Source organism: Taudactylus pleione, unplaced genomic scaffold (genome assembly GCF_031769625.1).
Source record: "Taudactylus pleione unplaced genomic scaffold, aTauple2 ptg000005l, whole genome shotgun sequence".
NCBI classification, from domain to species: domain Eukaryota; kingdom Metazoa; phylum Chordata; class Amphibia; order Anura; family Myobatrachidae; genus Taudactylus; species Taudactylus pleione.
The window spans coordinates 21,371,273-21,515,451 of record NW_028284408.1 but is presented as its reverse complement, the minus strand read 5'-3'; the positions used below and the strand labels follow the sequence as shown (position 1 = coordinate 21,515,451).

The window sequence follows — 144,179 nt, the reverse complement described above, 5'->3', positions numbered from 1 at the left end:
GTGTATGCACCATATGTGTGCCCAACGCTGCAAGCAATTCAAGTACATTGATAGTTAGACAGTGGCACTTATGATGATCCAGAACACAGCTTGTACAGGTTTCTTCCCTGACAATTTTTATTTTACTTGTCTTACTTGAAGTTGATAACATCTTTATAATTACAGCCTGGGTGGTATTCTAAATAGCAGACTTAGATTTCTGTAAAATGATCAGAAATCACACTGGGATATGAGATTATGTCTTTAACATTCGCTTGACCTTAGAGATCATGTACATGTACCTTAATCTAACTGCCATCTGTGCTCTTTACATTGACATCCAGCATAGTTCCCTGTATGTATCCTTTAATCTCATCATTTTATTGAAATCTGAGTTTATACTGATTACATTTACTGACAGATGGTTCCGGGTGCAACGTTTCAGTTGGGAGATAGACACCACGGGGTAAATTTACTAAACTGAGAATTTTTAGAAGTGAGTTTTAAAAGAGATGTTGCTCATAGCAACCAATCAGATTCTACGTAACATTTAACTAGCACCTTCTAGAAGATAATAGCTAGAATCTGATTGGTTGCCATGGGCAGCATCTCTCCTAAAACTCTCACTGTAGTAAATTTACCCCCACGAGTCTTGCATTAGACAAACAGTGTGTACTTATAGCAAGATTTTAAACACCACCCATTGAAACTACTATCTATAATATGGAAAGAAAGCTTAGTGCACATTGGGCCTTATTCAGACCCGCTCATAAGGGCCGGCTGCTCGCAGGTAATGTGGGCGTTTTTATTTATTTATTTTTGTCTCCTGCCGCATGTTCTCTGCATCCAAATTCACACTAGGCAAATCACAGTATTGTTTACTTGACACTGACGTTGAAAAGAAGAATTGCACGTTAGACACAGAACACAATTGTTTTCTAATAACTCTTCACAATAACAGTCAAGACCTGACGTATCCTTATCCATATTGTATATACAAAAGCACTATGTACTGTCTGTTGCAGTAAAAAAAAAACATACATAAAAAATACTGACAACTTATTTTAATTGCATAGATCCTTACCTTAACTATCACAGTATGAATTAGTAATTCAATGTGTCATCTTAAACGCAATTTGGCACAGCAACAGAATTACAGGGAGGGGAACGCCATATGGCTAGAGCAATGCTGAACTGCATACCATGATGTAAATAAACATGGGGCTTATTCTTTATCAAAAGCACTGTGGTCCCATCTGACTTCTGTATTACTTGGTATCATTTTGTAATTCATTTTTGGTACAGAATCTTAAGTTATGAAAAACAGCTAACGTTTTAATCAGCAGTGCTGAAAATCACTTGAATATGAACATGTCAATATTATCCAGTTCTAGGACTACATGAACAATACAATGCTGTCCACAGCCTATCACACTTACGGGAAAGGCAGGCCCTGATAATTGTGGAGGCGTCACTCTGTCAAAATAGAAACAGCCCTGGGGGTAAATGACCCACTGGAACACCCCTGATTATTCAGGACATATATATATCTGAAAACATGTCTCTTTCACTCTATGCAAATAGTGCAGTGTTTAGTGAGAGTCATAGACAAATAACTGCTGGACATGTTGGTGCATGTCTTAGAAAACTACAAAATACAGGGGTTACTGGCCAATGGACAGGTATGGACACCAGGAAGAATGTCAAATATTAATCTACATTATATTTACTGGGTTTGACATTTTTAAATAATACTCTTTCAAGATCTGAGTAAAGTGTGGGTCAGTACCAGTTTTTGGATAAACGGAACTCCTTGTTCAATTTCAGGTACATTAAAAATTCATAGTGAATTGATAGAATACACTCTTATGAATATGGCTATATTCACTATGTGTAGGCAACACCTGCCCTTTAAGTATTGTTCGCTTTTAGACTTACCATGCTAAACTACAAGATAAGATACTTATTAGATGGTCACTAAAACATACCTCCTAATATTGGGGGAGAGAAGAGAGACACTCTGCGCATGCCAGAGGTGCCTGCGTGCAATAATTGGTGGAGACTTGCAATGTGTCTGCATGGCACGCCCCTATCACCAGTGCGATCCAAGTCTCTTGGCTGCCTCTAGTCTCTCTATTTGGTGTTTAGATGCAGCAAAAGCTAGCAACAAAATAAATAAAATTGTTTGATAAAGTGGAGATTTAAATATCAAATCCTATGTATAAAACACTGCTGTTAGCTATTTTGGAAAGCAGGATTAATGATGAAGCGAGACCCACAATGTATTTCTTGGTTATATATTTCTTCGGGCAGGGTTGGCCCGAAGGTATATATATGCCTATTTTCAGACATATCCTTTGCACCAAGCATAGGGCTAGTGCAAGTGTACACTAATGATGAAGATTGGCATCAAACCAAGCTAATATGGGAAGTCCATCAACTTTACATAGGGGCAGAAATAGTCAATTAGTTCCATACACCCAACGTGGGAGCCATGATGGCTACAAAATTATAATGCAAATTTTTTCTTTTACTTTTTTGCTAGCTTTTGCAGTGTTGAATTAAACACTTACAATGTGTAATAATTATACTGTAGTCCATGACAGTTTGAAATGTAGAAAACAGACCACAGTAATATTACACTCTATGGGGGAGATCTGGGTATTAGAGACCCCCCTTCATTCCCCAATCTGCGTAAAATTCAGTGTTTTCCATAGTGTGGGGTATAATTATATTGTGATCACTAGACATCAGACGGTAGCTACTTTTCATAACAGGGTACACCGATCGCCCCCCCCCCCCCAATCCATCTCTCTATATGCTAGTATAAAGGATGTAGGGCACTTGTAATGCACACCTCATCGCTGGATCATTAGACAATAACTATTAAGGGACCACATCATTTGAAAGAGGGGACTGCCCTCTGTCAAGTGTGAGAGCCCCTGAGTTAACGGAGACCTGGATGTGGGAGATCGCCCCCGCCCCCCCCCCCCCACACACACACACACCCGTATCTGAACTTTGGTTTTAGACATTAATTCAAGGTGCCTCCGTGTCTCTAAGTGCCAGGATGAGGAGAGTACTCAAGTACTCATTCAGGGGTCTATGCATCATCAAATGATTTATACAAAAGCAGGTGACAATTAACATTTTCACATACTTTTGTATACAGTAAATTAAGTGTCAGGGCCATTCATCAAGTTCCAAAAAAAGCATTTTTCCAGAACTTGGTGCTGTCACTGACACTGTACACTATCCTGAGATGGCGTACAGCTCTCGAAAATCTTTATCAGATACCTCCCTGCTGTATCTGCATAACTTCGGAAGCTGGAATCTCCGGCTACCTCCCTCCTAAGTGCCTGCAGGGCGCCGTAGCCCATGACTCCACACTGCCTCCGGCTTACCTCACTGAAGTTCCTCCTCCCGTCCAGGCTCCACGGTGCCGCTGCAGGTAGGGAGAGGAGACAGGTGAGGGTAGCAGATGTGGGGGGAAGTCACCGATGGATAGGGGGTGGGACAGACATCGGCGGCAGTGGGACAGACAATGAAGGGGGATCGCAATTGTGAACGGAGATCTCTGTTTACAGACAGTGGCGGGGTCGACGGGGGCGAGTGGAGATGCTGGCGGCAAAATAGATGTTAAAGATGCATGCACAGTTTGAAGAAGTCCTTATGGACACCTCAGCTGTATGGGGAAAAGTATCACAATTCCAAAAAGGTGACTCAGCAAAAAGAGCAGCTTTTTGGAAGTGGTACTTTAGGCAATGAGGCATGATGAATGCCTCTGAAAATGTTGTTTAAATTTGCAGTGAGCTTAAAACATAATGGGCGAGATGCAGGAAGGAGAAAAATGAGGTCAAAATGCGGGTTTGACCCCATTTCTCATATGCACTAAGCCCTGGAGTGCATGCGGTCAAACGTAGTTGCAGTGGGCAACGCCATTTTCAAGACGGCGTTCCAATAGGATCCCTCCCAGCCCCCCCCCTCCACGCTGATAGGGGGACCCAGTCGGATCCCTCCCATAGACCTGGAAGTCCCTCCATCGCAAAGGGCCACTCTTACCGACAGAGCGGTCCTTTGCGGGGATACTCATGCCTACCGGCGTTACCAGTGCCGGCATGCATGGGATGACTGGCGGAATGTATCGCGAGTGTGATGCGTCATGCATCCCGCCCCATATCACTCTTGATAATTAAGTAATGATGAATAGACCCAGACCCCTCAATGAAAAAAACAACAACAATGACTCCATTAGTGATAAGCTGGATACACATTAGATGACCAGTGTACCCAGTCGAAGGCAGAGATGATGAACGACATGTTGTGTGGATCGTGCACACCACATGATTTGGTGAACGACCGCACAATATGCCGTACCCCCACCGCATCCAAATGCATGGGATCATCAGTCACATCTTCAGATTGAGAAGCATGTACGGCAGATCTGAAGACACGACGGATGACGCAGCGGGAGAGCGTCTAGTCTGTACACGCTGAACGATTTCAACGATTTGTCGTTCCGATACGTCAGAAAACGACAAATAGTTTTTAAAAATTGTCTAATGCACAGGTTCTCAAACTCGGTCCTCAGGACCCCAAACAGTGCATGTTTTCCAGGTCTCCTCACAGAATCACAAGTGAAATAATTAGCTCCACCTGTGGATCTTTTAAAATGTGTCAGTGAGTAATGAACCTGCTGGGTGACCTGCAAAATGTGAACTGTGTGGGGTCCTGAGGACAGAGTTTGAGAACCACTGGTCTAATGTGTACCCGGCTTTAGAAGAGTTCCAAACAAAGGGACTTATTCTGGCATGCACTGCTGAATGCAGATTCCTAATGATCGGGAATCTGCGCAGGCACATGACCTGTACTGCGCATGTGCAGGTGGGGAGTTTGACTGGGGCGGTACACCTGTCAAACCGTAACGCAGGTGTCCTAAGGCGAGCTCAGGGAGGACAGAAACCTCCCGTGGAGCAGAAGGGGATCCCGCACGGAGACTGTCAGCAGACTGTCAGTGATTGACAGTCTGCTGCCATTTGTGGACAGGGAGAGGGCGGCGATGTCCTCCGTTTCCCGAAACAGAGGCGTGTCACCACCGTTGGGGAGGGAAGAGGCCAGTATCTCAGTCGGCCTTTGGAGATTTCCTGGCTTCTTCCTCTCATTTGCAGCTTCCGGCTGCGTGACCTTATGTGTCACCTTAGCCGGCCGATGTTTTGCAGAGTATCCGATGCTGCGTTGGACAACGCCGCTCGAATAAGTATTGCAGCTGGAGGCGTGATGTCTCCTGCTGTATTACCATATCAGCACAGACGGAATAGCTAAGCTGCTTGCGAGCAGTTTTGCAATTCCGTCTGAAGCTGAATCAGGCCCAAAGTATCTAGCTCAAATTAAATTCAAATTTGAATCATTATAGGGACCAGATCTTCATTCCATGTGTTCCTTGTAATACCGCTTTTACAGAATTTCCCCGGGTCGGCGCCGTTCACACTGGAGCCGGGTCTGCAGAGACCCGGCTTTTCCGGCGTTGAAATGGACGCTTGGAGATGACGTAATCTCCAAGCGCCACAGAAGCCAGCCAATCGGCTTTCCCCTTTTACACCAAAGAGCTACCCGGGTTATCCCTGCAATAACCCAGGTTTTAGCACTGGTGTAAAAGGGGTATTAGTAACTACTATGAAGTTTTCTAATCATGTTTAACCATCAGCAATTGTTTGTAGAAAACTTATGGTGCATACACACAATCAGATCAGACAACGATAAAGATATCGTTGTCTGATGGTCCTACTTGTGCTGGATATTCGTTATCTAAACATCCAGCACAGCACCAACCCCCAAACGACTAAACAACGCAGGTCCCTATAGTTACCTGGTCGATATCGACCAGGTTGGACTGCATGCACGGACGATGGTCGTTATCCACCATCCGTTCCCGCGCATCGTCCGTCAATTGGGGGCTGGAAGGGGCTGAAAAATGGACGATACAAATGATCTAACGATAAACGATATCGTTATCGTTTATATCGTCCTGCTAAATCTGACCGTGTGTATGCACAATTAATATAACATGGAAAATGATTGAAAAAGAAAATAACCTGTAGATTCCAGCCTTGTTACTGTTAAAGAAAAACAATTCTCTGTGTTTACATTTTGCTGTCTGCTTACTACTGACAACCAAATCACCTAATTAGTCTAAGTAATTTATGGCTTCCTCTCAATGCTCAGCAACTGATCTCCCATAATGCATGCCTCCTTACATCTTACCCAGTGCTGTCAGTAAGGACTTTTAAACACAGACTTTTAGAACATGTAACTTACATGTTTGTGATCTGCACTATGCATGTGCATTGCAATCTCAATAAGAAAATGTCTCTGCGCAAATCCCAACAAGACATTCCTTTTATTTAGAATTTTATACATAACACCTTTTCTGTAAATTCCTGTAAAATATTTTGGCACCTTGTACAGTATATGTATGAAAAGAAGGAAATATGCATCACTTCGGATCTTGCCAGGGGAGAAATGAATAGCCTTGTCCTTGTGCCAAACATGAAATGCTGTTTTAATTATGTGAGTTCATTGATTGCTGAATCATTGCTCTTGGAAGCTGAAATTAATCAATAAAATGTTAGTGCAGTGCTGGCAATGTACACAGGATGGCCAGCCAGGAGATCCTACATTTCAGTTATCTAGCTTGTTAGATGACACATAAAGACAGGGTACAGCAAAAGCAAAAGGAAATTAATGGTATTTACAGGGATGTTCAACTAATGGATCCTCATAACACTTAATTTTAAAAAAATCACTGAAGTTAAAGTACAAGCTGCCTTATATGGTATATTGAATAATACGGTTTAAAAAATCATTATAAGAAGATTTACAATTTGTCTGACCACATGATAATTTAGACCACTGGAGACAACTTTTCAAAATGATTGGTGGTGCCCCTCCATATGTCTGAGAAGGGCGGGATGTACTAAGCATCGCTTCCACACTGCCGTACATTCCGCCACTTAACGGGTACATACCGGCTATAATATTGCTGGCATGTACCTAGAAATGCGTTAAAATCGTGAAGGGCAGCTCTCCTGTTAAGCCCAAAGGCTTCTATTGCATAATGCCATCTAAAGATGGCGTTACCCACCGGCTCCAAGCTCCGGAATGTATCGCATTCCGGAGATGGGTACATATGGAAATGCGGCCCAAACACGGTTTTAATAGGAATATAGGCTTTAGTACAGACCTCCTTAATTGTGACAGCACAAATATAGGAGTTGCTGAAGCACCCACAGGGGGAGATGTACTAAGTCTTGGAGAGAGATAAAGTGGAGAGGGATAGAGAAACAACCAATCAGCTCCTAACTGCCACTTTACAGGCTGTGTTTGAAAAATGACAGTTAGGAGTTTATTGGTTTGTACTTTATCTCTCTCCCAGGCTTAGTACATCTACCACACAGTACCATACCTCCCAACTGTCCCGCATTTAGCGGGACAGTCCCGTTTTTATGGGACTGTCCCGCTATCCCACCCGCGGGCCACAGTGTCCCGCGGTGGGGGGGAAGTTGGGGAGAGCACACCCGCTGCTCTGCGATGCGCACGGCATCTGTTCACTAGTGTAGGGAGAGCCTGGGGGGCTGCCCAGCATCTCAGAGAGTGCTGGGCATGCCCCCTATATTGACGTAAACGGGGGTTGCCACGCGGCTCCGCCCCGTTTCCTATATGCCCCACCCCTTCTCAGGAAGCCACGCCCCTTCTTGGGAAGCCACTGCCCCTTTTTGGGCGCGCTCGAAGGGTCCCGCATCCCTGTCTTCAAAAGTTGGGAGGTATGCAGTACCCACAGAGCTGGCTCCTATAATTGCGACCCAGCAAACTTCCTGTCAGCAGTCCCCTGAGACACATTGCTGTCAGTCTCCCACCCCCTTTTTTTTTCTTACAGAAAATGGCTGATAAGTAAGAGAAATGGCCTCAATACAATTGCCCAGCAAATGTCACTAGAATGGAAGGCACCTCAGGTTTTGTAAGGTATGGCAAGATTTGCATTTACTGTATATTGGTTAATATTAATGGTCTAGTTTGCTTTATCAGCTGTAAATGCAAGTTACAAATATATAGGAGGATATCTATCAAACCTTCTAAAGTGGGCAAGCAACCAATCAGTTTGTAGCTACTATTTATCTAGTACAAGTTATAAAATAATAGCTAGAAGCTGATTGGTTGCTATGGGTAATTTCTCCACGTATCTTCTTTAGAAGGTTTGATACATCTCCCCATAGTCATTTACAGGTTTACATTTTTTTAATACTTTTTTTATTCTCTTTGTAAAGCTGGGTACACACCTAACAGATATATCTGCAGATGATGGTTGTTCATACTTACATAAACCATCATCTGCCATCTGGTTGCGGGTCCCGCAGCCTCTGCAGCAAGTGTACAGAGACAGTCGGCTGACTCCCCGTACACTCAGCACGATGCCTCAATATATCTGCAAAGCCGACACGATATGTCTGTGGACGACGTCATTCACAGACATATCGCTGGTACACATTGGCCGATGCACAATTGATCAATTCATCAGCCAATATATCTGCCAGTGTCTGCCAATATTTGAGCAAATTCCGCAGTACAGTACAAGCACCAAGCAATTGCAGGGGTGCAGGGAGGGGGCATTACAAATTGGAGCCACACCCCTCCAGAAGATCTACATATTCACAAAAGGGTGTGGACCCCATGCATGACGACCTTAGGCGACAGTACGGTGTCTATATTGGCCGCACAGGTAGGAAGCAGGGCTATGTTAACATATGGGGGGTACTGGGCAGCTGCCCCAGGTTCCCCCAATTCTAGGGGCTTTCGAAGATGTACTGGAAGTGTCTGTGGGACTGCTGGTCTCTTCCCCAGTGCTGTGCAAAGCAGCTGCATAGAAATCACCTTGTAGTATGCAGCAAAATTGGTGTATGTCTGACACCTGCAGATCTCTTTGCACTGAGGTACCGCTGAGAGATACCCCCACCCATTCATTATACCCTGCTCCTACAATCACCTGCTTCGGACGAGCTGATGTAGAGCCAAACCCCATTGTAACTGCGGGAAACTGGGGACACTATACTGATAAAGTGCTGGGGAATGCATAACTTGCATAATTCCAATCAGACTATAAGGTAACATGTGCTGCTCTGATTGTGTGTAATCCACAATCAGAGTAGCCGAGAAGCATGTTTCTCTGCCTACCTCCCAGCCTACAGACAGACAGTGAATGGTTGTTAGCATACTGTTTGGTGGATGGCTGGAGCTATCCACCAATCAGAGTGCAACATTCTCTACCTACCTCCCAGCCTGCAGCCAGTGAATGGCTGTCAGCATGCTGATTGGTGGATGGCTGGAGCTTTCTACCAATCAGTGCTGGGAGCCATTCACTGTATGAAAGCATGTGGATAGATGGCGCGGGACCACAGGAGGGGTAAGTTATGATTTTTTTTTATCTATTCCTGTGAATGGTTGGGTAAGGGCCCAAGTTCATTGCTTTACCCACTGTCTGCAATGTTGTTAAGATTGCCCTGGTAGGGACCAAGTGACTGGAGATGACTGGGGCTGGCAAACGGCCACGTACACTAGCTGATAGCATTATTGAGATTACACAACGCTTGATTCAATTTTGAAATTATATATATATATAGAGGTGAAATATTGCACACTCAAGCTTGGTAATGAGTTGGGTGCTTGGTCATAAAATAGCAACAAAGTTCCAGAAAAACCAGAAGACCAATTTAAGTAACATGAAAGGTTTATAACATATTAAACATGTTGTCCAAAAACAAATTGCCATCAGTTCACAAAAAAGTGCAAAAAGTGCATGAATGTGCAAATAGTTTTAAATACTTACAGTAGATACAATAGCCTTGTGATATATAGTAAACTGCGACATCCAGAGCCGCCAGTCTGATGCCTAAGCGCCAGGCCTTGTCCCTAACCTTGAGGCCATGCCCTTTAAGGGCACGTGGTTGCGCCATGCACAAGGTCTCTCTTCCTTAGGTAAAGAAGTTGGGTGGTATGCTAACAGCCGGATAATGTCTGATGCCTGAAAATAAACATATTATGCCCAGAAGGTCACAAGGTGCTCATAGTGATATCAGATACATGCCCAATGCTGTTTTGAAACTGATTCATCTACACATACACAGTGTAAGAATTCCGGTATTCGTATTGTATTGTGATACTGTGAACACTTGTGAAAACGTGTAAAGTGGACTCGTAAATGACTCCCAGGAAGGAGGTATCACTTGAAAAGTGAACTGCGATAGTCGCTTTGAGAAATGCAGGGCATAGTTTGCGTGAAATTGCTCACCTGGAGAAGGTTTCCCTTAGTGGCGTGCAGCTTACCCTCAAGAGATACATGGAATCCAAACGCTACCACAACCTCCTCGTGTGCCATGCCATCCCTTCCGGCACCCGCCTTTATTGGTCGTGGTTTCACACTACAGCGATATAATGACCCAAAACATACCTCCAGTCTTTCAAAAAAGTACAGTATATTCAGTCAAAACAATGGGGCATATTCAATTGGGCGTGAGGTTTAGCGAGGTAAATAACCTCGCGCCTAATTTTGGAATACTGCGGGTATGCGCGCTCCCAATACCTGCAGTATTCAATTAAAAAATAGTGGTCGCAGGGTTTTCAAATCTGAAAACCTTGCACTGCGTAAAAAAAAAAGAAGAAAAGAATCTGCACTTACCTGCCCGGGGGTCTCCGGTGGTTTCCGCGGCTCCCGGTGGCCTCCCCTCTATCTTCTCACTGGAGAGGGGGCTGCTGGGAGTCGCGGGGGCAGCTGGGAGGCTCCAGGGGTTGGTGGGAGGGGCAAGGGCTGCTGAGAGATGTAGTTCTCCCAGCGCCGATTCCGGGAGGTCCACACAGACACTGGGGGAGCCACATAAACCGGGGGACACACTCACTCATACACACTTACAAACAGTAGGAAACACTCACACACACTGACATACTCATCCTGCTGCAGAAGACCCCGCTTCCGACGCTGGATGAAGAAGACAGCGCTGCTGAAGGTAAGTAATTAAGGTTAAGCTAATTGGAAACTTCCAATTACTTAATTAGTCCTCAGGGGGGGTCAGAGCAAGTCCCGCTAATTTTTCCTAAAATTAACGATTTTAGGAAAAATCACACTTGCTCTGAGATGCGAGAATAAAGACCTCCCGAAGCGTAAAAAAAGAAAAAAAACGCACCAATTTGAATAGCAAAAAACCCGCACCTGCAGGAAAAACCTTGCAGGTGTGGGTTTTTTGCTGTTCTCGCACCCAATTGAATATGCCCCAATGACAACAGGTGCTGAAGAACATGGTTTGGCCACCGAGATTCCTGATTGCAATCCAGTTGAACTTCTTTGGGATTATCTGGACAGGTGTGTACAAGATGTGCAAGTAACTAACCAAAATCAACCTTTGGGAGTTGCTACAAGACAAGTGGGAACTAAAAACTTTAGACAAGTTGACTGACAGAATGCGCCGCGTTTGCACTGCTGTGATCGTCGCTAAGAGTGGATGCTTTGATGAAACATTTAAGGAAATCAAAACTCAATTTATTTATAAACAATGTGTATGAGTACAAAACATGTTTATTTGCCATCCATAGGGGCATAGTGCGGGTTTATAGAAGTTGTGGTGTTACCCATAGCAACCAATCAGATTCTACTTATTATTTATCTAGCACCTTCTAGAAGATAGTAGCTATAATCTGATTGGTTACTATGGGTAACACCTCCACTTCTATAAACCCGCACTTTAGTAAATTTACCCCTTGGAGGTTGAGAAGTGCTGGACCAACCCTCATGTACCTTGTATTTGCCAACTGCCTTATAACAATGTCATCAATTTTGATTGGATTATTATGGGATATGGTTGTAATTTTCTGTCCACACAGATGTAGGTGGTGTATAACCGTTCAGCAGAACGGTTTTACCTCCCTCAGAGAGCAAACAGTAGTTAGTAATGATTATAGCGTGAAGACGTAACTTGAAATTTAAGTGTAGAGATAAGTGTCCCATATGATACAAATTGTCATGTATAGATGTTGTAAAAACAGAATATACTGAACTAACTAGCAGGAGGGAAGGGATAGCACTAATAGCTTTTATTATCTAAAGGCCCACACACTGGACGATTTTAGGCACGATTTGCACAAAAACGATGCATCGGAATGATACATCGTTTAAAAACGTGCAAATCGTGCAGCTTCCAGGAACCATAACGATCCGATGCGCAGTCCCGCAGGTCGTTTGTCGTATCTTCAGGTCTTACCTACTGCAGTGAAAATCTGGCAATATCGTTAGCGATTTGGTGCAGATCGATCGTGTTTTTGCACCTGTGATAAATCGTCCAATCTGCGTGATTTGAGTGGCAATTCCCCAGACACTCCCACCCTCCAGTTTGTGCAGCATCGTGAGGAGACCGGAGTGGCAGCACACGCAGCATTGGCAGCAGAGAGACAGCATTTCAGCCCCGATTCTCCTGTTTTTGGTATGAGTGTACTGCTGGCCACCAATGTTTATCCCACTGACCACCAATGTTTGCCCACCGATAAAGTCTGATCCCCTGAACTCTGATATTGCTGTGCCTGATGTCCTTTGCTAGGTGGCTTTGCGGCAGAGAAAGTTGTACAGGACACAGCATGCAGAGAGTCGACCCAGTCAATCTTGTCCACCTGCAGGTTGATGGCAGTGTGAAAGATACGGAAGCAGTTGCTGAGGGTCCAAAGGCATTCTCCACAATACGGTGTGCCCTGGAAAGACTGTAGTTGTAGATGCGCTTCTTCTTGGTTAGGCCCCTTTGCGCGTATGGCTTCATGATGTGCTCCTGCAGTGCACAAACACAAGATTTAGGCCGTGCTTGGTTTCCGCCACAGATTGCAAGTTCAGGGTCTTGGAGGTGAGCCTCTTGAAGAATTGCGTATTTTTGAAGGACCCACCATCTGAAGCGCGGCCATTCTTGCCAACATCAATAAAGATGAACTCGTAGTTAGCATTCACCACTGCCATGAGCACGATACTGAAGTACCCTTTATAGTTGTAGTAGTAAGATCCGGTGTTGGCAGGTGGGGTGATCTGGATATGTTTCCCACCGATGGCTCCTCTGCAGTTAGGGAAATTCCAAAGCCTTTCAAATTCCTCAGCGATGGCTTTCCACTCTTCCATGCTTGTAGGGACCTAAAAAAAAAAAAAATTGGTTATTACAAGATCTTTTTTTTTTTTTTTTGTTGATCAACAGACTCCGGCCTCAGTCCAGGAAATCCCAAGCACACCGGACCTTACTTTTATCACAGAAAGTGAGGCGAATTCATCGGCGCTGCCTCTTCCAAACCCACCTCCCCCCCCCGCACCCCCAAGAGATAGCGCCAAAGGACCAGGCACAACCAGGAGCAAGAGGTGGCATTTATAAAGCAGGCTCAGGAAGCCTTGCAAAAACCCCTTGATCATTTTGATAATTTTGGGACTTACAGGAGCAGTGCACTGAGGGCCTGATTCAACAAGGAATGCAGTTGCTAATATGCACACAATCGACCAATTGTTGCGATCTGCGTATGCATTGCAATGCGCGAACTCACCACTGCAATCGGGACTGCACGGACCCATCGCAGAGTGATTGGCAGGAAGTGCCGTTTTTGGGTGGTGACGTGGGGTTGGTCAGCCGAATGCAGGTGCCTGTGCGTTTAAACGCCTTGCAGGGGTGTGCATAATTATCCACTGTGATGCCCTACGCAGCCTGAGGCCTGATAGCGTGCGTGGAAGTTAGCAATTCCTGAGTAAGGTCAGGGCTTGTGCAAGTGTGCGTGAGGCTGTCATGGTACTCAATTGTACCGATGGTTTTGCAGTCCTGCTAAACATTATGTATGTGTGTAAGGTAAAGTGGGTGTCCTTATGTAGTGCAGCAGTGGCATTGCGATCACAATGAATTAGCACACTATCGCAGTTGAACTGCGTGCGTAATCACTATTGCATTCGTAGTTGCGGTCTGAAGTGAATCAGGCCCTGAGACAACTGGACACTGACTGGCAGGTCTAATTTGATCGCCTCGTGAGTGAGATGATACTTCAGGGGAGAAGCCGCCTTCTTGCATCTGACACGTACCTGGCACAGCCAGCACCACTGATCCCCTCCATCACACCCTACTCCCCCATCCACCTATCTGTCCACCTCATCACAACCTGCTCCCCCATCCACCTACCCATCCATCTCATCACAACTTGCTCCCCCATCCACCTACCCGTCCATCTCATCACAACCTGCTCCCCCATCCACCTACCCGTCCATCTCATCACAGCCTGCTCCCTCCACCCACCTACCCGTCCACTATATACTCAGTCGTATTACAATCTGTGAAGTGTTATACACAAATGTTATCATTCCCAATAAGTATGGTGCTGTTTGCTATATGGTGCTTTTGTCACAGTTTGAAGTAGGTCAATAAACACATGTTGTAAGTGCACATTGATGGGGCCAGGACCTCAATTTGCGCTTACGGCATCTGTTTATTCTGCTATTCAAATCTGTGCCAGAAATACCATATATCATACCGCACCATATTTATCGGGAATGATAAAACTTGTTGATAATTTATTGTTAATATTGTATTATTCTTTTTAATCATAAAATTTTGTACAGTTGTACAGTCTTTTACAATTTACTGAGGCAAGCAGCCATGCTGGTCGCAAAAAAAACTTTTCTAGTGTTTTTCTACACTTAATAAAAAAACCTACTTTAAAAAAAAAAGTTTAAAAAGTTTAATAAAACAGTTTTTTGCATTCTCAACAAAAGTGTGGTGTATTTTTCTTACCTTACAATACTGGTATTGCAGCACCTTCACAATAGCTTTGCAGGTCTGCGGGCTGATGATGCCCAAAGCTTGCGGGGAGATGAGAGTCCCAAACTTCAGGTCTTCAAAGCAGGGTCGTATCTACCCATTGGCCAGGATGGCATTCGCCAGGGGCGCAGGCCGAGGGGGGGTGCTATCTGGTGGTGCCACCCATGGACAGGGGGTAGAGTCAAGCCGCGACTGGAGTAAGAGCAGCAATGCAGAGTCATGACGTCACGCGCGCCTTGTTTAAAAAAAGAGCTTTATGAATCATTTTCTTGCACTGAGGAGCCTGCCGCAGCCTCACCACGACGGGAAGATTCAGCGGCGCAGCGGGAGCCAGCCGGAGTGGGAGCCAGCGTGGTGATGAGGTAAGTACTGGGCGGGGGGGGGCACTGCATAACGGGCACTACTTATTGATCCATGCGTATGGGGTACTGCATAAGGGGCACTACTACTTTACGGGGACCTGCATATGGGTCAAAACGACAGAGTGCACTGCATAAAGGGCGCTGTATATGGGGCAAAACTAGTGGGGGCACTACTTTAGGGGGACCTGCATATGGGTCAAAAAGACAGAGCGCACTGCATAAGGGGTGCTATATATGGGGAAAACTACTGGGGGCACTACTTTAGGGGCCCTGCATATGGTCCACTGCATAAGGGGCACTACTTTAGGGGGACCTGCATATGGGTCAAAACTACAGGGGGCACTGCATATTGGGCAAAACTACTGGGGGCACTACTTATAGGGGACACTGCATAAGGGTCACAATACAGATAACTAAAAATGGGGGTGTATCTCACATATACATATATATGTGTGTATATAGAGAGGGAGAGAGATATTTGGAAACACCCCCCCCACCCTAAAAATCCTGCGTTTGCCCCTGCCTGGGTACAAAGAAGGGGCATGGCAGGGGACACAGGGAAAGGCTAATGACTGGGGAGGCAGAAGGGGAATGGCTGGAGACACAGAAAAGAGTTGGCTGGGGACACAGAAAGGGAAAGGCTAATGACTGGGGAGACAGAAGGGGGATGGCTGGGGAGACAGAATGCAATTATTCAGAAAATATGGAGGGAGGGGGGCGCCAGTCCATTACTTTGCCAGGGACGCACAGACCCCTAGATACACCCCTGCTTCAAAGGACCTTCTTGTAGCCAGGTACCTCTGGGTAGCGATCAGCCTCTCCTCAGCAGGGATGATACTCCGCAGATTCGTATCCTGCCTCTGGATGTAGGCAGTGACCAGACGCAGCAACTCCAGGAAGGTGGCATCATCCATACGCAGGTAGTTGTGATAGTTGTCAGGATTGTTCTCACGGATCTCCATCAGCAGCGACATGTGAGATTGACTATCCCTCTGCAGCAGCCATCCCTTTATCCAGCAGGATCTCTGCCTCCTCCAATGCTCTCAGCTTCACCACAGCATAGGCTAGCAGAACTCTATAGCGATAAGGATCCATCACCACAGAATGCAGGATCGAAGCTCTTTGTTAAGTCAGGCAAAACAAAGCAGAGCACAATAGCAATGTACAGCGTTCAGCACGTATACACCAAGCCTCACTAGTCACAGAGCAGGGGCGTTTCAAGAGAGGAGGGGGCCCTGTGCAGTCTATCTCCGCCCCCCACCTCCGGTGGGCGGCTGCGCACTGAATGCAGTGTTGCACCGGTAGACTCTGGGTACTAGAGTGTGTTCAGAATCTACAGCACATGCACAGGTCACAGCGCCATTTTCCCGGTGTTTACCCTACTGCGCATGCAGTACCGGCACCACCGTGGGACTCTACAATGTATGCACAGGTCACTGGGAAAATGATGCTGCGGGCATTTCCCTCGTGTTTTCCCTACTGCGTATGCGCAAAATGCCGGGAAAATGGCCATGGCGTCCATCTTCCAGTCGATTTTGACAGCGCTGATACCGGTGCCGACGTGGGACTCAGACGGCAGAGTAGTAAGTATTAAAAATATGGGTGTGCGGTGTGCCCCACACACCATGCGTCCATTATAGAAACGCCCCTGGCACAGAGCTAAAATGGCGCCTGGTTTATATATCCCCTAGTTAGTCCAGCCCATTATTTAAATTTACAAATATATATAAGGTGCGGCTTGGTGCTATAAGTTCAGGGGTAAAGTCCAAATAATAAATTTCCAAGTGGTCGTTAGATATCTTACTTTCTATTAAGGTATCACATATATCCTTCTTAAAGTCCATCCAACAGCAAATATTTATTCCAATTGTAAGTGACGTGAAGACTTCTCCACAGCATGTGTTTACCGTCGGCGCCGGGTGATGTCCGGATCTCATGTCCTTCAGTCTCAGTCAAGGGAGGAGGAGCAGGCAGCCATTTCCACACGCTGCAACTAATTATCGAGGAGGATTTCTGGTTTCCGGGACCTGAGGAATTCGATTACTATCTGATGGGTAGGATGCAGGGGCATCTTTAGAGAGGACGAGGCCTGTGAGCATTCCCCGTCAAGGGCCCCAACCTCTCTTCCTGGCGGCTGGCAGCCGTCTGACGCGGCTGGCCAGCCACCGGATCATTAGTAGACTCTGGGCACTAGAGTGTACCCGGAGTCTACTGCGCATGCGCAAAATGCCTGAAAAATGGCCACGGCGGCAATTTTTCCGGCATTTTGTACAGCGCTGACACCCGACGCGGGGCCTCAGAGAGGTAAGTTTTAAATAATATGGGTGCAGGGGGTGCGGTGCGCACCACACCCCCCCGCACCCATTATAGATACGTCCCTGGTAGGATGCAGCAAGCTGAATGTTCCTAGGGGGATACCACGTTATGTGATGTATATGCCTGTATGTTTTTTAAGCCATGTAAGTACATTATGTGAATAAATTGCTGTTTTTCATTCAAAACAGTGTTGCACTATTACTATATTTTCTTCTCTTTGAGATAAACAAGGTCACAATACCTGATTGTTTCTGCTGAAGAATCCTGTTTAGAGTGAATGCAATTGGAATAAATATTTGCTATTGGATGGACTTTGATAAGGACTGAAGGGCCTATTCATCATAATTAAAATATCGATGGAGGTAATTAGGTTTAGAACTCGCATGGAGTTCTACCTAATTACCGATGGAATTCTTCATTCCTCCTCTGCATAAGTATCTATTCCGAAAAAGCTGTCATTTTTGCGATGACAGCTTTCCAGAAAATAGATAGTTATCCCTGTCTACACTAACTTACCGCAGCTGTAATCAGTGCTGCGCACGTTCACAAAAGCGGCGCATGCACAACACTGATTACAGCTGCGGTAATTGTATCCCGCCCAACCCCCCCTCCACTCCCCTCCCTCACCTACCTGGCCGCCTGTCACAGGCTGCAGCCGCGGACCCCGACCTCCCTTCTGAAGATTTTTTATTTTTTAAACTTTACTGTGTTCTGCCGGGAGAACACACTCAGAGCAGAAGCTGGAGCCGGAGGAGGAACCAGGGAGCGATGGAGGGAGCCAAGGAGGACCTGCTCACACTCAAAGCAGGTAAGTATAACCCACTGTACGCCACCTGAGAGTGGCGTATAGTAACACCACCCAATTTGCGAAAAGACATAATTTTCGGAATTTGATGAATAGCCTAATTTCTACATGAGTGGAAATTAACGCAGACGGACTTAACACAGGAGATAACACAGGAGATATCACTGATAAGTGTGTTAATGAATTTAAAAAAAACGGTAATTAAGGAAAATGTCCTTAAAACCGTTATTTTAGTGTTGATGAATAGGCCCCTATATGTGATACCTTATTAATAGAAAGTAAGATATCTAACGACCACTTGGAACTTTATTTATTGTTTGGACTTTACCCCTGAACTAATAGCGCCAAACGCACCTTATTCATATTTGTTTATTTGTGCATCTGGGAGGTGGTAAAATCCCTTTGGTGTGGGAGGCTGCTCTTTGGTTGTGTTAGTGCAATCTTGTAATTTAATATTGAATTTCATTATTTATATTTAGAAGAAATCTTTAAGAAAATCGTCAGGTGTTTGGTTAGCAAACAATATATCGTGAATGATCTAACCATTTGGAAATGGTTAGCGACGCACGATATATTGTTAGGTCGTTGGGGAATGGGTATGTAATACTGACAGTCGGGATGCCTCCTGTCAAAATACCGACTACGATGGTCAGTATCCCGACTACTCCTCCTAAACCTAACCCTCCCTTTTTGAAGCCTAACCCTCCCTACCCCGTACCCTAACCCTCCCTGTTAGTGCCTAAACCTAAGTCACCCCCTTCGTGCCTAAGCCTAACCCTACCTCCTTAGTGCCCAGTGGTGTAACTATAAATTTTGCTCCCCCCTGCCAAAAAAGTTCCTGGCAGCGCCCCCCCCCCCCCATATACATAACTAACTATACTTAGTAGGCACATTGCATATTCTGTACATAACTAACTATACATAGCAGGCACATGGCATATACATAACTAACTATACATAGCAGGCACATGGCATATACTGTACATAACTAGCTATACATAGCAGGCACATGGCATATACATAACTAACTATACATAGCAGGCACATGGCATATTCTGTACATAACTAACTATACATAGCAGGCACATGGCATATACATAACTAACTATACATAGCAGGCACATGGCATATACTGTACATAACTAGCTATACATAGCAGGCACACGGCATATACATAACTAACTATACATAGCAGGCACATGGCATATACATAACTAACTATACATAGCAGGCACATGGCATATACATAACTAACTATACATAGCAGGCACATGGCATATACATAACTAGCTATACATAGCAGGCACACGACACATACATAACTAACTATAAATAGCAGGCACATGGCATATACATAACTAACTATACATAGCAGGCACATGGCATATACATAACTAACTATACATAGCAGGCACATGGCATATACATAACTAGCTATACATAGCAGGCACATGGCATATACATAACTAACTATACATAGCAGGCACATGGCATATACATAACTAACTATACATAGCAGGCTCATGGAATATACATAACTAACTATACATAGCAGGCACATGGCATATACTGTACATAACTAACTATACATAGCAGGCACATGGCATATACATAACTAACTATACATAGCAGGCACATGGCATATACATAACTAACTATACATAGCAGGCACATGGCATATACATAACTAACTATACATAGCAGGCACATGGCATATACATAACTAACTATACATAGCAGGCACATGGCATATACATAACTAAATATACATAGCAGGCACATGGCATATACATAACTAACTATACATAGCAGGCACATGGCATATACATAACTAACTATACATAGCAGGCACATGGCATATACATAACTAACTATACATAGCAGGCTCATGGCATATACATAACTAACTATACATAGCAGGCACACGGCATATACATAACTAACTATACATAGCAGGCACACGGCATATACATAACTAGCTATACATAGCAGGCACACGGCATATACATAACTAACTATACATAGCAGGCACACGGCATATACATAACTAGCTATACATAGCAGGCACATGGCATATACATAACTAGCTATACATAGCAGGCACATGGCATATACATAACTAACTATACATAGCAGGCACATGGCATATACATAAGTAACTATACATAGCAGGCACATGGCATATACATAACTAACTATACATAGCAGGCTCATGGCATATACATAACTAACTATACATAGCAGGCACACGACACATACAGTACATAACTAGCGGCAGGCTTTGGACTAGGTGGCCACCATTTTAATGATGTCTCATCAGACTGAGCTGCATAACTGTCTCTTACACCCTCTGGATGTCTCTCCCTGCTTTCAGGAGGCCTGAGATCTTCTGGGGGTAACTATTGCATTCATGTCAGCAGCACCCTATCCTGTTGTACAGATCCTGCGCCAGTGTGCCTGCCACAAATCCTAAGTCCCTCCTGCTCCCCCACAGCCTGCACCCACCACCACACATTAATCACCCCCAATATGCCAATATACCTCCCCAATCACCCGGTGTCAGCCTCCCCTTCCCAAAGCACCCATATACCTGACCTCTCATCCCAAATATCCCTCATCTTTTCAGGCACATGGCCAGTGGCAGTGGCGTGTAACTATATCATTCACTGCCGGCACCCACACCTCCGCAGGCCACCCGCGGGCCTCACCTCACGAATCAGGATCGATGACAGACAGTGTGACACACTGCGACATACAGCCAGGAGCAACCGCAGGCGCCGCCCAGCCCTGTATCACCGACTGTCGTCTCCCACGCCCCCGCAGGCCGCCCACGGTCCTTACTCCTAGGATCGATCAGCAGACAGCAGTGCAATGCACTTTCAGTCACACAGTGAGTGACACACAGCCCAGAGGAGCAGCCTCTGCCCAGCCCTGTAATACCGCGGTCCGCGTCGGGTCCCACACACTTACTGCCCCACCTCACAGTCAGTGACTCCGTCTCCAGCTCCAGTCCAGTCTCCGGCTCAGGTACAGCGCGGCTGCCTCTCCCCTCTCACATTCTTGACGCCGGCTCTGCCCTTGTTCAGCGCGCGCCCCCAAGCCACCGCGGGGGCTGCAGGGACAGTAGTTATGCCACTGTTAGTGCCTAACCCTAACCCCCCCAGTGGTGCCTAACCCTCCCCAATAGAGGTGCCTAACCCTAACATCCCCCCCAAAACCTAACCCTAACCCCGCTACACTGCCTAAACCTAACACTCTCCCAACGGCTGACAGCTAAGACGCCCCGGACTTACCTCATTCGGGATGGTGTCCTTCTGGATTCCGGCATCAGGATTAAGATAGGCGTCGGTATTTCGATGTCTATCTTAAGGCCCGTGTCGGGCTTTTCCCATGCTAACTACATCCCAGTTGTTGGTAGTTCGTTTGTCATATTTTGTGACATAAAGTAGCCTGACATCTAGCTACAATTACAGACTTTATATGCCATAATTATATTTCACTCTGTAAAGTTAAGTTTGCAACTCGGGTTACACTTGTGCAACATGAGCCTGAGGCTTGATAGCTTAGGTTCCATAACAAAATACATGTTTCTGCTATACAGTATGACAAAGCACTATAACAGCTGGCGTATGGCAATGGTTAGTGCAGACCAGGCACGTGGGAGATGCACCCGGATGTTTATATGTGACTCAGATTTGTGCCTGCAGCATGATGTTTTTTGGTGAGTCCAAATCTAGTCCTACACCAACCCACACACTACTACAGGCCAAGGTACAGTAATAATGTCCAAAGGGTAAAACATTTGAGAAAACCTGTCCTAAATACATATAGAAGAGCTATTTATTACAATTGTTATGAGGTAAAACTTTTAACCAATATAAATAGTACATTGATATAATCGTGGAAAGCATCTGTACCTTAGAATTTAGTAAAATGGATAATTTTTTACTTAGACATGTGTTTTTGTTTAATTAACTTCTAAGATGCTGAACTAATTTAAGAATTGTAGTATTTTAATGGTGTATGTACAAATCCTTGGACAGAGATAAAGTACCAACCAATCAGCTCCTAACTGTCATTTTTTAAACACAGAGCTGATTCAGGGGCGTATTTATAATGGGTGCAGGGTGTGCGGGGCACACGGTCAAGGGGGGCCCACACTGTACACCCTGCATCCATAGTCCAATACATTCCTCGCCGTAGTAGTGGCGGCAGCCATTTTCCCAGTGACCTGCGCATGCGTAGTACTACTGTCATCGAGAAAATAGCATGGACGCCATTTTCCCAGCGACCCACGCATGCGCAGTAGTTTCTGGCACCAAGCCAGAATCTACAGTGCACTGCGGGACTGCTGGAGAGAGGAGGGAGCCCGCACTGAGGGGTCTATTTACCAAGCAGTGTTAGGAGACAGAGTGAATAGTGATAAGAAAGTGATAAGTTGCCAGCCAATCAGCTCCCAATTGTCATCTCACAGGCTGTGTTTGAAAAATGACAGTTGGAAGCTGATTGCTGAATTGTTCCAGTGTAAAAAGTATCCCCCGCAGCGAGACAGTATTTCTTAGTAGTATAATGTTGTTTTATTTTACTTCACCTCATAACAACCTGTAATATTCAAATGGGATCAGTATGTAATACCGGCGGCTAAACCGGGATTTGAACCGGTTTAGCCACCGGTTCAAATCCCGACATGAGAAGCCCAACATCAGGAGATCCCGACGCGGGCTGGAAAGCACCCTAACCCTCCCCTCCCCCACTCCTAACCCTCCCTTAGGGGTGCCTAACCCTAAGTGATGGTGCCTAACTGTAACCTACCCCCTAGGGGTGCCTAACCCTTACCTTCCCCCAAAAAACCTAACCCTAACCCCACTACACTCCCTAAACCTAACCCTCCCCCGGGTTAGGTTTAGGAACACCCCAGACTTACTTTGTTTGGGCTGTCGTCCTTCGGCATTCCGGTGTAGGGATGCAGATAGGTATCGGTATTTTGACGGCTATCTGAAGTCCCCCGTCAGACTTCTCGTGTCGTTATATAGACTGGTGGCATTTAGTCTATAAACTGTATCCCATTCCAATTAAGACCCTCTCCTTTTACCAGCTATCAATTAAGTAACATTTTTTTACCCAACAAAACATACTTACTCCTCATTTTATAGGGGATGCGTATGTGCCTTGGACAGGGAACCCATGTTCATCACGTAAGTGACAGTTGCCTCTTAGTGTGCATCAAGCAGCTCCTTTAAATCTCAGAAATAAAATGGTTAGAACCCTACTGCAGACTTTGCCACACTCCTAGTCCTGCCCCCTATCCGGGAATCTGAAAATGAAAACATATAACTCTAAAATCACCCCCCTTCGAATAAAACACCAAAAACTGCAGATTTTGTAGCCCACTAGTTTACAAAAGGAGAGCACATTGCCCTGAATATCAGTAAGAAGTTAAAACAATCATTTATTCAACGACAGAGACACCACATAGCACCCCAAACACTCCGCAGATCCCTCACAGCGACAACTCATTCTTAACTTCACCCCCATGTGCCCTCTGGAACACTATTTGCACCAAGTCACCTGTCAGACTTCCCAGTTTCCCCAAAGCACCCTCAACCTCGCTACATAAGTAAGAGCTGGGGTCATGGAGTGAAAGTGTGTGAGGCATAACGCAGATCATAAAAGCTGGGGAAACAATGCCATACAGCAAGGGAAAGGAGCAATAAGTGATAAGGAAGGAACTGGGGGCAACTGATGAATTCTCAGGCGGCCTGTTACTATATGATGTGTGTTAAGGTTGTCACATACATACAAAACTGGTCAATGAAACTGACCTAAAATTGCAGTTCTGGGCCAGTTTCCTCTCCCTACCCCTCAACTGTGTTTTTGTTTTATCAAAATATGATCTAATTGTAATGCATTGGCTATAATTGAGCAGATGATTGGCTGATGAGCGTACCTGTCTGGTGTGGGGATGGCTTCCCAGGAAGTGGAAAGTAATTTAAATTTCAAACCATGCTGTTCAGCCCAAATACAGATTGCTAGGATCAGCACAATTTGGCCATAATAATCACAGCTCCGTCAGATTAGCTACCAAACAAGCATCCAAAAATGTGGCAGAAAAATATGCATCAAAGTGCGCTGGGCCTGAAACATCCATTCCAGACCCCTCCACTCGACCCGGCCCACTTTGAGAATAATCAGGCCTAGAACTGCCTATATTGCCATTACAATTGCAGTGTCTGTGCATACTGGGCCTGATTCTGACCCGCTCGCGAGTGCTCGCAAGCTGGTCGATGGTGCCCGAGTGCGCATGCGCACGACGGAGGCGGCTCCGTCGTGCGCTTGCGCGAGACTCGAATAACGACGGCCAAGCCGTCGTTATGGGTCTCGCACCAAAGGGGGCGTGCTGTCGATGGTGATTGACAGCACGCCCCCTTTGGTGGGCATGCCGGGGGTGTGGCTGCCCAGACGGAGGCGTTCCCATGGGTCACTAGTGATGTCAGTGGGAGTGCTTTTAGCTCTGATAGAGCCAAAATCACTCCTGGGCTTGCGGCAGCGAGACCTTACCGCAGGGTCTCGTCGCAAGCCCGATGGTCGCGATGGTCTTGACCGTCGCGACCATCATTTTGGCCGCTCGCTATAGCTGTGGTAGGTCACCCACAGCTATGTGAGCGGCCAGGAGGCCGCTCCAAAAAGGAGCAGGGACGGCCCTGATTCAGAGCGAGCGCTCTGTCAGAGCGTCCAGGTCTGAATCAGGGCCACTGTATCTAATCTAAACAATCCCACGATTTTTCTTTTACTTGTTGACATTACAATTACAATTGTATTTCAAGTTGTTATATCATTTAGCGATGATTCCATTGTGCCATTTCCCAATGCAGTCATCCTTTTCGTACATGTATCCTTGTGCAGCGTATGTCATTGCTGTCTGTGTCAAAAGCATGTGTTACCCAGTATAAAGATCCTTTGCTATCTGAGCTTTTTGTTCATGTTGAGAAATCTTACAAATGTCTAAATTACATTAAAGATAAAAACAGGCTTGCTGACTTTCTGGCTGCCCCCTCCAGGAGGGGTCAGCGGGGGTGGCGGAGCAGGGAGCATGATGGCTGCAATGGTGAGCGGTGCAGGGGCCTGGCAGTGCGATCGCCTCATCGTGGCTCCACCCCTGCTAGACAATGCCGAGATTTCCAACATTGTACAGCAGGGGCGGGGCTACAATGACGCGATTCAGCACAAATTGCGTTATTGGACACCTCCAGACTGTGAGGTTAGTGGGGAGGTGCAGGGGGTGGCGGCCATACCGGGAGACTCTTCCTTTCTTGCGGAGGGCCAGGAGCACCACACGATTTTTTGGAGCCTCCGGCCATTGTGGGAGAGTCGGCAAGTATGAATAAACGGTTTTCAAAAATGCAGACTGCTGCCTCCCAAACGGCTTCAGCATGTCAATCATGCTGCAGAGGGGGCACTGCGACCATCGTAGATACAAAACTGCACATGCACATTACAAATCCTGCACATGCACAGTACAATTCCTGCACAAGCACAGTACAATTCCTGCACAGTACAAATCCTGCACATGCACAGTACAAATCCTGCACAAGCACAGTACAATTCCTGCACAGTACAAATCCTGCACATGCACAGTACAATTCCTGCACAAGCACAGTACAATTGCTGCACAGTACAAATCCTGCACATGCACAGTACAATTCCTGCACATGCACAGTACAAATCCTGCACATGCACAGTACAATTCCTGCACAGTACAATTCCTGCACATGCACAGTACAAATCCTGCACATGCACAGTACAAATCCTGCACATGCACAGTACAAATCCTGCACATGCACAGTACAATTCCTGCACATGCACAGTACAAATCCTGCACATGCACAGTACAAATCCTGGCCATGCACAGTACAAATCCTGCACATGCACAGTACAAATCCTGTACAGTACAATTCCTGCACCTGCACAGTACAAATCCTGCACAAGCACAGTACAATTCCTGCACAGTACAAATCCTGCACATGCACAGTACAAATCCTGCACATGCACAGTACAAATCCTGGCCATGCACAGTACAAATCCTGCACATGCACAGTACAAATCCTGTACAGTACAATTCCTGCACCTGCACAGTACAAATCCTGCACAGTACAAATCCTACACATGCACAGTACAATCCTGCACATGCACAGATCGACAAACATTGGAGTTGTACCTACACCATCGAGTTTGCATACAACTCTGAATCAGCTCTATTGTCCTTTATAAAATGCTGACAATGAGGGATCACAACACAAACAAATTGCATGCAATTACATGAAACAGGGTAAAGATGACCCTACCCAAATGAACTTACAATCTAAAAGTTGTGGGGAACACATGGTACCTATGAATAAAAACTAAAGCGGCTGGTGGTAAGAGTTAATGTGGTTACTGTAAGTCCGAAGCATCATAAACTGCCTATAATGTAATCAGGACTGGCATTTCTGTACAGCTATTGGTGGGGTGGTACAGATGGTACGGTTGGGATTAGGAGAGACAATACAAGACGGAGACAAAAAAACATTAAATAGTCATTGTAGATATGTTCAAACGGTATACAATCGGGAAGCCGGATGCCTTAATACCGGCAGCCAGCTTCCCGACTGTCATATCTCGGCGAGGGATGAAATGCCGGGCATCTAGATGTAGACACCTGACATTTCCCCGACGCCGGGAGACCAGCGCCCAGCATCCCGATCGAAGGGATGCCAGGTGCCGCGAGCAGACAGCTGCGGGGGGGGGGGTTAGGTTTAGAGCTCCCAGGGAGGACTTAGGGTTAGGTACCCCCCGGGAGGGTTAGGGTTAGGCTAGGGGGAGGGAGGGTTAGGGTTAGGCACCCCCGGGGGGGACTTAGGGTTAGGCACCCCCCCGGGGGACTTAGGTTTAGGCACCGGGGAAGGAAGGGGTTAGGGTTAGGCACTTAGAGGGGGGATTAGGGTTAGGCACTTGGGGGGGAGGTTAGGGTTAGGCACCCCTAAGGAGGGTTAGGGTTAGGGGGTTAGGATAGGTTAGTTAGTACTTACCTATCCACGATCGGGATTTCCAGCGCTGTTGGGCTTCCGCTGCCAGGAACTCTGCTGTTGTCGGCCAGGCGCTGCCGGGAATCGAACCATGCTGCCGGCAGTATTTTATACCGATTCTGTTCAAACAGTCAGTTGCTTGCACTCATAACTGTCATTTTTCTTAACAGACCCTCCTTCCTCTCCTGGCCCTAGTGGAGGCTGTTGTTTTCATGCTGTATAGATGCATGTAGGGTTATTTGCCAACTTGGAATAGCTGAAATCAGAGTCTTTTCTTTATTCCAAGGATACAGTCCACGGCCGGATTAAGGACAACATAGGCTTTTGACTTAAATTTATCAAGGGCCTATTGTGGGCAGTGGTTGTGTGACCTTTGCTGAGGGTGTGGACATTGCCATGTGGGCGTGTACTCCACCTACACTAAAAGCCCCAATATCTCCCCAATAATCAAATAAAAGTAGAAAAATTGCATAATTTTGTGAGGTAAATAGTAATACAATTGTAATACATATGATTTATGGCCGACCATGTGGCCAGTGGTGGCTGGTCATACCGTTATGATGATGGGCCTATTTTTTTGTGGAGGCCTGGAGCTGTAGTCCTACTCCCCCATTGTTAATCTAGCCTTGAGACAGTCCGATTGCCAAAGAATGAACAGAGGGTCTCATTCAGACCCGCTCGCGAGCGCAGGACGCTCGCAAGCGGGTTGATGTTACCCCAATGCGCATGCGCACGACGGAGGGAGCTCCGTCGTGCGCATGCGCGAGACTCGGAAAGCGACAGCCAAGCTGTCACTCCGGGTCTCGCACCAAAGGGGGCGTGCTGTCGAGTGTGGCTGCCAGATGGAGGCGTTCCCATGGGAACGCCTACCGTTTGGGTCCGGCCCCACTGACATCACTAGTGATGTCAGTGGGAGTGATTTTGGCTCTGATAGAGCCAAAATCACTCCAGGGCTTGCTGCCACGAGACCCTACCGCAGGGTCTCGTCGCAAGCCCGATGGTCGCGATGGACCATCATCATGGACGCTCGCATAAGCTGTGGGTGGTAACCCACAGCTAAGCGAGCGTCCAAAAGGCCGCTCCACATTTAAATAATATGGCCCTGATTCAGAGCGAGCGCTCTGGTCAGAGCGTCCGGCTCTGAATCAGGGCCAGAGATGACAAGGGAGCTCACTGGATCCAGCAGCTAAACGGTCCTTGGAATAATGACGCTCCTCGACGCTACCAAGTAATTTCCAACTGCCTTCACACATTTTTGCTTTTCCTGTGTTTATAAGAAGATGATTATGTGGGAGGCAGGACACAGAGCTCATCTAATGAGCTGCCTTCTCCTACTGCCACCTGGATGTCACACTCTAATGCTGAACTAACCACTGTTACCACTGAAATGTTATCAGTAGTGATTCATTCTCAGGTGCTTCTACCTGAAACCGTAATCAAACAACAAACACGTTGCAGAAATCCTATTAACTTGTATTTGTGTTTGTTGTTAGTGAGCCTAAAATCCAATTAAACAAAAAAAAACAGAACGAAAGCTGCCATTGTGCTGTAACGCACCAATTACTCATACCTTAGAAAACATTAGTATTTGTCCTTGTATAACTAGACAGGAACATAAAAAAAACCTATCTCAGTAGATTATGCATATATGGATATAGAGCAACCCTGCCACTGGCTTAATTATCATACTTTATTTGAAGCAGTGCAGTATAGATGAGATCATACTGTATGCATATAAATAGATACAAAGTAACTAGAAATCCTTGTCTGCAGATAGTAACAATCTATACTATATTAGTGTATAGTATGGATTCGGAACCAACCACAACAATTAAACTGTTATTAAATAACCTATTTTTCATCAAATATATCTTGATTAATAATGCAAAATGATAATGTATCTTAGAGATATTTGGTAAAACCAAGGGCCTGATTCAGAGCCGCTCGTAAGCGGCCGTTTGCTCGTTCAGTGCGATGTTTTCACATCTGCGCATGCGTACGGATTTTAATACACATGCGCGAACCAGTCATTGCGGCCAGAAATCATTTGTTCGCTATATAGCGAGTGCCTGCTATTTTGAGTGACAGGATGAGGCGTTAGTGGGTGGTAACAGGGGATGGTGCTTGAAAACGGGGAGTGGAGATCTGAACGCAGGCGTGCTTAAAGGTCAAAGCGGGCGTTTTATGAGTGTGCATAATTAAAACAGCAGCGTCATCGACCACGTCACTTGGTTATTTTATAGCCAGAACTGCTCGCAAGATTGTGGTAGGAAAAACCAGCCACAAGAATAGCGAGCAGTTCATTCGCTGTTCGATGTACTCGATTAATCTATTAAATAGCAGACATGACATATGATGCGAGCGGCCAGGGGGCGTTTTTAACAAAATAGCGGCCGCAGGTTTTGTTCACTCGTTCAGACATGGAGGCGTCAACAGACCGCAAAGAGCGAACGGTTCATTTGAATAGCCACCCCCTTTTCCTGAACGAACGTCCGCAAATTGCGAACGGCTCTGAATCAGGCCCCAAGTCAGCATCCCGACACTCAGGATCCCGATGGTCCGAATACAGATGGTAAGAGGGTTAGGGGTTAGGTTTAGGGTTAGACACTACGGGGAGGGTTAGGGTTAGGCACTAGGGGGGGGAGGGTTAGGCACAAGGGGGAAGGTAATGGTTAGGCTGCGGGAGAGGAGGGTTAGGTTTAGGCTGCGGGAGGATTAGGGTTAGACTGCAGGAGGGTAGGTTAGGCTACAAGAAGGGTGGGTTAGGCTGCAGGAGGGGAGGGTTAGGCTGCGGGAGGGGAGGATTAAGGTTACACTGCAGGAGGGTGGGTTAGGGTTAGGCTGCAGGAAGGGTGGGTTAAGGTTAGGCTGCAGGAAGGGTGGGTTAAGGTTAGGCTGCAGGAGGAGAGGGTTAGGCTTCGGTAAGGGAGGGTTACGGTTAGGCAGTGGGAGGGTTAGGGTTAGGCTGCAGGAAGGGACGGTTAGGGTTAGGCTGCGGGAGGGGAGGGTTAGGGTTAGGCTGCAGGAGGAGAGAGTTAGGGGGAGTGTTAGGGTAAGGGTTAGAATACTCACCAACATGCGTCGGGATGTTGAGCATCGATTTCCGGAGCCAGCATGGTCACCGTTTGGATTCTGACCTACGGGATTGTGTACCCAACCCATGTCCAGCTGTTTTTCACTATCATTTCACCTTTAGATGAAACTGTGATTTGGTGTCTATAGATGACAAACAAGTAATATTGCAGATACCATATTAAATGAAAATGTATGGGAGCATAATGTTCGATGTGCAGAATAAGTTCTACCCCACATGCTTTAAATAATATTTAAAAAAAATGTAAAGGGAAAACAAGTCATTGCAAAGATGGTACAGTGTCCTAAAGTGCAGTGGGCCTGATTCAGAGCCGGACGCTATTTGTGGACGGACATTCTAAAAAAGGAGCCGGATATTTAAATTGAGCGCTCGCTCTTTGCGGTGTGTTGACGCCTCTATGTCTGAGCGAGCGAACGAAAAATGCGCTTGCTATTTTGTAAAGACGCCCCTTTGCCGTTCGCATCACACGTCATCTCCGGTATTTATAAGATTAAACGGGAACATCGAAAGGCATCTGAACTGCTCGCAGTGGTTGTGGTAGGATTTTCTTACCGCTATCACTGCGAGCAGTTTAGGCTAAAAGACAACCAAGTGACGTGGTCGATGACGCTCCTTTACTAATTATGCACTCCCATTAAACGCCCTTTTGACCGTTAGGCACACCTGCGTTCGGATCTCCACTCCCCCGTTTGCAAGCACCTTCCCCTGTTACCACCCACAAACAGTACATTCTGTCAATCAAATTAGCAGCCCCTCGCTGTTTTACGAACGCACGATTTCCGACCGCAAAGACTGTTTTGCGCATGCGCATTACGACCCATACACATGCGCAGTTGTGCAAACTTCGCTCAAAGCGAACGAGTGGCCACTTACGAGCGGCTCTGCATCGGGCCCTCTGTCCTTAATTAGAAATATTCTTGAAATGCACTATACTATTACTATATGACCTTGTTGTTAGATTGTAATAGATGTATGAACAGAGGAAGACACGGTTACAAATAGCTTCTGCCTGGATGTTAAAACATTATTAATTGTTACAGGTTCACTCTGTCTACAACGGGATGTAGTCAGCATGCCGGCATGCGGGATGCGATTGTCAAAATACCGCCGCCGGAATCCCGATAACATCGTGATCCCAGCTCCGGAAACCCGACCGCCGGCATCCCGAATGTAAGTAGGGGGGTTAGGGGGAGGGTTAAGTTTAGGGTTAAGTTGAGGTTAGGTTTAGGCACTAGGGGAGGAGGTTAGTGTTAGGGGTAAGAGTTAGTGTTAGGTTTCTTACCTTATGCTGTCAGGATGCCGCTGTCAGTATTCTGACCGGCAAAATCCTGACCGCTGGGATCCCATACCAAACCCTTCTACAACATAATACTGGATTAATTCATTATATTAGCCTATCTGAGGCTACTACACTTATAATATAGCTATTACTTCTAGCACAATGAAAAAATATAAGACAGTGATGTTGAGGAATGTGGGTGTATTTATTCCAACTGTAAATATGTAGACATGCAAAATGCTAACTATTCAAAAGTATAACAACTAGCCATCCTTAAATTTGTGTTACAACATGAAGACAAAGCATACACATTTTTTTTTATCAGTGACCCTTTAATATTTCCTTACTAGTACTACACAGTAAAACTAATCTTTTTCTGCATACTTAAAACATTCTTTTCATATGACCTTATTCTCCAAGCATTGAAGAAGGCGAGCCTTTCCAGCAAAATAAGGTTTTATGAAGTTTGTGGTTATGATTCAGATTTGGGAATAGAGTAATGTTAGGTACACACTATACAATTATTGGGACGATTTGCCAATAATTGGGTGATCGGCCTCATTTATTGTATAGTGTGTATGAACGATCGTTTCAGCGCTTCAATGATGAAACGGTTAGAAAACATCCACAAATACATTCCTTTGATTATCCGATCTGTTGGACAAGACCAAAAATCTCGGCCTCAGTTTCCCAGTATCGAGCAGTGTGTGTGTCTCAATAATCAGCCCAGGTTAGGTACAGGATCCCGGCGGTCGGGGGGCCGGTGGTCAAAATACCAACAGTGGCATCTCAACAGTCAGAATCCTGATGCCTGAAAGTAAGTAGCCCAGCCCCTAACCCACCTTTCCCGCAGTCTAACCCTAACCCTCCCCCCCTGCAGTCTAACCCTCCCCATGAAAACCTAACCCTAACCCTCCCCCTAATGCCTAACACTATACCGGCGGTCAGGATTCTGGCGCCAGGATTCTGGCTGCTGTTGGGATTATGGTGCCGGTATTCTGAGCACCAGCATCCTGACTGCCGCAATGGGGGCTACATCCTATCTGCCCATTTCTCCTATGTTTTCCTGTCACTATGTCATCCTTCTTTTGCGGACATTTGCAGAATCAGTGTGGTGTGACCGAAAATCGGTATCTTTCTAATAAAAAATAATGCGTAGCACAGATATTGGGGCTTTCGATTTGCCGAAAAATCGCCCCATTTATCACCCCAATCAAAAAAAATAGGACATTGTGTACCTAGCTTAAGAAAGAGCCATTGACTGTGCATCTTGGTAAAACCATGCTGCACTGCAGATAGAGCAGATTTAGAATGTGCGGAGAAATTTTAATTTGGGAGGGGTCTGTCCAAACTGACATCTAAATTGTAGTGTAATAATAAAGCTGTGCTGCAGCCAGTATTTACACTATATGCAAAAATAATGTATGTATGTACCCCTTGCATTGCAGCATGGTTTGTCCAGGTACACAGTTACTTGCTCTATCTAAAGCTGGCCACACACTAGACCAACTTTCATCCAACCATCCAACTAGTTGTCTGGTTGGAATGAAAATCTGGTAAGGAATTAGGAGTAACTGATGATCAGCAATTTGCTCCTAAATGCCAGAAAACAGATGAAAATGGTCGGTCAGACAAGTTTGTTAAATGTTTGATCTAAACAATTTGTTCAAACAACAGTTTTGTCCATTTTCTGGCGTTTGGGAGCAAATTGCTGATTGTCATTTGCTTTCATCCCTTACCAGATTTTCATTCCAACCAATCAACCATGTTTGCTGGTTGGATGTAAGTTGGTCTAGTGTGTGGCCAGCTTAACTCTATTCCCAGATCTGAATCAGGCCCTTAGTGCACCGTGCATTCCAAGGTATTCTGACAATAAAATACTGAGGGATTTATTTTCAAATGGTATAAAGAAAAATATATTTATTGGGGGGGGGTTCATTGTGTGTGTTTATATTTATTTATTTATTTTTAAATATGCAATCTGCAGGTAACCACTTCTGAGAGAAGAACAAGAACTGTAACTTGCCTGATAATGGCAGTTGAAGTTCCTATTTTCGATTCTTCTCCTCCTTTTACCTGATGCTTTTGTTATTTGGTTGCTATGGCTATGTACAATGACCACTAACACACCCCCACCTCCCACCCTGCTGTGCTATATGATCCAAGGTAAGCTGTGAGATTTTTGTGTTGGGGCTGCCTATCTGAAATGTAATCAATCTCAATGTTTGTGTAACACTTAGAAAAACCTCATTTCTGAGGATAGGAAAGATATCTAGTTATGGACCAATGTAAACAAAGCAAAGTCTTTTAGCTCTCATATGTAAAATTGTACTATTCATTGTGGTAGGAGACCTATCTCCTGAATATTCCTATTCTTCCTATTAATCCCCTGTTTTGTCGTCATTACTTCCTTGGCTATTGTGTGAACTCTGCCTCCCAGTGGGTAGCTGCTTTTATTTTCCACACAGAATCCCAGTGGAAAACATTAAAGATTCATTACACTAAGGTCTTCAACAAAAGCTGCCTTCTGTCTGCTAATTGTAGGCATGGACTACGTCTGCACATGTTCTACTCTGCTATGGATCAATTCTAACTCGATTAATTGGACAGCTAAAGCTGGGTACACACTAGTACGAGGGATCTGTCGTCCTATCTGATGATTGGTAAGTGCATACACACTTACCAATGGTTGGCCCGATGTGTCATGACTGGTGTCACATCTAGGCAGACGTTTACATGTGCCCGCCCAGTTGAGTTGTCAATCACCAGCAGCCTTTTCAGCAAGTGTACAGGTGATTGGCTGACTGCCCGTAAACACAGCACGATGCACCAAATATATCTGCAGATATACTGGGCATCGGCTGTGCTGCACAGCCTACGTGAAATGTCTGTGAACTACGTTGTTCACAGACATATCGGCTGCGCACACTGGCCGACGCATACATGATATATAGGCCATTCAATTGAACATTTCGGACAGTGTGCACCCAGCATTTTATATATATATATATATATATATATATATATATATCGTGTATGTATATATATATAGAGAGATAACTGTAAAAAAGAAAGAATGATTTCTGAAAAGATTATCAAAGTGGACTAGGACTATTGGTGAAGCGCTTTAAGGTTAGTAAAACAAGCTGCAGATAATTTTTTCGTTGAGGCCATCGGGGTTGGTGGTGTTTAATTTGTAAGTCCATTTGGCCTCCAATTGTAAGAGTCTAGAGCCCCAGTCTCCGCCTCTGAGAGTTTTGGGGATATGATCTATGGCCATGTGTTTGAGAGCAGTTGTGGCATGGCCTTTTTCCGCAAAGTGGCCTGCTATTGGTTGTTCAGAGGTCTTGCCAGACAGTGCAGCTTTAATGGCAGATCGAGGAAGGGCCATTCTCTCTCTAATAGTCCGTGTGGTCTTCCCCACGTAGTAGAGACCACAGGGACAAATGATGACATATACTATGAAAGAGGAAGTGCAAGACAGAACATGTCTTAATTTGAACATCTGATCAGAATGAGGATGTTTGACAGTAGAGCCCGTAAGCATGTTGCGGCAGGTGGTGCAGTGAAGACACTTGTAACAGCCTGGTGTTCTAACTAAAAAATTAGATGCAGAGGCAGTAGGAGCTGAAAAGTTAGTGATATCTGTGTGTACCACAAAGTCTTTGATGTTCCTGCCTCTGGTGAAGCATGTCATGGGCTGTTTGTTCTTAAAACACTTCAAATCTTGGTCAGTTGTTACAATCGGCCAAAGGGCTCTGGTGGCTCTGGATAAGACCGGGCTGGACGTGTTAGATTTGCTGACCCATGGGATCAGATGGTCCGCTGATTTAGGTTTGGACTGAAGTAACTGCAATCTAGGAATGTTCAAGACCTCTTGCTTGTGTTTTTTTTAAAGATTAAGATCGTATCCTCTCGCATTAAACCTTTGGACCACCTTGTCTAATTCAATGTTCAATTTGGAACGGTCACTCGTAATGCGGGCTATTCTAAATATTTGAGATTTTGGTAATCCAGATTTCAACGGACATGGATGATGGCTTCCCGCATAGAGTAGAGTGTTCTTATCGGTAGGTTTTGAATAAACTCCTGTAGTGATGGAACCATTGGAAATGGAAACCTGTACATCAAGGTTATTTTATAGAATGTTGATTTGTTTGAAATGTTAACTTGATTGTGGAATTTCTGGCATTGATGCGTTCCATGAGTGAAACAAATTCCATTTCACCTCCCATCCAAAGCATAAAAAGGTCATCTATATACCGGGCAAATAGCAGAATGTTGTTGCTAACATATCCTGTTCCTCTTTGAACATGTAGATGTTCGCAAAAGAGGAGGCCATGTTATTCCCCATGGCACAACCGTTCAATTTAAGGAAACATTTTCCATCAAGAGGAAATAATTTCTAATAAGGGTAAGTTCCAGGAGGTGCAAGAACAGATCCATGTTGATGGTATTCATGTGTTCTTTTATCAGGAATTGTTTAATCGCCGCTAGACCTTCTTGGTGGGGGATGCTTGTATATAGGCTCTGGACGTCCATGACGCATATAATAGGAACCAATTGGATGATGTCCAGCAGGTTTAAAAAGCTGGTGGTATCCTTGGTGAAGGTAGATTGTTTAATTACTAATGGTTGCAGGATGCTGTCCAAGAAAATGGAAATAGGTTGATAGATGGAATTTTTAGCGGAGATAATGGGCCTCCCAGGCGGTTTTTGAAGATGTTTGTGCATTTTGGGGACCGTATATAGAATAGGTACCACCGGGTACTCTTGGGTAAGGGCCTTGCAGATATCAGAGGACAGTAAAACCCTTCTCCTTGTCATCCAATAGTAATAAGTCTAATTCTTTTTTATATTCAATGGTCGGATCATCATGTAGACAGCGATAGATGGTGTTGTTGGATAATTGGCGAGTGATCTCAGATCTATATCTTCCAGATTCATCACGACTATACCACCCCCCTTGTCGGCGGGGCGGATGATGTCTTTGTAGGAGCCCAGTTTTCTTAAGGTGGTCCACTCTGCTCTAGACAGGTTGGAATTGGTGATAGAACTGGCTGCCGTATACTTAATTATGGACTTGTCTAATAGGCGGACAAAGGATTTGATCGATGAGTTGGAAGACTGCGGATCAAAATGTGATCTAGATCTGGAAGCCAAAAAATTCTGATGTTTCAATGGGCTGGGAGAGGGTTGTTTAATTTGAAAGAACTCTTGGAGTCTAAGCTTGCGTGCAAATATATGTAAGTCGACTTTGCAGGTTAATTCATCAAAGTTAGTGGTGGGAACAAAAGAAAGGCCCTTATTCAAGACACTGAGTTCTGGACCTGATAACTGTCTGGAAGACAAATTAAATATTATGTTTTCCTTTTTTGTTCCAGATTTCTGGATCCTCGAGTTCTGGCCTCCCCGACGTGCATTTTGAGGTAATAGGGGGTGTCTCTAAAGGGACTGATGTAGTGTCCTGCCTCCCCTCTGAATCTAAAAAAGCAAATTCACTATTGGAAGTTGCAGGATCTCTGGATTGGGCTTCCCAACATTTTCTCCAAGAGTGCTTGGCCCTGAAATTATATGGTCTCTCCTTTTTTACAGTTATCTATATATACACTGTATTAAGATCCCTTTTTTGTTGCTTACTAGTTCAGTTGTGATAATCGAAAACTTTTTTAATGTACTCTTTATTATATTACATTATTATATATTTTTTTCTTTCATCTATTGTATATTATAGATTTAAGGTAATTTTCACTTTTCCGTTTTCACTGTTGGGGACGTTTTGTCCTCTATTTTTACCACGGTAGTTATTCTCACTTTCTGAATTTCACTCACTATTCTTTCCTTTTACTTTATGACAAGGTCCCGGTATTTAATTTCACCAATATTATCTTTGTTTACTTTTTCGCCCACTTGCAGTGATCGCAGGCAGCGCCGCCGGGCGTCCCTGGTCACCATGGACACCGGGAGTCAGACGGCGCGGCTATGTCATCTCTGCGAGACTGAACACTTTCCGTGCACCTGCTCCCTTCACGGTCACTTCGCGGGCTTCTCCACCTACTTAAGGTAAGCTGCACTTTTCAGTTTTGTTTATACACCTTGACAAAGGGGCTCTGAGACCCCGAAAGGTTGGTTCTTCTAGGAATGCACTTTTGAAATATACTCAGAGTTATATCTCCCAAAATCCTGGAGTGCCGCTGATTCTTTCGCCATATACATATATATATATATATATATATATATATATATATATACACCAACTTGTGGCGCACCCAAAATGAGTGATAATAGCCTTGCATCAAGGGGGTGTGGCCTCATGGGAAATGGCGTTCCTGTGTCATGTTTGGTCAGATGGAAAGTAAATGTTATTGTGTTGACAAATCATTCAACTGTCAAACCACTAGCCACACCCAGACATTATGATAATGGGCAAAAAAGCATGTCAGCATAAATGTTCCATTGCTGATCATGGATTACCAGCATGGGAGGCATTGACCCTCACGATAACGCTTTAGGCAATTACCAAATTGGTATTCGCTCAAAGACGTGGTGGTGGCCACTTTTCACCAATACTCTTTCAAACATGTTGGTGTATGCTTGGAAATGACATGTTTTGGTTGCAAAAAGTGAAACAACCCAGCCTTTATCTCAGCTGGAGTTCAGAGGTGCAGCCACTTTTATTGACAGATCAACCGGTTGATAGTTACGTTGAAAAAGGTGAAAGCCATTTACCTAGTAGAAGTCTGAAGCAATTTGTTGGTAGAATTCCGTGTAATAAGCTGCCCGAAACGTTGTAAAGGTTGCCATAGCAAGACTCCTTTATTTTCAAAAAGTGTAATGTAAGTTTGCATCAAAAATGCTTTGAAAAATATGCAGCCTATAAATTACTACTGATAACATACTGTTAATACTCAGTACTCATCTATATTGTTGTTATAATTAGGAGTTTAGATGGATAAATTCATCTTTTCTTGTATAAGTTTTTTTTTCCCCCAAAATGACTAAATCTATTGGCCCGTTGGGTAGAAAACTGCCCAGCCTGTTACTCAGAAATCGTTACACCGAAGAAAAAAATTTGCCAGGAGATTTTTCTTAATTGGGATAAAATTAGCCATCCCTCAAGAAAGCTCGAAAAAATTTCAACCAATTAAGGTACCGGGCTAAAACAGGATAATTAATTTGTGAGAAAGCTGCCACGCTGCTTCCTTGCTCTTCATGAGGATAAATGTCAAATAAATACTTTAAAGAACAGTGCCCTATAGTGGCCAAAATATAGATAGCATGCTGAAATATTCCTGCTCATTGCTACAAATGGATTTTAGCAAACCTTCCAAAGAGGACAAGTGGACTCTAGCAATCATTTAATACAATGCACCAGATAAATATCAGATACAGGCAGCATTCATTTCTGTGTCAGACATGAGGTAACATTGGATTTAGTCAGCAGGAGCAATATAAAAATATACAAAGCTTTTTTAAAACAATGTTGAAGTATAATATCCCTTAAAATGGGACTATCATGTACATTTACCTGCATTGGAAGGGAGGGAGGGAGGCACAGGTTGGTGGAATACGATTGATTTGCAGGTTATGGTGGTGGGAGTGGGGCAAGTGGTCATGACCTAGGAGGTTAGTCTGCTCTCCCATTATCCCCGGAGAATTCCCCCAAATGTGGGGGTCGCCCAGAAATTTTATTAGAATTGGCAATTATTCAATCATATTTGGGCAAAAATACTGTGTCCAAGAAATAAATATATAGAAATAAATATAAAGGGGTATATTTACTAAAGTGAGAGTTTGTAGAAGTGGAGATGTTGCCCATAGCAACCAATCAGATTCTACTTAACATTCAACTAGCACCTTCTACAAGATAATAGCTAGAATCTGATTGGTTGCTATGGGCAACATCTCCACTTCTAAACACTCTGACTTTAGTAAATATACCCTATACAGAGGAATTAAATTCAATGCGCTATTGAATAGCGATGGGAGGGACCAGCAGTTAGGCCCAGCCCACTATTATTTATACTGATCTCTCCTTTGCTGGCAAATGGGGACCGGCATCAAATGTCAGCAACAACCCATGCAATCCACACATGCAAATAAATCAAACCATAGATGTCCATAAATTAAGTTATGTGTAATAATGTGAAATGACACAGGGAAAAAGTATTGAATACCTGAAGAAAGGGAGGTGAAAAAGGGCATGGAAAGCCAAGACACCAGCTGAAATCTATCAGTAATTAGAAAGCAATCCTGCCAATTGTCATTGCAAATTAATTTAAGCTGGTTCAGTCCCAACTGATGGCCTATAAAAAGGTGTCTCATTACCAAGGTGTCACACAAGAAACATGGGTAAAAGCAAAGAGCTCTCTCAAGACCTTCGCAACCTTACTGTTGCAAAACATACTGATGGCATTGGTTACAGAAGGATTTCTAAACTACTGAATGTTCCAGTGAGCACTGTTGGAAAGAACATAATTTCACCATAAACCGGCCCAGCCACGGCCAGGTGCTCCTCGCAAGATTTCTGACAGAGGAGTGAAAAGAATTATCAGAAGAGTTGTCCAAGAGCCAAGGATCACTTGTGAAGAGCTTCAGAAAGACTTGGAATTAGCAGGTACAATTGTTTCAAAGTAATGCACTTAACTGCCATGGCCTGTATGCACGCTCACCACGCAAGACTCCATTCCTGAAGAAAAAGCATGTTGAAGCTCGTTTATAGTTGCTGCACAACATTTGGATAAGCCTGTGAAATACTGGGAGAATATAGGGTTTCATTCAGACCCGGTCGCAAGCGCTGAACGCTCACAACTGGGTCGATGGTTAGGCCCTGCACACGCGCAGCGGACGCACTGCGCGTGCGCAAGCCCCGGAGCGAGAGAGAAACTCACTTGCTCTGGAGCTCACTACAAAAGGGCCAGCTGTCAATGTTGATCGCCAGCTCGGCCCTTTTTGTAGGCGGGGCGAGGGGTGGTTTCACAAACAGAGGCAGTCATTAAGTAACGCCTACCGTTTTGTGGGCAGCCGCACTGACATCAGCAGTGATGTCAGTGGGGAGCTTCCTGCTTGATCAGATCAGATCAGAGCAGAGCAGGAAGCTCCCTGGGGCTTGCGGCTGCCGAGACCCAACCTTAGGGTTTCATCTTGACCATCGCGACCATCACCATGGACGGTTACTAAGCTGTGGGTGGTAACCCACAGCTTAGCTAGCGACCAGGAGGCCGCACTAAAAATAAGAAGCGGCCGCCCTCATTCAGAGAGAGCGATCGCTTCTTGCGACCACCTCTGAATGAGGGCCATAGTCTGGTCAGATGAGGCCAAAAATTTAACTCTTTGGATGCCATAATACACACCATGTTTGGAGGAGAAATGGCACTGCACATCACCCCAAAAACACCATACCAACAGTGAAGTTTGGAGGTGGGAACATCATGCTGTGGGGCTGTGTTTCAACATACGGTACTGGCATACTTCCTTGGCTTGAAGGAAGGATGAATGGAAAAATTTATCAAGACATTCTTCATAAAAATCTGCTGCCATCTACCAGGATGCTGAAGATGAAACGAGGGTGGACATTTCAGCAATATAATGATCCCAAACACACAGCCAAGGACACTCTCAATTGGTTTCAGAGAAAGAAAATAAAGCTGCTAGAATGGCCCAGCCAATCACCTGACTTGAATCCAATTGAAAATCTATGGAAAGAATTAAAGATCAGAGTTCATAGAAGAGGCCCACGGAACCTTCAAGATTTGAAGACTGTTTGTGTGGAAGAATGGGCCAATATCACACCTGAGCAATGCATGCGACTAGTTTCTCCATACAGGAGGCGTCTTGAAGCTGTCATTACCAACAAAGGCTTTTGCACATGGGGGTCTATTTACTAAGCAGTGTTAGGAGACAGAGTGAAAAGTGATAATGTGCCAGCCAATCAGCTACTAACTGCCATCTCACAGGCTGTGTTTGAAAAAAGACAGTTGGGAGCTGATTGGCTGGCACCTTATCACTTTTCACTCTGTCTCCTAACACTGCTTAGTAAATAGACCCCATAGTATTAAATAAATTTCACTAAGCTTGCTCAATACTTTTTTCCTGTGTCATTTCACATTATTACACATAACTTAATTTATGGACATCTATGGTTTGACTTCTTTGCATGTGTGGATTGCATGGGTTGTTGCTGACATTTGGTGAAAATGTAATTACAATAGCCCCATTACAAATATGTTCACTGAGAAAAGTGTTGCTGTGTTCAATACTTACTTTCCTGCTGTATATATATATATATATATATATATATATATATACACACACACACACACACACCACACTTGCATATATATATATATATATATATATATATATATACCCATGGCTGCCTGTCACAGCTAGTAGTGCCATAGCCCACTGATATTGTAAGAAGAGTATACTCCGGGACCGGAAGGAAAGGTAAGTTAAGTTCAGCAGCAGCAAAGGTCAGTAAATCTCCCCACCCCCCACCCCGCATTGTGTGTACATAAGGCCAGAGCCGTAGCTAGACTTTTTGGTGCCCTATGCCAGAAAGAGCATTGGCGCCCCCCTCATTTTTCAAAGGGACAAAATGCACCCAAAAAAGGGCCATGGCTTCATGGGGAGGGGCCAGGGAAGAGATAGGAGAGGCCAGGAGATGCTGGGGATGAAATGAGAGGAAGCTACAAGCAAGAGTGATAAACAGAAATTTGACAGGCCCAAACAGCGCCCCCTGACCTGTGGTGCCCTGCCCTAGCTACGGCCCTGCATAAGGCAGCATGATACCAGCAGGTGCAGAAAGACCCAGTGGTGGGAGGGCCGAGGACACATGGCAGCCACCACTGTTATCTTTACAGCTGCCGCAGGAACAGTGCAAGCAGCGTGACCTATATCTACCAGCAGCCAGTAAGAGTGCAGGCCGGAGGAGCAGAAGTGCAGCTGCAGCATGTGCGGGGATGGATTTTTGTCTGGGTAGGAGGGGGGTTATTTAGTGCTAAGGGGAGATGATGATGTATCTTTGGAGGGGGCTATTATGTGCTAGTGCAGGAGTATGGCGCTGGGGTAATGCAGGATGATGGCACTGGGGAGAAGCAAAGGGATGGCACCGGAATGGTGCAGGGGATAGCGCTGGAGAGACACATAGCAGTGGATGGGCTGGAGACACACAAATAGCACAGTAGGACCGCTGGTACTATTAGAAGAAAAGACTGGGGGACGGTAATCTTTAGTAAGACAGCAATTATAATTAAACCATATTACTGATGCAAATGGTACCAAATGCACAAATATATTTTATTAATATAATAAAATTGTTTGATTAGGGAAAGTCACATTTTGTCCTGCCGCAAAACTTCTGCTACTATGTATTCTGTGGTTGAACCTCTGTTGTATGATGATGACACTGACTTTATTGCTATGCAAACAGATGGCTTCCGGGCCATGTGATCTCCTGCATGAATAGTAAATTCCGACTCAAGACACTGCCTGTCTAGGCAGGATTAATTACTTCCCCGCTGCAGTGAAATTATATAGGTAAGAATATACCCATTCACATGCTTGCTGTGCTTATTAACTGCAGAGAGGAACTGGGGGCATATCCATGAGCGCCTGGAGCGGTGGACATGCCCCCAGCATGACAGAAATGAGGGGAGTGGCTTGTGGGCATTTCACGTGAGGCCACACCCCTTGCCATGAGGCCCTGCCCACATTTTCAGGCACACGCACATAGGGCCACTTTCCGACTTTTTTCCAGAGCCACTTTAAATTCAGAATCTGCCCCTGCACACACATGAATATATATTGACTGAAACGCGTTGTTCAACACGTGACACGTGACCCAACACCAGCTGCAGCAATCCGAGCAGCAGGAAGTAGCTTCACGCCACACACCGATCCCCTCGCTCGGTGGACAGCGATTAGAGTCCCGGCAAAGACTCCCCAGCAGGAGAAGGGTGACATCATATGCCGATATTGGAAGCGTGAGACGGGACGTGGTGGAAGTCTGCCAAACAGAACACAACTACTGGTAAGAACAGGAGTGCGGGACGCTGCCCCTAGATACTTGCAGGCACACTGCACCCACTTATATAATTGACTGGAACATTTCTGGTGAGGGGACGTATGATGCAGCTAGTCATATGGAAGGTCACCCCTTAGCAAGGGCAGACCAAGACCCTTTACCTCACCTGGCATTAATATACCTCCACAAGACAAACATCAGTTCTACAGGAGGACAGTGTATGTGAAGAAACCAGAGACATATCAGCACCCATGCAATTGATAAGGGCATAGGGAAGTTTGAGAGCAAGTGAGATCACAGCACACACCCGGAGGGTTGTCACAACTAGTGTCAAAAGGGAGACGTAGACACTCAGTGCTATACGGAAAGAGACACCCTAAAAGGAGTCTACTTATGTTACCTGCAACCAGGTTGCAACAAGGACACCAATTATTGAACTGAGCCATTTAATTGCTAGCTCAATTGTTTAGAGTATCTGGCCATAGGGAAACGTAGGCATAGCTCTGCCCTATGGAAAGAGGCACCCTAAAGGAGCCATCTGACCTCGCCTAATAAGAGCCATACATTCAGGACCATCTGTCAATAATTTTAATTTTATTTCTATCTTTTCTATTTATTTTTATTTTATTTTCAGTTTATATTTACTCACAATTCATATATAATTTGTTACATGAACAACATCTTTATTCCCAACTTTTGAACAAGTAACTAATATTCCTATTTATACATTAATAATAAATATGTTTTAACATATACATTTCCTGTGTGCATCTATTACCCTATATCCCAAAGACATCCAGATTTCAGGTTAGCGCTGGACACAACCCCCCTTTTTTCTGACCAGAAGATTTAATTTATGAGTCCGGACAACTTGTGTGCCCAGCAGCTCCTGACACATAAGTGGGAAACACTGTAGCGCTAGTGTTCTAATACCCTAGAGATTTTGAGTCATATATACATATATATATATATATATATATATATACATACACACACACACATATAGATATACAGATATTCACACACAAACACACAAATATACACAACACATACATATGTCACACATACACACACACATACATACACACATGTATGTCACACATACATTACACACACACAGGGCCTGGCAGGCTGTCACCATAGTTTTAAGCCCTGCCCCCCACGCGACAAAATGCCACGATTCGCAGGACAATCGGGTAGGGGCGGGGCCAAATGTCACAATTCTAATGGAATCGCATCATATTGGCTCCAGCTCCTCCAAATTGACCAGCGATTCTGTGACATTTTGCCGTGAGGGGGGTGGGTCTTAATAACATGGTGCCTGCTCTCACGTCTGCTCTCACAGGGTATTCAGAAACTAGGAATGTGCGCCGACCCTCGTGATTTGGTATTGGATCTGGATCTACCCTGGTTTTGGATCTGGATTGGTTTTGCCAAAAGCTCACCTCCGTGTTTTGTTGTTCGGTTTTGGTTTTGGATCTGGATTATTTCTTTAAAAAATCATAAAAACAGCTAAAATGACATAAAATGGGCCTGTTTTTGTTCCTACAGTATTGTTAACCTCAATAACATTTATTTCCACTCATTTCCAGTCAATTTTGACTACCTCACAGCTCACTCTATTGTTTTCATCCAGTTTAGGCCCAAAATATGCACCAAGCTAGCTGGCTGACTAAGCTAAGTGGCAGCAGTGGGCGGCACAAACACGTGGCAATTCAACTTCCAACATGGCACATCAGGAAACAAATGTTTTTATTATTCAAGAGAGGCCTGAGGGAGTTGGAGTATGTATGTAGTTGAAGGCAGGGCAGGGACAGGAAGGGTTGATTGGTAGTAAATTTAATACAATTTTTTGATTCCGAAGAAAATTTAAGAGGGAGAAGGGGAGGGGAAGAGACATTTACCAAAAAATATTTGACACATTCACATCAGTCCTTGCCCCAGAAGAATCCTTGAGGGCCATGCCTGCTTCTGCTGCTGAGAGTGGATTTTCTCATCCCAGAAGGAAACCAGGAAGACTTCTAATAGTGATTTCCACATGAAAAAGCATTAACCAACCTGTACAGGTACATTAAAAAAAAACAGTTGGTTAGTAGCCTCAAAGTGCCACTTAACCAGCACAGACATGTGGACAAGCGAAAGATCTATGATTTAAGGCAGGGGTAGCCAACCCTGGTCCTCATGAGCTACCAACAGTGCATGTTTTCCAGGTCTCCTCACAGAATCACAAGTGTAATAAATAATTACCTTCACCTGTGGATCTTTCCAAATGTGTTGGTGAGTAATGAATTCACCTGTGCACCAGCTAGGTGGTCTGGAAAACGTGAACTGTTAGTAGCTCTCGAGGACCGAGGTTGGCTACCCCTGAATTAAGGCCTTACGTTGTGTCTTTCTTGAGAATCCTGCACCTGCTTCTGCGGCTAGGAATGGATATTCATTCCAGAAGTGGACCAGGAAGAGTGCTTTCCAAAAACAATTGACTTAAATAATCCTTTGCAAACCTTCCGTAAAGGCATTTCCCAACCTGTACAGGGACATTAAAAATAAACATAGTTAGTGGCCTTCAAACTGCCATTGTTCCCACTGTCCACTTAACCAGATCAGATATGTGAACAAGCAGAACAGGGCATTAAATGCAACATTTCAGATTTAAGGTTTAAGTCTTACGTTGTGTCTTTCTTGAGAATTCTTGAGTGCCATGCCTGCTTGCTGGGAGTGGATTTTCATCCCAGAAGGGATGAAGACATTGTATTTTCTTCCCAACGGACACAGATCTGAAGAGAAAGAGATACATGTAAATACAGTAACTACAGGCAAGAAAAAGATCCAATTTGGGGGTATATTTACTAAAGTTTCTAAATATGAAAAGTGTTCATGTTGCCCACAGCAACCAATCAGATTGTAGTTATCAATATCATTTCTCTATTGCATTCTAGAAAATGATAGACAGGATCTGATTGGTTGTATGGGCAACATGAACACTTTTCATATTTAGAAACTTTAGTAAATATACCCCTTGGAGGCCCTTACACAAAACTGCATTTGCTTTACTTGAGCTGCCCACCTTCCAGTGTATACTAAGAAAGAATTTTCAGCACAGCCGGGAACCTTGTCAGTGATCGGCCTGAGACTACTTCCCCAAAATGTGGAAAATATGATGCCCATCAACATGAACTACAAATTCTACGAGAAAGACCTTTACCGTCAATTACGTGCAAAAATTACAGAGGCACTTGTAATGGTGGATTCCAGAGGGGACAAATGAAGCACCCCTGAACGAGGCAGCATCCCCTTGATAAATGCGACACAGGCAGCACAGCACCCCTGCGCACCTACATTGCTGATAAACCCGCAATAATCTGACAGCGGGATGATGACGTTTTGCCTCGTTTTGAGATCCGTGTCAGGCGGGAAAACCCGAGCCGGCTCGGATCTGACTCGGATTCCCTAAGTTTGGGTGGCTTTGGATCTCTGAGATCCGAACCCACTCATCTCTTTCAGAAACTCCCCCTGCATGCACTACTGTGCATTGCCCACTTATTCACCCGCTAGTGTCAACACCCAAGACTGCAAAGAGGGAAGGGGGGATCAGGTACTAATTACCTGGGGTCAGTCATGATGGAGAGTCCCGGGGCAAGCCAGGTCCGCAGTTCGAACCCCCCTCCCTTACCTGCCAACGGCAGCAGCTTGTGTCTCCCAAGCCAAGCACACGCTGCTGTATGCTGGGCTGTGGTGGGACCAGGGAGGCTACTGCCACTGATCAACAGTAGTCTCCTCTGGCTATAGTGGGGGGAGCAATCACACTGATCTTACCCCTCACCCCTGGATTTGCCCCTGGCTGTGGTACACACTGCTCCCCCCTGTGGAATGCACTGTGCCACGCAAATAATATTTTTTCTATTTTTGTAAGGAGGCGTGACCATGCCTCCTGACATTAGACCACACCCGCCAAAAGTAGCAGGGCCCGGCACAACTATCTACGTCCCTGTCAATACCTTCAGCGATTTGTCATGTTCCTCAAACCATACCTGAACATTGTTTGCAGTGTGGCAGGACACAGTATCCTGCTGAAAGAGGCCACTGCCATCACAGAAAACCATTGCCATGAAGGAGTGTACATGGTCTGCAATAATGTTTAGGTAGGTGGTACATGTCAAAGTAACATTTTCCAGCAGAACATTGCCATTTCTTCACCAGTTAAATGACACACACGCACCCGGCCATCCACATGATGTAAAAAAAAAACGTGATTCATCAGACCAGGCCACCTTCTTCCATTGATCCATAGGGGCATATTCAATTAGGTGCGAAAAGTCAGTTTCTGCGGAAAAGTATCGCTGGTGACATCATTTCGCCAGGTGAAAACTTATCCCCATATTCAATTCCAAAGACTTATCGCCGGTGCGGAAAGTCAATGCATTGGAATAAGCGGAAAAGATTTGCCTATGAAAGCTGTCGAAAAAAAAGTGCAGAATTGGGGTGTAGGGGTGCAAACTTGCGGGAACCACCCTGCACCCTTGGGACAGCCCCCTAAAAGTAAACTGTCAAAAGAAAATAAAAAAAAAACTTAACACCCCAAAAAATTAGTTTGAAAAAAGGGGCTAAAAAGGTAAAAGTTTGGGGACAAACTTAAAAGCTAGCGAAATAGACTTCAGGGGGGGCCCCCAAGGATGCCCCAGGTATTTTTAAGTATGCAGTTGGTTGCGGCAGGTGGATTTTTTAGGTTTTTTAAAACTTCACTTTAACAACTTTAAAACATGCTTGCACCCATTTTCGTGTACCCCAAATTTGCTAGGACTACTTATTTTCTCCAAAATAAACTAACTGCTAAATGCTATTCTTCACCACTTCTGCAAAGACGCTAATTAGCAGCTATTGAGAGCATTTAAGTACCCCAAATACCTTCAACAAGGCTATTCGGGGGTATCTATAGTGATCCCCAATGTCAGTGCATCTTTTGTGGGGTTTCATGCTGATTTCCCCAAATTTAACACCACTTTTCGCCAGGTCCAAATTCGCCGGGTCCCGTTTTTGACGATTTCTAATTGAATACGGGGATAAGCAGGGACAAGTGCGATACTTTTACGCATTGAAAACAAGCAATGTCGCGAAAAGTCTGGCATGTGAAAAGTACGGGACTTTTTGCACCTAATTGAATATGCCCCATAGTCTAGTTCTGACGCTCACCCAGGGGCTGGTTGGCAACTTTTAGCCTGGAGGGCAAATGCATGCAGGTGGCCCTGGCAGAGGAGTAGCGTGTAGTCTGGGTGCCCGAAGAACATGCGTGCTACGGCACCCCCCCTCAAGTGTTCCAGGGAGGAGGCGGGTCCATATGGGATTAATGTAAAGTAAAAATAAAGATTAGGGGCAGCCCCCTGTCGTAGTGCCCATATGCAGTGCCCCCCTGTACCCCAGGAGAGGACCCCCTTATGCAGGCCTCCAGTAGTGCCCTCAGTAGTGATCCCCCCTATGCAGTGCCCCTTATACAGTGCCCCCAGTAGTGGTCCTCCCTGTGCAGTGTCCCTTGTGCCCCCAGTAGTAAGCCCCTTATATAGTGCCCCCAGTTGTGCCCCCAGTAGTTAGCCCCTTATATAGTGCCCCCAATAGTGGCACCCCCTATGCAGTGCCCCTTATATAGTGCCCCGAGTAGCAGTCCACCCCCCATGCAGTGCCCCCAGTAGTAGTAGACACAGTGGTCCCTCGATGCAGTGCCTCCAGTGGTAGTCCCCCATATGTAGTGCCCCTAGTAGTAGTCCCCTCCCCCCTATGCAGTGCCCTGTAGTAGTCCCCTCCCCTTGTAGTGCCCCTAGTAGTAGTCCTCCCTTGTAGTGCCCCCAGTAGTAGTAGTCCCCCACTTGTAGTCCCCCCCTTGTAGTGCCCCCAGTAGTAGTAGTCCCCCCCCCGGTAGTGCCCCCAGTAGTGGTCTCTCTCTTGTAGGGCCAGCCTCCCCGCAGTAGACACAGGTAATAAAAAAAATAAAAAAACACTTACCTGAATCCCTGCTCCTGCCGCCACCATCCGCTCCTCCGTCTGTCCTCCCGGGCCGGGCCGCTCTGCATTATGGGAGAGACGTCATGATGTCATGACGCCTCTCCCACTACCCACTGCGGCAGCCAGTAGATGGAGCGGCTCCCGCAGTGGGCGCAGCAGCAGCTAATGAGAGTCTGTCAGACTCTCATTGGCTGCTGATCAAAATAAACACACAGCTGCCGGAGCCGGCGGTTGTGTGTTAGTCAGTGTAGCGCTGACTGAACTCCGTCCGGTCAGCGCTACACACGCGGTGCAGCCTGTGTCACAGAGATGCACTGTGCGATGCACTGTGTGTTCTCACACCTTTCTATTATAGCCAGCAATAACTTTTTCAGCCTTCACTCCCCATGCGTATCAATGGACCTGGGCACCCATGACCTTGACACCTGTTCTCCAGTTCACCGGATATTCCTCCTTGGACCACTTTTGGCAGGTACTACTAACCACTGCACAGCGGGAGCAGCCCACAATGCCTGCTGCTTTGGATATACTCTGACCTAGTCATCACAATTTGTCCTTTGTCAAAGTTGCTCAGATCCTTACGCTTGCTCATTTTTTCTGCCTCCAACACATCAACTTCCTAAAGCCTGGCCACACATCTAAAGATTATCTGTCCAACCAACCAATTAGTTGATTGGTTGGAATGAAAATCTGATAATGTATGACAGCAAATGACAATCAGCAATTTGCTCTCAAACCCCGGAAAATGGGCAAAAACTGTTTGAACAAATTATTTAGATCAAACATTTATCAAACTTGTCTGAACGTCCATTTTCATTTGTTTTCTGGTATTTAGGAGCAAATTGCTGGTCATCAGTTACTCCCATACGTTACCAGATTTTTATTCCAATCAATCAACTAGTTGGCTGGTTGGACAGATAATCATTAGATGTGTGGCCAGCTTAATACTGTATATCCCAGCCCTTCACAGGTGCCATTGTAATGAGATAATCGATGTTATTCATTTCACCTGTCAGTGGTTTTAATATTATGGCTGATTAGTGTATATGTTCTGCAAGTACCTTCATGATTTGATATATATTTTGGGAATACCACATAAGTGACTTTTGTGCTCTACACGTCTATGCCAATGATTATTGAGTTTTGAATATACTAAATTAGAACAGGTTTGTAACAATTTATGCATTTTTCCCCGTATTTATGTAGGATAATTCTAAGAAGTAACGCAGCACTTACTCATTTCTATTCAGTTGTTTTCATTTATTTGCAAATGTTCTTGAATCTTCTAGTTCCTGTTGGGTTCTCTTCTTTACTGCATACAGGGCCTGATTCAGAGCCGGACGCTCTTTGAAAGCGCTCGCTCTGAATCAGGGCGTCCCTGTTTTTCTTTAAAGACGGCCTCCTGGCCGCTCGCTAAGCTGTGGGTGACCACCCACAGCTTTAGCGAGCGGCCAGGTGATGGTCGCGATGGTCACGACCATCGCGACCATTGGGGCTTGCGACGAGACCCTTGTGGTAGGGTCTCGTTCCCCCAAGCCCCAGTGAGCTTCCGGCTCTAATAGAGCCGGAAGCTCACCCACTGACATCACTCGTGATGTCAGTAGGGCCGCCCCCAAATCCAGGCGTTCCTTCGGGAATGCCTCCGTTTGGCCAGCCACCCCCCCTGCCCGCCTCCAAAACGGGGCAAGCTGTCAATTACAATCGACAGCTGCCCCGCTTTGGTGCAAGACCCATAGCGACGGAGCGCCCGTCGCTGGTCGGGTGTCACGCATGTACACGCCGGAGCCGACTCTGGCGTGCGCATGCGCAGTGGGGGACAATCGACCCACTTGCGAGCGGGTCTGAATCAGCCCCACTGTTCATACTGCAAAAGCTTTGTTGTAATTGGATACACTGGACAATAATACATGTATTGTCATCAACCTATGATTTAAGTTATCAAAGATTAATAATAAAGCTAGGATTATGAATTATAGCATTATTATTATTAATTAGTTTTTTTTTTTTGCAAGTGTGTGAACCTAAACATCATTTTAATCTTTAATTGCACGACTGAAAACTTATGAAAATTTCCAGTAGCAATAATTTCAAGGGACAAATCTATAAAGACCCCCATACATCAGAGATTGATTGCAGCAATCGTGCAATTTACAATCGATTGTGTATAAAAATCTTTCCCTTTTTCAATTGATTGCAAATTACAGAATTGCCACAATCAATTGAAAAAGGGAATGATAGCAAATTGCACGATTGCTGTAATCAATCTCTGATGTATAGGTGCCTTAGGATTTGGACCTGTCATTGAAGGTTAGGGATAGTTGGCAACTAAATAAATTTGTCTTGTTTACCTAAACAGTTCTGTGTGATATCCAAGGCCATCAGAAATAAATAACCCTGCCTTAATAAGGAATGGGGATGTATGGCTGTCGGGATGCCTCCTGTCAGAATGTCAGAATACAGACAGCGGCATCCCGATGGTTGGTATCCCGCCAGGGAACGGGTAAGGATACTTACCCTCCCCCTTCTCCCCCTAACCCTCCCTTATTGTAGCCTAACTCTAATCCTCCCCACCCCGCACCCTAACCCTCCCTGTTAGTGCCTAAACCTAAGTCTCCCACCTTCATGCCTAAACCTAACCCCCCTCAGTGGTTCCTAACCCTCCCCCCCAAAACCGAATCCTAACCCCGCTATGCTCTCTAAACCTACCCCCCTACGGCTAACGCTAAATGCGCTCCGGACTTACTGCGTTCGGCTTTAGCGTCCTTCGGTGTTCCGGCATCAAGACTAAGATAGGCGTCGGTATTTTGTCGCCTATCTTTAGTCCCTTGTCGGGATTTCCCTGTCGGTATTGAGACCGACGGTATTGAGACCGGCGGCATTGCGGTCGACAGTCTCATAACTACATCCCCTTAATAACATATAAAAAAATATATATTTAAAGCCATAAGGAATAAACAGAGGATCAGCATTCTATACACAATACTATAAACAGGATCAAAGACATGCTGCTTTCAATATGGAGGAGGAAAGAAGGAACACCTTGTTCTATAACAGAGTCTGGATGAACACACCCCCTTGCTACCTTCTTAACACTGATGGCATCTGCATGTATAATAATCACAGTAGATAACAGTGGTTGCAGTGTCAAAATGGCACATGTCTAACACATCTTGGATCCAATGTGCTCAAACTTTGGCCTTGTAATTGGCTTTATCAAAACACCTGCCATTATATTTTCAGTCTCACAGTATGTAAGCAAAATCACATCTTGCTGAAATCCTGCATCACTCTCTTAATTGCATTCCAATCTCTTTGAGGAGATTTACTCACATGTGTACAAAGATGAGACATGGGGTAAATTTACTAAGATTTGAGTTTGGTCGAGATTGCAATCTCGGGTGAGTTTAGGCATGTTTTTCATCTCACAAATTTACTAAAGACAAACTCGGGTGAGTTTGGGAGAGAGTTCTCATTTTTCACTGAAAAACTCGGGTGAGATTGCAAACTCGAATCAACTCACCATCTGGCCAAACTCTGAAGTACTTTTCATGAAAAAGATGCAACTCTGAAAATTACCAAGAATCGAGATTACAATCTCGGGTGAGATTGTAGCAAATTCGCTGAGAAATTTAAGTTTCAAACATTCCAACTCCTGAGCTGCGAGTTTTGCAGAAACATACACAGATCAGTATGATTTGTGTATGTTTCTGCATGTATACCCAATTTAAAGTGTTTTTATAAAAAAAAAAAAAAAATGACGTACGGTCCCCCCCAAAAGACATAATTAGCCCCGGACTGCTTAGCCAGACCTGGTTCCTAAAATTATGGGGAACAAAACATGTAGGGTTCCCCCGTAATTTAGGAACCAGCACCTGACTGCAGGGCCAGTCCTGGTTTTAAATATAAGGGGAAAAAAATGTGTAGGGGTCCCCATATATTTAAAACCAGCACTGGACCCAAACCGACTGCGGTGTAAGACCCTATCACCAGGTCTCCAGGGCCAGAGCATTAACACACCAAGCAGGTCAGGCCAAGCTGTACAGCAGCCACTGATTGGCTCCAGCTCCTCACAGTTCCCCTTTGGGTTGGGTCAGTCAAGAGCCGGAGTCAATCAGCTGCCGCTCTACAGTTAGCAGCCGCTGATTGGCTGCCGGCTCCTGACAGTTTACACTGAGCAGTCAGGAGCCGGTTATAGGTGTATGTAGTCACACACATAAACCGCTAATGTAAGTATCTGGTCGGGTCACGGTATGTTATTTTGCCAAGTACTGGGGATGCTACGGAGAGCGGCGCCAGGATGTAGGTGAGTATGGGATCTTTATTCTAGGTACTCCCATTGGATTCTATGGGAGAAGCGGACTTGAACATCTGGCAGCAGGTAAGTATGTGTGAGTGAGTTAGGTGAATGTAATAAAGTTGTACTTTAGACGTTGTGTGTGTGTACTGAGTTTTTTTAACTATTTATTTTACATTGGAGGTACGGGTGCTGGCCGCCTGCTGGTACTTGTAGTTCCACAAGTGCCAAAGGGCAGGCATGCTGGCACCTGTAGTTCCACTGTAAAATACAATAGATTTTAACTATTTCCCCCATTACCCTCGTACCCACCACTCCAGGGGTGCGGGGAAGAGCCACGTGCTTCAGCCTAAGCCTGGGGTTGCGGGAGAGGGGGGACCCCTTCTTGGGGGGTCCCCACCTCCCCTGAGATCCCCGGATTGGGGTGTTAATGCTTTGGCCCTGGAAACCCAGTTATAGGGTCTCCTGGCTGTGGCATTACACCCCGGTTGGTTTGGGTCCGGTGCTGGTTTAAATATAGGGGGACCCCTACGTATTTTTCCCCCCTATAGTTAAAACCAGGACTGGCCCTGCAGCCAGATGCTGGTTCCTAAATCATGGGGAAAACCTACACGTTTTGTTCCCCGTAATTTTAGGAACCAGGACTGGCTGAGCAGTCCGGGGCTGGTTATGTCTTTTGGGGGGGGACCATACGTCATTTTTTTAAAACATTTAACCCATTTTTTACAGGTACAACACACAAGCAGCCTTCACATATTTCACTGATATGTACAGGCTGCTAGCTCAGGAGAGTTTTGCAGAGAGAAAACATTGCAATCTTGGGTGAGTAATCTCATCTAAACTTGCTACTCGGGGGAGAAATCTCAATCTGCTTCACCATTGGACATCTCACTTTCAGCTAAACTCACTTCTTAGTAAATTTGACAGTTTAAAAACAGGAAAATCACCCGAGTTTCGGCGAGGCGAATCGAGTTTAAATAAAAGCAAACTCGATCAGACTCAAATCTTAGTAAATCTATGGGCCTGATTCAGAGCCGGACGTAATTAGCGCTCGCTCGTTCAGAAAAAGGGGGTGGCTATTCAAATGAACCGTTCGCTCTTTGCGGTCTGTTCACGCCTCCATGTCTGAACGAGCGAACAAAACTTGCGGACGTTTTTTTGAAAAATACGCCCCCTGGCCGCTCGCATCATACGTCATGTCCGCTATTTATTAGATTAATCGAGTACATCGATCAGCGTATGAACTGCTCGCTATTGTTGTGGTAGGTTTTTCCTATCACTATATTGCGAGCAGTTTTGACTATAAAACAACCAGGTGACGTGGTCAATGACGCTGCTGTTTTAATTATGCACACCCATAAAACGCCCGTTTTGACCTTTAAGCACGCCTGCGTTCTTAATTCCACTCCCCGTTTTCAAGCACCTTCCCCTGTTACCACCCGCATACGCCTCTTACTGTCACTCAAAGTAGCAGGCATTCGCTATATAGCGAACAAACGATTTTCAGCCGCACTGACTGGTTCGCGCATGCGTATTATAAACCGTACGCATGCGCAGAAGTGCGAACATCGCTCGGAACGAGCGTACTGCCGCTTACGATCGGCTCTGAATCAGGCCCTATGTACTAAGCCTTTGGAGAGAGATAAAGTGAATGGAGCTAAAGTACCAACCAATCATCTTCTAACTGTCACTTACAGGCTGTTTGATAAATGACAGTTAGGAGCTGATAGGTTGGTACTTTATCTCCGTCCACTTTATCTCTCTCCAATGCTTAGTACATAGACCTCATAGCTACTGAAATATCAGACCTTGCAGTAATTGCCACATATAAACATGCCCCCACTGCTTGTCTTTACTGTTCATTATTTAGTAAGAGATGATCTTTACCTCCTAATTTCAGATATGATGTGCCCATTGGTGTTGTCACACTATATGTTTCTGACATCCAAACTGATTGAGAATTGTGCCAATTTTAGCAGATTAAGTAGAAAACTCCCATCTTCTTCTCACTGTATGTGGATTCCCAGGTAGTATGTCACCTTTACCAGGTCTTTAGTATCAAAGTGTAAGTCTAGAAATTCACTTTTGCTGGGTACACACTAAACTATGTGTACCCAGCACGATCTCGTTCGCGTCAGGACCCGGCAGGGGTCCCGGGATCAGCAAGTGCATACACACTTTGCACTGCCGATAGCGACAAAGCAATGGCGGAGGACATGCTGTGGATCCAGGTGGAGCTGCAAAACAAGTGCTGGAGGTGATCGGGAGGCTGGAGAAGATGCTGTCTGAACCAAGCCAATACTGACAGGCAGCAGCAACGCTTGGAACCGCTGGGAGAATGAGGCTGGTGATCTCAGGTGCGGGTTGGAGCCAGCTATATTGAAGTGAATCGGATCTCTGGCTCTGAGACCCACATCAGGAGCAGTGCATGAGTGGTGAACACAACTTCGTATCCTGAATCCTGCTAGTCTATGTTATAGGTAGATTTCAAGTTGTCACCCTATACTTCTCTCAGCAGGTATAGCCTCATCAGCATGGGAGGTGGAAGGATAGCGAGAGGGCTGTCAATCTCACAGATAGGAGAGAAAGTTATAATCTAAGCACCTGTATCTTCATCAGGCGCCCCCTTACCATAAAGGACAAATTGAATTTTACACTGAGCTGATTTCTGCTAAAAATGCCCATATTTAGTAACTTTGAAGTTAAAGTGCAACTTTCCTTCGATATCAAGCACTTAGCAACAGTTGCAGCTGTTTAAGTAAGTAACTAATTCTCCGAAAGAACCTTCAGCATTACCATAATATGCAACAGAAGTTCCTTTTAGCTTCATTAAAGCTTAAACCAGCTACTGCTAAGTACTCCAGCTAAATATCACCCCAGAAATATATTATATCACCATTAAGAAAAACAATTTTGATGTTATAATGTCTTACTTGCATCTTAACTACTTAACTGGCATGGTCGTATGTAATGTGATGTGTTTCATCTGGCAAGGTCGCATCACATTTGACCACCCCAGCCTGCTCTATCCCCCGGCTTTAGCAGAGGAAATACATTCTGCACAAGTGCAGAACAGGGCCCTCATTCAGAGCCGTACGCTCTGAGCAGAGCGCACGCTCTGAATGAGGGCCGCCCTCCATAATTATGGAGCGTCCTCCTGGACGCTCGTATAGCTGTGGGTCACCACCCACAGCCTATACGAGCGTGCAGTTTGATGGCCACGATGGTCTTGACCATCGCGACCATCGCCACTGCGAGCCGGAGCCTGCGGTTGAGGTTTTCAACCGCAAGGCCCGAAGTGATTTTGGCTCTATCAGAGCCAAAATCACTCCCACTGACATCACTAGTGATGTCAGTGGGCCGGCTTCTGACGGTAGGCGTTCCTTTGGGAACGCCCCCGTCAGGGAGGCACGCCCCTGGCACGCCCACCAAAGGGGGCGTGCTGTCAATCAACATCGACAGCACGCCCCCTTTGATCAGACACAACGAGCGAAGGAAAGTCCTTCGCTCGTCGCGTCTAGCGCATGCGCACGACGGAGCTCCCGCCGTCGTGCGCATGCACAGTGCACAACATCGACCCACTTGCGAGCGGACAGCCGCTTGCGAGTGGGTCTGAATCAGGCCCCAGATCTCCTCTGTCTCCCTGGACCCCCTGCAGTGAAGCAGCAGTCTGTGACCGCCGACATCACTGCCGAAATAGCGCCCCAGAATGCTGAAAGTAAAAGTGCGAGGAAGCAGTCTGTGACCGCCGACATCACTGCTGAAATAGCGCCCCAGAATGCTGAAAGTAAAGGTGCGAGGAAGCAGTCTGTGACCGCCGACATCACTGCCAAATAGCACCCCAGAACACTGAAAGAAAAAGTGTAAGGAGGGGAACATAGTTTCCCTCGGAGCACAAATCTGCGTCTGCAGAGATCAGCTGCAGCAAGGGGGACTGATGATCAGCCCCCTCCTGCCCCATGCTCCACTGTACTCTGCAAATGTGAGGGGGCTAGACTGCTGGGGAGGGGTGTATTAGGGGGCATCTTTTGGCCCAGAGCAGGCAGGGGAGTGGTTATGCAGGGCATTACAATATTTTTTTGACTGGGGGGGTGGGGATATCTAAAAAAAAATTCTACATATATTGTCCCTAGGGTGAGGGATGGGGGCTCTTCCACAGGGACTATTTACTACTAAAGGGATGGGGGTTGTTATTGCTGGGAATCTTTTGACACTGGGGGCGGCTGTTTTTGATGGGGGGTGGGACGTTAAATTACAATTGGGGCCTATGGACAGGGAGGTTGGGGGGTATGCAGTACATCCCCATGGCATATATTTTTTTTATAAAATATTTAAATATATTTGTAAAAATACTTTTTAAACTTAATTAAATAAAAATAAAAAACAAAAACAATTTCTGTGCAGTTTTACAAATAAAAAAAGAAGTGGTTAATGCAGCTATGGTGATCATGGTTCTGAAAGTACTCTGTTTAGCTGTTTGAAAGACTCCATCTCTTCCTCAGCTGCTTTAATGCATTTTTCCTTTTCATGGGCAAGCCGTTTCTGTATTTCTTTCCAGGAATCTGGCTCAGATTGCGGTGCTGTCCGAGCAAGATAAGATAACTGCTTTGGTGGTATAAAATAACGTTATCCCCAATAACATCATTGCATAAGAACATATGGAAATTGGCTTGGTTGTAAAGGAGTGACAGCTATCCATCTTAATTTGGCTAATTTAAATATGTTTTTAGGTTTTGGATTTGATTCCAATTTTGGAAGAATTGTGAAAGAATTTAGTTTTCAGCTGAATTTTAAAACATGGATTCACTGCGTCCTGTAATGTAGCTAGTCCACACCTTGTTCTCTTTAGTGTGCAGATTGTAAGCTCTCCTAGCAACTTGGAAACACCCCCTGATTAAAATAAAGTCTGAAAATAGTCACCCCAAAATCTTAATTTGTGTAGTAACACAAACAATTTTTTTCGGTAGAACGTATTTTAGTTTTGCAAAGCCCTTCTACATTTTTTGTGAAGTCCCCTTTAGAATAGTTTACTTTTCCATCCTATATTTATAATTTGATGCTTATTCGTTAGTAGCTATATAATGTATGACAATGTATGATATTCCAAAGAGGGTCCTCTTTATTCCTACTAGAAATCTGATCCTGATGCATGCTCAGTAACTCAAAGGGTGGGAATAGGTTCTTATAAATATTTTACCTTATTTAGCACTCAAAAAGAAGTAAGCCATGGATGCTGACAAAAGTAAACTTTTGGTCACATGGGTGTTCTGGATTTTCATTTAAAAAATAATAAAACCTCTCTTTAATTAACTCAGTGATCGTTACAGAAACCCATTGCATAGTGAGCTGGCGCCATCTGCCTGTATTTCTTCTTCTCTGGTTCTCCTATTAGACATTAAAATCAATGACTTACACAGGCCTGTGAATTATTAACTAAGGTAATCAATTGGTAAAGTAAAACAGTTTTGTTTTTTGCTTTTTCATTATTACAATTGAAGTCAATTAAAGAAAAATAATAAAATGGGAAAAAGACAATAGTAGCAAAGCACTATCTAAATTATTTTAGAATATAAACGTCTTCTTCCCCATTAGTTCAAGACACCATAAGCTGCCATGCTGATTGTTAATCTTCGAATTGCAGCCAACACCACACCACTCCTTCGTCGCCTCAAAAGGACAGCAGATTGACAATCACTGACAGTCTGCTGCCGAACTGAGAGCGATATCGCAGACTGGTACTGCAGAATGCACAGTACGGGTCCAGCGCATGTACAGATTCCCTAACATTGGAAATCTGAGTAAAAAGCTTCCCTGCATCCTCTGCTGAATCAGGCCCTTAAGCTGCATACACACACAACGATTTTTTTAATGATTATCGTTAAACAATATCATTTAACAATAATCGTTTGCAAAAATCGTTCACTTTCTGAGTCAAACGATGAACGATTATCGTTCATGCGCGTTCACGTTTGTAGTTTGTCGTTTGTAGTTCAGTCAGACTTGTCAACTCAACGATTTTCATTAAGGGAATATGCAAAAATCGTTTGTAGTTCATAAAAATCGTTCATGACATTTAGTAAATGAACAACTTTAGTAAACGATTTTAGTTAATTTTTTCAACGGAAAAAATCGTTTACTAAAATCGTTCATTAAAAAAATCGTTGTGTGTGTATGCAGCTTAAGTCCTATTCCTTTGTTGTGTTGGGACAATACAGGTGTTCATCTGTTTTAGCTCGTATCACCTGTCTTCCACCAGTCATCCTGTAATGTGATGGTGAATCCTTTATATGCCATGTATTTAACAGACAAGAGTATGTCTTCCAAGCTAGGAACATACAGCACATTATGTACTAATACTGTCATATTGTTTTCCTTTATAATGGAGCATGGTCCACCATGTCCAATTCTTTCAGCATTATTGATAATACTTCCATCTCCAAAAGAGATTATCTTTTTGTGATAAAGGTCAAGTTTTATGAAGATTTGGCTATCACCTGTCATGTATCATTTGGAAATTTTCTTTTTAGCTCTCCTTTTCACAAAATCTTTAGCGAATTCCAATTCAGGCCTTGTTCCCAGGACAATAAATAGTATACTTTATGTGCCTGATAGTTTGCACAGAAGTATGGCTACCACATGGTTACGCTTTATGTCCTCACTCATTCACTACTGTTGTCTCTAACATTCCATTAATGTGCTCCTGCATGATATTTCCTTTGCAATGCCTCATTTGATATAATTTCCTCAGTAGAACAACTCACTAGTTACATTGAATCTTCCATGCAGCCTCTATAATGCATCTCACATGGCCTTTGTGGTAGTCTCAAATTTTATGTGAATTATCTGGTAATCTTCAATTATTATGGCTGCTCATACTGGTTAATTTTTTATTTTATTATTTAAATCCCATTCTGTGGTCTGTATGTAGTAATAAACTCACACAAGTCATATCTGGATAGCAACATTTCAGCCTTAATTTTCCACAGTTGATAGCTGGCATAAAGTTATCTCGCTGCTAGCTAAACCTGTGTCTGCCTTTATTTTCAATTTCTTTCTTTACTCCTTTTGAAATATAGTGTTGAGTTACTCACATACACAACAAATTTCACTGAATAATTGCTTGTATTTTTCTGCTGTGCTGTGCCTGGACCTTTAAGCTGTTACAGAATATGCTTCTTCATTCAAGTGTCAAACATGCAGAAACATGGCATAAACTTTAGTGTGACAAGTACATGTATAACTTTGTAACATAAGTAGTCAGCCAATAATCGCTCAACTGCGAAAATTTTGGCAAAACATACATTTCTGAATCAGGTCCTATTGGCGGTCGCCCATTTGTGAGTTTATGCAAATGTTGCTACAAACTCCTTCCCTTGTGTATATCCATTCAGACAAATGAACAAGGTCTGAGATGCCCACTTTTAGCGTCTATGCCCGCCATAATACCGATTCGTGGGGCCCTGTATGTCACCACCAAAACTTGAACCAGCTCTATGGCAGATACAGTTTCTCTGACTGACCATGGCCTCCTATATCTGCAGCAGCTTGCATTGACACACCTGTGAAATTCCCATAACACGTCCACTGAACGGACCATTTTTGCCTGCACTACTAGTCACTGTCCAGTCACCTCTCAGTTATGTCCCACGAACACCCGTCACTTTTCCCCAACATTTCTTATACTGTCTTTCCCGATTGCAGCAGCAGCACCTTTGTGTGAACGCAGGAGGCCCTATATGAGGCCCAGAGCATACACTATAATAATAAAGAGAATGTACACAGTGATAGCTAGGGGCACAGTGCAATCGTTTGTCCCTCCAGCATAATCTCTAATGTAACACTCACAGCCTTCAGCTGTTGCTCTACTTGTCGGTCAACTGTTAATATTAAATGGACGATTGCCAAAATCTCACAAAATCAATTTTAGCAGAGGATATTTCCCAATGTTTGGCAATAATTTGGTAAAAAACAGAACATTTTATGTGAGCCTGCCTCCATCCAGCCTTCTGCATTTCTTGTATACAGAATATCACCATGATTATGTTCATGTCGTAGGCATAGGGGATTCTGAGGTGCCTATAATGCCGATGATTACATAGTTCAGCAATTTTGTACAACAGCACGTGAAAATACTTCTAAAAAAAGTCTTTTGATTTACACAACACAAACAATGTGCACAAATGCGCTGTTGTGACCGGGACAGACGGTATCAGAAATGCTGTGGAAAAATGATGGGCGGTGATGGGGAGGTGGCTAGTAATGAATGCAAAAATGGTACGTTCAGTGGGCGTGTTATGGGAGTATCATGGACGTGTCAATACAAGTGGCTGCGTTCACAGGCGCACAGCAGCAGGCATAGGAGGCCATGATTAGATGGAGAAACTGCACCTGCATAGATCTGGTGAAATTATTGATGGTGCGACTAATGGTAGCGTATAAGGACTCACCAATTGGTATTACAGCGGGCAAGGATGTTAAAAGTCGGTATCTCAGTCCTTGCACATTTGGTCACACAGATATACAAAAGGGAAGGAGTTTGTCGCAGCATTTGCATACGGAGACGGGTGACAGTGAAATAGGCGCTGTTCCGTGCTTAAAGAGCCTGTATGACCTATCAACATAATATGTTTTGTGTCTCTCTATGATGTGCATTTCATAGACATGTGGACAGCATACATGGCACGGAAACCAACTGATTCCCAGCCAACGGTATTTCAGTCTACAATTTGTTCATGTATGCATATAAAAGCCTATGAAGTTAATTAAAGCAAGGTCAACTACCACCTAGTTTTTTAGGAACAGATTTATGTATGTACAGCCATGGCCAAAAGTTTTGAGAATGACACAAGTATTGGTTTTCACAAAGTCTGCTGCTTCAGTTTTTATGATGGCAATTTGCATATACTCCAGAATGTCATTAAGAGTGATCAGATGCATTGCAATTAATTGCAAAGTCCCTCTTTGCCATGACAATGAACTTAATCCCAAAAACAACATTTCCACTGCATTTCAGCCCTGCCACAAAAGGACCAGCTGACATCATATAAGTGATTCTCTCGTTAACACAGGTGAGAGCGTTGACGAGGACAAGGCTGGAGATCACCCTGTCATGCTGATTAAAGCTTCCAGTCTGTTATTCTAGCTCAAAGAGAAGGTGGAGTCAGAAATAATTGTTCTTCCTGTTAACCATGGTTACCTGCAAGGAAATGTGCAGGCATCATTGCTTTGCACAAAAAGAGCTTCACAGGCAAGGATATTGCTGCTAGCAAGATTGCACCTAAATCAACCATTTATCAGATCATCAAAAACTTCAAGGAGAGAGGTTCAGTAGTTGTGAAGAAGACGCCAGGCCACCCAAGAACGTACAGGAAGCACCTGTCTCCTAGAGTTGATTCAGCTGCGGGATCGGGGCACCACCAGTGCAGAGTTTGCTCAGGAAAGACAGTAGGCAGGTGTGAGTGCATCTTCACGCACAGTGAGGTGAAGACTTTTGGAGGATGGCCTGGTGTCAAGAAGGGCAGCAAAAAAGCCATTTCTCTCCAGGAAAAACATTAGGGACAGACTGATATTCTGCAAAAGGTACAGGGATTGGACTGCTGAGGACTAGGGTAAATTTATTTTCTCTGATGAATCCCCTTTCAGATTGTTTGGGGTATCTGGAAAAACACTTGTCCGAAGAAGGAAAGGTGAGCGCTACCATCAGTCCTGTGTCATGCCAACAGTAAAGCATCCTGAGACCATGATGCCTAGTTTATGGTAGGATATTGCTTGTGTTTACACAAACCCAGTGCCAAATTTCTTCATTGATTAGTTAGCATTTGTGCTCAGCTGTAGCATGTCTCAATCAGATGTTCTTTAAGTTTAGAATCAGTATAGAGGCAGCCGTGGATGACGATGGCAGCCGTATTATAAGCACTAAGTGTGTTATAACGCAAAATGTAATTATATAACAGTTAAAAAAAACAGTTGAACAAACATTGAACAACATCTACGACAAGGTAATAACAATATCTTTCCTTACCTGTAGTTTGTTGGTTGTACATTTATGAATGTATTGCAAAAATGTATCAGAAACTTCTATTAATGATCTCACTCCATGGAATCATCTCTAAGACTACTACAACCTTTACTCTCCCTGCAGCTCATCCTTCTGTACATATTGCTGCCTCATTACTTTCCTCTTCTCTTACAAACACATATGAGCTTTTAACTCATCTATACACATTGACAATAACATCCACAATCTCTCGCCACAACAAACATTCAGACAAATCCAACAAATATATTTATATCTCGCTCCTGTTGCTTCTATTAGCTGGTGACATATCTCCAAATCCAGGCCCAACCCACATGCCACACCCACAATGAACTATAAATCCAGCTAACCTCATAAACATTGCATGCCTCCCTTCACCATCCAAGTCACTAAAATGTGCCTTATGGAATGCACGCTCTGTCTGCAACAAACTAACATCCATCCATGACCTCTTTATTTCAACTAACCTCAACCTTCTGGCAATAACAGAAACATGGCTAACACAATCAGACACTGTCTCCCCTGCTGCACTTTCACATGGTAACCTACGCTTCTCACACACATCCACGCCTAGCAATTGTAAAGGAGGTGGGGTAGGAATATTACTCTCCCAATCTTTCACATTCACAGTTCTCCCACAGGTACCTTCACTCACATTTACATCATTTGAAGTACATTCTATCAGGAGTTTCACCCCTTTCTCTCTGCAAGTTGCTGTTATCTATCGCCCACCTGGGCCACCGCAACAATTTCTGGAACATTTTTCAGCCTGGCTCCCTCACTTCCTATCCTCAGACATCTCCACCATCATTATGGGTTATTTCAATATCCCCATTGACAGTCCACAATCTCCTCATGCCTCCAAACTACTCTCTCTAACCTCCTCTCTTGGCCTCTCCCAATGGACTGACTCCTCTACTCATAAGGAGGGCCACTGCCTTGATCTTGTATTTACCAGACTATGCTCAGTTTCTGATTTCACTAATGCTCCTTTCCCTCTCTCAGATCACAATCTTATCACCTGCACACTTTCCTCCATTACATCAACCTCAATGTCAGTGAAATCAACCAAATCTCCTAAAACCCGCAGAAATATTAATGTGATTAACTTTCAACAACTATCTACCTCTCTACAACAACGACTCTCACCAATTTCTGCACTCACTTCTCCTGAGACTGCTGCATCACACCTAAACCAGATTCTAGTAAAAGCCCTTGATGAAGTAGCTCCAGCCACCCTTCACACTCTGCGTAGACTTAGACGTCAACCGTGGCATTCTAACTTTACAAGGCATCTACAAAAACTCTCACGTAAAGTAGAACGTCAGTGCGCAACGTCTCGCACTCCAAGTGACTTCCTCACATATAAGTCTATCTACAACTCTTATCGTACTGCTCTGGACACTGCCAAGCAAATATATTTCCAATCTCTTATCTCTGCTCAAGCCTCTAACCCCAAGCAACTTTTTAATACATTTAAACTGCTTCTTACCCCTCCCTCACCCAAGCCACCTGCTACTATCTGTGCACAAGATCTTGCTTCCTATTTCAAGGACAAGATTGATAATATCCAAAATGAAATGTTATTCTCTTCCTCAGCTAGTGACCTACTCAATTCCCTACCTGAACCCTCTGGCACATTCTCTTCATTTGACCCCACAAATGAAGATGAAGTATCTACACTCTTCTCATCCTCCTACTCTATTACCTCTCCTCTAGATCCTATACCCTCACAAATTAGTAAAGCTCTGTCTCCTGTGCTCATCCCAATCCTAACTAAAATCTGTAATCTCTCTCTTTCTACTGGCATCTTTCCATCACTGTTCAAGCATGCAGTGATTACTCACATTCTGAAAAAACAAAATTCTGACCCTAACACTCTCTCTAATTATCCTATCTCCCAGCTCCCATGCCCCTCCAAGCTACTGGAGAGACTTGTCTACACCCGCCTCACACACTTTCTTAAGACCCACAACTTATTGGACCCACTTCAGTCTGGCTTCCGTTCCCAGCACTCCACAGAGACAGCACTGACTAAGGTAGTAAATGATTTGGTCACTGCCAAGGCTAAAGGCCATTACTCACTTCTAATTCTTCTAGATCTCTCTGCTGCTTTTGACACTGTTGACCACTCTCTTCTCGTACAAACATTACAATCCCTAGTGTCACGGCCAGGGTATTTCAGCATGGCACTGGGCAGGTGTTACCTGTGAGGTCATTGTGGCGCGGGCTGTCTGGTGGCGGAGCTGGTGTCTGGCGGGGGGCTTTGGCTGCGCGCGTTGTTGTGCGGCCCTGTTGTCACTCTACGCTGGTGAGGCCTGGCGGCGTCTCCGTTCCGTTTGGCATGGGCGCCGCCATCTTGCCTTCTGGCCATGTGATGCGGCTGGCCAATCCTGGTGAGTCACATGTTCCCTCCGGCCAGTAACAGCACGGCATGGGGTATTTAGGAAGGGTCAGTGCCTTCCTTCTTTGCCAGTGCAACGTGTATCTCAGCCTAGCTGTTCTCTGTGCTTTCCTGTTCCTGTGAATTCGCTGTCTGCCTGTCAGCTCCTAGCTCCCACTGGACTACCCCGCTTCCTCCATCACCCTTGCCCATACCTGAGTGCCTGAGCCTGCTGACATCCTGCGCTTCAGTTCACTACCTGCAAACCTGGCTTGATTATTTTCAGTTCACTACCTGCAAACCTGGCTTGATTATTTTCAGTTTCACTACCTGCACAGCTCTAATTGTCTCTACTTGGACATTAACCCTTTTGCTCCCACCACCGAACTCTTGTGCACATTTATATATTCCTGGACTTTTATTTACTGCCACATTATATGTCTACTCAAGCACTTATTAAAAATCCTAGTTTTATTTTCAAATCTGCTTCTGTGATCGCTCCTGCTACCACCCCGGGTCCACAAACAACCCAGAACATCACAGTTTGCACTGGCCCCATGGAGCCGGCCACGGTTCAGGAGTCAGGAGTGGATTTGTTCCGGTGCATTTCTGGTCGTTTAGAAAATCTGGAAAACATGCAGCATCAGATGGCTCAATTTCTGCAAGAGATGTCCAAGCGACAGGATAGTTTGCAAACTTCCTTTTCTACCCCTGGAGTACCAGCATCTACATCCGCATCAGCGTCTGGGAATACAGGAGGCAGATCATCTCCCCGCTTACATCTTCCTTTACCAAGTAAATTTGACGGCAATCCTAAACTCTGCCGAGGATTCCTAAATCAGTGTGACATACATTTTACCCTGCAGCCTGACAACTTTCTAACTGCAAGAACTAAAGTGGCTTATATAGTCTCTCTGTTATCCGGCCAGGCCTTGGAATGGGCTTCCCCACTCTGGGAGCGCTCAGATCCGCTGCTGGATAATTACGCAGGCTTTGTGTCATCCTTCAGGAGGATTTTCGATGAACCTGGGCGTACTGTATCAGCATCATCAAACATCTTGACACTAAGACAAGGGGTCCGTACTGTCAGTCAATATGCTGTGCAATTTCAAATTTTAGCATCAGAGCTCAAATGGAATGAGGAAGCCCTCACCTCGGCCTTCTGGCATGGGTTGTCAGACCGACTAAAGGATGATCTAGTCACTCGAGAGCTTCCTACTAATCTGAATGACATGATTTCGTTGTGTATCAAAGTTGACCTACGCTTCAGGGAATGGCAGGCTGAAAAAAACAGAACTGACCGGCAAAGGTCATTTACCCCCTCCATTTCTACCCGACCCATTCCTTCTCCTACTGAAGAGGAGCCTATGCAGGTGAATCATACACACCTCTCCAAAGAAGAACGTCAGAGAAGAATGCAAAAGAACCTCTGTCTGTACTGCGGAGAGTCCAGTCACCTGCTGATCTCCTGCCCCCGTAAACCGGGAAATGCCAAATCCTAACTGACCCTGGAGACATCAAGTTAGGAGTTATGAACCCGTCTCCAAAAATTAAAGATTTCACGATTACCCTAGCCTTTCATCTTAAACACAAACCTGTCTTTGCTACTGCTCTACTTGACTCGGGAGCAGCCGGAAATTTCATAACGTCTAGTTTCATAGATAAATTTCAGATTCCTTGTTTGTCTCTCAACCATGCCATCTCTCTGACCTCTATAGACGGACGCCCTCTAACTAACGGGATAGTCACCAAAGAGACTCAACCAGTATTGGTCCGAATTGGAGCACTTCATTCTGAGTCCTTAAAATTCCTGGTGATATCAGAGGCCTCTCAAGAAGTGGTTCTTGGTCTACCCTGGTTACGTCAACATAATCCCAGGATTGATTGGAGTTCTATGCAGATTATGTCATGGGGTATGGACTGTCAGAAATCCTGTCTTCCAAAAATTTGACCTGTGAGGAAGACAGTTCCATTAGTTTCTTCTGCCATTCCCAAGGAATATCAGATGTTCGCCGACGTGTTATCTGAGCAACAAGCAAATATCTTACCCCCTCATAGGGAATGGGACTGTCCAATTGAATTGATACCTGATAAGATACCACCTCGTGGTCGTACCTATCCGCTGTCCTTGCCTGAGACTCAAGCCATGACAGAGTACATCCGGGACAACCTGGCAAAGGGGTTCATTCGCCCCTCTACTTCACCTGCCCGAGCTGGGTTTTTCTTCGTTGGCAAGAAGGACGGTGGTCTAAGACCATGTATCGATTATCGAGGCCTTAATGACATTACTGTAAAGAATCGATACCCTCTTCCCCTGATTACTGAGTTGTTTGATAGGGTCAAGGGCTCTGTCATTTTTTCTAAATTAGATCTGAGAGGGGCTTACAACCTCATTCGTATCCGAGCTGGCGATGAATGGAAGACCGCTTTTAATACCAGAGATGGACATTTCGAGTATTTAGTAATGCCTTTTGGATTGTGTAACGCCCCTGCTGTCTTTCAAAGTTTTGTTAATAAGATTTTCCGGGATCTGTTATATGTTTTGGTTGTTTCACCCTCTGTGGCTAAACATCAAGAACATGTTAAAGAAGTTCTGACCTGTTTGAGAGAAAACCACCTTTACTGCAAACTGAAGAAGTGCGTCTTTGGAGTGCCCAGTGTACCTTTTCTCGGCTATGTAATATCTGGCTCCAGTTTAGAAATGGACCCCAAGAAGGTACAAGCAATTCTGGATTGGACCCGACCTCAGACACTGAAGGCCATCCAGAGATTGTTGGTCTTCGCCAATTATTATAGACGCTTCATTAAAGGGATTTTCTACATTGCTGGCTCCCATTACAGCCTTGACCCGCAAAGGTGCTAATCCTGCCCAATGGTCACCTGAGGCAGAGTCTGCCTTTCATCTTCTAAAACAGGCCTTTATCTCAACACCAGTTCTTCGACAACCAGATCTGGACAGGCCTTTTTTGTTGGAAGTGGACGCATCATCTGAAGCTGTGGGAGCAGTCTTGTCTCAACGTTATGAGGACAACCGAGTCCATCCGTGTGGGTTCTTTTCTAAAAAATTCTCACCTGCCGAAAGGAACTACGCCATAGGTGAGCAAGAACTACTAGCTGTAAAGTTGGCGTTGAAGGAATTGGAGATATTTGCTAGAAGGCGCCAAGTTTCCATTTACTGTATTTACGGACCACAGAAATCTCCTATTTCTCAAAAACCTCCAATGTGTGAGTCCTCGTTTGGCCCGCTGGGCAATATTCTTTGCCAGATTTCAGTTCACCCTGACCTTCCGGTCTGGAGCACTTAATCAGAAGGCTGATGCCCTATCGAGATCTCTCCTCTGTGATGATCAATCTGAAAATCAAAGCAATACCCCTGTCTTGGAATCAAGAGTTTTCGCCGCATTACAAGTTCAGCCTCCTACGGGAAAATCATTTGTGGCCCCGGAATTAAGGAAGCAGCTTCTCACTTGGGCACATTCCTCTCGCTTCGCAGGGCACTCAGGCACTCGGAAGACCTTGGAGTTCCTGAAAAGACACTATTGGTGGCCTTCTATGAAGGCAGATATAATGGAGTTCATCTCTTGCTGCTCCTCCTGTGCCCAGCATAAATCATCACGACAAGCTCCAGCTGGGGAATTGCTTCCATTACCTACTCCATCACGTCCATGGACGCATCTCTCCATAGATTTCGTCACAGACCTGCCAGTCTCTCAAGGTTTCAACACTATCTGGGTTGTAATAGACCGATTTTCTAAGATGGTCCACTATATACCGTTGAAGAAGTTACCTTCTGCCCCTGACCTGGCATAGTTGTTTGTCCAACACATATTTCGTCTACATGGCCTTCCTGCTGAAATTGTCTCTGACCGTGGTGTGCAATTTAATGCAAAATTCTGGAGGGCTTTGTGTTCTGTTCTTCAAGTGAAGTTAAACTTTTCCACGGCCTACCATCCGCAAAGCAACGGCTCCACCGAGAGAGTTAATCAAGATCTAGAGACTTTCTTAAGAATTTTGCACATAATGCTTCCTACCACTCGTCAACTAACCAAACGCCATTTCAGGTTGTATATGGCCTTCATCCTCGTGTTCCCGAATTTCGAAGCCTGCCTGTTTTCGATGTTCCGGCCGTGGAGGACACGGTGCGGAATTTTGCTGCCATCTGGACTCAAGTACGGTCTGATTTGTTGAAGGCATCCTCTCGCTATAAGACCCAGGCCGATAGAAAGCGTAGAATAGTTCCACGCATGCAAGTAGGAAACCAGGTCTGGTTGTCTACTCGGAACCTTCGTCTAAGAGTTCCGTCTATGAAATTCGCACCCCGCTTCATCGGTCCCTTCACCATAACAGAAGTCATTAATCCAGTGGCCTACCGTTTAGTTACCCCCATACCTAAAAATTCCCAATTCCTTCCGTGTTTCCTTATTAAAGCCCCTAGTCCTGAATAAGTTCCATAATGCTCTACCTGCTTCTCCTCGAGTCCAGACGGAGAGAGGAGTTGAGTTTGAAGTCGCCCAGATCTTGGACTCTCGTCTGCGCAGAAGTCATCTTCAGTATTTGTTGGACTGGAAAGGTTACGGTCCAGAGGAACGTTGCTGGACCGATGCTCGTGATGAGCGTGGAAGCGTGGACATCAGGAGATTCCATTCAGCCCATCCGGAGAAGCCTGGTGAGTGTCCTGAGGCCACCCCAATAGGGGGGGGTACTGTCACGGCCAGGGTATTTCAGCATGGCGCTAGGCGGGTGTTACCTGTGAGGTCGTTGTGGCGCGGGCTGTCTGGTGGCGGAGCTGGTGTCTGGCAGGGGGCTTTGGCTGCGCGAGTTGTTGTGCGGCCCTGTTGTCACACTGCGCTGGTGAGGCCTGGCGGCGTCTCCGTTCCGTTTGGCATGGGCGCCGCCATCTTGCCTTCTGGCCATGTAATGCGGCTGGCCAATCCTGGTGAGTCACATGTTCCCTCCGGCCAGTAACAGCACAGCATGGGGTATTTAGGAAGGGTCAGTGCCTTCCTTCTTTGCCAGTGCAACGTGTATCTCAGCCTAGCTGAGAGGTAGTTCTCTGTGCTTTCCTGTTCCTGTGAATTCGCTGTCTGCCAGTGTGCCTGTCAGCTCCTAGCTCCCACTGGACTACCCCGCTTCCTCCATCACCCTTGCCCATACATGAGTGCCTGAGCCTGCTGACATCCTGCGCTTCAGTTCACTACCTGCAAACCTGGCTTGATTATTTTCAGTTTCACTACCTGCACACCTGGACAGCTCTAATTGTCTCTACTTGGACATTAACCCTTTTGCTCCCACCACCGAACTCTTGTGCACATTTATATATTCCTGGACTTTTATTTACTGCCACATTATATGTCTACTCAAGCACTTATTAAAAATCCTAGTTTTATTTTCAAATCTGCTTCTGTGATCGCTCCTGCTACCACCCCAGGTCCACAAACAACCCAGAACATCACACCTAGGTCTTAAGGACACAGCTCTTTCTTGGTTCTCTTCCTACCTATCTGATCGCTCTTTTTCTGTTTGTTTTTCTGATTCTGCCTCCTCTTCGCTACCTCTATCAGTTGGAGTACTGCAAGGCTGTCTTAGGTCCTTTGCTATTCTCAATCTATACCACTTCTCTTGGCAAACTAATCCGCTCTTTTGGATTTCAGTACCATCTGTATGCGGATGATACTCAAATCTACCTATCCTCTCCAGATTTATCACCATCTGTATTGGTCCGTGTCACTGAATGTATTTCTGCCATTTCATCTTGGATGTCATCTCGCTACCTGAAACTTAATATTTCTAAAACAGAATTAATTATATTTCCACCGGCCAATAACAGTTACCAATCTGATCTCTTTATCACTGTTGATAACTCAACAATCCACCCCACCCCACAAGCTCGCTGCCTTGGTGTCATCCTTGATTGTGAACTGTCCTTTGTTCCCCACATTCAATCTGTCTCAAAATCATGTTACATACATCTAAAAAACATATACAAAATTCGACCATATCTCACACAAGATACTGCAAAAACTCTAATCCATGCACTCATTATTTCCCGCATTGACTATTGCAATAGTCTCCTTACTGGTCTTCCCAAAAACAGGCTATTGCCATTACAATCCATTATGAATGCAGCTGCAATGCTTATCTTCCTTGCCAAACGTTCATCGTCTGCTGCCCCGCTCTGTCAGTCCCTCCATTGGTTGCCGGTTTTCTACCGTATTCAATACAAAATACTGTTACTTATACATAAGGCCATTAACCGAATTACACCAACATACATCTCTTCACTCATCTCAAAATATCTCCCAACCCGACCTCTCCGCTCAGCACAAGATCTGCGTCTCTCATCCCCGCGCATTACTTGCTCCCATTTACGGTTACAGGACTTTCTTCGGGCTGCACCCACTCTATGGAATGCCTTACCACACACAATAAGACTTACCCTTACTCTTCAATCCTTCAAGCGTTCCCTGAAAACTCACCTCTTCAGACAAGCTTATCAGATTCCAGAACCGACCACATAACCTTCATAGCTTCCATGTCTTATTACATCCCCTCTCACAGTCCACACATAACCTCACATATTGTCTTTCTTTCACATACTCCCGACATTTTGCCTACATCCCTGTGTGACTGGATCATACAGCCCACCAAGAAACTCTGCATTCTGGCCGGACCAAATTGCAATATATAGCACCTATCCTAGTGTATCAATGCCTATTTCCCTATAGATTGTAAGCTTGCAAGCAGGGCCCTGTTACCTCTATGTCTGTCTGTCTGTTATTACCCTGTTCTATCAATGTTTCCAATTGTAAAGCGCAACGGAATATGCTGCGCTATATAAGAAACTGTTAATAAATAATAAAATAAATAATGTGTGGGGTTGCTTCTCAACCAAGGGAGTGGGCTCAATGTTGCCTAAGAACACAGCCATGAATAAAGAATGGTACCAAAACATCCTCCAAGAGCAACTTCTCCCAACCATCCGAGAACAGTTTGGTGACGAACAATGCCTTTTCCAGCATGATGGAGCACCTTGCCATATGGTAAAAGTGATAATTAAGTGGCTCGGGAACAAAACATCAAAATTTTGCATCCAATGGCAGGAAACTCCCCATACCTTAATCCCATTGAGAACTTGTGGTCAATCCTCAAGGGGCGGGTGGACAAACAAAAACCCACAAATTCTGACAAACTCCAAGCATTGATTAGGCAAGAATGGGAGGCCATCAGTCATTAAGTGGCCCAGAAGTTGATTGACAGCATGCCAGGGCGAATTGTAGAGGTCTTGAAAAAGAAGGGTCAACACTGCAAATATTAACTCTCTGCATAAACTTAATGTAATTGTCAATAAAAGCCTTTGACACTTATGAAAGGTTTGTAATTTTACTTCACTATACCATAGCAACATCTGACAAAAAGGTCTAAAAACACTGAAGCAGCAAACTACGTAAAAACCAATACTTGTGTCAACCTCAAAACTTTTTACCATACTAGTATTTTGTACTTGTCTTTCTTCAGGTCAATAGCTTTTGTGTATAGTTCCCCCCATCTCTTTTTCAATGCCTCGCTATCTCCCTGTATTGTGCAGTGTTTTTTTTTCTTTTGTCGTCCTGGGTCCCCTTTCCTCTCTCATGAAACCCCTCCTCTCTCGCTTTCCTGAGATGACTCCTTTCTGCCCTGCCACCTTGCCTCCTCTCCTGGAACCTCTTACCTCAACCCTGGTATTCTCCTCTCTCCTGGGACCCCTCTTCTCTGCTCCTCTACCTCTCACCTAGGCCTCTCCCCTCTACTCACTCTCCAGGAAACCCTCCTCTCTCTTCTGGCACCATTCCTTTCTGCCGTCACCTTGTCACCTCTCCTCTCTTTCCTGGGAACCCTCCTCTCTGACCCGACACCTTGCCCCCTCTCCTCGGATCTCTTCTCCCTGCTATGGAATCTTCTCCCTTCTGGGACTCCTCTTTGCCCTGCTACCTTGTCCCTCTCCTCTCTCCTGTGACCCTTCCTTCCTGCCACCTTGTCTCCTCTCCAGGAAACTCTTACCTCAACTCTGGTACCTTCTACATTCTCTCTCTCTCTCTCCTGTCATCTTGTCCGTGCTCCTCTATCTCTATACTGGGCCTCTCCCTTCTACTCACTCTATTGGGAACCCTTCTTTCCGCCCAGCCACCTTGTCTTTCCTGGAACCTCTGCTCTCAGCCCTGGTACCTTCTACATTCTCCTACCTCCTCTATGTTATGCCTTGTCCCCTCCCTTCTACTCAGTCTCCTGGGAACCCCTCTGCCCTGCCACCTTTACCCCTTACCTCTCTCTTCTGGGATCCATGCTCCCTACCCTGGAATCTTCTCATTTCTTCTGGGACATCCTCTGCTCTGCTATCTTGTCCCATCTCCTTTATCTCTTTTGGGACACCTCCCTGGTACCTTTTCCCCTCTCCTGGGACCCTTCCTTACTGTCCTGCCACCTTGTCCCCTCTCCTGTGACTCTTCCTCTCTTTTGGTACACCTTTGCTCTTCCACCTTCTCATGTCTCCTCTCTCCTGGGACTCCTTTGTGCCCTGCCACCTCTCCTGGAACCTCTTACCTCAGCCTTGGTACCATCTACATTCTCCTCTCTCCTGGGACCCCTCCTACCTGCTCTGCCACCTTGTCTCCTCTAAGAACTGGTACCATCTACATTCTCCTCCTTCCTCTATGCCCCTCCCCTCTTCTCGCTCTTCTGGGAACCCATCTCTTTGTCCTAGCATTATCCCTTCTCCCTGCCCCAGAATCTTCTCCCTTCTTCTCTCTTCTGGAACTCATCCTCTCTGTGCTGCCACCTTATCACATCTCCTTTATGTCTCCTGGGACACCACCCTGGTATCTACTCCTCCTCTCTGCCATTACACCTTATCTACTCTCTCTGACGAACAATATTTCAGTCCAACCTTCTTTTCAGTATGTGGATAATTAAAATGTATACCCACAGACATACTCCTGCATGTTATGCAGCTCAGGCAACAGAAGCAGCCATATTTCTTAACTGAAAGCGGTCATTATTTATACAGCACACACATTTTACAGCGCTTTACAGGGAATATGCCATCCTGCCACAATGATCCAGATTTTCCATAAATAAAATTAATGGACATTATCATCAAACATTATATGGGTGTGCTGTAAAATTGAAAGAGAAATTCATTTGAGCTCCAAGTTAGGCCTTGTTCTAAAGGGCATGTTTTGTATATACACAGGTAGTAGGGCACTTGCTGCTGTATTTCTCTAACCTGTAGATAAGCGCTAACACCTGTCATACCCCAGTTGATCTGATATTAGAAACCCCTTCACTCTGTTCCAGCATCCTGTACATATCCAAAGATGATGTCTTTGGTCCATGTTTCTCCAATCACATCCTGACATATACCATGAACACCTGGCTTTTGGGATCAACGTGTCTTGCACTACTGAGTATAATAGAATAGGCACTGGTAAGTACCAAGTTTTAGGACCACCAGAAATATTACACACAAGTGGTTATAACACACTGGGGAGCAACACTGTTACTACTTGGTACATGATGACCACCACTTCACACTGGCAGATAAAACAAAGGGAGTGTCAAATTGGCTTAGATTTAAAACCACTGTATGACTCAATTGTATGCTGGTGCGATTGTACAAAACATGCAACTGTACTTAAGGCCTAAGATTACTGTGATTTAACTTAGGACATAAAAGCTGCAATTATATAACTGCACTTCAGTATAAAAAAAAAAAAAAAAAGATTGTGATTGAAATGTATAGAAATTATGGCAGCTGTATTTGTGATAGAGCCAAGACATCCCTTATGAAAATCAGGTTTCCTTCAGTTCTTTTAGTATAGTTTTAATATACAAGTAGGCAATGCATTATAGAACAACAACACTGGAAGAAAAAGAATGATCAGAGTGTAATTGCTTCTCTTTGGGTCATTATTCCATAACAAAGTTACATATGGAGTGGGCAATACAACTACACAAGAAAAGCCATTATTATGGCAAGTGCATTTATACGTAAGGACCAAAACTACAACAGAAGGGCTGTGTGTACAATTGTGTTCCACATGGCATTGAGTGAATAGACCCTAATTAAGAAATTGTGCCCCCCACCCTCTTATGTTCAATCCTGCCCCTTCCATTATTTTTACATGAAAAAATGGGCGGCTGGTGAAGTGTAAGCAGCAAGAATATGGAAATGGGGCAAACATGAATAAATCTCATTTATGTTTTGCACCAAACATGTTAACACAACCTTGAACAGGATGAGGACAACAAACCAAGTGTTTCATTTTTATGTGAGTTCCAACATAAGTTTATATTGTTTAGAAATACCTGAAGGCCTTACATACATGTGGGGGTCAATAACAGCATATACATACTTTGCCATGATGCACTCTCAATACAGCAACCATATGAAATAATAATAAAAAAAAAACCCTGAACATACATGTCCCACACCATTAAACCAATTGTTCTGATTTTTATAAAAAAAGAGTACAGAAAAAATTACATCATTATTGGCCATATTTTATTATTTACACCTTTAAATACATTATTCATTGTGAAGGGTGTATCAGAACCATGTAATGGCATCTTTACATTATAATAAAGCGTTTCATATTTCTCACCTAGTCTGGATGTGCAAACTAATAGCAGTGATTTCTTCCACTGAAATCTCCATTAAAAGGGACTTCAAATTGAACTCAACAAACTTATGGCCACAGGGTTTAGTTTGCGACTAACTGATCTGCCATTTAGTACGTGTGGACGTTATTACCAGTGTGCATTTGAAAAACAGCATAGACTCTGGAGCAATCAGAGCAACAAATTACATATAAAAATTAGATTTATGGAGGGTTAAGCTGGGTACACAGTAGATGATTCTTTATACGATTTGGCCGATTCAGACACATTGGAACGTCAAATCGTGCAGTGTCCACGAACAATGATGCGTGGCCCTGCGGGTCATATCCTCAGACCTTCCCCTACATGCAGTAAGATCTGGCAATCTCGTTAATGATTGGGCGCAGGTCATTGGTCAGATTGCAGAGTTTTATGCACGATATAGTATGTCCGGGAGCGCCAGACAGTTCAAGGGAATAGTTGATGGCATCACATCGTTTGCGAGTCGTCTAGTGTGTAGGCACTTTTAGAATGCTGGAAAGGGTCCTGCTTGTTAGACATATCTGTACATGGCCATGTTCATGTATCTGCAAGTTGAGTGCTATAAGAAATAGTATACATACCTACTAAGAAATTAGATTAAATAAACTGTGACCTGTATATTCTATCTGGTCACAAAACACATGTGGGACTTGTATTTTCATTATTTTTAAGCTGTTTGAAAACGTCCTGCACCGAGTGGGAGAGGTCTGGTGGGATATTTACTACACTGCGGGTTTATAGAAGTGGAGTTGCTGCCCATAGCAACCAAGTAGATTCTACTTCTTTATCTAGCAGCTTCTAGAAGATAATGGCTAGAATCTGATTGGCTGCTATGGGCAGCACCTCCACTTCTATAAATCTGCACTTTAGAAAAAATAAAATACCCCCTGGGCTCAGTTTACTACCAAGCACATTAAAATCTTTAAGGTTTATGGAATGCTAGAAGCATTAGAAAACAGAACAAGAAAACACACACACAGGTAACATGAATAAAACAAAATTTTTAATGTACAGCAGAAATTGGACAGCTTCTTTTATATTAACAAAAAAATTTCTATCATACAAGTATTTACATTTGCATACTGAGGAGGTAAAGTGTCTAAGTGGTTCTTTTACAGTCCTTTCCAATACAATGAAAACCTGGTAGATAAGAGCAGTACCAAACTCATCTCTTCTAGAGCCAACACTGCCAAGCCAGATCGGCAGCAAATGTCTGCACCTGACTACAATTCATCACGGCATTCACCGGCTCTGGAAGGATTGCTTTAAAAACCAATAGCTCTACACTGCATTTTATGATTGATATTGGCCATCTATACCAGAAAAGGAACATGCTTGTATTACCTTCAGAACATAATTTCTGTATGAGCCATATAGATTAATAAATCTAAAATATAAAAAAAGGCCACCCAGCTACATAAATCACAAGTTTGCCATCATTTGGCTAATTATTATTATTAAAAGTTTGGTGCATATACATTCAAGGTAAGCAAACCTCTGTTTTAGGCCGTTTGAGTTCACCATTCTGCACCTTAGGTGAAATTACTATCTTGAAGATCAAGGGCAGCAAAAAATTGTGGAAGACCTCTGAAGGCCCCAAAAAATATTAACTCAAAAATTGGTTACCAACTCAGATGCAAGTTATGAAGGTCATACAAATAAAATTTAAGTGTGCCAATCAGCTAGACACATGGCAGCCATTTTCGTAGGCCTATCAATTTACTAGGAACAAAGTGATGTCACAAGGTTCATGCAAATGATTGCCTGAATTCTTAGGAACATTTGTTCAGCCCACAAAATGGTTGTCACAACTGTTTCTAAGTAACGGGTCCACTTAAGATTAACATGTTCACTTTCATTATACGTGTGTGGAATCTTTTATCCAGAACATTTGGGGAATCTATGTTTTCTGCATAATTTACCCCATGCGTCCAATAATATTGAGCACCATAACTAAAATCCATTAAAAACACATTTAAAAAGTGATCAGTCTTGCCCCACAATTTCACACTTCACCCCATAGTGTAGCAATTCTCCCAGTGACTGCATTGAATATACATTATCTCCCAGCAGCCATTATGATTGCAAGCCTTCTGTTCCTCCCTTCTTATTGGTACTTTTTGACTAGTGGGTCACTGGATAAAAGATGCCATACCTGTACAGTAGATAAACCTCTCCATCCATCATACAATTCAGTGTATACCCAACTGCTTTAGAAAAAAAGAAGTTCTGTGTAAACCCCTTTATTTTCAGCAGATTTGAGCAGACAATACAAATCATGAGAAGTTTTGCTGTCCCTGTTGATTATGTACCTATCTTCTGATTACTGTAAAACATTTTTTTCGGACATCCTGAGAAATGATTAGAATACATGCTACAATTCAACTTAAAGGGTGTAATTCTACCACCACTAATTTATGTGCTTATGGCCTAAAACTACCAATCAGCCGAAAGCTAGAAAATAGTCACCATATGTACATAAAATAAAAAGGGCCCTTATTTCACGGAAAGGTGATTTAGCAAATCAATATTTCGCTTTAAAAAATCCACAGCAGTCTGAGATGAATAATTCCACATTGATGTTAAAGAGGAAAAAAAAAAATAGAGATTACCTCTCAATAATTAATGTAGTGGTTATAAAAGTTAATGCATTTTGCGACCAAATTAAAGCCCATAAGGATGCAGATGAGATGATTTGGAACAGGTGAACAAGGCACGTTATCAATCGGACAAATAAAAATAAAAAAATAAGATAAATACCTCGAATACTGTCCAAGATAAGTGCCTTTTACGTAAAACAGTGAGTATTTTGTCAACAAAAGGTAAAAATATACCTCAAACATAGCTGGATGGTTACATTGCCCAGTATGATCTAGCTTACGCTATAGGCACTGAATGAAGGTGACCAAGCAATGGAAGAAATGTTTAAGTTGTGGTCTTCACCTTCCAGTCGGCTAGGTGGTCTTCTGATTGACCATGTAAGTTTAGCATATCCACTGAGATTTAAAAGGTAAATTCAAAAAAAGCTAAAAGGTGATAAGGAACCTGCTTATGGCATAAGACACTGTAATATGGTGGCTAGAACTCTTGCTGACAGGAGGGTTGGCACACAAAGTTGGCCTAAAGAGGGCAAACATAAGCAGTCTTAGTTGTGCATCTCAGGCCTCCAAGTCGAGGAAGATTTAACCAATAAAGAAGTTAAGTCGGCAGAGAACATTCAGTCATCTATTTGTATCATCTATATAAAAAAAATAAAACAAAAAACCAGAAAGGTACAGAACATGTTCTTTCTTTAATGCCAAACTGGAGCCACAACAGCATGGCCGGGCACAATTCTTTTGTCATGTAATGCTTTAGGTGCTACTACTGTGCAAGTGTATATCTATAGAGCATCTATTTTGGTTGGTATTTACCAGTCTTGAGTGTGATGCCCCTGTGCTAGTGACAGGATTAGAACACATTGCACAATACATAGTGTTATGTTATGAAAGCTTTGCAGCAAGATTCCTTTTATCTTCTTAATGCTCAAAATATGCCTCCCTAAAGATGTTATCATCTTAATCTAAATTAAGTCAACAGGCCGTACTTAAGAATATGGTGCAATGTGTGTGTGTAATAATGGATCAGGTGTTCGTTTTCATTTCATAAATTGCTAGGCAAACAGAACCTGATTCGTTGCTATGGGTTACAGCACACTGCATTATATTAATAAATAAGCCTACATGTCAGAGGAAATATTAAAACCGTTCCTGCTAGATAAAGCGCAAGATGTGTAACCAAAATGGCTTCCAAAGTACATCATCTCAATAGGCGATGCCAGCCTATCGCATCCTCCCAAAGAGCATCACTCAATGTTCTAAACTGAGGAAGATGGTATGTTGCATATATGTGTGTAAATGTTTCATCTAGAAATTGCACAGCAGTATTCGAATAATGGCAAATGCTTTACACAAATACAACAGCTCAACTGACACAGACCCCCCCCCTCAAAACATTTTTATGTTTACATACACCCCATTAATGCACAAGCCAGCTCCACATTAGTATGTTAGTGAGCTGTGTGAGGCTGAGAAGCACCTCCGACAAGATAACTGGGAGTTTATTAACAGTTCTGCACAGAAAGCAGAAAAAGAACATATATATATATATTTATATAACTTTGGACACGTCACTAAAACCCCTGAAGGATACACACAGAAAAATGGTGTACACCTGAAGAAACAGACAATGACAACATGGCATTATAAAAACGTGACATGTAACCATGAGGACCAATCCAGCGTCTAGAAGAAAAGTACAAATAGTTCCAGTGTAAATATAGCTTGGCGCATTTGGTTTTGTTGTGATCTCCATACAAACAATAAACTGAGAGGTAATATTTATACTTATGTATGTGTGTATATATTTATATATAGAGATTGATTTTTTTTTGTTGTTTCTCTTTTTTACAAAGAATTAAAATACTTAAAAAAAGTTAAAATCCCTACTCTCCCGGCCCTTCCCCAAACATTGCAAAACAATAATAATTAAAAAGAAAACAAAAACACTCCAGTTAAAAGTTATGGCTTCAGAGTTATTGTACTGTAGATGCTGAACCAAAATAATTCTCCCATTCAACTAAGATCCCGTATTAAAATGTGATGTGTCACTCAAATTCAAACCCTGCTTCCGCCCGGCCGCTTGCTGGAGCCTGGCTTGGGAGGCCGGAGCAGTCTTCGCTGGACCGCGGCTGAAGACAAAGCTCTCGTTTTCAGTTCCTGCAGTAGGCAGGCGAGAAAGGATCGACACCATCCAATGCCGGACTAGTTAATGAGCACAAACATCTAAAATCCCTGCTGTTGGCAAATGCTTGACACCTGAGATTCATTTACAAACGATGATGGGTTTTTGCAGGTTGTCCTCCTCGCTCCCAATCCGCTCGGACAGCGCAAGCTGAGGGTCTTTTATTGAAATAATTCTATTGCCAATAGGTTTTGCCAGCATGAATCTATTCTTTCAGGAAAGCAGATGGTTAGTGTTATGATCAAACAAGCGTAGATTTTGGGCTTTGTTTTGAAAAAAATAAAAAAAAAACTAAGGTGACAAGTGGCCCTGTATGCAAACTTTACATGAAGTGTCATTTAGGTGATCTACATACTGACACCTCTAAAACATGGAGCTTAACATTGGCGCATGCAGACAAGCTTACATGTACACGTATGCACCTACAAAAACACAGGTCAAAAAATAGCCACACACCCCCCTGCACATGCATGGACGTAGGTCTATGTGGATAGTAGTGTTTGCTTTCAAGCTCCAATGTCAATCTGTATAAAGCCTGAATTGTGAAACCACAATCCTTTGAATGGGAGTCTCCTTGTTTGTGTTTAAGGTAAACCCAAGAGAAGGCTCAGCTTGCTCACTACAACCTGAACTATAGATGAGCATGGTCTGGTGCACTGGGCCTTACCCTGAACCACTTGGAACAAGGTATGTGACGTGGACTTTATCCTACACAGATGGAAAGGGGGAACCAACATGGGGATCAGGCAATGCGGCAATCACCTGAATCGGATTCCATATCTTCATGCTGAGAAAAAGGAAAAAAGAACGGAAAAGTAATAAAGAAAAAAGGTTTTTGTTTCAGACCCAAACCTAGAATTAATTTAGTGTGCTGTTCTCTTCCATTGTGACCAAAAAAGGTCCCATTGTTCAACTGGCAGTTGTCTGGGAAGAAACGTTGAGGTAGGCCTCATACTTATGTACTACATCATGGCAGCTTGTATGAATATTTCCACATTTTCTCAGGAGCATTGGTAGCGACTTTAAATCTTCACATCTTCCTGTATGCTCAGTTGTGACAGTGTTTTCTTAATGCGCAGAGCTGTTAAGCGAGCTGCCCCATTGGGGTACCAGCACTCTCTCATCATCTTCCCCATCACCCGAAGAGCCTAGTCAAAAAAGTATAAAAACATAATAAATAATTTTAAATAATTTTTTACAAGTATATTTTTGCTGCAAACTTCCATCTGGGACCTGTTCCAGTGTGAAATCTTCTTCTATCCGGGATCAGTATGAATGACCGCCGGACCCAACTAACCCTCCCTTAGGAGTGCCTAAACCTAACCACCCCATCCCCGCAGTCTAACCTAACCCTCCCGGGAGAGGGGGGGGGGCTGCCCCGAATCCCCCCCCCTAGCCTAACCCCAAGTCCCCCCCCCCCGGGTGCAGGGCATTCCTTCCTCCATGTCTGTTTGTTATTACTCAGTTTTGTTCTATTAAGGGTTCCAATTGTGAAGCACAACGGAATGTGTTACGCTATATAAGAAACTGTTTAAAATAAAATAAATACTACATTTCTGAAGTTGGTCAGAAGGAATTCTTTAAGGACTGTAAACCCATGGGCTTTCTTGCTACAGGACAAATTAATCTGTTTATATTGACTTTTTTACCTCATAACTTTGCCACCAGTTGGGTATGTTAGGGCGTAACTTCTGGTCACATACTACTTTTCGCATTTCCTCGATAGATGGATCCGACGGCACAAGATCATAGTATGGCAGCTGATATTCCTCATGGAATCCTGAAAATAGAAACAAAGTTCCTAGTCGTCACAAAATCAATACAAGCATATGAGACAACAGGATCGCTGTGAAGTGGCATGAGTGATCACAGAGCCAATTGCTAAATGTGCCTGCATGAAGTTCATTACAATTCCATGACATAGTTATCAATATCAAAATGGATGAAAAAAAAAAAAAACCTAGGTCAATAGACGTTGATCTAAACGCTCAAGTCTACGTTAATGAACGATAGCAGCTATGCACTATAGTAAGCAGCAACAATCTAAAAACCTGTCACTTACAGCCTCTCGTTGTTGTCATTTAGGGTATCTGAACACCCCACTTGCACAGAATCCTCCCTGGGACGACAGGTGGTGTCTAGAGACAGCTCTATATTTAACTATAACAATTTTCCAATTGGAGGAATGGAACTATTTGATATATAATGTTAATATCCACCCAAATAAAAGCCAGGTTCTGGACTATAGACAGACGGTATTTAGTTAGACAATGTCTAGATAGACACCAGATGTTATAATAATTAGACAAGGATAAAAGTTCGACAGGTACAAAAGATCGACAGGGTCAAAAGTTCGACATGAAAAAGATCGACACAAAAATGGTCAACATTTTTTTTATTTTTAGGATTAGGGTTAGGCACTTACCCAGATGGTTGGGGTCAGGCACCAAGGGGAGTGTTAGGGTGAAGATTAGGGCTAAAAAACTAAAAATAATAATTGTCGACCATTTTCATGTCGAACTTTTGACCCTGTCGACCTTTTGTGCCTGTGTCTAACTATTGACTGTCTAACATCTGGTGTCTATCTAGACATTGTCTAACTAATTACTGTCTATCTTATACCACACCCATAAAAGCCCTAGTAATGTTAATACTACACTACAATACTAATGCGTGGTCTGCCATACAAAGGAATAAAACAGTTCTAATCATAAAACGTGGTAGAGTATAAACATATACCCTATTTGTAAAGGGTGATTATTTTTTTTCTTGAACTTAATCATCAGTGATCCCATCAGAGACGTTATAAGGAACAATAACATTTTCTGTACTGTAATCTAAGTGTGTGGTAAAAACAAGACTAGATCCATGCAGTAAATGTAAAGTATAATACATGGAAATCAATCCCAATAGACCAAGGTTTCTCAATTGCTGTCCTCGAATAACTCCCCACAAGCCAGGTCTTTAGACATTCAAAAAGGTGTCTCGCTGTGTTTGTGGGAAAATGTTGGTTAATTACCGACGGTGTCACAGGGAAATGTGTAGACCATGACACACTGTCAGAAGTATTTCACTACTGCTGGCGATATATACAGGCACTACTGTTTGTACAGCCCAACTGTTTTATTTGGAACTTGGGAGAATGACTAGGATAAATGATTTGTTTTAGGAGTGTAAATGGAAATCTCACACATACTTTTTAATCCTTCCTGAAACCTGAATAATCAGAGCAAATATGACAAGTATTTCCTTCTATTAACATCCAAAACATACCTCCAGCACTACTGCATCTACGTGCAATTTCCCAGTACACCAATCCCAGAGCATAAATGTCTGCACATTTAAAGGAGTCAAAATGCTTCATGTTTATAGTTTCATCCAGCACTTCGGGAGCCATATACCTGCATTATGGAAACAAAGAACAACGTTAGCTGGCACACTCTCCCTTAAGGTACATTTTAAATACAATTTGTGAAGAAAAAGTTTTAAATGATCATAATTAAGCAAAGCACAGAGATAATGACTTTCAAGTACTTGGAGAGCAAAATCACACAGGTACTGGGCAAATAAAATATAAATCTGCATAAGTGAGGGACAAGCATGATGAGCACTGGTGTAGCTTGTGCTTATGTTAAGCAGACATCTTTCCAGCATGGATAGAATCATGTAGAAGAATGTCGATTACCAACAATTATGGCTAGCATGTTTGCAAGAGGAGACCAGTGACTTTGGAGGAGGGCTGTTTGCTGGTACACATGAAAAATCTGTATGTGACTGAGACAGTTCAACTTGCTAATGTTCTACAACCATCCACGCTAAAGGAAAACCATCAAAGCAAAGGGTAACAACAAAGGGATGAGCATACACCTGGATCGCAATTTCCAAACCACAATCATTTGAAGAGCAAGGGAAAAAAAAAAAAAAAAAAAAGGGTATCCGACAGATCAACGGACATTATTGTTATCATTTACTATCTGTTACCCGTGGCTTCACCCACGATAAATATTGCTTCTGACAACATTTTTTATGTGAGGTGTTCTAGCTGTATTGCTTTGCATAGAGGTCCTGTCGCGGGAGTGGCCCATGTGACCAGCAGTGCTATACAAACTGGTGGCAGCTGCCTATCCTATTCACCTACCACTCACACCAATGTCACTGTGTGCCCTGTGCACAGACTGCTATGTAGCCTATCCTATTCGCCCACTGCTCACACCAATGTCACTGTGTGCCCAGTGCACAGACTGCTATGTAGCCTATCCTATTCACCCACCACTCACACCAATGTCACTGTGTGCCCTGTGTACAGACTATGTAGCCTATCCTATTCACCTACCACTCACACCAATGTCACTGTGTGCCCAGTGCACAGACTGCTATGTAGCCTATCCTATTCACCCACCGCTCACACCAATGTCACTGTGTGCCCTGTGCACAGACTGCTATGTATCTTATCCTATTCACCTACCACTCACACCAATGTCACTGTGTGCCCTGTGCACAGACTGCTATGTAGCCTATCCTATTCACCTACCACTCACACCAATGTCACTGTGTGCCCTGTGCACAGACTGCTATGTAGCCTGTCCTATTCATCCACCACTCACACCAATGTCACTGTGTGCCCTGTGCACAGACTGCTATGTAGCCTATCCTATTCACCTACCACTCACACCAATGTCACTGTGTGCCCTGTGCACAGACTGCTATGTAGCCTATCCTATTCGCCCACTGCTCACACCAATGTCACTGTGTGCCCTGTGCACAGACTGCTATGTAACCTATCCTACTCAACTGTCGCGCACATGCTGCCACACCTATCTCTTGCATTGATAATGTCAATAAATTGTGTTTGTTATTGCTCAGCTTTAACTTGACGCATCGAGATGAAACAAAGTGCAGGTTATTTCTAGGAGTTTCACTACAAAATGATGCAGTTTTCATGAAAATTGGTTCAGTAGTTTTTGCGTCAATTTGGAACAAACAAACAAAATGTTTTTATATTATAATAGATTTCTAAGGCGCCACAATTTCTGCAGCGCTGTACAGGGAAAATACAACAATAGGGAAACTGACATATGTCAGCTTCCAGTCATTGTTATAACTGTGGTACAGCGTACTGTAAAAACCAATTGACTTGATATGACAGACAATGGTGGCGGTTGGGACATTGTCTTGACGACAAGAGTAGGAAACTCAGGGGGCTGTGTGTGTATGTATAGTATGTATGTGAGACCCTACCTGTAGTTATGGGTGGATGGGTAGGAAGGTATGTATGTATCCATCTACTTAATAGCATGTGTGTTTTGTAATCCTGGCTGTATGCATGCATTTATGTTCCTGCTTGTATGTGTGACTATGTATGCATGTATGAGATTGTATGTATGTGTGTCTGTGTGACCCTGCTTGTATTTATGTATGCCTATGGTGCGGCCCTGCTTGTATGTATGTATGTGTCTATGTGTGACCCTGCCTGCATGTATGTGTTTCTATATGTATGTGTCTCTGTAAAGGTGGGCAACAATAATAATGGTTAGCATTACTGCCTCACAGCCCTGAGGTCTTGGGTTGAATTCCCACCATGGCTTTAACTGTGTGGAGTATCCACAATCACAACATGCTGGCAGTCCCTGTACAGCCATGGTGGAGAATTCATATATAAGTATAAGGGGCTATGGGTGGACCACTGGGCAGCATACGAGGGAAAAGCTGGTTGGTAGGTATATGAGGAAAAATGTGGTAGGCAGGGTGGCATGCAAGGAGAAAACCCGTGGGCAGGAGGGTACAGAGGTTAAAGTTGGTGGGCAGGGGACATGCAAAAAAGCAAGTGGGCAAAAAGGCATAGGAGGGAAAAGCTGGTGGGCATGTGAGCCAAGAGGTATGGGGCAGAGGTACATGTGAGAAAATGCTTGTAGGCAGAGGGCATATGAATGATGAACTGGTGGGGCAGAGAAGTGAGTGAAAAAGTAGTAAGCACATAGAGACCAAGTAATGTAAATACAGTAAATAGGGCACATGTTCTCAAACTCGGTCCTCTGGACCCCAAACAGTGCATGTTTTCCAGGTCTCCTCACAGAATTGCAAGTGCAATAATTATCTCACCTGTGGATCTTTTGAAATATGTCAGTGAACAATGAATACACCTGTGCACCTGCTGGGCGACCTGGAAAATGTGACCTGTGTGGGGTCCTGAGGACAGGGTTTGAGAACCACTGGTATAGTGGAAAGGGGCTGGGGACTGCTATAGAAAAGGCATTTTGACATGAATGGATAGAGGAGGGGGCCCTAAATGAGCATCTTACCTTAGGCCCCATGGGCTCTTAAACCGGCTCTGGGTTGACTAATGGTTTCATGTATACAACACTGATGTTAGCCATATGTCATGGGCTTCATAATCACCAGATACGAACCCAATTCATAGAATCTTCTGGAATGACGCCCAAGGCCATGTTTTCCACCATCATCTACTAGATGCCAGCTAAGTACCTGTCTTATGGGAGAAGGATATTGTGTCCACCCTGCACTATTGCAGACATTAGAAGACTTAATGCCAGGAGACACTGAGGCATTAACCAGGCACAGACAGTGGTCCAACACCCTATTAAGGGACTTGAAATTGGTGTTTGTAAATTTCTTCACTACCATTATTATTCATTGCACGGTATATATCCAAATTTTATTAACGGTGTGTGTTAGTTCCACTGTAAATGGTTTTGGATTATATTTCACATTTACAAACAGAAACATTTGCTTTATTAAGAACACAGATGGAAGACACGACATGACTCACCGTTTCGTCCCAACTCTCTGGTTTGGAGCGATGTCTATAGTATCTGTCAGAGAATCATGGCGCACAGCAAGACCCAAGTCAGCAATGGCACACAAGCCGTTCTTCTTTACCAGTATATTTTTGGATTTAAGGTCCCTGTGAGCAATTCCAGGCTTTCCTACAAAACAAGGCAGACATAAAATGATTCTATATGAACTCCTAATTTGGAATACTGGAAATAAATTTATTTATTTTTTTTAACTTACCCTGAGTTCCAACAATCTCCATATGCAAATGAGCAAGGCCACTGGCTGCGGATAGGGCGAGCTTGATCATCCCCTCAATGGTAACTGTGTATCGGTTCAAATAGTCAAACAATGAACCATGTTCATGGTAATCGGAGACCAGCCACAACTGGGTCCACGTTCCGTTGTCTGCAAATGTCAGTTCAATATGCCATTTATCGGAGGATTTGAAACATTGTAAATCGGTTTACAATTATTTTATTAATGTAAAGGTGAATGGAAATTTAAATGCATGTGCCCCCTACACATTGCAGCATGAGGGCAAGGTGGATGGCACAGTGCTGTGCTGCACAATATGTATGTGCAATATAAATAACTTAATATATAAAATACAGACAACTCAGCCAGCACATAAATGTTACATTTACTGTGTGTGAAGCTTTTTATATGCGATCCTTTTTAAAAGTTATTCATTTTTTAGACAGCTATGAATATACATGAGTATTAATGAGTGTGAACATCCCATGTGCTAGCAGGAACAAGCACACGGTGCACTCCAGGACAACTTATGATCGTCAAACAACCAGCATTCAGTACACTGACACTGAATCATCATAGGAGGCCGGTGTGAAAGGAATCACTCCAGCAGTTAGTTTAAAAAATGCCTAAAGTATTTATGACAAGCAAAGGGGGTATTTATAGCAGATCTATCCTAATATTTCAGGTGTATAAATAGCTGTATATTATAATTAGGCTGTTTCTCTGCACTACTACTATTCGATCAAAATGGAATGACTGGTCTACTTTAAATTTCTGGTTGGAAAACCCCATAGGATTAAGAATTGAGGTTCCTAAAACGTCTCATGCTTCTTCTGTACATATCAGACACACATCTCGATGCATCAATGACACCAGCCAGCTATAAATATTGCCTTGCACCGTAAAATTCACTGGCACAATAGGTGTCACACACAGTTCAAGTATAACAATGCTGTTAAACAAAAGAAACAAAATTAGCCAACTAAATTTGGATGGCAAGTTTAAGGTTGATAAGTAGCTGGATGTTCAAAGCAAACAAAATCTGTAGGTCTATGAGGAAACTTCAGAAGTACAGGTATATGCAGGGGGGAGAATATAACATCTGCTAGGTAGAAAGAGCAGCCATGCTTCGGGCTCGGTGGCTTGCCACAAGGTTATATTCCCCCTCTATGTCCACTTGGATGGTAAGGAATGACGCTGGACACTGGCTGATGATGTCAGGGTCCTCTCCATTATTATCAATCATGGTAATGTCTAAATCCCCTTCACAGAGGGGACCCTGACGTCATCAGCCAGTGTCCAGCGTCATTCCTTACCATCCAAGTGGGCACAGAGGGGGAATATAACCTTGTGGCGAGCGTAACAAGACACCGTGCCCAAAGCGTGGCGAGCAGACAACTTTTGGTACTTGTGTACCATTTAAGACATTCATTGGGTTCTCTCTGCAATGAGTACATAAAGTACACAAGTACCGACTCATTAATCACTGAACAGATACACCGCGACACATTTTTATTTGTCAGACTGTGTGATTAAACCACATAACAGATAACAATGTTGAACAAAAGTCATCATGTACACAAGAAGACACTACTATACCTTTATTGTCTGCTGCAATAAACCCCAAGATGTTTTCGTGACGAAGCATCACAGTCTGATAGATCTCGGCCTCTCTAAACCACGACCTCTCTTCCCGGGAGGAGAAGATCTTGACTGCCACATCTCCTCCTCTCCATTTCCCACGCCACACCTCACCAAAACGTCCCTTCCCAATGATCTCCTGCAGGACGATTGTCCTTGCTACAGTGCGCTGCACAAAAAGCGGAAGTCCTGTGGATAAAATATATAGACTTATCGGCACAAAGTTAAAAAAAAAAAAACATTTCCCAATGGCCACAAGCTTATAAATCCTTCTCATGACATAATATTACAATTGAGAACATCCCTTTGATGGTCTTCATGACCTCTTATATTGTGCATTACCAGTGTCCGATCACTAATGTACTTCCGGTGGAACATGGTTATGCTAAAAATTAATGACAGCAGCACTGCACTCCCTCCCTAATACAACTTCTCTCTATAAACCAAATGGTTAAGACTTTACAGTACCAACCGCTCTTAATGATTGGGATAACACCAAAAACATACTGGTAGGTTAATTGGCTCCTAATAAAAATAATGAACCCTAGTGTGTATGCATCCGGCAGGGATCATATATTGTAAGCTCTACTCAAGCAGGGACTGATGTGACTAGCTAAATGTTCTCTGTATAGTGCTGCAGAACATTTGTGCGCTATATAAATAACACTAAAATATTATGTCTAGTAAAAAAAAATAAAAAAAAAATGAAGAGTTATGGTAGACTTGCCTAGATCAGGGCTCGACAAATCCCGGGGGCCAAGTCGCCATGGCTACCAGATTTTGCTGCCTGGCTACTAGATTTTGCAGTGAGGGAGGAAGCAGATCCTCATCAGCTCCGGCGGAGATTTGTGCCTATAGTATTGCGGTGTTCATATCATTTAGAGGAGTGCATGTGCCGAGTGTCGCCTGCGGTGACTGCTGTGCCTCTATCTGTCCGTCCTGCACTGATGACTCCTGTCCACCCTGGCCTGCTCTGATCCCTGCTGTCTGTCCCAGTCTATGCTGATCCTCCTGTACTTCCCGGCTGTCTAATGTCTCCTGTCTCCGGCTGCATAGAGCTCTCCGGTAGTAGGGTCTATGCGTGGCCAGGGATTGCAGAGCGGCTTCAGAGGGATAGTGGTGTAACCATGAGGGGAGGGGGGGTTTTGTTGTACTTTCTGGCACCATTGTAATATGTGAATTGTGGTCCGTTATTACTAGAGGGTGGAGCAGGGGAGCTGTGCAGAGCAGTGAGGGGGCCTCCATTTTAACTGTATCCATTAAACTGACCATTTTGTGGACTAGTATAGTGTGTATAATAGTTGCGTAACACACAGAGCTGTGCTCCTCACTAACTCCAGACGGTGGTCTGGCTCCTACACTTTCATCCTGGCTCCTAGATTTTAGAAAAATTTGTTAAGCCCTGGCCTAGATAACACTTTTTCATCAAGGTCCATAAGGATATTATGGTTGGAGAGATCCAGGCACCAAATAGTTAGCTTCATGTCCCAGGATGCCTCAAGGCAGGAGAAGGAAAGAGGAGAAGGAAGAGCAATCGTACACCATAAAACTCTTATACAATATGAGGGAATCCGTGACTGAAAAAAAAACAACCCATGCAGCCAGGTGTGTCAGGGTGGGTGCCCTGTGGACCCTATGGATCTCGAAGAAAAGGAGTTATCTAGATAAGTCTACCATAACTATAATTTTCTTCATAGTCCATATGATACCATGGGGATGTCCTAAAGCAGTTCCCCTAGGGTGGGGGACGCTCCTGAGCAGAAAGGAGAACTCGTCGCCCAAAGAAAGCATCCCAAGAGGCTAAAGTATCAAAGGTGTAGAACCTAAGAAAAGTGTGGACAGAAGACCACGTGGCTGGCTTACACAATTGTGCAGCAGTGGCATTACAGACAGAGCAGAATGTGCTGTCACCGCACTTGGCACAGGGAGATCAGCCTGTGTGTATACCTGAGACATAGTCATGCGTAGCCATCTCGCCAGTCTGCTTATTAGCTGGCCATCCTCGTTTGTGAAAACCATATAATACAAAAAGAGCATCTGATTTTCTAACAGTTTGTACGCCCACATAAATATGGAGAGCAAGAATTACATCAAGGGAAGCTTCACCTACAGAAAGATCTGCAGCCTGAAAAGCTACAATTTCTTCATTCACATGAAAATGAGACATTACTTTCGGAAGGTAACCCTCCCTTGAACGAAGAAGAGCTTTATCCTGGTGAAAATAAAAAATGGGGAGACAAGAAAGCACTGCCAAATCAGAGACTCTGCGTGCAGAAGAGATAGCGAGGAGAAAAAGTGTCTTCGCTGTCAACCATTTCAAATCTACAGAGTCCAGAGGTTCAAATCGGGGAGCTTGTAGCCCTTTAAGAACCACGTGCTACCGGTGGAACAAAAAGAAAGCTGAACTCGCATAACTCCTTGGAAAAAAAAAATTCTGACATCTGGTAATGAGGCAATCTTCCTCTGGAACCAGACTGACAGTGCAGAAACCTGTATTCTCAAAGTGGCCAGGCGGAGACCACGGTCTAACCCCGTCTGTGGAAAAGTCAATACCCTGGAAATCCTGAACACCTTAGGATCATACTTATTATGGGAACACCATTGACCAAAAGAATGCCAAACTCTGTAATAGATGCAGGCAGAGGCAGGCTTTCGTGCTTTAAGCATGGTTTGAATTACAGAACTGGAAAAACCTTTGCTCTTAGAATGGAAGATTCAAGAGCCACGCAGTGAAAGTCAGACGAGGTAAGTCGGATGCCGGCAGGGAGCCTGCGTTAGATTTTGCCATAGAGGAAGACTATATGGACTGTCTCTTGATAAGATTCTGTATGTCGGTGAACCAATGATGTCAGGGCCAAGCCGAAGCCACCAGTATTACTGTTCCGCCGTACTGCTTGAATTTCCTTAGAACTCTTGGGGGGAGGGAAATCAGAGGAAAGAGATATGCCAGCTTGAAGTCCCATCTTATTGCCAGTGCATCCACAAAGGTTACTGATGGGTTTCTGGACCTGGACACGTACCTGAGGACCTTGTGATTGTGACATGACGCCATGAGATCTTTTTCTGGTAGACCCCATTTATTTATCAGGAGCTGAAACACTCCCATGTGGAGAGCCCACTCTCCGGCGTGTAGGTCCTGACGACTTAAGAAGTCTGCTTCCCAATTGAATACTCCTGGTATGAATATTGCAGAGATGGCCAGAAGATGATGTTCTGCTCAAATCAGAACCTTTGTCACTTCTTTCATGGCTGCGTAACTTCTTGTGCCTCCCTGATGATTGAGTTAGGCCACTGTAGTAGAGTTGTTGGACTGGATCTGGACTGGCTTGCCCTGAAGCAGGTCCTGTACCATGACAAGTGCTTTGTATACTGCTCACAGTTCCAGAAGGTTTAATTAGCAGATGACTTTCCAGATTTGTCTATCTTCCCTGAAAGGTGTGATGATCTGTCAATGCCCCCGATCCGCGAAGACTGGCGTCTATGGAATCCAGAATGGGTGCCCTTTGTTCAGATGATCCTTTCTTAGCCACGACAGGAGGGAGTGACGAACCTCTGGAGTGAGAATGATCCTCTTGGACCTTATTAGATAATACTGTCCGTTCCACTTGGAGAGAATCAATGTTTGCCTGGAATGAAACGGAGCATACCCCACCATGTCGAAGGTGGATACCATTGATCCCAGGACCTGCATTGCTAACAGAATGGATACCCTTGCTTACGTGCAATGATAGGGCCACAATCTTGTCCTGGTAGAATCTCCGTTTGTGCCTGAGAATCCAGAAGAGCTCCCAGATGTACCATCTGCTGTGTGGGATCCAGATATGGCAGTATTCTGACTCCCTGATGCCTGAGATAGGCACTCATGACAGCTATTATTTTGGTAATTACCTGGGGAGCCGTAGATAGGCCAAAGGGTAGAGCCTGAAATTGGTACATGCAGATATGCTTCCTGAATGTCCAGGGAAACCATGTAATCCCCCCAGCTCTATTGCCAAAATAATTGACCGGAGAGATCCCATACAAAACTTGGGTACATCCTGAATATCTACTTCCCCTAAGCTGTATCAACCAGCCGGGTACGCTGGCCTCATGGCAGCAGATATGTGTCTCATATCATATAGCAAGCTCAGCCGAAACAAGTGGGAATCACCAGCCCTGTTACTGGTGTTGCGTCCTAGCGGAGGTAGATGGAGTCACAGTACTTGAGACTTAATTCAGACGCTTGGTACTACCAACCCAAAATCATAGCAATAAAATCTTAGGAGTTGCCTGTTACAAAGGTGCGTCTTAATCCTGGCACACCAAACAAACAACTGAAGGCCTGGCACTAGGGGCGGTGTATATATGGAGGAGGACCCGAGGCATCCTGGGAGCTGATGCTTTAACTGTTTGGCGCCTGGATCTCTCCAACCATAATATCCCCATGGTACCCCTCCGAGATTCTGGCGGTCGGTATGTTAGGTAGGGCCAAAGCGCCCACAACACTCCAGCTACCACGCCTTAGAGCGCACACAGCTGCATTCAATAGTTGACATCTGGATAAATAAATACTACCAGGTAACACCCGATTGTATGGAAGAGGGACTTGTCCAGTTAAGTGCAACTGAGCCTACTCACTTTTGATCAGTGAAGTAGGTCTTTCTATGCCAACGGTGCTTGACAGATGAGGACTGAAGTGGTACAGCTAAACAAGTGGTGCAGATACACCAATATTTAGCCATTAGTTAACCCTGTAGCAACATATCCAGGAATAAGATGGGGAGGTCAAGGTTGGGTGTATTGTTGTGATGGAGGGGTTGGCGGATAAAGGTGTTACTACAGAGGTAGCGTAAGAAATGTGTTACTACTGAAGCAAGTGAGCTGGATGTTACTACAGAAGTGATGGATGGTGCTACTGCTACAGAGGTGAGCGGGAGTGTTATCACTACAGAGGTGAGGGCAAATGTTTTACAGTGGACCGCATACACTACAAAACAATGGCCATGTCTCCTGTGGTGACACTGAACCACATACAATTCTGTCCCCATTAGGACTATTTTTAAACATTGTACATAGCTATGTGTTATAACTGCAAATATAGTATTTTCCTGCAGTAAAATCTACATGTCTAAGCATGGTGTTTTATCAATAGACCCAAAAAGTTTGTGTATCCCTAATATCAACTATTCTAAACACAGCAGTCTAACAATCTGTACCAAAATGAGCTAACAGAGCATATTAGGGAAGTAGGTGGATCCCAGAACTCACACAGCTCCATGGGAAGTTCACCAAATGTCTCAGCATTACATTGCTACATGTTTGGAAACAGTAGAGACACAGCCTACCAGTCTCCGTTACTAGTTTTCATAATCTTCAGAATACATGCTTGGCCTTGACCAGTATTGACAACCTTTTTATACAATGTTAACATGTCACAGCTACAAGCTAATATTGACCAAATAAAAGATCATTTTGGCCAATAAAGCCTATGTTTCCATTCCATGATAAAGCTGCTCTACACTCTAATTATCATCAAACTCAGTACTTATAAATACTTCTTCCAACACTAGTCAATTGCCAACACCACAACCAGCACCGGATTGAATTGCACCATCATCATTAGAATAAAATTCCAGGTCAAGCTTTCCGAAATTACATTGCTCAAACATTAACATATACCCACACAAACACAGATACAAACTGAATCTTTATTATAAATAGAAAGAACTTTACCTGAGCCAGAACCTGATGTAGATAGGTCATAGATCAAGTCTGGAAGAGTTTTATCTTTTGCCAGATACATTTCACAGGATGGGTCCTCCAAGTCAAGTCTCTGGCGGTTGTGGTAAACTCGCTGATGATAGTGGAACAAGACCACCACAATAAGGACAACGCCAAGGAGAAACACTGGACCAGCGATGACAGCCACAAGTTCTACTGGGCCCCAGCCTGATGGAGTTTCACCTTTTGTGTAACCTAGAAAGAGAGCCATAAAAACAAGGATCAATTTACAATATTCTTCATCAGATTAAGAAGGACAAAGAGAACTTTAATACTAGGAATAAAAAAACGAAACTGCTGATCTCCTTGGATTTTCATGTGCTACAGTTTCTAGGGTATGGGTGTGCATATTTGGCTTAACCAGTTTGGTTTATTAGGTGCAGATGGAATGGAGGTTAATCCACTCAGATGTCCTTAACCAGGATGGAGGGTTCATTTGGTAACAGCGGTGTACAGAACAACAGTGGTAGGCACAGGGTTAACAATGGTAATAGGTCTCTAAGTAAGAGCGAAGTACTGCAGCACTATACCAATGGCATGAACTCACAAGCACAGCAGGGAATTCATCCCGCCGGAATATCACTCTACAAAGGAGGAGACAGTCCAAGAGTGCACTCCTCTATCAGTGCAAAACAAAAAACACCCAGTTTTGTAGCAGAAAACGCCTGAACGGCCAGACTGGTTCTATCAGATAGGAAGATTGACAGTAATTTAAATAATCATGCATCACAACATTGGCATAAAGAAGTTCGCTCTGAACACACAACAGCACATTGAACCTTGAAATGTTTGGGCTACAGAAGATGATCACAGTGGATTCCACTTCTGTCAGCTGAAAATAGGTAGTAGTGGGCACAGGTTCACCAAAACTGGACAGTTTGGAAAAAAGCCACCTGGTCTCAGGATTCTCTATTTGTAGAGCAACATGCAGATAAAAGGTTAAGAATTTGGCATAAAGAAAATAAATCCATGGGATCCATCCTGCCTTGTATCAACAGTTCACAATGGTGGTGATGGTAATGGTGTGGGGAATGTTTTATTGGAACACATTAGGCCCTTTAATACCAGCTGAGCATTGTTTAAATGCCAGAGTCTACCCGAGTATTGTTGCTGACCATGCAAGTCTAAATATCTATTAATTGCTACGTCCAGCAGAGTACATGGCATGTTACAAAGCACGTCATGTCGAGTGGTTTCATAAACAGGACAAAGAGCTCAGTGTACGCCAATAGGTCTTCATAATCACAAGAATTCAAACCAATAGAACAAGTTTGGAATGCTGTGGAACAGGAGATCCGCATGAATGTAGAACCAACAAGTCTGCAGCAACTACGTGATGCCATCATGTCACCATGGACTAGTATCCTTAAGGAACATTGACAGTATCTTACTATAATTGAATACATCCACTCAGGCTGGGTAAATTGGAAATACTGATCCTGGCACAACATGAAATATATATATATATATATATATATATATATATATACACACACATATATATATATATACACACACACACACCTTGGGCAAAAAAAAGTTTGTATATGAGATAATATATTTATTATTAATAGAGATAGATCTATATATATGTGTGTGTATATATATATATATATATATATATATATATATATCTATATATAGATAGATAGATATCCAACAATCCACTAAGACGCTGGATGGCACTCAGGGCTTTTAAATCAATAATAAATACGCTCAGACAAGCGGTACATACCCTTATTCACTTTTTTATATCTTGATAAAAGAGCAGCAGCTCTGAAACGTTGATATCGGACCGCTTGTCTCAGCGTAATTAATATTGATTTAATAGCCCTGAGTTATTTTGCGGGCAAGAAACGGCCTACCACCCGGCTCTTTGGGAGCCTGCGAGCTGTATAAAAAGGACCAGATCCTACAGACTTTACAACAACTTTTCATAATCATACGACTGGGCCTCTAATAAGATAAAAGGAGAATTAATAAATAAAAAGTTATTGCACGTTTAAATAATTATAAGGTCAGGGTTTAATAAATTTTATTATAGCGAAGGCCCCCACCGGGCTACTACATGATGCCACCCGTCTGGAAAACATTTATGGGGAGAACACTGTATTCTAATGCCGTCAGATGTATCGCCGGCGGACTAAATACAGACGCTGGAAGCCCGAACCATCATGATCCCTATTGGGGCTGGTATGTACCCTAACCCTCCCCTCTCCTCTCCCCCCCAATCCTCCCTTTGTGGCAGCTAACCCTAGTCCCCCTTCTCCTAGCCTAACCCTCCCCAGGGGGTGCCTAAAACTAAGCACCCCACTCCCCCCGCGGTAACAGCTAACAGTCCCCGCTTAGCTTCGTTCGGGATGTCGGTCGTCAGGATTTCGGCATCTGGCTAAAGATAGACGTCGGTATTCAGACCCACTGTGTATACATATTTCTCCTTCATATTTCATGGCAGCCTTACCCTTGAGATTACATCCCTTTCCCTTAGACAGGAAGTTTTTTTCCCTCCTCTAGGGTCTAGCCACTCCGGGTATATAAGTTCTCCCCTCCTAGTCTTCATTAGTCTATTTCTGGTCTCTTGGAAAGAGGAAGTTTAGCAGCACTAGTGTAGGAATTTTATAATTTTTTGATCCAGTTAGGACTTACATCTTTTTTTAGCCAGCAAAATGTGCCTCCGGTAGCCGCAGCTGAGGAGGTTAGCATCCTGGGGAGAAGTGGAGGCTTCATCTAATGGGTCCCTGTGGCACCCGAGTTGATGAGATATCTTTCAAGAAGGTGGCTGGGGAGTGCGTTCGATGTCCGGCGCTTCCCCCGCTACAGAGACCGTGAAGTGCAGCGTTCCCTGCTGGTAGTATGGGAGCTGCGCTGGAGACGGCTCGCAGCGGACAGAAGTCCCGGTGATGTGCCGTCCCAGCATTTGGGGAATGTTAAAAGGATTGATGAGATGTATCATTTTGAGGAGAAGTTTTTGGCCTGGTGTACTAACCCTAAAGTTGATGCAGCAGTCGCTGAAGTGGTTTCTACAACCACCATCCCTTTGAAGGACGGAGCAGTCTTGAAAGATAAGAGGTTTGAGAATTCTTTAAAGAAGTTACATAATGGTGCATACACACGGTACGATAAAAATGCACGATATGAACGATATTGACTAGATTGCTATCGTTCAGGTCATTAATTTTTTGGTGCCAACGACCAGCGATGCGCGGGCACGTATGGACGATAACTATATTGACCATCGCCCGTGCATGCAGGCCAACCTGGTTGATATCGACCAGGTTACATAGGAACCAGCCCTTGGTTATCGTTTATCCAGCAGACCACCAACTATCATACAGCATACCGGGAAGGTGCAGGACGATCAGTCAGCGATATAGTTATCGCTGAGTGATCGTACCGTGTGTACGCACCATAACTCTGCGTCAGTATCCTTGAAATCTGGTGTTGCAGTAGCGTCAGTGTCCAGAATTCTGAGATTGTGGGCGGCTAATATGCAAACGGATTTAGAAGAAAAAAAAATTCAAGAACTTTACAGCAAAGTCATATTATTATGAGCAAAGCTATTGAATATCTGTGTGAAGCTTCACTGGATAGGATAGAATTTTCTGCAAAGTCTATGACTGCAGGAGTGATGGCAAGACGAGCGTTCTTGGGCAGCTGACAGCCATTCAAAAAAATACGCAAGTCTCCCTACCTTTTGAAGGTTCGCTTCTTTTTGGTAATAAATTGGAAACCATTTTACTTAAAATGTCGAGGGGTAAATATGCAAGATTACCCCATGATGAAACTTAACAAGTATCCTATGCCATCTGCGAAACAGCAGTATAAACAAGCCAGAAGTTATAAACCTGGGCGGCAGTACAGTAGCAGATATTCTTCAGGAATGAGATAGCCCTTTCGCCAATCATGCAGGAGAAGTAATCAGAGACAATGACAATTACAGAACAACGACACACATGCCGGTAGGGGGAAGACTTTTGCAGTTCCACAGTCAATGGAAAAAATAGACTCAAGACTGCTTGGTGTTGCATATAGTATCAAAAGGATACAGAATAGAGTTTTTGAATGTCCCAAAAATAAGCAAATTGGTGGAATCCAGGGTCCCAGAGTCTATTGTTGCAGGTCGAAGTGTTAGAAAACAGTATAAGAAAATGACTCAGTTCAAAAGCAGTAGAATTTGTTCCGCAGTTGGAAGAGAAGAAAGGTTTTTATTCTCCAATTTCTCTCGTAGAAAAAGCAACAGGCGGATTCCTACCCATCCTGGATCTCAGGTATTTCAACAAAAGTGTAAAAGTAAAAAAGTTCTGCATGGAAACTCTGAAAACCATCTTAATGGGTATAAGACACAACGATTTTCTTTCCTCGATAGAGCTGAAAGAAGCCTATTTCCACATTCCTGTGTGCAGAAGGGACCGGAGATTCCAGAGATTTTGCATTCAAGGAAAACATCTCCAATTTACTTGCCTACCATTCGGGCAAGCAACATCCCCAAGGACATTCACAAAATGACTAATATCCTGCCTAAGAACACAAGGTATAGTAGTATGGCCATACCTGGACGATCTACTGATTGCTGGAGATTCAGCAGAAGTAGTGAAAGCGGTCGTTCAGAGGACCATAGAGTATCTACTGGGCCACAGATGGTTAAATTGGGAAAAAAGTAATTTAATTCCATCACAACAAACACAATTTTTGGGGGTGCTGATAGACAATTGAGAGTACAATATAGCACTATCAAAAGAAAAAAAAAATTCTGCTACATCTAGAGTTACGTCTATTGGGAATGATATAATCTACAATAGAGAAGATACCATGGGCAAGATGGAAAATGAGGAGGTTACAGTGGAACCTACTGCTGTACAGCAGGAGAGGATTTCCTCTATCCTATCGGATAAAACTACATCAAGATAAGAGAGATTCTCTAAATTGGTGGAAAAGTACAGAAAAAAATTTCAGAACAACATCACTGTCAGAAAAACAGTATTTGGTTATAAACGACCGACGCAAGTTTGACAGGATGGGGAGCAGAATTTTCTACACGAAATGTGCAAGGATCCTGGAATGCCAAAGAAAGATTAATGTTATCAAATCAAAAAGGAAATGCAGGCAGTTTGGTATGCTATAAAAAGGTTTCCAAGATCAATTGAAAGGAAAACCTATATTCTCAGACAATATATCAGTTAGTGGCATATCTGAATCGTCAAGTTGGCACCAGAAGTCGAGTCCTAATAAAAGTAGTATCAAAAATTCTAGAATGGGCAGAAAAAGATTACAGTTCTCCAATAGCCATTCATGTTCCAGGGACGGACAATGTAGTTCCAGATTTTCTCATCAGAAACAATGTATTACCAGGAGAATGGGCATTGGATGTTCAAGTGTTCCAAGAAATAGTAAGAAAATTTGGTCGTCCACAGACAGATTTGATGGTAACTCATCTGAACACAAAAGGTACCTCACTTCTTTTCCAACCACAACCTACCGCAAACAAGTATAGTGGACACGTTCTCTGTACCATGGAATTTCAAACTGGGTTACGTGTTCCTACCATTGCCTAGGATTCCTCGCTTACTGAGGAAAATCAGAGAAGAAAGGGCAAAGGTGATAGTACTTCCGTTCTGGCCAAAAAGAGCATGGTTTCAGTCAGTAGTAAGGATGGCCGTGGAAGATCCATGGACATTACCATTCATGCCAGGCTTTTTACACCAAGGACCACTATAACATTCAAATCTGCAAAATCTTCGTTTGACGGTACGGGAATTGAACGGGAGGGAACTACTAAAGAAGAAGTATTTTAACAAGCGTCAGTTTCTGTTGCAAGAAAGAAAGTAAGTGTCTTCTGATATCTATTATAGAATATGAAAAAGTTTATGTTCTGAGCTGGAACAAGATTTGACGTGATGAAAGCTAGTACACCACAAGAATTACAATTTTACATGATGGATTTGAAAAAGGTTTAGCGACTTCAACCATTAAAGTGCAGATAGCAGCACAGAGTTTTGTTGGACAAGAGATTATCCGAGGAAAAATCTTACAAAAGATTATTCTGCCAAGCAATGAAGAGAGTACGTCCTCAAGTGAGATCAGTTTTAGCCCCTTGGGATTTAAATCTGGTTTTGAATGCATTAATTAAGGCCCCGTTTGAACCATTACATCAAATTCCATTGAATCTATTGACTTGGAAGGCAGTTTTCCTTACAGCTATCACTTCAGAAAGACAAGTGAGTGAACTTCAAGCATTATGGGCAGAAGAGCCCTATTTGAATATCCTGCCAGAAAAAGTTGTCCTCTGGACAAATCCAAATTTCTTGCCAAAAGTGGGTCTCATCTTTTCATCTAAACCAAGAAATTATTTTTACCTTCATTTTTTCCACATCCAAAAAATGAGAAGGAAGAAAGACTACATGTTAGATCTAGTGCGGAACATTTCTGTCTATTTGCACAAAAATTTTCAGAAGATTAAACATCTATTTGTCCTGTTTGCAGGTGCAGGGAAAGATAGAGCTCCCACAAAACAAACAATTGCAAAATGGGTCAAGCAATTAATTACATTTGTGTATGAAGAAAATGGGCATAAAGCTCAAGAAATTTGAAGGCACACTCGACCAGGGCAATGGCGGTCTCATGGGCAAAGAGGGCTGAAGTATCTGCTAAGGATATTTGTGCAGAAGCTACCTGGTCATCTGTTCATACCTTTTCAAGGCATTATGCTTTGGATATTGCAGAAGCCCACTTCAGAAGTCATGTCCTCAAGGGGGCAGTGACTTGAATACATTTCAAGTATTTAAGCATTTTTATTGTTTTTGGTCTATTTATTTCCCTTCTGTATGGTTATGCTTTGGTATAGCTCAAGGGTAAGGCTGCCATAAAGTATGAAGGAGAAAAAAGCAAATTATAAGATACCGATAATTTAGTTTCTTCGAATACTTCATGGCAGCCTATAATTTCCCTCACTTATGTGTTTTTTCCCTAAGTTTAATAGACACTCAAAAAGACTAATTAAGACTAGGAGGAGGAAACCTATATACCTGGAGTGGGCGGATCCTAGAAGAGGGAAAACTTCCCATCTAATCCACAAATTCTCAAACTTCGGTACTCAGGACCCCAAACAGTGCAATGTTTTGCAGGTCTCCTCACATAGGCCCTCATTCAGAGCCGCTCGCAAAAAGCGAATGAGGGCGGCCGCTATTGTTTTGAAAGCCGGCCTCCCGGCCAGAGACCATCGCGACCATCGGGGCTTGCGATGAGACCCTTTCGGTAGGGTCTCATCTACCGCAAGCGCCAGGTAGCTTCCTGCTCTAACAGAGCAGGAAGCTCCCTACTGACATCACTGGTGATGTCAGTAGAGCCGCCTACAAACGGCAGGTGTTCCTTCAGGAACGCCTCTATTTGTCAGGCCACCCCCCCCACCCTGCCTACAAAATGGGGCGAGCTGAATTTGTCACTCGCTCCGGGGCTTGTGCGCTGCGCGTGCACAGGCCTTCACCATCGACCCGCTTGCGAGCGGGTCTGAATGAGGGCCATAATTACAAGTGAAATAGTTAAGGTGACCATACACTGTGAGATTCAAAAGTTGGTCAGATCAGTTGTACGATTTCCCTTGAAAATTCTTCCCTTCAGATACAGGATGATTTGTATTTAAAATGCAACTATTTCACATAAGACCACACGATTTGGTCAAACACATCACATAATGTGTGTCAATTCCTACACGATCAGTTGAGATCTCTCTGCAAAACCATCTGATCTGCGATCCAATTAGACGACGGCGGGGACGCGCATCGGGGTTGCAGAAGACTCAAAATACAACTATTTTCAAATGATTGGTCTGTCCAACCTGTAGAAACTGCCCAAATTGTGTGATCAATCGTCCAGTGTATGGCCAGCATTAGCTACACCTGTTGATCTTGTAAAACGAGTCAGTGAGTAACGAATACACCTGTGCACCTGCTAGGCGACCTGGAAAAAGTGAACTGTGTGGGGTCCTGAGGACAGAGTTTGAGAACCACTGATCTAATCTAAGGGAAAGGGATGAAATCTCAAGGGTAAAGCTGGCCACACACTAGACCAACTTACATCCAACTAGTTGATTGGTTGGAATGAAAACCTGGTAAGGTATGAAAGCAAATGACAATCAGCAATTTGCTCCCAAATGCCGGAAAATGGACAAAAACTGTTGTTTGTTAAATGTTTGATCTAAACAATTTGTTCAAACTTGTCTGAACGACCATTTTCATCTATTTTCTGGCATTTAGGAGCAAATTGCTGATCATCATTTACTCCCATGCGTTACCAGATTTTCATTCCAACCAATCAAATAGTTGGCTGGTTGGATGAAAGTTGGTCTAGTGTGTGGCCAGCTTTAGGCTGCCATGAAGTATTTAGAACATTGATTCCCAACCTCGGTCCTCAAGGCACATTAACAGCCCTGGTTTTAGTGATATCCATGATTGTGCACAGATGGTTAAATCAAATAAACTGAGGTACTAATTAAGTCACTTGTGCTCAAGTATGGCTATCCCTAAAACCTGGACTGTTAGTGTGCCTTGAGGACCATGGTTGGGAAACCCTTATTTAGAAGAAACAAAATTATCGTAAATTAGGTGGGTTAGGGTTATGGTTAGTTTACTTAACAGCAGGCGTCGCCATTTCAACCGCAGGTATTCTGTGCATCGGGATTGAGTAACCATCCCCTCCAAAGATTTGTGTTACCACCTAGCCATCTCAAAATAAATTTTTATAAGCACTGTACCATTCAGAGGTTGGGGATATACACTGAATGTCAATATGTCCTGTTCTGTAGGTATCTTAATGGGTAAGCCGGTCAAGATGACATATCAGGAACCAAACACAACACAGCACTTTACCAACAGTCACTGCTTCAATGCAGCTTACAGTCTAATGCTGGGTACACACTGGCAAATATATTGGCCGATCAACTGTTCTGCCAATATATCGTGCCCCCGTCGGCCAGTGTATACAGATGATATGTCTGTGAACAACGTCATTCACAGACATATCACATTGGCTGTGCTGCACAGCCAATGAACTGACATGTCTACAACATATCTGTCCATCGGCAAGTGTGTACGGGCGATCAGCCGATCGTGCAGAGAGAGAGAGGGGGGGGGGGGGAATACTACTTACCAGTGTCCGGCACAGCTCCCCATCCACAGCAGCCCAGCAGCTCTGAGAGACTGTCCGAGGCTGCTAAAGCAGCAGCCCAAACAGTCTCCTATGCCAAAGGGGGGGAGCGATCACGCTGATCGCACCCCACATTGGCTGTGCGCCAGGCTGAGGGGCACACAGCGCCCCCCTCCCCAGCGCCGCATATGTTTTGTTTTTTCCCCTCGAAGGGGGCGTGGCCACGCCTTCCGCCATTAGGCTACGCCCCCCTACACGCCACAACCCGCTGCAGCATGCAGATGATTGTCGTTCAATGTGTATGAATGACCATCATCTGCAGATATATCGGTCAGGTGTGTACCCACCTTAATTGTCTACATCACAAATGAAAACATACAAGCACCTGGAGAAATTCCAAAGCCAGTTAACCAGTCATTATATTTATGGACAGTGGGAAGGAGGGGGACCAAAAAAAACCAACACATTGTTGAAGTGTTAGGAGTCAGCAATACTAACCACTGTGCCAGCCTAAACAGGATTAAAAGCTCTTACATCTGACAAGTTTAGTCCCCCTAAATCAGTGGTTCTCATACTCGGTCCTCAGGACCCCACACAGGTCACGTTTTTCAAATCACCCAGCAGGTGCACAGGTGTATTCATTACTCACTGACACATTTTAACATATCCACAGGTGGAACAAATTATTTCACTTGTGATTCTGTGAGGCAACCTGGAAAACATGCACTGTTTGGGGTCCAGAGAACAAAGTTTGAGAACTTGTGCCCTAAATGATACAGTGGGGGCATTCCATTGGCGATTAAATTGATTTGTGGGCGGCATTAATAGGTGCCCAGTGTTGCAATTCAATTGTTCTGGACGACCATTAATTAACACGGTTATTGCACCCAATTAGACCGGGTTTAGCCGTGTAAAACAACTTAACCAAAAACTGCTGTTTGGGCGCCCTAACCACGGGTTTATCGCACATTTTTTGCTTGCACCTTCCTGAGGGTGCGAGCAGAAATGTTGGTGTCATCCTAGCCAGAGCAACAACTGAATGGTTCTGTCGGGCACCGAAAACAAATAGCCGCCTTAAAAATAATTGAAATCGCCCCCAGTGAGTTTTATACTGGATAGACAATACAGGTTTATTTTGGCAAAAAAAAAAAAGTTAGTGAAGGCAATTAACAAGGTGTTCTACAAGTAAATACGTAAGTACAAGACTTGTAAGGAGTAAAAGCAGGTGAGAAAATATTTTAATTAAAGCAGGACTCCTGGCCACCGATATGGGTAGCAATATCCATTTGATAAAGTGTTTAAAAAAAGGTCAGAGATGTGAGGGGATATTTCATCTTGCAAAATATGTTATTAGTTTCTAGGTTACAGGGATACACAGGACTTCTGGAACAGAGCAAGCCCCTATCCTTCTACCATTGCCCCGTATTGTTTGACCATTACCTTAAATCCCAATAAGGATCCAAATGTAGTTTGCAAATATCTGGCAAAACGTTTGCCTTAAATAAAGTGGTTTAAAGTTATAAGCAAATTGTTATTATCTGGAATGCTCACAAATGCTAACGCTGAGCATACACTATACAATTATCGGGGTGATCCGCCTGATATCAGCGGACCCCCTGATATTTGCGCAGTGCGTATGGGCGACGAAGGGTAAAACATTGATCGGTCGGGCATGCCGGATCATCCAGCATGCCTGTCCAATGCGATATTTTGTATGTTAAATGTCGGCCGCATCGGGCAGTGTATGCCCAGCCACAGCAGACAAACATTTCCCGTTCCTTCCCATGGAAGGAATGGGGAAAGGTCTCCTCCCTGGGGGCAGAGTGCAGATATCGGGGCCTATACACTGAGATATCTCACTGTTTATGCCCGCGATATCTGCAGGGTGACAGGCTGCCAGATAAAATGTCTGCGAGTCTGACAGGCATTTTATCTGGCAGTGTATGTCCAGCATTATATATGAATCACAAAAGGTTCTATGATAGAATAGACAGAAGGGGTGCCATTTTTATCCCTGGCACATTCCATAAGTAAGAAGAAAGCATTGTATGTAGTTCCCACTGCTAAGATTTTGTAGTGGTTTTAATTACAACTGTGCAATTACATTCCAATGACTTCTGTTGGCACTGATCATTTAAATGGTCTCCCAAAATATCTGAGGGATATTCAAATCTGAAAGAAAACGCTAAGTTTATCTATGGTACTGGGAAAATACGAACAGAGAAACATATTCCAGGATGACAGCTAATCTGAGAAGCATTATTTCTTAACTTAATAACCGGTCCATACTAAGCAGTGTTAGTGTTATGTGCTAGTCTTGCCCCTGCCTTATTCTCAAACTAAGTTGTGTAGGTCACTTGTGGATCCTAATTCTTCAACTTTTAGGTGAATTACCAATCCATACATTTTTGGGGGATGGCAAGGGTACATTGAAGAAGGTCTAGTTGAAGGCCTCTATGAGGTACCACCAGGTGAGTTGGCTCTCAATTTAGATATATCAGAGCATGCGCTATTATAATGTGGCACAACAGTATGCAATTATATGAGTGGATGCTGTTATCATGTAGCACTTGGGACACTGGTACAGAGACACCTTGACGCGGTCCAGTGCTTAAACATATCTTTGTAAATATATGCAACAAATATCTCTGAATTTCTATCATGTAGTATTCAAATGTTATTGCTGTTCTTTAGCAGTGTGCTGGAGGGAAATTTTTTTTTTCTAGTCTAGAGCAGAGGTTCTCAAACTCAGTCCTCCGGCCCCCAACACAGGTCACGTTTTTCAGGTCACCCAGCAGCTGCACAGGTGTATTCATTACTCACTGACACATTTTAAAAGTTCCACTGGTGGAGCTTTATTTCAAAACATGCACTGTATGTGATCCTGAGGACAGAGTTTGAGAACCTGTGGTCTAGAGTAACCCCCTCCCTTTACAAGCACCTGTGAAGAGACAATTAAGTTGATCTAAGATACCACTATTTTGTATTTCATTTAAGAAGGGTCAAGTCTTGATTGGACATCGGTTCGGTTGTGTCACTATTTCCTTTATATGGAACAGGAACCATCTGCTGAACAATTTTGTATTGTGTACCACTGGCTTCTAGGTGAAAGCATCTTTCTGCAATCATCAGTAGTACCCTTGTCTAGTTAATGTTCCAGGCCATATATCAGTGGTTCCCAAATTTTTTTGACTCATGGCACCCTAGAGAGTCAGCACCCAAAGACCAAAAGTTTGTCGAGGAACTGCAAAACGTATTCAATTAAGTTGAGCTTATATGTCATCCTTCTGTTCAGTTGTATGGTGAACAAGGTTGCGCTTCTTTTTGTCCACATATTTTATGATTGGCAGCCACCAGCACTGGTTTTGCCCATAACATGGACCATAAATAATTTGAATTTGTACTGGACCAGCAACTTGTAGCACACTTGCAAATGCCCGGTGGCACCCCAGCGTGTTACAGCACCCAGTTTGGGAAGCACTGCCATACATGTTTGGCATACGCTATGGACCCCTTTTGTTTTTGCAGTGTCACAAGGCAAATTAGTGCAAATTTAACATTCAACTCTAAAATAGAATGGTCGACACTTTAGTAAATTATTGATATCATTTGTGAGTAGCCTTACAAAATATGAAGGCGAAATGCTGTTGATTTTTTGTGTCTAAATCAAAAAAATGCTTTGAGGAGATGCAAGCTTATCCGCAGGCAAGACCTAGCTCCAGAATCTGTTCAAGGGTTACATTTCCTGTGCTTGTTCCACGACTATGGTCTCAACTGATGTGGTATACATGTCTGGTGGAGGTGCAGATGTTTGACGTGTTGCAGTCTCTAGATAATCATTATCTAAAAATTAATGACTAAGTGACCAATTTCTATCTAACTTCTACGCAAGCTCTAGGAGGTCTTGTCTAAGGTATGTAGCTTTCAGGTAGGGTAAAAATTCAAATGTTGACATCTCTTAAGAACAAGTGACATTTAGTCAACCCTTATAGAAATAATATCACTGAGGAAGATCCCAGCAAAGGACAGGCAATATGCGGTAAAAATTGTATGAATAAGGGTGACCAGAACCTTTATTGCAGCTGTCGGGAGAGGAACCATGTAGTAGACTGCATGGTAACTTAAAAAAAAAAAAAAAAACCCCAAATATAAGAAAAAAACAAAAAAAACTTTTTACCATTATACTAATGTACAGTACATGCAATTACATACTTTCCATGTCTATGGTAGGAAGTGCAGTCACATGCTCTATACCACTAGGGGCACTGTGCCAGAAGTGATCTGGACTCAGATAACCTCATATAGAAAACAGCAGTGATGACATCACCCGTGGTCTCTATAAAAACAAAATCACCTGTACACTATTTATACAAGTCCTGTGGGTGATGATGTCAAGCAAAATAAAATCTGTCATTATCCAACTTAATGCTGACAGGCCAAGATGTTGAGGCTACCTTATTGACTGTGCCCTATAATAGTCAGCAATGACATATATATGGCTTGAGGAACAGGAGCTGAACTTGGATGCAGACCTGAAGGGATGCAACTTTAGCAGCAAAATAAATAACATTTCTGAACAACTATTTAAGGCAGTTTAAAACCAGTCCATACCCGAACACTATGGCAGAATGCATTTTCAGAGTTGAGGATACTTAATACATACCAGTTGGCACCGAGAGGTTAATGTTGTTGCAGTAGTCTGTGTAGCAGCATTCAGTGTTACGGATGTCCTCTGAACTGAGACAGTAAAATGGTTTTCCAACAGGAACAAGTTCAATTTTAGTAATGCATGTTCGCGTATGATGTTTCATGCCATCTATGTTGGTAAAGGAGACCATACAAGCACCATCTGTGTCACAGGTGTAGTTTGTTTTGACGCAGTTAGAACACAGACATCTAAGGGCTGGAGGGAAAAAAAAAAAAAGATAGAATTAAAGTAAATAAAACATAAAAAGTATATATGCATAGAGATAATACAGGTTTGCACTATTATAGCTTAGTCCAGCACTGTACAGTATATTGCTATTCAGACTGGTCACTAATGAGGCAATTCCATTATTTTCACCCACAGCTGCAAGTAATGGGCATCCAACGAAGCAATTCAATTGTTGCTCTGATCGGGTGGGGATGCCGCGGGCGGACAGCTTTCTGCTTGCACCCTCCTGAGCATTGGCAAAAGGTCATGGTCTAGGCACCCAAACTTCTGTTTGGGCATGCTAAGCATGACTTTAAATGGGTTCAGACACTTTACACAGCTCAATCCGGTCTATATAGGGAGTGACATGCACGAAAAGGCATGAGCCCCCAAAACAATAGAATATCACCCCCTGATCTCCCGTCACTTTAGACGTAAGTTCAGGTGCAAAAAAACTATTGAATTCCCCCCCCTAAGTCTGTTAACCTAGCTGTGTACAATTTGGCTTAAAACCTTTTTGCTAATGGGACATTTAAAAAAAAAAAAAAAAAAAAATTGTCAAGAAATTGTAGTGCTAGGTTATTAATGTAATTAATATTTTTTTTTAATTTAAAATGTATAAAGTCTTGTTCAGAAGAACTATTTAAATATGCCCGCCCAGTTTTGATGTCATTTTCAAAGTTTCCTGCAGCCAACATATCGTGCATGGTTTTGTACACACAAGATGTGGACGACATTTGTGGACGATAGTTCACATCTGCCGTGCAGTACGGCCAATGCGATGTATCGGTAGAAGATGCCGTTCACAGATGTATTGGATGTTCACACTTAGATGGTTGTGACGAATCGATCATTTGTCAGTTGTATGAACGATATATCATGTAGTGTGTATTATTTCATATCAATTATACAACATTAGCCATGTCAGTGGTTTCTAGGAAATTTATTCGGGACAAATCAATTAGGAGTGATGCACCTTTAAGCTGGGTACACACTAACAGATATATTGGCAGATTAATTGATCGGCCAATATATCTGGTGCCCGTTGGCCAGTGTGTACCAGCGGTATGTCTGTGAACGACATGGTTCACAGACATATTGCATCGGCAGTGCTGCACAGCTGATGGACAGATATATCTGTCTATCGGCAAGTGTGTACGGGCGGTCTGCCAACCGTCTGCACACATGTAGCAGCAGTCGCAGGGAGGGGGGCGGACCCACTCCCGACCAGCAGGACCCACGACTGCCTGGAAGAAGATGGTCATTCAGTATATATGAACGACCATCATCTACATCTGCAAATCACTCGATCTGCAGATATATCTGCTAGGCGTGTACCCACTTTTAGAATGCTGGCAATGGCACGCTACATTGCCCCTAAAACGCAAGTACATCATGCATTCTAGTTTGAAGCACTCCCATAGAGATGTGTATTAAAATGCACAAATTGAGGCTACTGTATGCACATGTTCTGAGCACAATACACAACACCCGGAATCTAACCGAAACAAGACATTTTGGATCACTCCTAATTTAAATTGAAACATATTTCTGAATACTAGTTCGGGCAAAAAGCATCTGCCTCAGTGATGCATAATGCCAGCAATGACAAACTACAGCTAGTGTATCAAAGAAATTCTGGATAAATTATCTGATCATGTAAACGATTCCAAATATTTGCAGATTTCGTAATGCTTTACAGAAAAGGGCCAAAACTATCAGAGAACATGAGCAGCTTGTTGGCAATAGTGTCAGGCCATTGGGGTCAGAATCTACCGGTTTAGTGATTACTTTATAATTTTTTAAATTAATGTGGCACTTCCTATGTAACAGTACAATCAAACAAAACTTTTGAAATACCTTCATCATGATAAATAAAATTGCATAACACTGAGTCATTTGAGGGGAATGAGCTTGACTAACTTTCCCATCAATGTGTCCACATTTTTCTTAAAGGAGAACTCTTCATAGAAGTTGAATTCTATGGCTTCTGACTGCACCTCATGTTATAAACAAAATTAAAGACCAATTAAATTAGATCTGTTTTTTTCCCCTCAACATTTATCCCAAACTTACTAAATAAGACAATACCTATTCAACACTCAACCCAATAGACCAAAGATTTAGCATTACCTTTGATTTCATCTTATCTCTTAAATCAGAGGTAGATTTACCAAGGAGTGGATTGTCAGATGCAGATCGGCGGCTTTGACCATTGAATTAAAAACGACAATAAATAAATGCTAAGCAAGCCTGTTTTATAGCAGTTATTTCAATTACCATTTAAAAACGAATCAGTCCAAATTAGTAAATGTACTCCAAGGGCGGGATGGAATAGAGATCAAGTCTGCCGGAGGTTCGGGATGCAGACTGATCTCGATTGGTTTTTTAAAGTTGCAGTCATTTACGAGGCAAAGCCGAAGTGGCTGACTGCAACTTTAAAAAAACGATCGAGGTCAGTCTGTATACCGCACCTCCGGCAGACTCGATCTCTATTACATCCCGCCCCAAGTGTCTCTCCATTCCAGCTCAATCCCACCTTCCTGACCTTTCTACATCAGTGTTAAACACACACACATTTGTTAGATTCCCTTACTTCTCCAACTTAAAACACTTTCTTAGCTTATTTTCTCCTAGAGAGATTATTATATATCTGTATATAATGGTTTTTTTTTATATCATGGGGGACACTGGAATAAGTTGGGTTAAATTGGAGCTGGAGCAGTCTGATCACCAAAAGCAATACCTATACCCCACCCCCTGCCTGCAGTCTTCAGCTATTGCAAACAAAGCTCTAAAAGATAGGAAGGAGGAGAACCAGGCTCACAGAACACACATACAATGAAAAGGAGAGCAGGGGGCCTGGACCACCAACACCCTGGTATCGGCAAAAAGTCCTGGTTTTGGGCGTGAACAAAGCCAAGTGTGTAAAGGTGGGAATTCCAATGTCCCCCATGGAATCAGAGAAAAGGACTTATCAGGTAAGAACCAAAATCCCATTTTCTCTTTTATCTATGGGCGGGGCACAGGAATTTGTCAGGACATTGCAAATCTGTCCCCTTAAAAGAGTAAATGCTCCTGTGTTGTACATAGGACCTTTCACCCCAAACTAGCAGAACCAGAGGCAAAGGTGTCAATTGCTAGAAGTGAAAAACCACAAAACAAGTCGTGAAAGCTTCATGCGCCAAGGTATCACGCTGACCAGGAGGTACCAAGTGAGCAGGACTAGTGGTCCATTGAGGAGTTCAGAACAGGAATGCTTGCTAAAGAAATGCCTGATGGATGGTCTTAATTGAACAAGTTATTTTCTGCTTGGAGACAGGTCAACCATGTTTGGAGAGGTCATAAAGCACAAACACTGACCTGGCAGGCAATAAGGTGCTAACATAAAAACCAGCTAGCTGACTTGGCTAACGGTAAGGTGCTAACCAAAACAGACTTGGACCATAGCTGGGTCAAAGACCCTGACGGTTCGTAGCATTCCCTGAAAAGGGCGCTAGAGGAAGATATCTGCTGCTGTCCTTAATTCATACATTCATTCAGGGGATACTAAATATTTGTGGGTATTCCGTGAGAACTGGTGTTTTTGGGGAATAACCTGCAAATATTTAATGTTAAATGGGCCCCATAATTAGGTATACGCCATGAATTGCAAACTGACGGGGGTATCTGCAACAGACACATTATACGAGCAATGTGGACTCTGGAATGCGGTGCTGCAGCTAGGAGAGCTTAGTCTCAGGCTGCAGTGTAAGGCTGTCCACTGCATGACGCTGGGATATGGTATAGGCAAGTTCCAGCACTGCGAGCTGGGGCCAGCATATTCAAGGTGAAGGCATGTGTGTGTCTATATAGGTTTTAAAATATAAACAGATGCATTTAAGTTCATGTGCAGCTCTGCAGCCAGGACTGAAGGGCTGTGTTTGTAAAGATCAGCAGATTGTAGATGAAAATGTTTTAATGTATTTTAACATTTTTAATGCACTGCGTGCATTGTTGTAGAATTGCCATGTTTGGAAAACGCATATTTAAATGTCGGCACTATGCACTTACAGGAATTGCTATCTTCTGTGACATAGGAAGTGAGATGTGAAATGACCAAGTATTTGTTTATAGTTAATGCACTCCAGGGGGTATTCATGTTGTTTAGAAAAGCAAACTGGTTTGGTGGTAGATATATGAAAGGAAGAAGGCGGTTTAGTACCTCTGAAATGCAAGAATGTATTTATTCCTAGAGGTATACGGGGGATTGATTACAACATGCTGTATTGTGTCTTCGAAGGGTGTGTACACACGTAAACGACCGGCAATCGTGCCAGTGTTCAGGGCGATTTACCTTCACCCTGGACATCACATGATTGCCAGTACACACCTTAAAGATATAATGAACGACAGAACGATCACTGGGCCTAATTCAGAGCCGCTCGCAAGCGGGTCCATGTTGGCCCAGTGTGCATGCGCACGAGGGAGCCGGCTCCGCCGTGCGCATACGCGAGACCAGGATAGCGACGGCCAAGCCGTCGCTCTGGGTCTTGCTACAAAGGGGGCGTGCTGTCGATGGTGAGTGACAGCACGCCCCCTTTGGTGGGCGTGCCGGGGGCGTTGCTGCCCAGACGGAGGCGATCCCATGGGAACGCCTACCGTCTGGGGCCGGCCCCACTGACATCACAAGTGATGTCAGTGGGAGTGCTCTCGGCTCTGATAGAGCCGAGAGCACTCCAGGGCTTGCGGCAGCGAGACCCTACCACAAGGGTCTCGTCGCAAGCCCGATGGTCGCGATGGTCTTGACCATTGCGACCATCTTTTTGGACGCTCGAGATAGCTGTGGGTGGTGACCCACAGCTATGCGATCGGGCCAGGAGGCCGCTCTATAAAAAAAAAAAAAAAGAGAAGGACGGCCCTGATTCAGAGCGACAGCTCTGTCAGAGCGTCCAGCTCTGAATCAGGGCCACTGTTCCGTCCTTCATTAATATGTACAACCTCAGATGCGATATCGTGTGATCAGCTGTGCAGCACAGCCAATCACATGACATGGCTGCGGGAGCGCGCAAATCAGGCAGCACACTACACAATATGCCGATGTGTTTTCCCGGTTTAGCAAATCGGCCCGTTATCATTCAGGTGTGTACCCAGCCTAACTATATAAAAGGGCTGATGTGGCTCAGTAGTGTATCCTTTCAACACCAAGAGTACAGGGTGCTCCATAAGTGAGGAAAAACCCTAATGAAAAGGAAATGAGTAAGGAAGTATTAATCCAGTGTCTACACACCTGATATGGGAGTGGGGAGAAAACTTTTTAGGGTATGTCACCAATCTTGAATTCTGCCATCTTGGAGTTTTTAATTGAGAAGGTAGTCATGTGACATATCAAATACATGATTTCATTAGAAAATTTATAAGTTATTTAATCAAACAAATAATTTCATAAGAAAAACAATGATGTTCTTCATTTTAACATATCTTTTTTCATTCTCGAGTTTTAGCAAAGTTTATAGGAAATGTTCAAAGTGCTGTCCACCATGTTGCAGTGTTATGGCTATTCTTTCTTCCCATTCCTGCTGAAGTGACCAACATGTCTGGCTAAATCTGAGCACAAGCATCAACCGTTCACAGCATAAACATGTGCCTTTAGGTAACTAGCGTTCCCGCTAGGCTGTTTTAGCAGGGTGCGGCACCCTGCCCTCCTTCTGGAGGGCAAAAAGCACCCTGCCCTCCAGAAGGAGGGCAAAAAGCACCCTGCCCTCACAGGCTGCGGGTGCAGTCTTCACCCGCGGGACGCAGTGTCCCGCGGGTGGAGAAATGTGCGGTGACCTGGTCACCACCGGAGAATAGACGCCGGGCATATGCGCCCGGCATCTGTTCTACCTGTTTGCAGCGCTTGGGGGCTGCCCGGCATGTCCGTAAGTGCCGGGCATGCCCCCAAGTATGATGAAAAAAGGGGACGCGTCTTATAGACACGCCCCCTTTTATGGCCACGCCCCCTTTTCACCGCGCGCACAAAGTTGCCCTCTATAGCTCCGGCACCCTGCCTGCCGCCGGAGCTAGAGTGAACACTAGGTAACCCCACAGAAAGAAATCCAGCGGAGTTAAATCTGGGGATCTTGGTGGCCACAGGACCGGACTACTACGGCCAATCCACCTTTGGGGAAACTGCACATCAAGATATTCCTCAACAATGAGCCCATAATGGAGGTGGGGCACCATCTTGCTGGAAGACATTAGGACAGTGGTTCCCAAACTGTGCCCCCTGGCACCCTGGGGTGCCTCAAAACACTTGCAGGAGTGGCTCCGGTTGGTGGTCTATCACCAAATCAAATTATTTTTGTTCAATGTAATGAAAATATGTGGACAAATAGAAGTGCAAATCTCTCCCCCACCACATAACTGAACCCAAGGATGACCGATCAGCACAATTTACTTCACTTTACTAACATTTCTTTGGAATTTCTGAAAAACAAACTTTTGGCTTGGGGGTGCCGTGAAACAGTGATGATACTCCAGGGCACCGTGGTTCAAAAATGTTTGGGAACCACTTCATTAGGATATGATCCATTCCCTCATAACAATGAGGGAAATATCTCTTCATCTAACAACCTCTTGTAACATGCTGCTGTTAATGCTCCATCAATGAAGAATGGTCCGACAATATGGGTACCCCAGAAACTACACCATACCAACTGTTTTGCCAATGCTACAACCCTACAGGCGTCCATCCAGTGAGGGTTTGTCTCTGATCAGTACCTGTGGTTCTGTTTGTTCACCTCCCCATTGACAAAGAAATTTGCCTCATCACTAAACAATACCTGGTGAGGAAAATTAGGGTTCAGTTGAAGTTGCTGTGTTACACAGTGTGCAAACTCCACCCGATGGTCTGGGTCATCCTCAGTCAGGTGTTGCAACATCTGAATCATGTAGGGGTGCCAATTATGCGTAGACAAAATTCTCAAAATGGACGTACAACTATCCCCACATTTACAAGACAGGCGAGTGCTACGTTGTGGGCTTTTTCAAAATACCAGCACAGCAGTTTTGTTGCTTCATCTGTAACATTTTTTGGTCATCCACTTTTTAGTTTATCTGCAACTGCTTCGGTTTCTTTCAATTTGGCAAGGAGTAATGGGTGGCCTATTTGGGTGATGTTGGTGGAAATAATTTGTAATAGCACAGGTGTGCTTCATTTCTCCAGATATCAGGACATACTCAACATGTTCTGTTTGTGTTAGTACCACTGTCATTAATTAGTACCACTGTCATTAATTAGTACCATTGTCATTAAGAAAACACAGTTAAAACTCGAGAATGAATAAATATACGTTAAAACCAAGAACAACATTGTTTTTCTTATGAAATTCTGCATCGGTTTGATGTCACATGACTACCTTCCCAATTAAAAAATTAGAGTTGCATCCAAAATGGCCACCATACTGTCGACATATCCTAAAAAGTTTTCCCCGACTCCCATATCATATGTGAAGAAACTATCTGTATGCTGTGATTGTGCTAAGCACCTTTCCGCAAGGGACTAAGGGGCTGATTCAGCATTGCACACAAGTCTATTAGGGGTATTCAATATGGGAGCGAAAACATCGTTTTTGCGTTAACATCGCACCTATGACGTCATTATCGCAGGTTTGACTTTTACACCGTATTCAATTTCAAAGACTTATCGCAGTTTTGAAAAGTCTTTGATAAAAAACGGGGATAACTTTTCACCATTGAATAGGTGTCGAAAAAAAGTGCAGAATTGGGGTTTAGGGGTGCAGGCTTAAAAAAAATAGCCTGCACCCCTGGGAATGACATTTAAAAGAGAACTGTGTCAAAAAAAGTTTTTTAAAAAATAGGGACACCCCAAAAAATTAATTTAAAAATTGGGGTGAAAAAAAAAAAATGGGAACATTTTTTAACAATAGGGAAATAGGTTCAGGGCTATTCTGCAAGTATGCGGCAGGTGTTTTCTAGAATAGATTTATAGCGGCATGTGCACAAATGCAGAATTTTTTAAAACTTACTTTAGGGACTTGAAAATGGGTACTAGCATATTTTTATGTACCTCAAATTTGATGGGATCACTTAAAAAAATAACCTAAGTGCTCTTCTGCAACACTTCTTCAATGTTGGGAAAAAACCTGCTGCGGCTATTTAAATCCCCAACTTTCATTTAAAGGTTAAAACGGGGGTACCCATAGTGATCCCCCATGTTTTTACAACTTTAGGGGGGTCCTACAATTTTTTAAAGGAAAAATTCGTAACTTTACGCAAATCCAACTTTGCAGGCTCCAGTTTGCGTTAATTTCATATTGAATACAGGGATAAGCGGGCGCGCGCTCGATACTTTAACGCAGGTAAAATCTCCGATATGAAACGTAAACTTCGACAGCGAAGTTTACGTTTCATATTGAATTCCCCTCTATATCCTGTATGAAAGGGAACCGCTGCAGTGTCTTTTTCTGCTTCCACATGGTGCCTAGAGCCGCTTACCCTCTGGCGGCGGCTATGTGCTCCAGGGACCAGCCCTCGTCACTGACACAGTCACGAGTGCTCCGCCCACCAGAGCAGAGTCCCAAAGGAGCAATCTCGCAGCACTGCTAGCCACCCCAAGGAAATGAAATAAAATTAAATTAGAGAAAAATAAAATACAAAGAAGAAATCTTAATCAGCTGCAGCAGGAGCTGCAAAAATATGGCCGGTTCCTAGGGCACAAAAAAAACCCGGAAGGCTGCAGGCAGGGGGGGGAGGAATCTGCGCTGTTCAGAACATAACTTTTTGGTGCCCAGACTCATCCAGCATCACCAATACCTAATGTATTCCAGTGTCCCCCATGGATGAAAGACTCACTGTTTAAAACAGAACTTGGGTGTTCCCATTAGGCTGTTTAAGTGGGGTGCTGCGCCTTGCCCAATTTGAAAGCTCTGAAATGCGCCCAGCCCTTATGACGGCGTCACGTTGCGGTGTTTTCACACTGCAGGGAGAGCTTGAGGACATCCCAGCACCTCACGCCCCCCTACAGTGATAAACAGGGGAAGCGCCTCAAGGTCACGCCCCTTTTCTGAGTACCACTCCCCTTTCTGTTGAAACCGCAATAAAGTGCCCTTTTCCGACAGATGCCCTGCCCCCGGCCTGCCCTAGTTTGAACACTATGAACTAGTCATTTATCTAGCTTCTAAATCTGCTCCTTTTCCAGACAAATCAATCACTGAGTAACAATTTAATCTCTCTTGTTCCCCAACTCTGTTGCTTAGGTCTAATTTTTGACTCAGCATTTCCATTCACAGTTTACCGGACATCCATGATAAACTTAAAAACATCGCTCACAACTATCCATTTCTCACACATGATAAAACTAAAATATTTTTAACATGGGCTAATCATATCCTGACTGAACTATTGCAAAACATCTCTATGCCAAATTGTTAGGAATTCTGCAGCTCGACTGATACACCATTCCTTGCACTCATCAAGTTCTACTTCTCTATGCAAGTCTGTATACTAGGTCTCTAACACAAACAAGACCATTCCAAATCCTATACCCCTTTCACACTGCCATCAAATAACCCGGGTTACTGCACATGAGCACGCAGCAACCCGGGTTGCTGTGCAGTGCGAAAGGGTCCAGTTGAAATAACCCGGGTCGAGCAAGTCCAACTCGGGTTGCAAGCAAGGTCGAACAAGAGTTCAACCTGGCTCGCGGTGTGAGCGGGTAACCCAAGTCAAGGCGATGATCTTATCTCCAAGCGCCAATGACTGTGACGTCATCAACCCTACATTAGTGCCGGGTCGGGCCGCCAGTCTGAAAGGGGTCTCAGGCGGTTCGCACCTGGGATCGACGTGTGCACAAATCTCGAGTGCGACCTGCCATAAGCGATGTGAAAGGGGCACTAGCCTTATCCTAAAAAGCACTTTGCAAACCCACAAATGCTCACATTTGTACCCCAAACTGAATGCAGTCTCCAAACTTTGCTGCATTACCTCTGCTTCTCAGACCCCCACTTCTCACTCATGTCCCCAGCACTTCTCTCATGATGCAGTTATTTTACAGCGTGACAGAATAGAATGCCACTATTTGTGTTGCGATAATGCAAGTAGATTATGAGATGGGACATATTACCCCTCAACTATTATATAACTAGCGGAAAACTTCTCTACTATGTTCTAAAAGTGCAAAAGTGACAGATCTGCCTTTTAGCTATACACTAAACATTAAAGATTATTAAATGTAACATGATTTTGGACAAAACTTACACTTTCCTCAAAGAAGCCCATGTGAAAATAAGAGTTATGGTATAACTCTTTTTCTTCGAGGTCCATAGGGTCCACAGGAATTACCTTGGGGTATGTGGTTGGAGTGATCCAGGCACCAAACCGTTACAAGCTTTCGCTCCCAGGATGCACGGGCTACTCCTCCATATATATCCCGCACCTGGCTAGAGGCATTCAGTTTGTTACCAAGCTCAAGGCAGGAGAAGGCTAGAGGAGAAGGAAGGACAATTGTACCACTAAAACACTCTAAGAAGAGGGAATCATTGAAATACAAAAGAAAAAGATTACCCAATAACACAAGGTGCATTAGGGTGGGTGCCCTATGGCCCTCGATGAAATAGAGTTAACAAAAGGTATGTTATACCATAACGCTTATTTTCCTCTTCCGGGTTCATAGGGTCCACAGGAAGTACCTTGGGGATGTCCCAAAGAGGTTCCCTTAAAGGTGGGGACGCTCCTGTTTAGTAGAAAGGAGAATCCGATGTCCAAAGGAAGCATCTTGAGAGGCAAATGTATCAGATGTGCAAAATTTGAGAAAAGTGTTGACGGAAGACCACGTGGCTGCCTAGGACAATTGTTCAGCAGAGGCAGCACGAAGAAACGCCCATGATGGTCCCACGGATCAAGTAGAATCTGCTGTCACTGTGTTTGGAACAGAGATCAGCTTGTGTGTAAGCTTGCGAAATCGTCATACGAAGCCACCTACCCAGTCTGTTTGTTAGCTGGCCAGCCTTGCTTATGACAGCCATACAACACAAAAAGAGAATCCGATTTCCTAATGGAGTTGGTGCGATCCACGTAGATACGTAGGAGAAGCTTCACCTACATAGAGGCCTGAAGACTGGAACTACACTTTCTTCATTTACATGAAAGCGGGATACAACCTTAGGACAGTAACGCACCCTGGTACGAAGAACAGCTCTATCCTGATGAAAAATCAAAAAAGGAGAGCGACGAGAAAAGGCTGCCAAATCAGAAACCATGTGAGCAGAGGAGATAAGAAGAAAAACTTATGAAGCTGATTGAGAGAATGCCAAAAGTGTGCCAAGCTGTCATCCAAGCAAAAGGGGGCTTACTTTGAGGAATCTAAAATATAAAACACATTTTGATTTAACACTTTTTTTGTTCCATATGTGGTCTTTCATTGTTTTGATGTCTTCAGTGTTAATCTACTATGTTGAAAATAATTTAAATAAACAAAAACCATTGAAAGAGAAGGCGTGTCCAAACTTTTGACTGGTACTGTGTATAATCAGAATCTGAAAGCAGGGTGGACTGGGGATGGTGTAGTCCATTTATATGTCTAAACGGCTGATGCCTTATTCGCCTGTAACATCTGCAGATAGGTAGATGCTGAAAGCCAGATTCTGAACTGAGTGGACATAACCCTCCATCCAGGAGGGATGTATGAGAAGAAACATAGCAGGCTGTAATCACTGTGGGAATCCCAAGTGGGAGGCAGTGTGAGAGCCGATAAGCGGTCCACTAACTGCATCACAACCTGAGACCAGGGGAGCATTCAAGGTGACCCCTGAACAGGTGCTGGCAATGTGGACTGTTGTGGTGTAAGTCCGTCCTGTACGAAAATCTGAGAGGCCTACTGCCCAGGATTTTACCTGAAACCAGCCCAGGGACAAGTGTCTCCTGAGTCCCTTGTCCTGAGACCTGGGAAATAAGTGTAGGGTGACCAACTTCACAGAAAAAATAAATAAATAAATGTGAAGCACTCTCTAACCCCCTACACCAGCAGTTTGGGGGATAGGAAGAACAAAAAGAAAAAAAAACCTTTTTCAACAGTACCATAAGTCACATAAAATCCTTGCAAAAGAGAATTAAAATCAATTACCTAAACATATTAGTTTGGTAATATCTACATGCATATATAAATATATCTGCAAAAGGGCATTAAAATCAACTACCTAAACACATTAGTTTGGTATGATCTACTTACATATAACATATTTGCAATGGGCACTAAATCGCGGTCATATTGGTAGGATATAAGTGCAATTCATACAAATATACTTATAAATAGGCACTGAATCACAAGCAACAAAAGTTGGTAGGATTCCAGTGCTATATACGTTCCTAGAAAAGAAAGGTATACTCAGAGATAGACCAAATCTCCTCCCAGCCAGCACTCAACTGCAGGTGAGCCCCTAATTAATGAGAGAGGGGGATGGGCAACACAGTCTTCACAAGTATATGTGAAGTACAATTTAACCCCTACCCTGCAGCTGGGGTTAACTGAAGCACACTATACAATTATCTGTCAGATATCTGTCCAATCTGGCTGGTTGGAATGAAAACCTGGTAATGTATGGGTGCAAATGACAGTCGATCATATGGTTTTAAACACTGGTAAATGGACAAAAAAATTGTTCAAATTGATTAAATTTGTGTGTTTTAACCAATTTGTCTGAACGACCATTTTTGGCTGTTTTCCAGTGTTTGTGAGCAAATGGTCGATTATCATTGGCCCTCATACATTACCAGATTTTCATTCCAATCAGCCAGACTGGACAGATAATTGTATGGTATGCAGTCGGGATGCCGACGATCTAAATGCCGACCGTTGGCATCCCGACTGTCTAATCCCGGAAAGGGTCTAATGACAGGCATCAAAACCCTGACACATGTCATTTTACCTACGCCGGGAGCCCGACGCCCCGATCGAAGGTATGCCGGGCGCAGACAGCAGCAAGGGAGGGGGAGGGAGGGTTAGGGGCTCCCAGGGGGGACTTAGGGTTAGGCGCCCCCCGGGAGACTTAGGTTTAGGCTGCGGGGAAGGGAGGGGGGGGGGGGTTAAGTTTAGGCACTTACAGAGGGGTTAGACACTTGGGGTGGAGGTTAGAGTTAAGCACCCCTAGGGAAGGTTAGGTTAGTTAGTACTTACCTTAGCTGCCGTCGGGATCTTCACTGGTGCCGGTCTTCCGGCGTCGGGTTTGAACCGTCCGGCGGTATTTCATACCAGTCCCAATTGTATAGTGTATGCCCAGCATTTGTCATATAAAGGTAACAATGTAATGTCACCACCTTCACAAATATCTAGTAAATGTGAAGTATAGTTATAACACCGTTTTTTCAGAAAAATAAAGGCAGTATAACAAATAGCAAAACTCAATGCATTTAAGCAATATATTTGCAATAGGCTCTTAATCTTCTACAAACAGCACAAGTAGGATATTGGGGTAGACGTATGATAGTGGCACTTAACGTGCCGCTATACCGCTTCGCCTCTTTACCGAGGCGAAGCAGGAAGTACTACTGATGAGATGCAAGAGCATCTCATCGGCCGGAGAGGAGAAGCGTTAACTCCCCCCTCCGGAGCTACCAGCTAGAGACCACAGCGCATCAGCCTAGTGTGCAGTCCTGGAGATCCCCGTGTGAGATCCCCATGTGCAGTCATGGAGCCGGTAGCAGCCCCAGCAGGGACAGCGCTGTCCCTGCTGTGGGGATAGGCTTGCTCCAGGCTGTAGCTGTCGATAACGACAGCTACAGCCGGCCGAACGGTCAGGCGGTATGACCGTTCGTACATGGCCCTGCTGTCTTGTAGATAGCAGCGCCGATAATGTCAGGGTCAGGAGCGCATAGCGCCCCTGTCATCTACCGCCCAGAACCCCGATCATACATCGGGGAGAAGCGGTATCAGCGCACATAACGTGCGCTGATACCGCTTCTAGGCTTCGTACATCTACCCTATTGAGCTCTGTATAACCTGGTCACCAAAGGAGAGGTATACAGGGCCATAATATGGGAAAAAGAAGCACAAGGGGGTTCATGCCCAGGTGCTGGTAGGCTGGACTGATGTGGTGACACCTTGTAACAGTGACCACATAATCCATTCTGTATGAAATCCTGTGGGGACAAGCCCGCCTGACAGGCCATACATGAAACCAGCACAGGGGCTTTCGCCTCCTGCTTCTCATTTTCTTTAGACATAACAATACACACAATGTTATGCAAAGCAATATAATACAATGTGACAGTGTTCACCCCCAAAATAACCCACACACCTGCAGCAGAGGGTTATGAGGAGAAATATAGTGATAGTTATGACTGACAGTAATTCAGGAAAAACAAGGCAGTATAACACGGCAGACTTTACTTACACAAGTCACATACAATGCAAAATAAAAAATATATATATAAAAAAAAAAATCTCCGACGTCTCCGGCTGCAGTCCTGGGCTCAGCGCTCACTCCGCTGATGCCCGTCAAAATCTTCAGTTCCCTCATTGGTGTTGCGGCGCCGACGGGGGTAAATGGAGCAGCCTAGCGCTGCTTACTCATAGGCAAAAAAAAAAACACTCTTGGGACTGCCAAGGCAGTCCCCTGTTCACTAAGTGCACTCCTGCGCACCAAACAAAAAACTGAATGCCTGTAGCCAGAGGCAGAGTATATATGGAGGAGGACCCAGTGCATCCTGCAAGTTAAAGCTGGTAACTATTTAGTGCCTGGATCACTCCAACCACATACCCGAAGGTTATTCCTGTGGACCCTATGGAGCCCGATGATGAAAGACTAGATATTGTAAACATGTGTCTATGATCGTTACGTTAAAAAAAAATGAATTCTAAAGTCCATTAGAGTTCAAGAAATTTACAAGAAAAACTAAAGAAAACATTTGACTAAGACAATCCCTCAGGCCTCTAGTTGGTAAGCCTGGCACTAGTGTGTAAAATACAGTATATGCAGAACTAGTCTTCATTCTAGCACCCTGCACATGTCAACCTGTGCAGTTCCTCTTTCCTGTCTTAGGGGTCACTCTCTACTCTGGGGCTTCTAGCACACACTGGTCTGCATCTGAGCAGTTTGTTGCATCAGCTGAGTGTGCTAGAAGCACCAGAGCAGAGAGCAACACCACAGGTAGGAAGGAGGAACTGCACGGATTGTGACAGGTTCAGGGTGCTAGAATGAACACTACAGAACCTTCACACTATAGTGGGATTTGAAATGTTTTTTGGGTGGCGATAATTAATGGGCGCCCGATGGAGCAATTCAATTGTTTTGGGCACCCATTAATTATCTGTGCCAAACCACAGACTTTTCGCACATTTTTGCTTACCACCTCAACAGGGTAGCAAGCAGAAATGCTGGCGAAAGCGGCTCTCACGCGCGAACGGTGCAACGATTTAATTGCCGTGTTTGGCGCCCCAAAAAAACAAAAACAATTGAAGTGTTCTCCAAGTTGTGTTGGCGAGGGTGTGACCAGGTTGGTACTATACACCACATTCTGGAGATGCCCTAAACTGGCGCCCATGTGGACTAGCATACATGTTCTGATATTTCAAGTTACTGGCATCACAATTCCTTCTTCTCCTACAATTTGGCGCGAAAAGCCGAGATCCACAGAAAAGTATCGCCGATCTCAGCTTTTCGCGTGAAGGAAACTTATCTCCGTATTTAATTCCAGCCGCTTGTTAAGTAACGCAGAAAGTCAATCCAATGTAATAGGCGAAAAAAATTAGCCTCTGAATAGCAGGTGAAAAGAAGTGCAACATTTTTATTTTGTGGTGCAAAGTGGGGAAACCTCTCAGAACCCTTGGGACAGCCTCCCAAAGGATAACTGGGTCAAAAAATCCCGGAAAAAACGTAACACCCCAAAAAAGTACTTTAATTTTGTGGGTGAAAAAGTAAAAAGTGGGGGGGACAAGCATAAAAACTAGCAGAATAGACTTTTGGGGGTCTGCAAGGATGGGTCAGGGTTTTTTTTGATTGCAGGTGCATGCAACAGCTGAGTTGTTTCACTTTTTTTTTTACTTCACTTTAGAGAGTTTAAAATATACTACTGGTAGCACCCATTTTCAAGTACCCCAAATTTGACAGGAGTACTTATTTTCACCAAAAAATACTGCTTAATGCCATTCTTCACCACTTTTATAAGGACGTTAAAAGCAAGCAATTGTCAAAACCCAAGTACCCAAAATAGCTTTATTAGGGCTATTTGTACTCATCTATATTAATCCCTAAGGTTAAGGCATCTTTTTGGGGGGGTTCAGGCTGATTTCCCGACTTCTGACAGCACTTTCCATCTGATTCACATTCGCCGGGTCCTGTTTTTGCATGGTTTGGAATTGAATGGGGCGAATAGCAGGGGCGCGCACGATAAGTTTCCGTGTCCAAAACACGCAATGTCGGCGGAAAGTCCAGAATGCAAAACTTTATCGCAGCTGCAAAAATAATTGAATACGGCCCATAATCTCTATTGCCCCGTACAATCCCAGGAATCTCCAAACACAGTAAAAAATTGATATGATTAAATATACGAAAATCAGCTACATTGGACATCCTAATTGCGCTACATTGGAAATCCTCAGCCTCTCCTCGATTAAGGAGGCTACCTACAAAATGGAGCATATTACCAGTATTGTTGACAATCAGGCAACAGGCTTTTTGACCATATGGTTGCCCTGGCTAGCAAACCATGGTGCCCCCCTCGCCCCTTTTTTTGGGCCTTTGATCGTAATCTCCTCTTACTCTATTTTCTAGAATTTGTGTGGGAATATAGACCGGAGATTCTCTTTTAGCCAATTATTTCTCCTCTCTCATAACTGGGGCATATATAAGGAATTAAATCCATGAAAAATGTGGTATTTCCTCTATACATGTGTGTGAGTTTGTCTCAGAAGTGCAATGTTTTCCTTTATAACCTGGCAATCTAAATAATCAGAAAAATAAATACACAACCTCTCTCATCAACCTGCCCGAATAAGTGTCCCCTAAACAGTTTCTACAGGTTTCTTATTTTATTGGCTCAGTCCAGACACTTCGCTGTGAAACAAGTGTCAGAGCCACTTCCAGTGTAATTACATAAGTAAGGAAGGGTTTTAGTTTTAGGGGCCCCAGGGGGAGATTAGGGTTAGGCACCCCCCGGGGAGGGTTAGTCTTAGGCTACGGGGAGGGCAAGAAAACAATAATAAAAAGAAATGAATCCTTTTAGTAAATGGCGCACTACAAGCTGCCCATAAGTAGCTTCACACTGGAAACCTCACCAAGTGTTAATAAAACATAAAAAAACAAAGGGTGTGACTCAATACAATCGGCGCTGCAATGAGAAAAGCATACGTCCCTTGTGAAAGGCGTCGTAGATCTCCACAGTGGTCTAGAATATTCTTTTCCTCATGGGCTCCAGTAAATATATGGTAACGTGAAAAAAAAAAAACAAATACATATATGTATAGAAGTCTTTTTTATAGCTTGTCCCAATATAGATCACACCCTCTATGATAAAAAGGGGGATAGGATATAAGAGCAGGAGTACCCCAGCTCACACTTAGTAGTGCAATACTGTGCATATAAAAGGCTTCTTTTTCCACCACTATATTGTATAATAGATATCCCGTGTCCAGGAGTATCACCAGAAACATATAAAAGGTTCTTTTTCCACCACTATATTGTATAATAGATATCCCGTGTCCAGGAGTATCACCAGAAACATCTAAAAGGCGTACCCCCACTCACTGACATTATACACCTATTGGAGAATATAAGGAGAAGGACGTTTGGGATTATTCCTGTGAACTTCGATGTCCATTATAAAAGGTCCCATGATCCTTCATCTGACGAATAGAGGATGAGAAAAAGATACCTTTATGTGCCTGGCACCTCGCACTCAATTGGATATGCCCCTATATACTGCCTTTGTCATTGTTGAAATGGCTTTTTTTCTGTAATGTTACAAACAAATGTGGTTAGATTAAAAAAGAACTGTAAAAATATATACCATTATATAACCGTGGTGTACAAAGAAAAAAATGGCAAACATATTTTACTAGATTATAGAAAAATATGTATTTAAAAATGAAATCGTGCCTGGAAAACAAGCTAATAGAAAGCTGGATTAGGTTCTACATATCCAAATGTAGCTGTGCTATGAGCAAACAGCAGCAGGAATGCAGGCTTGCTCCTTATTTCAGTGTTTGCATCATCCCTATCACAGCATCAAAGACATATTCATTCATTCACAGCACGAGGAACTCACTCTCAGCCAATTACCAGGGGCGGAGAGAGCTCTCACAGACATTACTAATAAAGCATGCTGAGGCAGAGGAAACCTCTGTACATTTGCCATAAAGAAGCGCTGTAGCTGATCTGTACTGTATTTTTCATTCTGTGGCCGGAAAATTAAAGTAAAATAATGGAATGGGTATGTGATGCCGGCTCTTGGGATGCTTCATGTCACAATACCGCCAGCGGCGTTACCCTCCCCCACCTAACCCTCCCATCTTGTAGCCTAACCCTCCCCATTAGTGCATAAACCTAAGTCTCCACCCTTGGTGCCTAAACTAACCCTCCCCCCTTGGTGCCTAACCATAACCCAGCCACCCCCCCCCCCACACACACACACCTCTGAGTGGTGCCTAACCCTCCCCCCCCAAAAAAAACTATTGCTAACCCTGCTATGTAACCTAAAAAAATAAATAAAGGAACATTAAAGAAAACACAGATATTGAGATGCTCCCAGCACAGAAAGCGGCAGAGAGGTGAGAAAACCCTAATCCACAAAAGGGATAACAGGAGATGAGAAAATGATAAACATCTATTAAAGATGGGAGAACATCCCTAATGATGGGCCAAAACAAAACACCTCATGAATACTAAATTCACCTGTGAGGGTAACTGAATTGTAGAAAAGAATCTAATAACCAATGTTGTAAATGTTTATGTGATGATACTCAAGGGTACCAGCACCATTTTTATTTTTGTATAAGAAAAAGAGAAAAAAAAAAAAAAACTTAGAGGAATCATTTCAGAAATTAAAAAAAAAAAAAGAATAAAGTTATTGACTGAAGGCTTGTCCAAAGTATGTAGGTTATGTGATAGATTCCAAGATGAAGGAACTGGCGTTATTTTAGCAAAACCAGCCATATAACTGATTGCCGTTAAATTTAACAGCTAACTTGACAAAATGAAGATGGCTCCTTCATCTCAGAACCTATTACATAACCCATAGGTTATATATAATCAGTTAATTTGGAGTTGTGCACTTGTATTTCTTCTTTTTGTGTATATAATAAAGGTCTCCACAGGTAGCACCTCCAAATATATATATTCAGGGTGTGCAGTCTGTTGCCCATTTTCTATATAACCCAGAGGTTCCCAGACAGTCCTCAAGGCACCACAACAGTTCAGGTTTTAGCGATATTCATGGTTGAGCACAGGGGTAAATCAAATTTGCAGATGTACTGATTAAGTCCCATGCGGTCAAGCATGAATATCCTTAAAACCTGGACTGTTAGGGTGCCTTAAGGACAGAGTTTGGGAACCTCAAACATAAGCCCTTATAAGGGATAGATTCAATTAGTGCATATGCCGCATGGAATTCCCAAACCCAGGGCTGTGTACAACAATCTTCAAGTTCAGGGCAAGTTCATGTACAGTTGCTGGTTTTGCCGTGTTGTTGCAACGGCACTCACGACCATTTGAAACCAAAGGCAATCCCTCTAAATACAGAATTAGTAGAGGATATAAGACAGCCGCATGCACGGACATCAAAGAAACAATCATTGAACAGTTCTCTGCATAAAAGCCCTATAAAGATGATACACTGCTTAGCACTTATAGAAGCGGTTTGTAACCTTATCTGAGTTACAAAGATATCTAACTCTGTAGCAGTCCCCAGAAGATATATACAATATTGCAATTATTTGAATTAAAAGAAATGAGTTTTGGTCTGCCTGGTATTTGTGCCACTATTTGGGTCCATGAGCACAGCTTAGGACAATGCTACAGTCGGCTGGGTAAACACAAGAGGAGATCTCAATAGTATCGGGCTACAATTTCCTTGCTCTGTAGATAGTGAACTTGCGGATCTTTCACCATGTACAGTTCCCATGCTGCTACTGAGTCTACATGATACACCTGATCTCTTATGAACAGACTTAGACCAGGACTATGCTAAATTTGAAAATATCTACATTTTCACGGCACACATATTGACTTGTTCTCCTGCTTCAAAAGATATTCAACGTGGCAGCTGCTTTGAATGTGTTGAGTGAGTTGGCACCGTGGGCAAGCTGTCTAAAGACAGGGCATTAATGAACCTGCTGCTGTCAGATGACCAGCAATGAATGACTAAATGTGCATTGCTATTGAAACTTCTAAGAGCAGCCAACGTGATTTATGTTGCTTTCACGTATACAATATAAAATGAAGTTTATTCACCATTACAGAAGTCTTTTCATCCTTTTGGCTGGCTGAGAGCATTTTATCCTATCTACATATTGTCTGTGCATTCTTTGTTTAACCTCACCCCTTAACTTTGCTGTAAGATTGCACAATGCATCTCAGTTCAGGAAAATGTCCTGTATTCTCTCCCTGACAAGGCATCGCTGTAACAATAGAAGCATGTACTGTGTAGCTGTGATATTAAGATGATTAGAGCTGACAAGTTTTGGGCTAAAGGGAGTCTGACATTTTTTTTTATAAAACTGTAAAGTTTATTTAAACAAGTAGATTCTCTGAATTGAGGTGACACCAATTGTTAGTGTTTCTACTCTTCTTTAAATGGGATGCAATGTGGAGTGAGACAAGAGAGGTATTCCTTTGAATCCCCCCCAAAAATCTATTCAATCTATTTGCACTAAAATGGAGCATGCATACAGAACAATGCACATGAAAACTGTATCTACCTACATGAGGCAAACAAATACAAATTATATTCTAGCCACAAATTGGGCTTTATTGCCCTGAAAGTTTGCATTTACTTTCTAAACAGTAAATAATTAAAATGTTAATATATACGTACGTACGTATGGCTAGAGATTGATTAGGTTACCCTCATTATCTGTGCACCTCCTTATTTAAAAGATTGACCACCTTAAACAGCCCACTCATTTTTACTGACACTTCCTACATAAGAAATAAGGGGTCTTAGACGAATATTATGAAAATGGACAGGACCTCATTAAGAAACAGCTGTAAGTTCTACGAAAAAAACACTATTAGTCTGAAAACTCACAAAATAGCTATAAACTATTGATCTTGTGTAGACAGTAAAGGTGCGTATCCCCTTGCCGATAGAGTAACGACAGTACGATTACAACATTGTAATGGGACAGTCGTTCCTCATCCCCTGTAGTGCCTACACTGAACGATATGTCGTCCAGTGCAGGCACCCTACCTCATCCCCGAAAATGCACAATCTGTCATTATCGGCAGATTATCCAGCATGTCCAGGCGATGATTGATCTCGAAAACGACCAGCGGGAGCGCGCATCGCTGGTCGTTTTCGGCATTTTAATACCAGATTTGTGAACGATTAATGAACGATTACATTATAGTTTATTTTAATCGCCAATTGGATAAGCACCATAATTCCGGCACAGAATTGCCACCACGTGCTGTCTATTTTGTGGCTCTATTTGTGAACATTGCGTAGTTTGCATGCAACACAACAAATTCTAAAAGGTCAGGTTTTTAAAAAAAAAAAAAAAATGAATTTCCCTCACTCTCACCAGTAAATCTTGGTGAGGGGTGTAGTAGGTAATACCGCTGGTCGCATGGTTCAAATCCCGACAGCGGCAGTCCGGCAAGGGTGAAGATACCGGTCGTCCCTAAGGTAAGTATCGCTAACCTAATTACCCCCTAAAACTCCCTTGGGGGGGGGGGGGAGATAGGGTCAGCACCCCTAAGTGCCCAACCCTAATCCCACCTTCCCCGCTGCCTAAACCTAAGTCCCCCGGGGGGGGCGTGCCTAACCCTACCCTCCCCCCTTCCTCTAGCCTAAACCTAACCCTCCTGCCTGTCATTGGTACCACGCCGGGATTAGAGAGACTGGAAGCCGGCAGTCAGCATTTAGACCGTCGGCTTCCAGACTACATCCCTTGGAGAGGGACACGTAAAGGAAAAGAGAGAGTTCAATATGTCATTAAAAATGCCACACAATGATCTGCTAGTCCCCTAACAGCCCAAAGTGAAAACTATAGCAGTATAGGCTACGATTAGCATTTTAGCCAGGTTAATCTGCCTGATTAACTATAGAGGCCTCCTGCACACAAGAAAAAAAAAAGAAAAATTAGTGTTTCTACAACCTTGACGCTTGTTCATAAGCGCCCTCTATGTCATGCCGATCGGGCGTTAGTAACTGGGCGCCTATTACTATTTGCAAATGTCACTCACAAATGCACAGAGTTTAGTGGTGAAAATGGCTAAACTCTTCTAAAGAATTGTGCGTGCTGCCAGAAATGCAGTTTGGGCGCCCATAAGCCAGACTTTTCGCACATTTGTGATTGCCACCACAGGAGGGTGCGAGCAGAAATAAAGGTCGCCCGTTCGGCATAACTGAATAGCTCCTTTGGGTGCTCAAAAAACAATTCCCCTGAATTAAAGGTGAAAATTGTACGATGTTAATGACGGCGTCCTTTTACAAATAAAAGAAGTTATGATTATATCTGGTAAACTAATTGTTCAATCCTTTCATACACACTTGTTAAGAGATTGAAACAGTAGCACAACTAAGCTAAAAGTAGAGTTTACAACCTGAATCCATACAATCCTCTGCATCCATTATATTAAAAGTATTTATGAAATTAGAAATGACATTTGACACAGAGGAGCATTATGAGGAACAGCTACAGCCCACTTCTCAGACAGACGTGATCTAGAGCCTTTTAATCCTATCCTTATGGAACCCCAGACAAAACAAGATCTACGGATAACCTACAACCAGTACATTCCTTCAAACACCATGTGCTTTCGTGTCCAATTGTGGAGTTAAACTGAGCATGATTGATATCCGCTTATATGTGCAGCTGTGGAAATATGACGTCCAGAGCTAGAGAAGTTCTGGAACTAAAATGTAACCAGTGATTGCATCAAGTTTGTAATTTTACGGGTCCCAGGGATCGATCAGTTAGAAAAAGAATTGGGGTCCTATTTGACCATTTGTGGGTCCCATCATGATTTGTCATTTTGAACTCCGCTTATGACCCTCAAATGTCCCCCAGTTCTCCCCAAATGCCATCAGAGCCCTGAATGCCCCAAAAATCTCATCTGCTTCCTAAATGCTTATCAAACCTCCCCACCAACTTTAATATGTACAACAGATCCCCCGACATGCCCCTTATTATGCTGATCAGACAGCTCACATGCCTTTTATTTGGCATCAAACAGCCTCCAGATGCCCCCCTGCAATTACAATCACTATATTGATTTGTACTACACCTGAGGAAACCACTGCTCAGACACAGCAAATTTATCTTCCAAGAAACCATGGAACTATAAGTATAACATGCCAGAAACGGACACTTTACAAGAAGTAACTAAACAGCACTTGTGTAAAGCGAGTGGTACTGCACCTATAGCTGTACATTATCTTAGCACAGATGATAAGTGCAGTGCAGAAGCCGTTGGTCCTGGTGGGGCAGAGAGAAAGGAGAACGAGTACTTTGGGCAGCTGGGAACTAATACGGATTGCAAGTGCGAAAATATACTAATGACTCATTCGCTGTCCAGTGCTCAGAGACGCCCACTGACAGCATCTCACATCTACCGCCAACACACAAAAGCGGAAACGTCAAACACACATCAGGCAGCCATCAGCCTTCCAAGTCTAAGCTGCCGCAGACATAGTGGGTCTCCAGACGACACTCAGAGGGCTCTCCTGCTGCGAGCAAGGATGCAGTGGCTAATTTATAGATGCCCAGAAAAGTGTTTATATGATCTGACATGCCTGCGTTTTTCTAGCCACCCCCTTTACTTTCCTCAAACCCTGACTGCCTGTCACTCACTTTGCGAGTGAATCCTCTGAGTGAGCGTATTCGCAATTCAATTGCTGCGGCTTACACGCATAGCAAACAATTCTTCAATTTGCGTAAATATCGGCATTGCATCCATCTCGGAGTTAGGCCCTCCGTCTCTTCCTCTCCTGATTGGCCAACCTACATTAGGAGCATCATCAAAGCGGCAGGGACTGGTTGTGTGAGAGGACAGTGCAATATATATAACTTGTCTTTATATAGCCGCCAGTGGGACTCTCAATACAAATCCAGGCGGCTGCAACATTTGCACATTTTCGCACAGCCACAGCGTATGGAGTCGCAGTCATGACGACATTCACATCCATCTCTGAATCAGGATAGGATTCATGCGGATACCCCATTCATGAGCGCTTGGTCCATCCATGCAGCATTAGGTTTCCACATCATGATAAAATGTCAACTAGTAAAAGCAGACAATAACAAGCAGAAGTTAGTAGTACACTGCATATGCCAGTAACATCTAATTCCTTCGCTTATCTGGTTAAAGAATATTACAAGAGAACATCGACATGTATAGCAATATATATACAGATATGTTCACATACAAACTTACTTCCTTCCTTGTACGTTAAACAGCCTTAGCATTCCCGCTAGGATGTGTTAGTAGGTCGTCGCGCCCTGCCCGATTTCTAAAGGGCAGAATGTGCCCTGTCTCTCTTGGCGGCACTCCACTAATACAGCCTGCGGGTGCCATCCCCACCCACGGGTCGCAGTGTCCCGCAGTTGGGGAAAATAGTGGTCACCACCAGTAATCTATTCACTAAAGGTGTGTACACACTGGGCGATTAAAGTGGACGACTGAACGATAACTATATCGTTCAGTCGTTCACTTTATCGTCCATTTTTTTACCTAAATGATGAACGATAACTATGTGCGCTTCCGCAGGTCGTTTGTCTTTATCATTCATTGGGTAAACATGCAGGCTAACCTGACAATATTGTCAGGTTGCTGCATGTTGGGTAATGGGGGATAGAACCCGGCACTGAATGATATCGTTAATGAAATCATTCAGCAGGTGTGCTCAATGTCATGAACGACATTGAGCACACCTGCCAGGGACACACTAGACGATATAGCTCAGGGAGCATATTGTCTAGTGTGTATACGCATTTAGACAGGAGCGCTTGGGCGCTGTTGGTAAGTGCCGGGCACACCCCCAAGGGTGACTAAAAGGGGGCGCATCTTAAACAGACACCCCTTTTCTCGTGGGCATGCCCCCTTTTCGGGCAGGCAGTAGTGCCCCTTTCTAGGTCTGGCGCAGGACCTATCATGAACACTACAGCCCCTCTAGTCACGCCATGGTGTGGCATGACTCAGTAGCGCCGAGAGCCTTTTCCTGCGACTTTTAAACTTCAAATGAGTCTTATTGATAAAGCAATGCGAAGAGAACACACAAGCAGCTTCTGCTGATATGCAGCATGCCTATATTCAGTGTGCGACTGTGGGTGTATCTGCATGCGAAATGCTACATTACAGTGTCAGCAGCTGACACCGCAGATACACCCGCAGTCGCACACAGAATATAGGCATACCACATTATGTTTATCAGCAGAAGCTGCGTGTGCATCCTATTTACAATGCTTTGCGAATAAGAAGCATTTGATGGTAAAAAGTCGCACAAAAAGCTCAGTGCTACAGAGTTGCACAGCGCTCATGCACGAAGCGCACGGAGGCACGATGTATGCTTTATTTACAGATGCGTCCACATACAGCAAATACAGAGTAAATGCACTAATGTATGTTACAAGCACAAATGTAAAAATACAATAGCTTTCTGCCCAATTAGATAGGTTATTAGTTTCCCATCTATGGTAACCTGCAATAAAAGAAAAAGAAATGTATTATAAAAATAAAAAAGGGTCTCATACAAACAGCTAGTTGAAAAAGCAGAAATCATCAACCTGCCCAAATGCATCGCTTTCAATATTCTCATCAAAACATAAATTAATAAGTCACTGCATATTGCAGTGTAGGTTTTGCCTAGCGCAATCTATAATCTTATTGTTCTTACATAGTACTGCGGACATTGCGGCAGAGACTATGTTTATAAGTCTGTCTATTCTGCCATAGGAAATTAGGCTGCTTTAGTTTGCATGCTCCGTACACATATCAGCAAAAACCAATCCATCAGCTCTGATCAATGACTGAAATGGATACACCAGGGGAAGGAGGACATTCCTCCTCCTCGTCCTGTTATGCACTAGGGAGAAGTCTACCCAGACATGTTTGTGGGACAGGAATCAGCAGACAGAAGAATGAGGTTGGTATGCACAGAGAAGCTTATAGAAAGCAGATCACAGACATCACTCAAATAGAAATTACTCTGAAAATCACACAGCATCTAGTGCACACTTCTATTCTTATTGTGCTGGGACAAACATAAATACATAAATAAACATCTGTCTCACAGAATCCAGCCAACTTCTAGTAAATAGATCATGGCGGCGTGTCTGCACAGTGTATGAAACAACCTTCAGAGACCTGTTTTGACACGTTTAAACGTTAGTTTTCCAGACAAAGAATGGGAGCTTTGTTCTGTACAGTTGCGGTGTATGGTATTTATGGCAAAACGAATATCGCCCTCAGCAACTGAGCGTGAAAGAAACACAGGTGCTACTTCAGTCTCAACACCAGAGATAGGCAGCTTAATTAAACCAGAAGATTGCAGGTGCACCGCAAATGACCCTAAATGCTCCGTAAAATGAAAGGAAAAAAAAAAAAAAAAAGTAAAGCAAATGAAGTATCAGAACGACTGTTTTGCCATGCTGTGGAGCTTTCATGTCAAATACAAAATATAGTGATACAAAGCTGGCTTAATCATATCCTGGCCCTCCTCAATTAAACGTGACAATATTTGGTGTTTAGCCTCAACTAAAGCTATGATGAAATGATCTACAATATTTATTTAAATATTTAACCGTCACAATCGCTAAATTACATTTGTGGATAGGCCAAGCCAGGCAAACGTCAATATTGAGATAGCACAGCATTGGATTCGTTTGCACAAGGCATTGTAGAAAGTTTCATTCACAATTCCGGTCAGACCCTGCCCATGGAGTTAAATGTCCTGGACATATGCACTCTATAACTTGCCAAACTGATCTTTGAGTGAATATTATTGTATTATGAAGCACAGCATTTGTTTTAATAAAAATATATTGCACAACCTCGTATTTACTTTTTTGTAACTCTTTAATAGTGGTGTAGAAAGCCTACCACTGGCTGTAAAATGATACGGCTTGTACTATATGTATTATCAGGCTATTTGAAAAGGTTTTCAATTAAAGAACTCCTCCACAAATGGGCACATGCCGGTTACAGAAAGCTTGGAAAACAAACAAGACGAGGTAGACAGATTATTACTGGCGTGGTTTTATTCCCTAATTACCTACAACATTGCTTTCCCACCTCTCTGTGATAAACAGGGACTATGTATAAAACTAAAAAAAATAAACTATGGTAGTTAAACTCCTACACATTTTAAGAACTGATTGCACACTTAGCTAGGTACACACTTAGTGTGTAGTGTTTACTATAGGTCCAGCGCCACCCACCCCCGAAAAAGGGACGTAGCCATGAAAATTGGGCGTGCCATTAAGACACACCCCTTTTTATCAATCTTGGGGGCATACCCGGCACTTACAGATATGCCGGGCTGCCCCGAAGCTCTCTTCTCTGTGTGAATAGATGCCGGGGGCATGCGCCCGGCATCTATTCACCGGCGGTGATCGCTGTACCGATATTTATCCCACATGCGGGACATTGTGGCCCGCGAGTGGGGATGGCACCCGCCATGTTGATTAAGCGGGGCGCATTATGCCCTTTTGAAATCAGGCAGGGCGTGGCTACCCGATAAAACAGCCTAGCTGGAACGCTATGTGTGTACCCAGCGAAGCGCCAGGTGACCGCACCGCCAGCAAGCAGACATATCGGGCGGCCGGTACACATTACACGATCCTGTGCCCAACACCTGATAAGTCAGCACCAGCCGCATTCATTGAGTCGTCAGTCACATTGTCAGATTAAGCTGCATGTAGGGCCGACCAGATAATGCGACTGACGACCAAACTAGAGCGCGACTGGGCGTTAGTAGTGCGCACACTTGCCGATGTGTCGGCCCAATCCGCCAGCTCGGACGACACTGTCTACATATTGGCTAATGTGTACCCAGCTTTAGGCCTTGTTTGGTAAAGACTGAGATATGATGGTAAAACTGTACTGTGAACATGTATACAATACAATGAACACAATCGTGAAAAAACAAAAATTATAGGGTCAATTCAATTAGGTGAGAGTAGGATTCTGCAAGCCATTCTTATGGCGCACTCGCACTGCAAATCAATTCTATTCCAAACTTGCATTGATTTTCCAGAGCAAAAATTTGAGCAATAAAAAGGTATGTCAGTTGTCTGGGGATTTTTTCCAAAAAGCTCAATAAAGTGTTAATGATGTGGGTCAGGTACAGTATGTGGAGGTGTAATATTGATAGGAGAGGGGTTTTTGAACTGGCAAATAAGTAAACTTTTTTTAGTCCAACTTTTTACACACATATAAAAACACTAAACATTACTATACATACATTTTTCTGTAGCCCAAAATGCTGCAAAATATTTCTGAAAAACACTTGCTTGCTATAATTTTTCAACCATTAATAAAGTGCAAAAACAGCCATTATACAACTTTTAAAAAGCTCCAGTACTTTCCCGATTGCCACTAACAGCCTTCTAGATGGTCTTATCTCAGTTGTCAGTTTTTTGGAGTCCAGGGGACTGATTCAATTTGGCACACTGTAAATAACACCGGAAAAAAGAGTTCACCAGAGCTATTCAATTGAGCGCGCTGTTAAGCTGACTAGAGGATTTCTTCTCGCACCCTCCAGAGAGTGCGGAGCGAGATCCGACTAAAGTACCAGCCGTGAGGCTGTTTTCCAGCTTAGCACAGTGCTAACAGCTGCGTGGCTGGGACTTTAGTCGTAGAATGACGGTACTCGCAACTAAACACCCAGGTTAAGTCGCGAGAACCGGCATTCTCCAACTTAAGTTGTTATAGTTGGACTAAAAAGCGCGCTGAATTCAACAGCTCCGGGACCAACTTCCCAGAGATATTCACAGCGTGCTGAATTGAATCAGCTCCCAGGATGGATCCCTACTTTTTCATGCACTACTCTCAGGACGCATTTAGTAAAAAGTTGTGCAACCTCACCGTGACTACCTCGAATTGGCATTGCTAATTGAAGATTGCATATTCAATTTCCTGGGTGTGCACATTCGCGCAATGTATGCAAGTTTGATTAAACAAACTCGCCTTCGCAAATCCGCTCCTAATTTATTTGACGTCTATATGTAGTTTCAGTAGCTAAACATTAGGGGAATAGCAGACAGTATGGCCACAGTGAAAGCCCTTGCAATTTCACATGCTTTCAGTGAAATAATAAAAAGTGAAACAGCGATATCTTAAAATCCTGGTATGACAGCTGTGAAAATGCGAGCCTAGCCTACCCTTTAGTTTGGATCTATCATGAAAATTAAGTCTTAAATTGCTCGAGGCATCCTGACCTCATGGTCAGCCATTGTAAAGCCTTGAAGCGTCATTTATAAACAGTAAGCGCTGCTTAAAAGGGATCTTGAATAACAACCACAAGCATTACATATCTAAAATATAGAAATCAACACAAAAAGCAAAAAAAATAATTATCAACTGTGCAAATAATTTGAAACATATATATACAAAAAATCCAAGTAAAACTAGTATTATGAGTGAGCCATACTAGCTTACATTTTTTCAATATTTTGAATCCCCCCCCCCCCAAAAAAAATGCTCAGCGGTTGATCACTACACACTGCCATTTCCATGTAAGAGTATTGCAAAACAAGCTGACATATCTATAAGCTAACCTACTTGATGGGGAGCAAGAAAAACACACACTAAAATATATATATATATATATATATATATATATCCAGAAAGGAAAAACCAGCACACAATGCATAATATGAAAATAGAAAAGTTGTATTAGACATATACAATGGCTTCAATTAGTACCCTGGGTCACATATTAGAAAATTCATCAAGTGCATTAAAGGTAATACATTACAAAAACTTGTAAGAAGCCATGGTGGTATGGAGATGGGCCATAATTGAAGCCATTGTATATGTCTAATACTACTTTACTATTTTCATAGTATGCATTGTGTGCTGGTTTTTCCTTTTTGGATATACTACAATATTACATATCATTACCAAGCACCTCTTCTTTGATATATCTATAGACTTGTGTGCAATACTTGTATGTATGTATGTATATATTATATATATATATATATATATATATATATATATATATATATATATATAGTTCCTTTCCAATTAGTACATTGTATTATGCATTTCTTGCTAAATACAGTACAATGACTCACTTAAAAGACACCATGATGCCAAGTCAATCAACAAGAACCTAAAATTATGCAACTCATCTGACTTAATATAAAATAAACACACAGATTACAGGAATGACTTACAGAACATTTTATTTTTGGGTGTAGTGCCACACTAAAATGCACAGTAACTGCCAATGCAGGTCTTTATCCTAGTGAATTCCACCCAGGGACAATGTAGGCATTTCTGTATTCATGTTATAAAGCATATGGAAAAGAATGATAAAATGTTGCTTTAAAAAAGTAATGTTAAATGCAAACTGAACAGGGATTTCCTTCATAGATTAAAGAACAGCACAGAGGGGTCAATTCATCATCACTTAGTTTATGCAAAAACAGCATTTTCGCCTGCTTTTGTATAACCAAGGATCGGTACCATTCATTATAAAGGTAACGCAGGAGATATCACTGTTATCTACTGTTTACCTTACAGCCCCAATCTGGCCGCTGTGTATGGGGGACCTAAATTTATCAAACTCTGCAAATACAATGTTTTCAGAGCTTGACTATAAGAACATTCTCCATCTTCAGAAGTGAACGACGGGAGTTTGTGCGACTGTATGGACCCCAGCTCACGCAAGCGCATAGCACTGCGCAGCGCAAACTTTCACAAAGGATTCACAGGGACACCTGATATTCGGATGAATGATGAATTGGGGGCCCATTTATTAATGATCGCATTTTGCAATGCGATCAGGGCATGCAGTACCGCCCATGATCGCATTGCAAAATGCGATCCTATCTGCCGGATGTATTATCCGGGACATGCAGGGAGACGGGCTCCGAAAAGAGCCCGTCCCTGTGATGTCTCCGGAGGGCAGTCGGGTCTTCTGCGCATGCGCAGGCCCGCGGACTGCACATGAGCGTCGCCCATTGCCGGCGGAGGGATCTGGTAGATCCCTCCGCCGGCTGATATACGGTGAGTCCACATAGACTACAGAAGCTAACGCTATCTTTAGATAGCGTTAGCTGCTGGGGCCAATATCGGGAATGTGAAGCATTCCCGATAGTGATACATTTTGCAGCATCGCATCCCCCATAGAAACCTATGGGGGATGCGGCTGCCGGCGGCAATGAAGGGATCGCAGCAGGTATCGGAGATAGCTGCTGCGGTCCCTCCTTCATACATCCGGGGGATACTAAGTATTTGAAGTGAACACCCGAAAAAGGTGTTTTCGGGAAATTTACCTCAAATTCACTTTGATAAATGGGCCCCTTGTTCTGGGAATGTGGCGAATCAGAATGTTAATCATAATGAACAGGCCCCAGTAATATTTTACAGTAAGAGGAATTAACTTATTGGGGGTACTTTTGATAATCAAATTTTTATTTAAATCACTTAAAGACTTAAGTGGTATTTAAGACAACAAAAACTAGTTCATGAAGCAGATAAATGTATTATGAAATTCATCAAAACATGTTTATATATCAACCAATATTGCTCAACAATACTAAATGATAAGCACTCTGCCATATAGTAACAGTGACAATGTGCTAAGCAGAGAACCCAAGTTTATCCTGCAAAAAAACCAATATAGTTTTGTTTACATGGTGGATATAAGGGGTAGGCAACCTGTGGCACGCCAGTTGCTGTGGAACTACACAACACAAAGTTTAGGTGTTAGGGCATGCTAAAACTGTGTCAGATGTGTAGTACCACAAGTACCCCAGATGTATAGGATTTTGGCACTGTGCACATCACTTTGTAAAGTGCTGTGTTACATTTGTGGTGCCATATAAATAAATGATAATAATTTGCCATCCACTGTTTTCATAAAATTGTCTGCAACTTCATCCACATTTTTTTCCTCACCAGTATAAAAACAGGATTTTACCCACAGTGTCTCATCAGGTTGGAGTACTCACCTCACCAATACACAGAGATCCCAAACAGAGCCTACACTGCTCAGTGATCCCTACCTACAGAGCCTTGGAGTACTCACTAAATAGAAACTGATCCCCAGCCACAGGTAGCTGAAGTACTGACCCACCTCTCCACACATGCTGATCCGATCCAGAGTGCTCACTATTCCATATACACAGAGTCCCATCAACAAAGCCTGGAGTATTCACCTCCACATCTACTTCCCCATAATAATGTATCACTATCCACAATTACTTAAGTACTTACATGCTCATACACACACTGATCCCCATCATCAGAGCATGGAGTACTGATTTCCTCCTACACTGATCCGTGTTCACAGGGGACAGTACTCATTTAGGAATACTGGAACACAAGTATAGTACACAACAAACCTGCCCTAGAGGGCTCACCTAACAATATAGTACAGCTTGTTCCACGCTCTTTCCCCCCTAAATTGTCCCGTCTCCTCTCGTCAGACCATGCATGCACTGACCAATTTGCACTGAACAAAGTCCTCTCCGCCACCATGCACTGCCCCAATACCCTTTGCCCCCATGCACTGCCCCATTCCCTCTCCCCCCCACCATTCACTGCCCCTTGCCCTCTCCCCCCCGCCATGCACTGCCCCAAGCCCTCTTCCCCCCCCGCCATGCACTGCCCCAAGCCCTCTTCCCCCCCGCCATGCACTGCCCCAAGCCCTCTTCCCCCCCGCCATGCACTGCCCCAAGCCCTCTTGCCCCCCAGCCATGCACTTCCCCATGCCCTCTCCTATGCACTGCCCCATACCCTTTCAGTCACACCTGTCTGCACAGTACACAATACAGTGTGTATGTCGATAACCACCTCCCCTTCCTCGCTTTCTGCACCCTGCTCCTCCTCCCGTTCTCCTCGGATTCAAGTCTACTCTGTAACCCGGAGTCTCGCACAATGTCCACATCACTCACCGTTAGTCCCACCGGGGCCGCCACCGAGTAAAAGGACGTTGATGGTGATGACGAAGAAGGCCAGCACGCCCGCCATGGTAACACAGCGCACAGCGACCACTAACTGCGCGACCACAGGCGATCCAGACAGAGCAGCACTACGGGAGCGCGCCGCACGGCTCGGCCTCCTTCCCCCTATGGAACGCAAAGTCTGCGCTCCACGCCTCGCTAGCTCAGTGCCCCGCCCACGACGCCATGGGGAACATGCAGGTAGCGATTGGTCAACTGCCACCCCACGCCCCCTGCAACTGATGGGCGGGACGTTCCCGTGTGACGTCACACGAAGCATCTTTTGTTTCGACTCGCTGAGCCGCGCGTGCTCCGGCGGAGTGCGCGACGCCTTAAAGGGGCCGCGTCCCGTATAAGACGGTGCTGGCTGTCTGCCGGCATTCAGCGGAGCGCCTGGCTGTCTGGGCCTTGCATGCAAA

General features: G+C 43.8%; 1 protein-coding gene across 1 annotated transcript; it reads right to left on the bottom strand.

The window, feature by feature from the left end:
- Window positions 1-78,142: 78,142 nt before the first annotated feature.
- Window positions 78,143-143,874, bottom strand: ACVR1B (activin A receptor type 1B). Its single transcript, XM_088446057.1, has 9 exons — window positions 143,713-143,874; window positions 110,196-110,435; window positions 96,347-96,589; window positions 90,593-90,823; window positions 88,976-89,143; window positions 88,731-88,887; window positions 85,217-85,344; window positions 83,593-83,723; window positions 78,143-83,091 (listed from the first exon to the last, which is right to left on the bottom strand). The coding sequence occupies exons 1-9, from the start codon at window positions 143,786-143,788 to the stop codon at window positions 82,966-82,968; spliced, it is 1,500 nt and encodes a 499-aa protein (XP_088302183.1). The 5' UTR covers window positions 143,789-143,874; the 3' UTR covers window positions 78,143-82,965.
- Window positions 143,875-144,179: the final 305 nt, after the last annotated feature.

Coding starts and splice junctions, on each gene's coding strand:
- ACVR1B (XM_088446057.1), bottom strand. CDS start 143,788: ATGGCGGGCGTGCTGGCCTTCTTCGTCATCACCATCAACGTCCTTTTA. Junction 89,144..90,592: donor TATTGCAGCAGACAATAAAG/GTATAGTAGTGT, acceptor TGACATTTGCAG/ACAACGGAACGTGGACCCAG. Junction 83,724..85,216: donor TAGATGCAGTAGTGCTGGAG/GTATGTTTTGGA, acceptor TTCTATTTTCAG/GATTCCATGAGGAATATCAG.